General features: G+C 40.6%; 9 protein-coding genes and 1 non-coding gene across 18 annotated transcripts in view; 7 read left to right on the top strand and 3 right to left on the bottom strand.

The window, feature by feature from the left end:
* The window catches only part of smim29 (small integral membrane protein 29), a 4,361-nt gene extending 2,862 nt beyond the window's left edge, over window positions 1-1,499 (top strand). For all 4 annotated transcript variants that reach the window (XM_034086701.1, XM_034086703.1, XM_034086702.2 and 1 more), the window contains exon 5: window positions 16-1,499. In XM_034086701.1, coding sequence (XP_033942592.1) covers window positions 16-84 — 69 coding nt within the window. In that variant the 3' untranslated portion in view covers window positions 85-1,499. The remainder of the gene's footprint in view (window positions 1-15) is intronic.
* Window positions 1,500-2,380: 881 nt separating this feature from the next.
* On the bottom strand, window positions 2,381-8,398 carry hmga1a (high mobility group AT-hook 1a). Of its 2 annotated transcripts, none has more exons than XM_034088046.2 (5): window positions 8,306-8,398; window positions 7,264-7,379; window positions 6,248-6,328; window positions 5,196-5,267; window positions 2,381-4,398 (listed from the first exon to the last, which is right to left on the bottom strand). In XM_034088046.2, exons 2-5 carry the CDS (start codon window positions 7,357-7,359, stop codon window positions 4,312-4,314), a joined length of 336 nt encoding a protein of 111 aa, XP_033943937.1. In that variant the 5' UTR covers window positions 7,360-7,379; window positions 8,306-8,398; the 3' UTR covers window positions 2,381-4,311. The 2 variants fall into 2 exon arrangements, with proteins under 2 accessions (XP_033943937.1, XP_033943938.1); XM_034088047.2 differs by lacking the exon at window positions 8,306-8,398 and adding an exon at window positions 8,074-8,194.
* Window positions 8,399-25,990: 17,592 nt separating this feature from the next.
* On the top strand, window positions 25,991-43,622 carry LOC117449288 (microtubule-associated protein RP/EB family member 1-like). Of its 2 annotated transcripts, none has more exons than XM_034086867.2 (7): window positions 25,991-26,209; window positions 28,588-28,721; window positions 29,066-29,211; window positions 34,245-34,446; window positions 34,533-34,642; window positions 35,788-35,940; window positions 41,951-43,622. In XM_034086867.2, exons 2-7 carry the CDS (start codon window positions 28,601-28,603, stop codon window positions 41,993-41,995), a joined length of 777 nt encoding a protein of 258 aa, XP_033942758.1. In that variant the 5' UTR covers window positions 25,991-26,209; window positions 28,588-28,600; the 3' UTR covers window positions 41,996-43,622. The 2 variants fall into 2 exon arrangements, with proteins under 2 accessions (XP_033942758.1, XP_033942757.1); XM_034086866.2 differs by having other exon boundaries at window positions 25,993-26,209; window positions 28,591-28,721.
* A 3,949-nt stretch (window positions 43,623-47,571) lies between these two features.
* On the top strand, window positions 47,572-87,349 carry acss2 (acyl-CoA synthetase short chain family member 2). Of its 3 annotated transcripts, none has more exons than XM_034086800.2 (19): window positions 47,572-48,332; window positions 57,986-58,181; window positions 65,657-65,748; window positions 66,257-66,360; window positions 69,005-69,077; window positions 76,720-76,795; window positions 77,199-77,310; window positions 78,192-78,236; window positions 79,518-79,655; window positions 80,040-80,210; window positions 80,632-80,765; window positions 80,861-80,993; window positions 81,345-81,401; window positions 81,780-81,860; window positions 82,055-82,163; window positions 82,272-82,340; window positions 82,436-82,612; window positions 83,406-83,480; window positions 84,552-87,349. In XM_034086800.2, exons 1-19 carry the CDS (start codon window positions 48,206-48,208, stop codon window positions 84,677-84,679), a joined length of 2,097 nt encoding a protein of 698 aa, XP_033942691.1. In that variant the 5' UTR covers window positions 47,572-48,205; the 3' UTR covers window positions 84,680-87,349. The 3 variants fall into 3 exon arrangements, with proteins under 3 accessions (XP_033942691.1, XP_033942690.1, XP_033942692.1); XM_034086799.2 differs by having other exon boundaries at window positions 78,189-78,236; XM_034086801.2 differs by lacking the exon at window positions 78,192-78,236.
* Window positions 87,350-92,197: 4,848 nt separating this feature from the next.
* On the top strand, window positions 92,198-94,959 carry LOC117449758 (galactose-specific lectin nattectin-like). Its single transcript, XM_071203672.1, has 5 exons — window positions 92,198-92,468; window positions 93,707-93,813; window positions 93,948-94,082; window positions 94,300-94,411; window positions 94,739-94,959. The coding sequence occupies exons 1-5, from the start codon at window positions 92,198-92,200 to the stop codon at window positions 94,798-94,800; spliced, it is 687 nt and encodes a 228-aa protein (XP_071059773.1). The 3' UTR covers window positions 94,801-94,959.
* Window positions 94,960-98,178: 3,219 nt separating this feature from the next.
* Window positions 98,179-100,902, top strand: LOC117449759 (galactose-specific lectin nattectin-like). The gene is made up of 8 exons (XM_034087627.2): window positions 98,179-98,221; window positions 98,772-98,821; window positions 99,126-99,191; window positions 99,320-99,332; window positions 99,646-99,752; window positions 99,885-100,019; window positions 100,236-100,347; window positions 100,682-100,902. The coding sequence occupies exons 3-8, from the start codon at window positions 99,126-99,128 to the stop codon at window positions 100,741-100,743; spliced, it is 495 nt and encodes a 164-aa protein (XP_033943518.1). The 5' UTR covers window positions 98,179-98,221; window positions 98,772-98,821; the 3' UTR covers window positions 100,744-100,902.
* A 3,477-nt stretch (window positions 100,903-104,379) lies between these two features.
* Window positions 104,380-110,914, bottom strand: atp6ap1a (ATPase H+ transporting accessory protein 1a). Its single transcript, XM_034087413.2, has 11 exons — window positions 110,759-110,914; window positions 109,818-109,944; window positions 109,469-109,543; window positions 109,125-109,318; window positions 108,599-108,639; window positions 108,294-108,379; window positions 108,064-108,213; window positions 106,750-106,907; window positions 106,577-106,627; window positions 106,199-106,436; window positions 104,380-106,046 (listed from the first exon to the last, which is right to left on the bottom strand). Exons 1-11 carry the CDS (start codon window positions 110,887-110,889, stop codon window positions 105,837-105,839), a joined length of 1,461 nt encoding a protein of 486 aa, XP_033943304.1. The 5' UTR covers window positions 110,890-110,914; the 3' UTR covers window positions 104,380-105,836.
* Window positions 110,915-111,781: 867 nt separating this feature from the next.
* tafazzin (tafazzin, phospholipid-lysophospholipid transacylase) lies at window positions 111,782-118,714 on the bottom strand. Of its 2 annotated transcripts, none has more exons than XM_034087614.1 (11): window positions 118,665-118,714; window positions 116,887-117,035; window positions 116,542-116,670; window positions 116,412-116,457; window positions 116,238-116,323; window positions 115,977-116,057; window positions 115,832-115,873; window positions 115,230-115,292; window positions 114,747-114,799; window positions 114,583-114,660; window positions 111,782-113,694 (listed from the first exon to the last, which is right to left on the bottom strand). In XM_034087614.1, exons 2-11 carry the CDS (start codon window positions 116,993-116,995, stop codon window positions 113,593-113,595), a joined length of 789 nt encoding a protein of 262 aa, XP_033943505.1. In that variant the 5' UTR covers window positions 116,996-117,035; window positions 118,665-118,714; the 3' UTR covers window positions 111,782-113,592. The 2 variants fall into 2 exon arrangements, with proteins under 2 accessions (XP_033943505.1, XP_033943506.1); XM_034087615.1 differs by having other exon boundaries at window positions 118,660-118,705.
* A 1,107-nt stretch (window positions 118,715-119,821) lies between these two features.
* Window positions 119,822-119,897, top strand: trnat-ugu (transfer RNA threonine (anticodon UGU)). Its single transcript has one exon. It is a non-coding gene; the product is annotated as a tRNA-Thr (tRNA).
* A 6,860-nt stretch (window positions 119,898-126,757) lies between these two features.
* On the top strand, window positions 126,758-140,374 carry nt5dc2 (5'-nucleotidase domain containing 2). Its single transcript, XM_034087973.2, has 14 exons — window positions 126,758-127,318; window positions 132,203-132,387; window positions 132,481-132,555; window positions 132,649-132,704; window positions 133,250-133,343; window positions 134,166-134,294; window positions 134,704-134,764; window positions 136,472-136,574; window positions 136,671-136,772; window positions 136,856-136,937; window positions 137,134-137,220; window positions 138,092-138,232; window positions 138,420-138,484; window positions 139,845-140,374. The coding sequence occupies exons 1-14, from the start codon at window positions 126,877-126,879 to the stop codon at window positions 140,104-140,106; spliced, it is 1,884 nt and encodes a 627-aa protein (XP_033943864.1). The 5' UTR covers window positions 126,758-126,876; the 3' UTR covers window positions 140,107-140,374.
* The last annotated feature ends 1,982 nt before the right edge of the window (window positions 140,375-142,356 follow it).

The following is a 142,356-nucleotide window of genomic DNA, read 5'->3' as shown; positions in this document are numbered from 1 at the left end:
ATTTGATGTCCTCAGATTGTACAAGGCTGGGCCAAGAGTTATCAACAGCGACGCCCTCTTCTGACCAAAGACGTCAATGCATGATGATAGTGAGCCATGGCATAGGACATCAGTGTGGAGACAACCTTCAGCCACATCAGTTTGAAGTCACGCACAAGACTTCCTTTTGGTTTTACTTGTCTTTGCTACCATTTGCCGTTATCTCCCTGTTAAAGTCCATATAGATTGACTGTTCTGATGCCAATCCTTTGTGCCTAATAGATGCAGTACCGTACATTTATTTATTTGAAATTATTTATTCAAAACCTTTTTTTACTGTGATATTATTCATGGTTGAGAAAGGTGGTACCTCTCACAAGATTAAGAAAACAAGTTACTGTAGGTTTACTTTGTTTACATTAATTATGTTGTTTTGTGCAACAAGTGGTTGTGTTCCTGTGGTTTGCAGTAGGCATTTGATTAGGGGCAGTGTTCACAGTGTGGTCGGAGTATCAGATAAAGATATTCTTAATATGAGAGGGTTTAAGATCACTGTCTGGTTAGGTTATTGTGAAGAGTTTGTTTGCAGTGCATTAAAAACAAACATGGCTTCTTTAAATAATGGCTTTTAGTTACATGTGTTGACATGAAACTCTGCAATAGTTTTAACAATTATTTTCATATAGCAAAGAGATTTATAAAATAGATTTGCTGTTCAAATTAGGTTGGGTGACATTCATTTCAGTTTCATTTTGTGTCAAAAGTTGGTTTTAAATCTCTCAGATCTCTCTGTGGTTTAGCCCATTGCTATGACTCTTATCAATGGCATGAAATGGAAGTAAATCAAACCAACTTCCTCTCATCCCCAAAATGAGCGGTGACTAGTTCCCTAAATGTCCGTTCTACAAGGCATGGTACCAACAAAATGTACCTCCAGCTGAAGATGAATGCCATATGTCTGACTGTATCAAGCACTCAGGAAGTCTTTTTTTCTTGAATTGTAACCTTCCCTGACCTTTCATTTGTGAATGTAAAATATATAAAATAGAACTGTAAAGCAGTTATATAAGAGGCACAATTCATTGTGGATAAAGTAAAGTGTATTGGGCAGATAATGTCTGGACTCGATAACAGGTACGACTAAATATTGAGGTACTCTGGAATAAGACTTTTGTATAGATGTTAATGTGTCATTTCAGGCCCAAAGACTTCTTTACCCAAGAGCATGCCCCTCTGCTCATAATACTGTTGACTTTCTATGCATTAGTTTCTCATTTGTGGAAAGATAGATAATAGGTAGTCACAAAGGAAACTGTATAAATATCCGATTATGATTTGCACTGGTAAACCACATGTCAACTTTTAATGGAAGGCTCTGATTTTAAGTTGCACATGATAAAGAACTACTGAAATCCAAATGTGAATTTGGCAACACCGTTACATCTTCAGACTGTTGGACCAGTTTGTTTTGAGTGAATTCATTGAAGCTATGAATTAAGAAATAAAGTTATATAACTTTGTATTCAATCAATCAATCAATGTTTATTTATATAGCCCAATATCACAAATGTTACATTTGTCTCAGTGGTCTTCACAGTGTGTACAGAATATCAGTATGACAATACGACACCCTCTGTCCTTAGACCCTCACATCGTACAAGGAAAAACTTCCAAAGAAAACCCACAGTTTAAAGGGAAAAATGGGAGAAACCTCAGGGAGAGCAACAGAGGAGGGATCCCTCTCCCAGGACGGACAGACGTGCAATAGATGCCGTGTGTAAATTGAAAAGATAATACATTTGCAACATAGGTAGTCCAAATGTTTGGAAATGCATGTGTGTATAATAGGAAGATGAATCCACGAGGATATCCATCCAGGACCGATGATCCAGGACCACAGCCACGACTCAAGATCCAGCGCTCGCGATCCAGGACACAGGACCGCAGGATCATCCATGACTCCGGATCCCGGCGTATATAGACACCAAAAAGAAAGACATTTGGGGAAGCTGGGTTAATCGGAACATGAGTGTACACGGGTATAGACAGAGAGAAGGAAGAAGTAAGATGTCCCCCGACAAACTAAGCCTATATCAGCAAAACTAGGGGCTGAATCTAATCAGCCCTAACTATAAGCTTTATCAAAAAGGAAGGTCTTAAGCGCACTCTTAAAAACGGATAGGGTGTCTGCCGCCCGAACACAAACTGGAAGCTGATTCCACAAATGTGGAGCTTGATAAGAAAAGGCTCTGGCTCCCATTGTACTTTTAGAGACTCTAGGAACAACCAATTGGTGGTATTTGTCTTTTTTTATGATTTGCCTACCAGTACATCTAGTGTCAAGGAAATTGACATGCATGTTAAGTGTTAGGTGGAAAACCAGTGTGCACACATAACAAGGTGACAAAGAAAATTCTCTTTATTGACCATTTCTGATACAAATTGTTGTAGGGCACCATAGAAATATAGACATTGTACATTTATATACGGTGTACATTAAAAAGAATAATCCCATCCTAACGCATTAACAGTATGTAAATGAACAGTTGCAAGATGTCGGTACGTACAATGATACCCATATTGTCCCAAGTAGTTGATGGATGTTTGAAAAAAAAATAACATGAAATGACCATTGTACTATTGATGGTGGCAATGTGTGTTAGTGCCAAACACACATTGGCCAACAGAATGGTTAAGTGAAAAGAGCGCCTAGTCTAACAAACACACAAATATTTGTCCATGAAAATTTGAACCAACATTTCAGTGCACCAGAAGAATAAAAACACACCTGCTAATCTACCACAGTCAGCGAACACAGTTGTCAAGCTGACAGGTCTCCCTGACTTGCTTCACAAATATAAACAACCTGTCTGCAAGCTCCGGTTATGAACGAGCCAAGACGTGCTGCGTGTGTGCACACACACAATCACAAACTTGACATCTTAAGATACCGCATTACAGTCCATTTGTAAGAAAAACTAAAATACATTTTCCAATTCATGCCAGAGGTTACATTTAAAAACAGAAACCAGTTCAATGCAATTCTATGGTTAAGCAAGCTGTTGATTGAGGTATGAAATCCAGGCCTTGTATTGCCTGTATGCAGTTTTTCCGGGGTTTTTAACTGAGGTTGTAGCAGCTTAGGTAGGTGGAAAAAACCCAGGTAAGTATACTGTGACTGCGGGTTCCCTGACACTTAGAAATACAAACATTACAACACACATCTTCAAAAGACTAAGAAAGTGTATTACTGTACTAAGTGATGACAGAAGGACCAAGATAGGTGAAGCAGTGAGAGCTAGATGGAATGAACAATGTTCAGCCCTGTTGGATAGCAGTGCCACCGACTATTCTCCATTACAATCAAACTCCTCGTTTGACCAATTGCAGTTTGCCTTGAGTGATTGGGTGAGCGCTTAGTAACTGAGGACCGTGTGAAGACAAAGACGCCAACGAAAACAGCATTTGTAAAAGCTCCCTGAAGAAATGACACTGATGCCCTCTGCCTAGAACTCTGCCAACCCTATTCTTAAAAACACACATTATACCAAAAAAAGTTGTATTATATCATGAAAAGCAGCACACTCATGTTTTTTTATAAATGTATGTAACCCGAAGGAACAAAACAGTAAGTAAATCAGACCAACGATACACTTTACATCTCCCCACTGCACGCCAAGGACCGGCGACGAAGTTTGTAAAGCATAACCCTTATCTAAACTTTCCTAAAGGACCGGTTAAGGATGATTCTGCTCTACTGGTGGGGTAGGGAAAAATCAGTTCTGCAGAAATGAAAAAAAAAAACTCTTTTACCATCTTTTACCTATTCTCATCCTAAACACTAAAGCTCAACTCCATCTATAATATGTTGCATGGGATAGGTTAACCACTTCACACAAACAAAAATAAACCCAGTAAGTACAGGTAAAATTCACCTTTGTCCAGTACAAAACATGAAGAAAAATCTATATGCCCTACCATCTCAGATGCGGGTACAACACATAAGTAATATTAAGCGGAGGAGAGTCTGACAAACCATCTTTAGGGGAATCCAGGCTCCTCAGAGCACACTTGTCCAGTATAAAAGACTTGTGATAACATGACGTGTAAAAGGGCTGTTACCCTTCATGTAATTCTTAGATCTATGCTTGAGCAAGGTCCATCGTTCTATCCAGTGCTGTTGCATGATATTTGAACTGTGTTAAGCCTCCTTTTGGCAAAGGGGGGCTTTGTCGTGAACAGTGGTCATGTGGTGGCACTGGTGTTGGAGATACAGCCCAGTTCTAGTTAACAGTATGTCAGTATGTTGAGTGAGGTAGCATGCGTTGTGAATTACTGGTCGTTTTCTTCTTCTTCTTCTTCTTCTTCCTCCTCCTCCTCCTCCTCAGATGATTCCTGGGATGCCTTTTCTTCCTTCTCCTGTGACAGAAAGGGGGAATAAAATTCAGTCAAGCCTCGGCTACACCCACAGGGAAAATGTCATCAACTTTTTCCAACAATGGCTGCCTGTGATTCACGTCTCAACGAGACTGTTTCTACTTCTAATAAGCTCAAACACCAACATTACACACAAATGTAATAATAAATGTCTTTGATAAATCACTGTGGCATGAAGAACACCCAGGGGAAGGGTGAGCCATCTGTAGTGAAGTGATTCATAAGAGTGGTGAGTCACAATGAGGCATACTTCTTTTCCTCCCCTCACTCACTACGGCCCAAGATGTTCATTCATAAAAACGAGGTCTGGTTAGAAGGCAACGTTGGGTCATTCCTTTCTGTGACTAATTCAAACCAGACTTCTTTCTAGAGTACGCCCTAACCACTCATGCACATGACAGAATGTTACTATAAGACCGCTATTTTCCCCTAGATTTAACATGCATTTTTGACCCGCTTTGCATGCTCTGATAACTCGTTTAACTGCCGGTTACTCAACATGTGGATTCGGAACACCTTAAGAAAATTGCTACACAGGTTCAGAGTTGCCTTTTAACACAGCTTTATGCATCTGAAGAAGCTTCTCTAAATGAACTGTGCATGACATGAATAGCTGTGATGAGTAAAACATTACTAATTCAAGAGGAAGGAGGCAGGCAGGGGAATTAGGAAAATGCAATTGCACCCTGCAGACAGTCAAACCAATCATAATTCAATTTGGGGAGGAATGGTTTAAACACATGCGAGTACTGTTACACGGTTTATCAAGGGACTCTTACCTCCTTCTTAGGTCTTCCCCTGCGTTTTGCCCCTGCAGCTGGGGCAGCTACGGCAGCAGCCGCCGCTGCCTTCTGTGAGCGAAGGAAAACAGAACAAGGTTAGCAGAGCTATGGGCAGGGCGATGCATTTAGTTATTTTCTGGCTCAGATACCGGCTGCCCTGCTCAATAAAAGACAAGACTTTCTGGGGAAAACAAAACGGGTATAAACAATACATATCTCCACTTCTAGCTGCCTGCAGATGGCAGTATTAACTGTGTAATGATACAGATGGAAAGGGGCATTGGGTTCATTGGCTATTATCTGGAAGGCCGACAGGAACTGCACACAGGGCACTCCAGCTCGCTGGCCACCTGGTCTGAGGCTCAGAGACAGCTGGTGGGACTGAGCGGACACAAACCCTCTGCAGCTCGGCCCTCGCTGCTAAACCTTCATCATACATGTGCATTCTACTCTTCCTCCCTTTCCCATACATAGCAGTGAAGACCGAGCGCACGGTTGAGCTGGAGGGTAGGGGCGAAGGAGAAAATCAGTTGTTGCTATGGAGACGACAGGCAGAGAAGAACTAGGGCTGTGTGCTGGGTGGGGGCGCTTAGTGTCAGCTTGGAAACAGTCTTGCGGCCTCTGCACCTGCACCGCACTGTGCATGACAAGCTGCAGGAAGCTGGAGGACAGGAAGTACAGCGAGCATCTCAACAAAAACAAAATGTAAGGCAGTAAACCAAGGTCTTTACAATGGGAACCCAACGCCAGGCTATTTCTGACACCAGGAGGGAGGGAGGGGGGGGGGGGGCAGCTAAATTTCAGCCAACAAATATATCACAAGTAACAGCAGGATGTCCTTGTAAGAGGATGGGGTTAGCTACCGTTAAGCGTTCAACCAAATTCGGGGATTAGAAAAGGAAATGATTGCAAGAGAAGTGGGTGAACACCATGTTCCGCTCCGTCGTGAATCTGTGCCCGTCTTCTTTTAAATGAGTGTACCAGGCGTTTGGTGCATGCAAGCTGTTGCTGAAATAAGGACTTGTTGTCTGCAGAGAGCATTGACTTACTTTGGCCTTGATGACAGTCTTGTTTGTGCTGCCCTTGGGCCGTCCTCTGGACCTCTTTGGAGCAGGAGACCCACTTGATTCCTGAAAAAGCAAAAGTCAAAAGACAGTTCGCACAATTATAACATTTTACACTTTGTATATCAAGATGGAGCGGCATGTATTTGGAAAATTATACAGGAATGAATACTGTTCTACATGCAATACTCAAATATACAGTGTTCCCCTTTCAGGGTCAATGTGACCGGAAACAACTTTAAGACAGACAGGTGCTCGGAGCCACAGGTTGCCATGGCCTCGCTTAAAAACGCTTTATGGAATGTTCAAAATTACGCATTTGTTTAGTTCTGACAAAACATCTAATAAGACGCTTGAATGAAAGCAGCGGCACTGTGGTAGGAGAAAGAATTTACATTGAAGGGGCTCGAGTACCATCAACTCAAGTGCAAGGTGAATTCAGTATCTTGTTCTCGTGATAATTTGTGGTTGTAAGCCATGTCGTTACGGTCCCATCTCCTGTTGCATTACGAGTGTGTTTACAACCATGGCTCATAGCAACCAAGCAATTCAATACTAAAACACACAGCGCTGAGTGACAGCTATACGAGCCATTCTGTGCTTCCACCCAGCTATGTCATCCATTACATGACAGCATGGGTGGGTCAATACTGGTTTGAAGGTGTAGAGTTACAGGTTGCTTACAAACCGGTGAGACACACAAGAAGTTTGTAGACTTCTACATTTACATCAATAAGGGGTGAGTGAATGGTCAGTGGCTTGCTGCAGCCATATCTTGATTGACCTAAAGGCTCAGTAGAATAGCAGGGGCGTATGCTATTGATATGTATGAGCACCTTATCTACAGTAATATCTACCTGGGCATCAACAGATGTGTTCTAAGCGCTTGTTTTCTTAATGCACATGCGCTTTGTTCTGTTTTAGGATGGTGATAGGATTGAATACAACCCGGATATGATCACATGATAATCGGATAAACATAAATAAGTGTCACTACTCACGTCAGTGGTCTTTTCCTTGGGCTGCTTGCGGGGCCTTCCACGCCCCCTCTTCTCTGTTGCCTCCTCTTTCGGTGAGACTGTCTCCTTGTCGCTCATGTTTTCTTATCTTTTCGGACCTAGGAAATAAACCACACCGCTCAGGCTTGCTGTAAAACAAGGCATCAAGTTCACACATGCATATGCAACACAGTAAATACAGGGGCTACGAAACTCACCGACCGCAACAACAAACCAACAAAGAAAACCTGCAGACCACACACCGGTAACGCGTTTAACTCAATTAATCCGCGCTTATTTCCAGGTCTATTTCGGGATCATCCGTGCTCTATTATCCACCCGACTGTGCCTTACAAACACATTTTTAACTATAACATCTCGCATGGTATTGCTGGGATTATAGGCGGTCTGCATAAATCTGAAAAAGTCCCATGAACCCAACGCTCCGTCCTCGTACCGACCATGTTCGGCGGCCCTGTGCTGTACTTAGTTGTTGTGGCCAATAATCGGGCCTGCACATGGGACTATCGTGCCATGGAGATACTAACCGACACACAATGGCTGCTGTGTCCTCTGTGGTGTTTTGCAGGTTCAACAGAGCTTGCATGGACCCTTTAAAAAACCGCACACGAAATGCAGGGTGAGTAGGGTTCGCTTGCGGAGGCGATATCCCGGATAGAGCAACAAAAGACGGCTTCACATTTCGAGCATGCCGTCTCTCCTCGCCGGAGCTTCTGCTTTTTAAAATGCATATATATATGGTTCCATTTGATCAAACATGCAAAGTTTCAACGTCACGTTTCCTGCACTCACCTTTATCGTTGGCTATAGTCTCTTACTGAATTTAATCCAAATGTTTCCTTTAAGCCTGGCTGGTTGTACCCGGTTAAAAAGCCTTGCACAGATCTATAGGCTACAGCTTTTATTCGTCAGACAGCACACAGCCCGCCCCTTTCAAATCCCAGCATGCAGCGTTGACTAAAACCCCAGCTTTGAATGAGAAAGGAACAGGATTTAGACAAGAAATAAGACTTTAAATTCTTACCAGCAGGTTGAGAAGTTTGTTCCTTCGACTTACTAAAAATAGCACGTGTTTGTCTTGTCTCCTGCAGATAAGGGAAAAAGGCGCCAGCAGGAGGAGTTTTGAAGCAATTTAAAGAGCCGCCCTCATGGGAAGGCGGAGACAATAAATGGGCTACCAACAGTAATAGACGATCCCCGCCCCCCCTTTATCCCTCTTATTCACCTGGGTTCATATCAAAACACCAGAAAGCATGTGTAAAAGTTGCCGACAAAATTATAAATGTAAGAAATGTAAATAAACTGTATCATATATCGTATGCATGTGGTCAATAGTAACCTACATACCACAGTCTTAACAATGATGGTGACTGAACTATGACCTCCCCCAATGCAAACACAAACCGGCTTAAGAACAGAGGCATAATTTCACGTTAGTTCCACCTAGCATTATCCTCTACAGAAAGACAGATCCTTAATGTGAGTAAAAGTACAGCAAAACCTCAACATAAGTCTGTCAACAATTTATTTATTTTAAAAATGTAAATCAAAGTATCAAAAGTCAGTTTACTGAATGCAGAACAAATGGGCCATGGGTTTGTTACACTAAATGACATTATTTGTTTTAATTGTGTAGTGATCACGGTGAACCTTCTTCATATTCTATCAGGTAATCATTTAATCTGTTAAGCATCATGTGATGAAAATAACATCAATGTTTTATCTTAATTTGTTAAGTAACAGGTAGCCACAACTATCAAATAAACCGCACAATATTCCTCTCTAAAATGTAGTGAAGGTTAAAATATAATGATCTCTGAGCAGGACGGCTGCAGAAGCAGGGTACATACTCTCAGTTTCCCTCTGTCTTCATATTCATCATGTTATGTTCATGATTTGATCCCAATTATGTGTTTTGATACTGATTTATGGCCCATTTTTGTTCTTAACTTTTGTTGCATGCCTATCTTGCCCTTTACTGTCATGAAAAAGAGGCAAATACACTAGTAATAAAAAGGATAACTCAAACAGTAATCAGCCACACCTTACGCAATGAAATGTAAAGAAGAAAAAAGGATAATTTTAGAATCCCGAGGTCATTCTGCTTTTCTTTGCTAGATGTTATATCCAATTGGCTGCACATTTCTTTAATTATTTCTGATGCCTCCGAAAAACAAGCAGTAACATTTCATTTGTTTCACTTTTTAATGACTTGGTTAGACCATATACTTTGCTCAAACACAACTCTTATTACTTTACAGGCAGTATAAATAAAAATAAATGGCAAACAGTATGCCTTCAATTTAGTAACCCCACACAAGTGACTAATATAAAATATTTTCTGGGTATAAAAAAAGCCAATAACTACAATAAATTGACAACTTACCTTATTCATTCATTCATGTTGTTCCCAGTCTGTGTTGATGTGGCCATTTTGCATTTGAAAGTGATAAACTTTGGATGTCTATTGCATGGGTGTGGTGGTTAAAGAGGAGAAGGTAACATTTTATAGAGACACTCCAAACTGTGCTCTTATCTAACCAACTACTGATACTTTCACACAAGGGTGTCTGATGCAAATGAACTGCCCATCTGGATTTGATGTCTCCTCTACTATGCAATTGAAAGCAGATACTGAGAATAACCTTAAAGTGGTTATAGTAGAGAATTTGCCTTTATTTGGTGTGAGTATTTCATCTGTGGTCTCAGGACTTATAAAAAAAAGAAAAATAACTACAAAAACTTGTAATTATTATGTCAGACACAAACTTTTGTCCTCAGACTGATATCAATATACTGTATGTTGATGAGAAGAAGACAGGGAGTTTTAGCTGAAAAGGGGATTGGATAGGGAATGAATGGAGCGAGCGTTTTTCTCAATGAGTCCAATGTTCTGCTCAGCATGTGCTTGCCTTGCATGCCACCCCCTTCCCTCCTCATTTCTCACTCTATTCACTTCCTTCCTCTCTATCTTCCACAACTACTTCAGCCCCATCCCCCACACCCTCACACATCTCTGCCATACCCAGCCCCCTCACTGTGGATGGAGACAGGGAAATAGGTCCTGTGTGTGTGTGTGTGTGTGTGTGTGTGTGTGTGTGTGTGTGTGTGTGTGTGTGTGTGTGTGTGTGTGTGTGTGTGTGTGTGTGTGTGTGTGTGTGTGCGTGTGCGTGTGCGTGTGCGTGTGCGTGTGCGTGTGCGTGTGCGTGTGCGCGTGTGCGTGTGTGTGTGTGTGTGTGCGTGTGTGTGTGTGTGTGTGTGTGTGTGTGTGTGTGTGTGTGTGAGTGAGGAATGTTGTCCCTTTCAACCGCTGGCACCACCTGGAGACCAATGCGGGGACTGGATGAATATTGGACTGGATTGGAGATGATGCATAACAAATGTTGGCATTTCAAAATCTACTTGTGAAGAAAAACAAATGCTTAGCAAAATTCCAAAATCAAAACACACTTGAACATGAGAACAGAGCAGAATTGTGTTTTATCCTGTATCAAGAGGATGTTCTTTAAACCAGAGTGTAATTTTTACAAATTCATGTTTCCAATGCCCTCCTGCAGCAGCTCTATTTATTGTGTGTATTTTTTTTTATTATCTTCAAGAAACAAACGCTGCAAATAACTGTGTATTGTCACTGTGGAGATAAAGGACATGTCAGCAATTTGAATACAATACGCTGTTGTCTGTCACTCTCAAGGACAGAATGAAGGAATTCAGCGTCCTAGATAATGGTCCTCCTGTCTAAAATGTGTTATCAGGTCACGACTTTGGTAACATTACAATTTCATTTTCATGAAATACCATTTTGATCAATTCCTCGCTGCAGTAACTTTGGCTCCTGGATTGTGAGGAATCAGATTGTTTACAACATGATAATCAAATAGATTTACTATTCACCGAATAGTAGTGCATTTGAACTGTGGTTACATTAAATCAACCTATCATCACAGATCCGGGTGCCCAGATTTGAACCTGTGGCTGAAGAAAACCACAAAACACACCGGGCAGTCAGTTTGAATTTAAATGCTAATCAATTCCAAGAGACAAACACTTCCACATCAGACGGCCTCTTCAGAGCCGTCTCCTGGCTCGTGAACTCTGCAGTGGCTCAGGGCAGACAGAATCCTAATAACCACCAGGGGGGTCTTGGCCCACGTTGGCATGCTCCCCTCCCCCCACCTATATCTTCCTGACCTTTCCCCCCCCCCCCCCTCCCCTGCTATATGTTCATCCGTCTTCACATCCACCACGCTCTCGAGCTCATTCTAGCAATCCATTTTTAGGTGATGTGTAAACCACATGAGTGTGCAGCCAAACCAACTAACAGATGTGGACAAAACATCTTATTCCTTCCTGAGCCTGGGTTTCCCCCTGCATGTGCTGCTGTTGGCCCTGGATGAGCCTGAACATGACTAACACACACACACACACCACACACACACACACACACACACACACACACACACACACACACACACACACACACACACACACACACACACACACACACACACACACACACACACACACACACACATCCTCCCTCTAAAGTAGGAGGAGATGAAGAGAAAAAAAGGAGCAAGAGAGGGAGAGAGAAAATCTGTCGGGAGTGTGGGAGCAGTTGTAAGGCAAGGTGGGCGGAGATGGGAATATCTGTGTGGGTGTCTTTTATACTTCAGCGAGGGGGCGGATGGAGGTTAGAGGGCGGGGGATGGGGCCTGGCTGATGAGTAGTAGGCCTATCTGACTCACACAAACACAGGAAGTAGCGCATGCTGCTTGTTTAGTGAACACAGCACTGTATTTATATGATACTCCGATAGGAGGGGGATAATAGGAGCTCTCACACTACCTAATTTCACCTCCGTCTGTCGGTCGCTGAGTCAACGCACTCTCTCTTTCAAATACTTTCATATCCACATCCGGAGATATTTGGAACTGAGATCCAGCGGTGCATCAGTCATACTGTGACTCAAGCTTGTGAAATTTGCACGGGTTAAAACAGTCCCATATTTGAACCTTTCTTTGGGAACAGCAGCCTTAACATGCCAACCTTTTTTAATGTATTTATTATTGTTTGCGGTTCTATCACAATCAAAGTCTCTGAGTTTTTTTAAATACATACTTTTGTTATTCTCTTACTTTTCTCTTTTAATTCAGTTATATAATTACATACAGTCTAATCAATCAATGTATATTATTGGGAAGAATCATGCACACCGTGTTGCTTTTGCAATATATCGAAATAACAAGTCACATTAATGCCATACAATCTATTAATCCCTGAAGGCCAACTCTCTTTGCTTGGTGCCTCTAAAAGGAGGTCAGAGGTCAGGGTCAGCGTCAGTGCACCATCTCTCAAACTGACAGCAATTGTGTGACCACAATTTTGTATTACTACAACAGCTTTTTAAACATAAAGCGTAAAGATATTACAATCACTATTTATTTTTGCAGTCTTCATGCCCTAAAGATGAACTATTAAGGTTTGTAGTAAGTATCTGTAATCCTGGTTAATACAGGGCAGTCTGCTGTCTTTACCAATAGGTGGCAGACAGAGATTACATTTGCTAAATAACACTGAAGCCAACACCATTTCAGAGTAATACCACCATCTTGTGGCGATACTTGATCATGAACAGTACTTGCATGTTGAGTGGGAAACATGTTACCCCCTTCCCTTTAAAACGTTTCTTACTGCGTATTGATATGTTTTAGAAGAAGAGCAATTAGCACCTCATCTCCTCCTTTCACCTCTATGTACTGATTTTCTCTGGAGATATACATATCCTGTATAATATTGTTGTGACAATGTTTATATCCTCATGGTTGACCTCAGCTCCTCCTGGCAGATGACTATGTCCAGCAGAGGGTAGTCTTACTCTGAGAAAATCGGTTTCAGCTCTGAGTCCTCATCTGAGTCTGAGGTGTAGCAGGTTTGCCAACACTGAACAATAAACACAATGCGGTAACATGAATCAATGACGCAGTTGTCCAGAAGGCACAGTGACAATGTGGTTTCAAGACAATCCATCCACTCAAAACAATATATTCCGTTACTTTAACATTTAAGAAGGACCCTTTAAAAAGGTTTACACAATTAAGGCTTTTTCATGGATCACAGTTTTATTTTCAGCAGGTAACAACCCCCCATTTCCTTAAGTTATCCACATTCTGCAATGTGATTTAGAGCCTGCTCTACATATGACGATCAGGCAGCTGAATTGGGTTACCGCTTAATTCAACGGACCCTCATCAGGTTTAAATCCAACTAAATAGAGAAAGCAAAGGAGCTCTGTCTCCCTGATAGATGAGCTTGTGTTCGGAGCGGTCGGGAGGAGTAACAGACGAGAGTCACCTTGGTGATGATGCATCTGGAGTTTTAACATTCACACTCTCCCTTCTCTGTCTTACCTGCTTGATCAAAGACAGTGGGTGAAACTGGTAGGTTTTCACCTGTTTGGGGATTTTATATCCAGTTTACTTCGTTTTAACATTGCTGTTGCTTTGTATGTCGGGGGCGGGAGATTCATGTGATTGGTTGTTGGTCGCGTTGCTCGCAAAAAATCCCCAAGCTTCAGGAGACGATCGATAAATCCCCATTAACACTGAAGGTGTTAAATGCACACTGAGGATCGAGCGTCGAGGAGGCTCTCTGGAGGAGCTATAACCAGGGGTGCACATAACTTTTTTGCCCTGGTTCTCAAAGGAGCACCTGGAGATGTTGCTTGGTGCTCATCCTTAAAATGAAATAAACCGTAACTTTGGAGGGGGTCTTGACTTTATTTGCCAGACACACGGCACTGAACACACATGCAGAGGTGAACACAGAACACACATGCAGAGTGTGGAAATTGATGTAAAGTATTATGGCAAAAACTTTAATGCAGCGTAATTCTGGTATATTCATTTTTATGTCACCTGATATATGGGATGTTAAGTGTTAGTTAATGAGAGTGTATGTGTATGTATGTGCGTTCATTTCAAGACTCCTAAAGAGCAGGAGACGATTGGGTCACACACAATTAGAGAGACAATGGTCCTTCTGATTCTGGGTGAGCTGACTTCGGGTGGATGGAAGTTCAGAGAGGGCCTGGGGGTATGAGGACAGTTAAGCTCTGTTGGTTATCTGGTCCTGAGGAGGTCATGAGATGATGACTGGTAAATTCCCAACAAGTATGGCTTTCATAAAGAAAAACATATGGACTATTGTGTGATAAGCTACATGATAAGATGTGTTTTGCTTCAAACTGAAACAGTTTGGTTCTCTGCTGGCACGCGCTGATTCACTGTGATACAGCATCTTTTGCATCTCCCAATGAGATGACCTGAAAAGATGACCAGCTGACCCAACCCCTCCTGTTTGTTTTGGTATGAAAGCCTGTTCGGCCTTGGGTTCGCTCTCTCTTCTCGGGCTGCCAAGACCGAAGGGTCTAAGCAGCACGTGAACCAGGGCAGGAGTACTCCTTACATTACGTTATATTATTTTATATTGTATGGTAATGTATTATATTGTATTGCATTATTACCTTTTATAATTAAAACAGATTATTGTTTAACCCTCGTCCTGGTTGTTTTGAGTGTTCCTTCTTTTAAAGCAAACTCATAGGATCGGCACGGAGAAGAGATATCTACTCCAACAGAATGGTGACCCCGACGTGATGACGTCATAAGTGTTTTTTTTAGAGGAGAGCACTGGCAGCCAGCGGACGGAGGGAGATGCCTGGAATAATCTCTGACAACTATGGATCCAACTGAAAGGTAAAACGGACGCCTGTTTCTATCGAAGGTCTGTAATTGGCTCAAGCTAAATTCTAGAGTTGTCAAAGATATTTCCAGGTGTCATTTACGGTAAAGAATGCAATGCATATTTTAGCATAGGTAGGTAACAAACTAACTAATAAGATTAATAAAGCAACGGTTAGAAACCTCGTGGATTTTTCAGAATCACACGACTGACTCGTTAGCTACACGTGAAGCGATGAGGAATGTAAGACGAAGGTGAAAGGCCCTGTGGGTTTTTTCAGAAATCAATACGGCTAGCCCATTGGGGAAGTTCAGTGGTTTCCTAAAAGATTCCATCCAGAACAAAACAGAATAATGCTTTCCAGTCTCATAGGAAGCTGCAGTTGGATTATAAGTACAAATCCAAGGGGAGATACGCAAATTTCAAAAAGCCATTTTGAAACGAACGGAATCTCGTTCTCTTGTTCTGTGGGGTTAATCTAGAAAGCTAAACGTGACGATAAAGGATTCTGTTGACCTGGGTTTCGGCTCCATGAGAATGCCACATCACTGAAAAGCCGTGTCGAAGCGCGTTCTAAGGTCGCATTTTCTGTTGAAATAAACATCGCACCATAAAAGCTAGATAGACTGTACGGGGAATAATTTTCTGTGAATAATTACGAATAGATAAGGGAGAAAAGTCAGATAAAGAAATGCGAAGTCATACTGGAAGGATACCATGGGTTCGAGAAAGCCCCCCTTTTTCTTCACAGCTTTCCTCTAATTGCTGTGCAGCAGCCCGGAGTGTGACTGCTTGCGCTTCTTCTCAAAAATGCCTAAAAAATGTCTGCTGAGCGTTGAATAAAAAAAAAAAGGAGTGAATAACATTGAAAATTAATAGATCAATGTGTCGTAGATATTTAAATAAATAAGAAACATTGCATTGTGAATTTCGTGGTATTCGTCATTTACTGAGAATTTTACTTAATTATATTTCAGAGGAACTTAATTGCATACAGTAACGTTGAGGGAAAGTAAGAATAGGTTTTGCTGAGTATATGAAGTACATGCAGGTTAAAGTTTGATTCAAATTGAATATAATAGTGGATTATTCCACCTAGATTGGACATGGAAAGATGATAATTTGTTGGGCATTGGATGGCGAGCTCACTGTGAGAAAAATATATTGTAATGTTATTTAGGAGTTGTGTTGATCATGCAACAGTGAGGTTCAACTCTAGGTGTTGTGAACTGGCCTTGGCTGGTTACATTTTTTATTGAAGCCAGACTACAAGTCGTTTGGTTTAATTTTTATTGAACTCAGTCTCCAAGCAGTGTGGTTTATATCTGCACATGTGTTGAGTGTTCCCCTCCCCTTCCCCCAGTCACATGAGGCCAGTGCTATACTGCTAAGCTAGTGGGCCAGCAAGTTGGCATACTGATGGTGGAATAGTGGGAGTAAAGATGTACACGAACAATGAGAGTAGATTAAGTTGTTTTATCTTTCATGCTTTTCACCAAGGCTCATTTGAGTGGTTATTGTTTTAATGGAGTGTTGTTTTGTGTTATATTGTGTAAAATATAATGTACCCACACGCATGTGGTTTATTTGTCATAGTTCATTTTAAAGTCAGCTACCTCATGGCTAGATCTCATCTCTGAGAGTCCATTGGGTTAATGAGTAAGAGGTCCTTTTGTTCTTCAGGCCACATGTTCAAGTTATTTGACCCCATGAGGTCAGGAGTCATTCTGTTAGACCACAATCTTGTGTAAGACAAATCATTGTTCTTTTGTCACATTTTGAATTACATAACATTTCATTTTGCTAAATCAATTTATCTATAAATGTTGTAGTTGGAGTTTGGTGTTTGCTAACATTTTTAGGAACGACATGGTCCTACACTTGGGTCAAATTACATTACTGTGATCTGATTAGTGTGCTCTGCAGGTTTACTATTGTTCTGACCAAGCAGTGGGATTTTTAAGTACAGGGAGGTTCTTTCATAGTGTGTGAAATATGCGATGCTGGAAACATGTAGGTGTTGAAAAACTTAGTTTGGATAAATATGTCACAATGGATGAAACGATTATTAGAGGGAGTTTTTGTAATATCATTAGTAGACATTAATTGTGTTTTTAAGTTTATGAAGAAAGAGTAGAAAGTAAACAGGAGGTTTTTATAAGTTTGTCAGTCAGAAGGAAGCTGTTAATGTTTAAACATTACAGAGGTGCTGCACGAGGCTAAAAGCCATCTCACACGGTTTGATAACACATGGAGGTGATTGATGAGGGAAGCTTGTGCAGGAGCAGGCAGCTGCATGGCACAGGGAGGAAAGAGAGAGAGAGACAAGAGAAGTAGATGGTTTGAAGAGTTCAGAGAGAGTAAAACTTATATAAAGTTAACTACTAGTCTGGAAAAGGTCATATTGTTTTGTGAGTAAACATGAAATAAAAATATATTTACTAGATATAAGAACAACATGCTTCTCTAGGTTGACAGAAAACTGCTATTAACCAGTTTCAGCAGCTACTGTCCTATCTGTGTTCCAAAGAGAACATACGTTGCATTTACAATTCATATTAAGAAAGTTCACAATTGATACCATTAAAGACCGTTTTGGATTAATAGGGCGTGTCTGTCAAACATTAGTGCTCAGATGGAATAAAGTGTTGAGATGTTCTCAAGAGTGGGAGTTTTCACAACGCTTTTTAGTTTGTATTGAGACAATTAAGTGATAAGGACAGAAAACTGTTCCGTGATGATTTCTTTAGGTTTGAGCTTTAGTAATGGAGATTACATTTTGTGAGGAAACTTTTCCACCAATAATAAGTGTTCAAAAATATATGTTCATTAACTGTAATCAGATTACTTGTTTTTCAAATATAGCGCAAAATACAGTTAGTTTTGTATTTTGTTACAAATCTAACCTGCTTGTAACACAACTTAGATAAACAATTTCAAAAATAATAGAATAAGCAAGTGGTTAAGGAGGGTTTCCCTGTTTGGCTCATTTGATTTAGAACTGAAGTAAGGAAGAATAGTGTTTTATGAGAACTGTCATTCCTCATGGTTTTTAAGGATAAATCATCAGTTTGTATGGACCTTGATGTAGAAATAGGATCATGGTGGAGAAGGAAGACCTTTTTTAGTTTCAAATTAAAGAAGATTTTAAAGATGAAGTTTATTTTATTTTTTCTGACTAGAATTTTAGAAGCAGGACTTCAACTAGACAAAAGAGATTTTACAATGTGGTTTTACTGCTTTTAATGAAGTAAAGAATCTGGGTAGACTACTGCCATTGGTTTGTTTTAACATTCACATGTTTCAGCATTCCTGACCATATTGACACTCAGCCGTTTTATTTTGTAACCCTTTGGGGGAGAGATTTAAATTGAGTTTTTCTCCAGTTGCTGATTTGCTGTAATTACAGCGGCACTGGATAGTTGTGCGCCACCTTTGGGTTGTACTCTGAATCAGTGTGTTGGTGAAGAGTTGCTCACTACAGAAACAGAAGAACTGTGCAAAGAACGCATCTCTGAGGAGGGTTTGACCTTTAGCTTGTACCTCGTTGCCAAGGCAACAGTGGTGTGAAGAGGAACTGCAGTTTTTGGGGATTCCTGCTGTGCAGAGGACAACGTGTGTCTGCTGATTGTACCACATTGATCCAGAGGTTCCTTCCCCCTCAGGACATCCCAGTGCAAAACAAGAGTTTCATTGATCCAATTGACTACAGCTGCAGAAGGCAACACATCACTGACTGTTCACATTATGACAAGATCTTGAGACAGGCTGGTCTCAGATTGTTCAGACTCTGAAGAAATTATGCGATGATTTGACAGCATAACTGTGCAAGAGTTTTCCAGAGGGTGGTGTACAATAATAGGTTTAGTGTTTGAGAAGGGAGGCTGATTGTTTAAGCGATGGTCTGGAATACTGAAAAGATTAAAGTTTAATATCCTTGTTTAGCAAACAAGACATCTGATTATTAGGTCACACATAATAATCTAGACATATAAACTAACTATGAGTAAAGGGTTGAATGGATTTCATATCCTAGAGAGGGTTAGTTATGTTGCGAATACTTCACAAGGTATTTGCTAATGTATTTTGAAGAACAAATAACAAGGACACAAGTCCAATTTTGTTTTTAGATTAAATTTTCCATTACCAAAACTGTTCACCTTATGTCTAGATTTGGGCTTTGATGGTAAGGGAGTATTTAGGCTTATTTTTATACATCTGACATTTTAAAATATGTTGGCTAGTCACCAGATAGACATTGGTTAAGAACTTTTCTGAAGATTGAATATTTGTTCCATTTCTAAATATTCCTATTTAAAAAGTAATTTTAGAGTAAAGAAGGCTGATGCTGAAATGGGAAATAATGTGGGACCTTCAATCACCCATTGTAATGGTGCATATTATTGACGACCAATAGGGAGGAGGGGTCACTCGACCTACCCTGCAGTGGTTTTTAAAATCTTACTTGCAGCTTCACAGGAAGCGCACGGCACCAGATTATGAGTTTAGAAGACTTGCGTCACCACCTCCTAATGGACATTCATTTAGTTAGTAATTAATTGACATTTAGAGATGTTAAAAAGTAAAAATATACTCCATAAGGGATAATTCCTAAGTTCAGCGACAAACCATTGATGAAATTACTTCTGTTTTTAAATCCTTGATAAAGGAAGGAGTGATTGTTACATGTTCGGACACCCAAGGTTCCACGCACGGTTAAAGAGGTTAACATTGTTTTTTAGGTATACCAGAATTGAAGACACATGGGTATAATGACCGATGAAAAGCTACACAGGTCCTAGTAATGGTTTTACTCAAGATAATAATTATGTGCACAAGTTTCTGAATTAGATCTATTAGACGTGTTAATATAGATTAGGTGTTAATGAACTACAGTAGTAGTACAATAAGGAAGTGACATTTTTTGGCTAAACACTTTTCAGGGAATGTGGGAAAACAGCTGTCCCAATGAAAAGTTAGAGATATCTTGAACATTATAGTTGTAATTGTGAATTAATAAATGATGGCGCTCCATATATACATATTTTTGTAGACAAAGGATACTGGCTTATGCTGAAATATCAAAGTCTCTGCAGAGCACGACACATGGCCAAAAAGACTGAGACCAACTGACCTTTGACCCTGACTGACAGTGTAACTTGACAAGGCACTCTCAATGACTGACTCTGGGGTGAACCTGACCAAACTTGACTTTACAACATGACAGTGTGAGTGTGAATGTGAGTGTATGTCTGCATGTGATCAGTGCAACTGCATGATTTAAAACAATGACTAATCAAGCATGCTTTTGGACTAACACATTATTCTAGGGCTCTGTGGGCAACGAGAGGTTCTGAAAGGAACCTGCTGCCCCAACTCAATTGTTCAATCTGACCATTGATTGACAGTTTTAGAATTGACCTGCTCCATATCTGGGGATAAGATACGGTTTGATGAATGTTGACATGTCTCTAATATTGATTGAGTTATAGCAGGTAACACAGATGCAGAATCAGTGGCCAAGGGGCTGCTGTGAGAGATGTAACTCCAGAATGGAATACTGAAGAAATTGACCTGTGAGTAATGTGTCAACTAATGTTTCAACAGGTATTAAAGTAACTGAGGTTTGAAATGTAGAAAGAACATATTTACAGTTAAAGCTAAAACATAGTAATGTAATGAGACATCATTTAATTTAGACAACATCATGTAACTAGCCTGGTAAAGAAGTAAAAGCCATAGACTTTATTGTTTAGGTCATTATGGGGATATACATTTATAATAGAAAGACATTTGATGACAGTTTGTTGGAATTCTGTATTCATTTTTTCAGCGGGATAATATCTAAGCACTTTTATAATTAAAACAGATTATTGTTTAACCCTCGTCCTGGTTGTTTTGAGTGTTCCTTCTTTTAAAGCAAACTCATATGATCGGCACGGAGAAGAGATATCTACTCCAACAAGAGGTGAACACAAGACAACATTAGCACGACCATACAAGCTGTCATCACTACCCTCCTGACTGTTCTCCTCACTGTCAGACATGGTAGCTGATGATGTAGGCCTACTACTTTCTCTCTGGTTGAGTCTGCGATTAGCTGCTTGCATCCACAAGTCAACAGCTGGTTTTGGGTCGAAAGTCTCTGTTGTCATCTTAGACAAGTGGATGTAATCAAATAAGTATGTGAAAATAACCAATAACCTACCATAGCCAATAACAAATGAATGTAACTTATTTTATTTGTGTTGTTCATTCATATCTTATTTTACCTTAACATTTATTTATTTATTTATGCATTTTTTGCATTATCTCTCCAGTTTTAAAGAGTATTTTTGGTTACTGTCCTATAGTATACATTGGAATGATTTCAAACCTGTTTATCCCAATAATTATAATGGAGAGCCTTGGAAATATGTGTTTGCATAAATTGTGACAGGTGAGAACAATCAGGAAATTAGACACACCAGGGAAACTAACGACAGACATGAAAACACAGGGAAAAGAGACCAGACAATATACAGGGAGGAAAACATGACAAGGAGAACGGAAAAACACCCACACCTAGACATAGAAACGTGACATGACAAAATAATCCAAAACGTCCAGCTGGGTGGGTGGAGGGGGTCCGGAGGACGGGCCTTGACTGACAGCGGACGGCCCGGGGGTAAGGCAGAGACCATGGATGGGGTCTCGGGCGGACGGCACGGGGGCAAGGCAAAGTTCAAAAAGGGGAACTCGGGCGGACGGCCCGGGGGCAAGGCAGAGTTCAAAAAGGGGGTCTCGGGCGGACGGCCCGGGGGCAAGGCAGAGTTCGAGGAGGGGCGAAGACCACAGCTATCAGGGGACCGGGCAGGAGCCGGTGTTGACCGGACAGTAACCAGAGCCGGTGGAACAGGTGTCGGCAAGATTCCCCACGGAAGAGGACAAGGAGTTGGCAGGACCCCCGGCAGGAGAGTAGTCGGTGGGGCCTCCAACGGCACAGGACATAGGATTGGCAGGACCCCCGGCAGGAGAGTAGACGGCGGGACCTCCAACGAGACAGGACAAAGGGTTGGCAGAACCCCCGGCAGGAGAGTAGTTGGCGGGGCCTCCAACGGCACAGGACATAGGATTGGCAGGACCCCCGGCAGGAGAGTAGATGGCGGAACCTCCAACGAGACAGGACAAAGGGTTGGCAGGACCCCCGGCAGAAGAGTAGTCAGCGGGGCCTCCAACGGCACAGGACTTAGGGTTGGCAGGACCCCCGGCAGAAGAGTAGTCGACGGGGCCTCCAACGGAACAGGACACAGGGTTGGCAGGACCCCCGGCAGAAGAGTAGTCGGCAGAGCCTCCAACGCCACAGGACATAGGGTTGGCAGGACCCCCGGCAGGAGAGTAGTTGGCGGGGCCTCCAACGGCACAGGACATAGAGTTGGCAGGACCCCCAGCGGAACCTCCAACAACACTTGAGTAGGGACTTGAGTGGGAACGAGAGAGAGGGCTTGAGAGGGAACTCAAGAGGAAACTTGAGAGTTGACTTGAGAGGTGACTTGAGAGGAATCTCGAGAGGGAACTTGATCGGAGACTCGAGAGGTGACTTGAGAGGGAACTCGAGAGGGGACTTGAGAAGGAACTGGAGAGGAGACTTGAGAGGGAACTGGAGAGTGGGACTTGAGAGGGAACTCGACAGGGGACTCGAGAGGGGACTTGAGAGGGGACTTGAGAAGGAACTGGAGAGGAGACTTGAGAGGGAACTCGAGAGGGAACTCGAGAGGAGAGTCGAGAGGGAACTCGAGAAGAGACTCGAGAGGGGACTCGAGAGGAGACTCGAGAGGGGACTTGAGAAGGAACTGGAGAGGAGACTTGAGAGGGAACTTGATAGGGGACTCGAGAGGAGACTTGAGAGGGAATTTGAGAGGGAACTTGAGAGGGGACTCGGGTAGGAACTTGAGAGGGGACTCGAGAGGGAACTTGAGAGGGTACTCGAGAGGAGACTCGAGAGGAGACTCGAGAGGGAATTTGAGAGGGAACTTGAGAGGAAACTTGAGAGGGGACTCGGGTAGGAACTTGAGAGGGGACTCGAGAGGGGACCCGAGAGGGGACTCGAGAGGGGACCTGAGAGGGAGAGGGAACTGGAGAGGGAACTGGAGAGGAGACTTGAGAGGGGACTCGAGAAGGGACTCGAGAAGAGACTCGAGAGGGGACCTGAGAGGGAACTCGAGAGGGAACTTGAGAGGGAACTGGAGAGGGAACCTGTGTCGGTCGGTACGCCGACAGGACACGGGGAGCTGGCGTCGGCTGGAGAGCCAACAGGAGACGAGGTGCTGGAGTCGGCTGGTACGCCGACAGGACTCGGGGAGCGGGTGCTGGCTGGAGAGCCAACAGGAGACGAGGTGCTGGAGTCGGCCGGTACGCCGACAGGACACTGGGAGCTGGCGTCGGCCGATGAGTCAACAGGTGACGAGGAGCTGGAGTCGGGACCATGACTGCTGGGGCCGGTACTTGAGCCGGAACCATGGCTGCTGGGCCCGGTACTTGAGCCGGAACCATGTCCGTATGGGCCATCTCTCGTGCAGGAAACATGGCTGTAAGATCCAGTTCTGGAGCCGGAAACATGGTTGTAATGTCCGGAGCTGAAGCCTGGATCATGGCTGTGTGGGCCGGTTTTGGAGCCGGAAACATGGCTGTAAGGTCCGGTTCTGGAGCAGGGACCATGGCGGCTGGGCCGGCACTGGAGCCGGAATCATGGCTCTTGGGGCTCGGGCTGCTAGCCTGGACTTGCGACTCCTTATCTTAGAAGCCGCCTGAAGGCTCCGTGGACCTCCAAAAGCCAGACGAGTTCCATAAAACGACTCCTGGACAGGAGCAGGAACTGGGGCAGAAGCATGGGTTGACCCCAGACGGAACACACAGAGACGTCTGCAGTCAGCAGGCTGGAAATCACACATCCAGAGGAAGTTCAACATCCAGCCAGGTACGAATTTCACCAAGTCTGGTTTCTCCATAGCCAACCGGTGCGCCTCTACCAGAGCGGCCTCCCTCTGCAGAACACTGGACGCTCCCTTCCACCAATCATAGCAGCATGCCAAATAAAAGGAAAAATGTTGTAGCTCCACCTCAAAAGGATCATCTGCTGGGTCCATTTCTGGTCAGTTCGTTCTGTTACGATTTCAGGCACTTAGGATGTTGGACCCAATTGCAGACAGGGAGACAGAGGTAAAGTACTGGTAAGATACTTTATTTTTTTTAAAACTACTAGTCTTTTTCTGACTGAAGACTGGATCATAGGAGAATGTTTTTGAAAAGTGTTTTTTTATTTGAATGAAAGTGGGCTGTCCTCTATTTTTTGCACAGAACACCAGAGGGCTGGATTGAGAGGTACACAGGGTTACATGTTAATGTTTAAATGTGGGTAGAGTACACTACCAGATATTTTCATTGTTAAGGGAAATAATGTATGTTTTGCAAAGTCATTGTTTGAAAATAAGGATGTGTTTTACTTGGGACTTGACAAGACAAATAAAAGAAAAAAATTGCAAAATGATGGCTTCTCTTTTTCTTAGTTTTTTTCTTCACAATTTGGGCTGTGGAAGTAGATTTACTTGAAGACTATATTTAAATGTCATTTATTCTACCTTGTAATCAGGATGTACCAGAATTCCTTTAACAGTTTTTGATTTTTTCATTCTTCTGTTTTTTTAAAACCAGGTGTGCAGCCATGCTCACAAACCCCATATTATCTTGTCAGTTTCCACAATTCTAACAAAACTAAGATAATTTATAAATAAATACTGACAGTCCTTTGTTTTCTTTAACATGTAACTCTCAAATTAATCATGAAAATTAATAATACATAATAATAATAGATTTATTTTGTAAGCGCTTTTACAGGTGCTCAAAGTCGCTTTACAGAGATAGTAAAAAACAACAACATAATCTAATATATCATAAAAGATGATTGTGAAACAATGAAAAACAAGTGAAAATGTGTCTGTTTTAGACTCTTACAAAACACTTGTACAATTATATATTTTATGGACATTTTTGTGATGATTTAATATAATTATACTATACAAAATGCAATATTTGATATACAAATAAGAACAATTAAAAAAACAATGAATAATAAGGCATTTAAAACTAATTGTGTATTTAACAAATATTTAATCTGAAATATCAAAATCTATTTTAATAGTGATAATATATTGTTTTCTATCTGTTCACTGTGGCCCATTCCCAAACCGCCCCCTACACCCTACCCCTACACCCTACCCCTCCGTTTGCGCGTTCACGCGGAGGGTCCGCCATATTGAGGGCTGTTCCAAAGCAACAAGTGTGGAGCGGTGTGGAGGGGGAGTGGGCTATCAAGCCCTCAAACAGCGAGTCTGCAGCGGTGCTGACTTGAGACCGGTCTCTACCTGACCGGAGTCACGCTGTGTGTGTCCGTCAGGAAACACGCTGTTTACAAATAGTTCCAGCAAACATCCACTAATAAATTGCGATGTTAACAACCTCATGATAAATATGTTTTTAACTTAGGATCATACCTGTGTTTAGTCTAGAAAAAGGTAAATGTGTACATTTTATTATAAAGTTGTGTAGCCTATATTTACAGACCGTTGCAAAAACTAAGAAGCTTATAAACATCAGGTTTACAACTAAAAGAGCTTTGAAACACAATGAAAGATGTTTGGAGTTTTATTTGAGTTATTCATTTAAACTTTGTGTCTAAGAGATGCTGATTTGAAACCGTTGTTACATACAGTTACGGTTTCTGCCGGAGAGAGGGGAGGCCGTCCCAAAGCTTGCTGCTGTATTTACTCCCTCCATCTGACAGGAGGGAGCCTCGGTGAGCTGCGAGTGTGGCTACAGACGGAGTTCACTCCATCACGGAGGGGTTGCGTCGACGGAGTGGTTTGGGATTGGGCCTGTATTTTATCCATGGATGTATGGGTTGAGGTCTACGCATTAAAAGCGTCACTACGTTGTTACGTTTAGGCGTTACCCAGTACGTCCTTACGTCATCAGATCGCTTCTTCCGCTGCCGGGTAGAGTGAACGTGAGGAGCTGCCTGAGACGAAAAGCAGAAGTGCCTAAAAACGTCGCAACAATTGCAGATACATATTTTTAGGAAACCGAGTGACAGCCAAGAAAAATACTAACAGCACTGTGTCCAAGATCTGTTAAAGCCAATCCACTAAAGGTAGGTGTAACTTCGCTGAAACAAGGAGTTATTTAGCGTTATTAGCCACCGGCATGTGAACGATGGCTAAGCCCTTTTCAGCTAAGATGCTAGCAAGAACATAACCGTCTGATCCCTAACGGAATAAGCCAGCTAGGGCGAGGCTACCAATGAATATAAACAGCTACTGCTGCATCTGTTTGATTACATTGCAGACACATCTAGCGCCTTTGAGCTTCGGTACTTAACTTTTGCCGCATCAGCCCACAGCGAGAAGCTAACTCAAGATAGCGGGGTGCTTGGTGAGTTCAGGGCGGGGAAAACGACTCGGTAATGTCCGCCGGAGCCAGTGGTCGAGATTAGCCGGTGACAGAAACCTAGCTACGTTATTACCAACGTTATATATCGTTAATATGTAAATCGACTACTCATTTGATTAATTCCATTGTGTAGCTTGTTGGTACGTGCTTAAACAGTATGTAGGATAGCCGCATAGCTGGCCAGTTGGCTGCAGCTACCGTTAGCCTTGAAGTTTCTAACCGGGCCCTGTTGCGTTTGCTAACCGTTACATGCTATTGGAATGTCCAAGTTGCCTAGTAACTCAGAGCTGGAACCAACGTTTATTCATTTTGACAATCTTACACTTTTTTTTCATCATTTATCAATTGGCCGATGAAACAACAAATGGTGACCAACTGTCAAAACATATATTAAATTCAGTGCTTTCATTTAGGTATGAGCAGGTGCCATTTTTGCTATGTCAAAAATACTCTGTTAAAGGACTGCATTCAAGCTATTGACGTACTTCAATAGAAATATTAGCATCAAAATAAATCTTATTAACAAAAAGGAAAAGTATTCACAGTACATAGTAACCCATTTCAAATATTTACAGAAATTATTAATGTAATAATTGTTTAATGTTGCAGCTGTTAAAGGTAGAGATACTTTTTTGAAACACTTTTATATACTTCCAGGCAACTTCAATTACAATACATCATATTTATAGGTTAATTAATAATATTAATCTTGCAAATCTAAAAAAGAAATAAAAGCTCTAGAAAGTTGTTATTAGAATTAAATACCTGCACTTTATATTGTAAATTGTGTGCTATTTATTAAGTACAGAAGCGTATATTTAGACATTGCATCCGTGAATGTGTGGCAATGACATTAGTACATTTCAACAGTTTTATTTCATGAATCTGCAACAAACCCTGCATTAAGAACCTACCTAATATGGTGGGTTTTTAATATAAGATTGTTGTTGTTTTTTTACCAACACATGACAAAATATTCTCATTTATGGTGTCATTTCTCATTTACTTGTGAAACCATCTACCAGGATCAGATTTTTGTTAACACAATAGTCGACCATGTCAGAAGGGACCTGTTATTTTTACAGGCTCGCTATATATTACTTTCAGCTGTTGAGGAAATAACTGGATATGAGCCACACCAGTGAATGTGGATGAGCGTTTCGTCTGTAACTGGAGACATTTTTAAAATTATTTATTTATAGAGACATATCATTGTCTGTAATGATTGTAGTGCGTACACGATGACTTGAAGCCTCACTTGCTCTGTTTTTAATGACTTATGTAACTGACAACACTGGTTATCACATCAAGAAAATAATGACTGGTTGATTTTGAAGTGAAACTATAAATCATGCTGATAATAAGAATATTCTTTTGGAAGCCAGCATGCCTATGGTGCAGCAGTTCTCCTGTCCAAAAGCCACAGGCTCTGTTGGCTAGAAGGTGTTTAACTAAAAGCAAACCTGAAATATGTCAACTTGGATGCCAAGTTTCATGTTCAATGTGATTTATATTACAATGAATCTAAATTCGGTACATATTATGTTTCTGTGTTGCCTAAAGCTAAAGCTGTAAGTTAATTCATCCATTTAGTGCTAGTACTGGTTCAACTTTTCTAATGTTAATATTATATGCTTTTCTCTTTCTTATATGGTACTAAACTTATGTTTTTGAATAGTCATTTTGGATATTGTAATGAAATGGTACCTTACTAATGGTCACTCAAGAAAATACTTTGAAGATTAATTGATAATGAAAATAATCAGGAATTAAGTTTTGCCTCCAAAATAAAAAGTACATTATTTAAAGGCAATTGTTTATCTGAGAATATGTCTCTATACAAATAATGTATTAATCAATAACCACAGTTGCATGTATCTGTGCTTTATACAGTTCTTAGTCATATTATTTACAAAGTCTATAGTTAAAAATTCCACCCATTGACGACACAGCATTTATCATGCGTTAACTCATTGACACCAGCTCTGTTTCTGTGTTGGCTGTGACCAGTCACTGTCACTCTGACTCATAAACCAGTCATGTAAATCTTTCTCACACTTGCTCTCTCGTCTGTGTCAGCAGGTGACCGACAATGGCTGTGAACGTGCACTCCACCTCAGTGACCAGTGAAAACTTAAGTCGTCATGACATGTTGATCTGGATCAATGAATCTCTACAGATGAACCTCACCAAGATAGAAATGTTGTGTACAGGTAAGAAATGTCTCATATTGGGGGGACCCGATCCGTCATGACTGTGTGTGTGATTGCACTGGTGCTATGGTGCAGTAAGTCAGTGGTGCTGTCAGTTATCTAAAGAGCACACCAACATATGCATAACTGGCTAAAAGAACTTTAGTGCCATTATCCCTGTAACATAGCATTACATGATAGGGTGTACATTTGCAAATGAAATTAAGAATTGACTGAGTTATTGGTGTAGTCTGAAAGGGTTAAATGTCTGTGCTGAACTTGTAATATCGCTATATGCTACCTTAAGCAGCTTTTCCATCACTATTTAAGATCAATTTTTAATGTGGATAATTGTAATCGTCCAGGTGCTGCCTACTGCCAGTTCATGGACATGCTGTTTCCCAACTCTGTGCCTCTGAAGAAAGTTAAATTTGCTGCCAAGCTGGAGCACGAATACATTCATAACTTCAAGCTTCTGCAAGTTTCCTTCAAAAAGATGGGAGTCGACAAAGTAAGTAACCACACATCTACTGCACCTTACACATTGGAATTACATGAGGCATCCAAGAGATCCTAAGATCATTTCTGATATTGAAGTGTGTGATTTGTTGTTGGTTCAGTCTCGAGCACTTTGATGTTAAAAAGAGACATGTTTTTTAAGAAGCAGAGTAGTTAAAGGAAACAAAAAACGGCAGCCCATTTTTGTTTTGTTTTTCCTTGTCCTTTATTTTGTTATTTTGAATTGCATAAAATATTGTGAAGGTGTTTGTAAAGAAGATGTTTGCTCTTTTTTACATTACACCTGAGCAACATGGCTCATTGCTGCTAGCTTGAAGGCCTCTCATGGAAATGGTTACAGGCAAACCATCCAACAGAGGATGACAAGACTACAGTTGTCAATGAACATAACTTCCACTGTAAGACTACAATAAGTAATATACTGGAAAATGACATAGATGCAACCTTCCAAATGTCATTGAAACTTCCAATGGGTTACTAAGCTTTCACCATGGAGCAGAAGTGGGAAGGGTTTGCATATCATGAATAGTGTCAAGTTCTTAACAGCTGTCGTCAGAAGTCCCTGGAAATGAGTCATGTTGCCTTGTTGAGGATTAGTTTGCATTTTATCTGGATTACTGGGCAACTTCCTCTTTCTTGTGTAAAAACACTACACCTATACTTACTAAACTCCCCTCTCTTTTGACACTGTAATGAAGACGCGTCCATACAGCGACAATGGTGTATAAAGGCGTGCCAAATGAATATTATAAATGAGTAACCTCACTCTAAAGTTTCTTACTGGTATCAGGGCTCGACAGTAACGGTTGCCAGGTTGCCATTGGCAACCATTCAGAAAAGATGTCAACCACTTCTTGGCCTTTGGTTGCCATCAGTGGCAACCAGTTTTTAACATAAAGAAATAAGGACAGCAAACGGCTAAATATGCACCCCAAAATAGATCAATGTTAATTATTTGTTGTATTAAGAGTGATATTTAATTATTGTTGTGACCAGTCGCAACCTGATACTTAAGTTGCACGTGCATTGGTGTGATTACGGAGCCAGAAAGCGATGCACGTTTACTCGCGTGCGCCGTGTTTGTTTTACAAAAAATGGCGAAGCAAATTAAGTTGTTTGACTGTGGGGTAAAAAGTTCAGCCAACCCGTCAACATCTCAAACGAATGTTCAAAGTGATTCAACTGATAACGCACAAGGTGAACCCGAACGAAAGCAAAGAGGAAATGTGTAAAGTCTTGGGAGGCGAAATATATATATGTACATTCTGCTCCGTTGTGCATTTACTTCCGCTAAAAGTTACTTCAAAAATAAGAGTCCCGATCTTATTACTACCAAAATAAAAGTGCTAAATGAAACTTTTCCATAGAAAAATATTGGCATACAAATATAATCACTTCTATAAGTAACACATTTTAAATATAGTTAGACATATTAAAGGTAATTTACAGCATTAATAATTAATATCTAATTCTTAACTGTGAATGGTTTTCATTTATTTAACATTAGAAATGTATTAGTCTGGCCAATCCAAGACATCAATGCTGAAGGGCCAGTGGGTCTATGGTAGGGCTGTGCATCTTCACTGGTCTCACGATTCGATTCGATTACGATTATCCTGTCTTCGATTCGGTTCGATATCACGATTCATACCAATGCGTTGCATGCTCAATTTTCTATATTACTTCACATGGCTTATTTTTCATCAATGCATACATGCAGTAAATACATATGAACTCTCTTTTTATTATTTAGAAAGTGCTTCAGAAATCAATAACATAAATGTCTTGACATTAATTTATAAACCAAAATAAATGAATTGTATAGGTCTAGCCTCCGTGTGTGAAGTTGTTCCATCCTCAAAAACAAAAAGCTAATGCTTCTGCAGTCTAGCTGCAGCTTCTAGCCACGGTCTTCTGTTAAAAAAGGACACTGAATGTCCTGAATGTGGCATCACACAGTGTTGAGTCTGAACACAGCAGACAACAGGAGTATTTACAACAGCATATACAAACAAAAATACTGCATGTGGGTGCACACTTACATTCTCTGTCTTACTGTTACATAAATCCCATGAATGTATGAGATTAAATTAGCTTCATTATATCTCAGTGATTAAGTGAATAATAAAGTTTCTATCGGGTCACTCTCAGCCTGTCACTCATTATTTTCAGGGAGGGGGCGGGGCTTGGAGGAACGGAGAGGAGACAGTGATCGCGGAAGCTTTTTTCCTCCTGCCTTCACAAACGTATATATCGTCTGAAAATTGCTAGAGGACATTCATACTATGCAATCCAAGACTTAATTAAATCCACCAAAAACCTGACATGATTGTAACGCGATTATTTTTGAAAAACATAAATCCCTGTGCCGCAGCGACACGGAGTGATTCAGAGCGGGTCCTTCTGCTGTTGGTTCTGGACTGGTGTTCTTGTGTTGGTGGATAAAGCAGACCTCCTCCGTGTTCGGTGTTGCTGTCACGTCTGTTCCCTGATCTCTGCGTCACCGACCGATTTGATATTAAAGTGACAGAAAAAACGTTATAGTAAAGCCGCGGCCGGAAAATCAGTAAGCAACCTTACTACTCTATAACCGATTATCTTCCGTCACTGCATCGAGACCGAATCGTCCACGTCCGCATCGCAATGCATCGTAGAAACGATTATTTTCAACACCCCTAGTCTATGGTGGGGATCAGCTCAAAGGTCAAGAAAACCCACATTTGAAAGGGAGACAACGGATGACGAACCTAGTGACTTGCTCAATTCATTTTTGAGGGATCTGTGAAGAACATGACAACAGCTGCACTACTGGTATTTTGTATACCAGCAATTGCGGGTGGAAAAGTTTACTACCACTTAGGTTTCAAATAATTGTCGCTCCCTCCCAACCAGCTGAGCTGCTGATCTGGTCATGAGTCATGCTGTTTGTTTCTCTGCACTTTGTCACCTTTTGGATATTATTTACTCTGTTTTCATCTGTTACAAATCTACACATAGGCAGATTTACCAATGCTCTACTGTCATTTTCTCAGGGATGTAAGTCAATTAATCTTGGTTTAGTTGACCTAATATGAGTGTAATGGTGTAACACACATTGTGCAGCTGCTGCCATATGATAAGGCATGAGTTAGACTTTGCCAAGTTTTTAGATCTATTCCTTATTTATACGCTTTTTAATATAAAGTGCATTTAATAATTGCTTTGAGAACTTCTTGATGCCTCATAATGTCTTGATCTTGCTGACAGAGATTAAAAGTAGGGATGCCAGCGATTATTCGAATATTCGTTACAGTCTCCATAATCGAATATTATTTTTAAAAATCGATTTTATTTATATATATTTTTTTAATTATTTATGTATTTTTTTTTTCTGGCTTAGTTTCAACCAAAATATATATAAATATATATATGCTAATAATAGTAATAGTATTAATAATTGTAAATGGCCATTGGTCACACCACCAGTTTGTTTTACTGTAAACTTGGAGGAAGCCCCCCCCCCCCCCCCTCCCTCTCTCGTGCGACTAAAGATGAACAAAGCGGCAGGTAAAAAGAGTTCCTCCTCGTGGAACTACTTCGAACTTACAAGTCCAAAGGAAGTTAAATGCAAGCTCTGCGAAAAGACGTTGGTCTATCACAGCTCAACCTCAACAATGCGTTCGCATTTGAGTGCGAAGCACGCCAACGAGGTTACAGAGAAAGACGCAGCACAGCCGGCCATTACCAACTTCACTTCAAGGCCACGTCGTTGTGATGACATGCTTGTTTGTTGTTTGTACTGTTAAACATGTTACAGTAAAGACAACAACGGAATTCCTTTTGTCTGAGTTTTTTTTTTTCTCCCGCGGGGGGGGGGGGGCGAATAATCGATTATTATTCGTTAGGGCTGCCGAATAATCGATTTTGATCATGGTCACTTTCTGGCAACCCTAATTAAAAGGGGCATGGCAGATGTAGCTGAGTCATATGTTTGCAGACTGAACATGCAGCAGCTTGCAGGACTATCGACAAAGCAGTCATCATTTATTCATGTTTCAACTTCCTGTCTGCCGCCCATTTGTTTGAACTCGCTACTGTCCATCTGCGCTCCGTTTGAAATGCCTGCAGTGTTGATTTATAGATCAGTGTAAGAGATGCTTGAACATGTAGCACACATCAGCATTCATGGCTGTTCAGGGTTATAATCCCCGGCATTGTGCCTGCATTGTGAACTTTGCTCTCGTTCAGGCTTTGTGTATTGTCCACTGATGTCAGCTTCCTGTATCGCCGAGTAATTTGGTTTACTGCTGACGTCGATTTTTTTTAATTTTTACTGCTGCTTTCTTTTCCTTTCTATGGATTTGATCCCAGCTAAATTTGTGTTTTAATATGTAATCAATGCATTTGCAGAGCTTAGCATCCTCTGATGTCTATACCGTTTTTATTTGTTGTGCTTTCTGGGCCGGTTTCACCTTTTTTAGTAGAGCAAAGTATGAACCCTTGGTATATTTTGGCTTCAGATTCAAGCCATATTATTATTTTTTCTTTTTATTAAAACATAAGGTGTGAACTACGAAGGGATGTTGAATTTTAAAAACTCATTATATATGCATTGTATTTATTTTTAAAGCTAACTGACGGCAACAAATTGAACTGATATCAGATGGACTCAGAAGGGAATCGGGATGTAATTTGTATCTGCAATTTAGCAACTGGCTAACACGTATACCTATTTGCTACAATTAATGCAAATATCAAAGAAAGAAGGGAGGATGGGTCCATGTTGTGTTTTAAAGCTGGTTTCAGTGGCCCCAAAGTTAAACTCAAATCAGTCATTGCAGGTTTTAATGAAACATTATGTAGATGCATGCAAGGTATTTAAAAGATGGTAATTGTGTGTCTCTGTATTGACGGTGATACTAGATTTGTAACACATTCTGCAGTGACTCACACACTGACAGAAGTGAAAACTTGTTGACCTAGAGCTGACAGGAAGATGTATGTCCAAACTTCCTGCTCTTTACTCTGGTCTCTTTTTGCTTTCAGATCATTCCTGTAGACAAACTGGTGAAGGGCAAGTTCCAGGACAACTTTGAGTTTGTCCAGTGGTTTAAGAAGTTCTTTGATGCCAACTACAACGGGACGGAGTACGACCCCGTGGAGGCGAGGCAGGGTCAGGACACCATGCCCATTCCCAACCCCTCCATGTCGGCTCTCTCCAAACCACCTAAAAAGGCCATCAGTCAAAGTCAGTCACAGTGTGAAAATAAATAGAAAAATGCTGCTGAGTTAAAGTTTGTCTCTTGTTTAAACTTTATTTTCTTGTCTCTTCAGCTACTCAGAGGCCACCCGTTGCAAAGGTAGCACCCAAGTTGTCTAACGTCAGCGCGAGGAAGACGGTTCTTGGTGGAGGGGACGAGGAGAGGGCGGAGCTCATGAATGAGGTCAGCACACCGACGGTTTTTATGTTCTGTAAAATTGAGTTGCCTTAACCTGTTAAGCGGCGGGGGCATGACGCAACATCTTGCAAGAAACAGCATCTGAAGGCGGCTTAACATTTAAAAACTGAATTTGCTAAATGAGCCCTGAGCGAAAAAATGCTAGCGCACTTAGCACAGAACTCTAGGTATAAATACTTTATTACTTATCGGATCTGCACAAACAAGCTAGCTAGATATTAGCTAGCAAGCTGAGATTCCACAGATTCCAGAAATATAAGTATCATCACTGAGGGATCAAAACTCGACAGGAGAAGCAAAGCCAGACAACACACGACGTTGCTTTATGGAGCAAAATCGGGACATTTGTCTTACCTTTTGCTGTTTCTGATCAAAAGTTGTGTTCAATAGCATTAAAACGATCCATAGGTTAATCCAATGTGTCTGTCACTTTGAAATGATTACTGATAATCGTTCATTCCATTTTAATGTCAATAACGGAGATTTCATATTAGCTGCCTGCTACTAGAGTGTATGACAGCTTCCGATTTTGGGCATTCTAGCTTCGCATCACTCATTCACCAATGGGTAATGTTTAGATGGATTTTAGGAACCACCCCTCGATTCTATTGGCTCTAACGGTTAAAAAGAGGTGTCAATCATCAAAATCGACCGAGGGGGGCCAGAGATATAGAAAATGCACCCAAATGACCCCAGAAGTTTTTTTATATCTCTCTAAAAAGGTCACATGTCACTTGTTTTGCATCAATCTTGATACAGGGTACTTATTATATGTTATAGTTTGGATTCCTAAAGCTTTTAGTCTACCATCCCATCATTCAAGGGTGGTTTTCATTATAAGTAATGTTTTCTTTTGGACGGACACTATAATTTACATTTTCTTTACTATGTTCAATCTGAATTTACTTTAAAATAAAAAAAATCTGTATTGATTCTGACTTTTCTACATCCAACTCACAGGTTTATCATTGCTTTGAGAAAAAAGATTATTCATTTACCCATTTTAGAAGTGAAGATATAGTCATTTGTTCTGGGAATGTCATTTTCGAGCCAGAGACCTGAAAAACAGGCTCGGGGTTTAACTGGTTAAAAGAAAGGAAAGTAATGTTTTCTGACCGTTTTCCCCCCAGGTTGAGCTCCTGAAATCTACCATTCAGGACATGGAGAAGGAGAGAGACTTTTATTTTGGAAAGCTGAGGAACATTGAGCTGATTTGCCAGGAGAAGGATGGAGAGGGCGACCCCACAATGCAGAGGATCATCGACATCCTCTACGCCACAGATGTGAGTTAATCTGCTGTTCTTCATAACATTCACAGGGTTCCCGCGGGGTCTTAAAAAGTCTTACATTTGATAATCAGAATTTAAGGCCTTAAAAAGTCTTAAATATGATCAAAAAAATAAGAAAGGTCTTAAATATGATTTAGAAGGTCTTTAAAAATGATCGGATTTGAAAGGTACTTCTGTGTTGCGATTGCGTCTAAATGTGTTTTGGGGGAAATGTCCGGGCTGCAAAGTAACCAGTACGGTAATAGCCTTTCAGTTCCCCCAAACAATTTGTATTCAAATCAAATCAAGTTTTATTTATATAGCACATTTATAAACGATTTTTGGTCGAGCCAAAGTGCTGTACATATAATAAAAATAGCCTTCAGTAGAGACACTTTACAGCAAATACAACAGCACAGATTGTTCAGAATATCAGTATGAGAAAAACGACACCCTCTGTCCCTAAGGACAGAGGGTGTCGTTTTCATGTCGTACAAGGAAAAACTTCCAGAGAAAACCCACAGTTTAAGGGGGGGAAATGGGAGAAACCTCAGGGAGAGCAACAGAGGAGGGATCCCTCTCCCAGTATTGAAATAAATCAACATGGAACCAGTAATCACTAACTTTGTTTCCCCCGGCCCCTTATTGGAGAACACCCAGCTAGTAACCTAGCAACCAAGCTTCAGCTAGTGGCAGTCAGAAACTCAGGTATCTTTTAATCTACTAATAAATATGGGGAAGTGTAAATTCAACCGTATTTGGTAGAAACACAAATGTAGTGCTTGGTTGAAACCAGTGGAGGGAAACGTGTTTGAAGCCCGCTGCACCCTTTGCAAACAAAAATTGCGTTTGTTTTGCTAATGCAGCATTAGCTAGTGAAGCAGCTCCCGCAACAACACCGGGGGACCTCCGGGCGATGTTTGAGTCTACGTCAACCCTAAAAGCTGAGGTGCTGTGGATGCTAAATACCGTAGCTAAACACCAATCATACAACAGCAGAGCTCTGACTATAGCTCTTGTCTCACTCTCACACACACACACACACACACACACACACACACACACACACACACACACACACACACACACACACACACACACACACACACACACACACACACACACACACACACACACACACACACACACACACACACACACACACTTTTTGTCTAACACACTGACACAGTTCTGTGTACTGTTATGTTCAGTCATCGTTCTTATGTTGAACATGAATACATTTACTTTGTAAGTAATTATGGGACGTATTTCTTCTTTCCTAGCAATTTTCCTTCATACTTTCTTGCCGTGAAATAGGTCTTATTCTATTCAAAGTGGTCTTAAAAAGTCTTACATTTGAGTTGGTGAAACCTGCAGGAACGTTGAATTCAGTGGAGCTGTATTTGGATTCAAAGTCCAAGGAGTTTATGGATATAAAAACATGTCTGTCATTTAGTCAGACTATTTAACAGAATTTTTAAAACTGCCATCATTAAAAAAAACATTTAGACAGTTACATTTTCTTAATCTTAACAATAGAACATTACATATACGTAAAGCAGATTTTAAACAATAATAAAAAATATTCTTCTACACTTTCTTTTTTAATAAATCAACAAAGACCAAAACTAACAGTATCTACCAACAAGTTTGTGCGTGTTCATTAAAGCCTGACCGGATAGTCACTAGGGCACCAAGTGTAGATACATCTGCTGTCGAAAATAGTCTTGAGTCCTTAAGTTTGATAGATGGTTTGACAATAACGACTATCTGCACTTTATGCTTTTAACATTCGCCCTAAAATAAACCATTATTTTTAATAAATGTATTTTGACTTCAATGCCAGATTAAAGCCTATTTGCTCTGCTGTTAACCTCTTAAGACCTGAGCCTGTTTTTCAGGTTTCAGGTTCGAAAATGCCACTAAATTAATAATCTTTTCTCTCAAAGCAAGGTTACATCTGTGAGTTGGATGTAGAAGTGTCAGAATCAATATAGATGTTTTTATTTTAAAGTAAATTCAGATGGAACATAGTAAAAACATGTAAATTCTAATGTCCGCCTAAAAAAAACCCATTACTTATAGTGAAAACCACCCTTGAATGATGGGTTAGTAGACTAAAAGCTTTAGGAATCCAAACTATAACATATAATAAGTACCCTCTATCAAGATTGATGCAAAACAAGTGAAATTTGACCTTTTTAGAGAGGTTTAGAAATATAAAGTCCAGGCGGATTCACCTCTGGGTAATTTGGGAACCATCAGTTCCATTTGAACTTTTTCACTGTAAAAATCATTTTATTACTTTGAATTATCACTATAGGTATTCATTCCATCGAAATACAACTGTTGTGAAAAAAAATAAAATAAAAAAATAAAACATACTCTGTTATCCTCTTAGGCCCCACGGACCCGAAATCGCGTCATTTGCAGGAAACAACGTCTAAGGAACCTTAATATTTAATAAACTATGAATATTTTATATCCATATAACGGGGAAAAACTAATTTAACTGATCTTTTTCATTTATTTTTTCAAAAAAAACACAATGCTAACAGTGAGCCTCTGAATTAGCCCCGAGCGAAAAATGCTAACCTATTACTGCACCGAAAATCACTCCTAGCTCCCTTATTACTTGTCCTAGCTCCACATCCAACACATTGTTTATGATCGTAAAGACACAGAATCTAACGGTGCTTACCTCAACACTGAAAGATACAAACTCGCGAGGTTATCAACAAAAACGTACATCAAAACAAGTGGCGCTAGGTACTAACATGCGCTAGGCTAACATAGCTTACCTTCCTCTTTGTCTGGTCTAAACTGGTCTTCAATGGCATTACAACGATGAAGTAGATAATCCATAGGTTAATATCCAATGGGGCTGTGTCCCCTTTGAAATGTTCTGATTATCTATAACCAATAAAACTGCAATTCCGTTATCTGCTGTCCGCTCCGTGCGCTCTGGGTCTTGCAATTCCTGCTTCCTTCCGTAGTAAACAATAAGTAAAGTCTGCTGCGTAATGTACTTACGCTGGCTGGTATTCTTTATACTTTACGCAGGACCATATCTCTGGAACCCATTGGTCGATTTGGGTGATTTACACCTTTTTCTTAACCATTACATCCAATAGAATCGATGGGCAGTTCCCAAATCCACGTAAACATTACCATTGCGGACGTAATAGAGAAGCAAACGAAGCATATCTGAAAGTACAAGCCTGGACGGCAAAACTTTATACCCAGTATATTGCCATAAATATGATGATGGATTATCAGTACAAATTTCTACGTGACACAAAGACATTGGATTAACCTTGAGTGGCGTTTTTATTCCGTTGAACACAACTTTTGATTACAAATCAAAAAAGGTAAGACGTAATTATTGTAATATTTTTGAAACCGGATGTTGTTTACTTTCTCTTTTCTGGCTGATAGCTCCAGGAATTCGGGCTCGTACAGTGATGACATTACATGTGTGGAATCTGTGGAGTCTCAGCTTTAATCGGATATCTTGTTTGTGCAGTTACGATAAGTAATAAGGGCATTTCTACCGTGAGTGCTGTGAAAAAGTCCGTTAGCATTAGTTAGCATTTTTTCGCTCCATGCTAATTCAAAGGCTTGGTATTACTCTTGTGTTTCTTTTAGCTAAAAATGGTTCACATTGTCAGTTAGCTGAGTTTCTTACCGTTAAAAGGGTATGGAACATTAATAGTTTCATAAATGTTAAGAAGCCCTGAGACATAGTCTCGTAAAAAAACGGTGGGAGGGGTCCACTGGGGGGACCCTCTGGCTTAAGAGGTTAACAACTGCTGATTCCATTGTAAATTCCTGCAGAGGAATGGCATGCGGCTCACTGAGGATAGAAGCTTTACTGGTACTGGCTGCTATTTACTACACCATTATGTCACTTTGCTCGTGGGTGGGTGTAGCTGGCCTTTGACCGTGTTGGTATAACACATTCTCTAAAAAGGTGTGATTGTTTGTTTGAACATTCAATAAAAAATGACTCTTTATAATACTGGACAGTGAAAACAACAGGCTAAATAATACAAATGTTGTCGCTCAGTCATGGTTTAAATATGAATATATCATTTTATGTAATGAAGATTTCTGCTGACTTAGTTGTTTACTCAAAGTTCCTTCAAAATGTAAAAACCACAGGCTTTCTTTTGCACTCCCATTGACAGAATGAGTTGTACTAAATCGATTGGATGTTAACACAGGATGTCCGCGGGGTCTTAAAAAGTATTAAAAGTTGATAAATCTATTTAGCAATAATTAAGGCTATTAAAAAGTATTAAACGGCATTTTCCAAGATATTACATTTTGCAGCTTGTTTTTAATACGTATATAAATTGTCCAAAGAGGTTGTATTCTACAGTCTGCCTGAATGTAATCATTGCGTAGGTGTGTAGTGTGATTCTGTGAAGTTTATTTATGGCATCCCGTTGGGTTTGACGTCATCTGAACAGGACATCGCGCGCTCACTGCTTGATAGCGCGCGAAGGTCCGTTTACGCTGGTTGTTAAACAACATCGTTATGGGGAAATGCAAGTTTGCGTCCAAATGGTTGGAAGATAAGGAGGAAGGACAATCAATACTGTATATAGCAGGGGTGCCCAACCTTTTTTGAACCGAGAGCTACTTTTAAAGTTGCCAGTCTGCCGAGATCTACCAGTCCGAATAGAGAGGCGTAGCCATTACTGACAGCCTACTACCAGGTAAATACACACTTCTACTTGTAGAAGTACGACTGACGGACAACTTCTCAATTAAAAAAATAAGAAATCTAGACCGCAATATAATTAAACAAGCGAGTGCCTGTTTTTCCTGGCCAAGGACAGGTTCCTTGAACACAACACGAGCGTAACGTGTCTTCACGTGGTACATGTCTCGTCTGAAACGGGGAAAAAATCACGGACCGGTTGTCAATTTTAACTGATTTTAATATTTACTCACCATCAGCAGGTAGCAACAGAGGCTAATTGTATGTAACAGCCTGAACAAATACTAGAACAATATGCATCCAAAACATATTAACAACGTTTTAAAAAGAACGGTTCCCCACCCCTGCTGTAAATAATAATAAAAACCCTTGATTTATAACTTAACATCTCTGTCTCTTATTGATCTGAGTGTATTATAAAGAATAGCCAGTTAATTGAAGCATTATAGCACAGGCCTTTGTCAGATGGTATATTACGCAGTTTGTTTTGGAAAATGGCTCGGCTTTAACCTTTATATAAGTTGCAATGTCAGTTTTACATGTTAATCTGTATCCCAGCAAACACTTGCTGCATTTTTTAAAGGTGGGGTAGGTAAGTTTCAGAAACCGTCTCAAGTGCACTAAAATTTGAAAGTACACAGCCGAAAAGAATCCGCCCCTTCCTTCAGACTTCCTTACAGAGCACCTCCTCCAACACACATGAACGCGCACATGACGTCAGCAGACTGGTGAAAGTCTGGCGAGTCATTGAAGTACTGCTGCAATGCACGCCCAATGAGGGCACGAGATACATTTGTGCGTGCACGAGATGGAAGGCTGACCGACAGGGCGGCAATCGCGTGGTCGTGCTTTTTACAGAACTACGGCTTCCACAGATGAAGTTTTTGTATGGATTTATTGTCAAAGCACTTAAGATATTCATTGCTATCGGGATGTTAAGAGCATTCCATGGAATATAACAAAAAGTGTATCTCAAGCCGTTTTCTGAAACTTACCTACCCCACCTTTAAGTCGCAAAATATCTTAGCGTTGTGATCACTTTCATTTCTGGTGTAATAGTTTAGGATGGGTAATGAGAACAAACATGGTGCTGCACGATCGTTTTGGTTGCGTCTCATTGTCTTTCTTTCACTGTTTTTAGAATACTTCTCCTACCTCTTTGTCTTTTCTGCATTTTCTGCTCTTCTTGATGAACTATTAAGCCTCTTAAGTAACTTCTTCAAAGTCACTTTCTGGGATGGTAAAGCTGTTTGTTGTGCTGCTCATTCACCCCCCCCCCCCTCTCTGTGTCTGCAGGAGGGTTTCGTGATACCGGATGCTGAGGAGCAGGAGGAGTTTTAATATTCAAGACTGCAAGCAACTTTTCACTCGGATGCCCAGGTCTACAAACCACCTCGAGATCCTTCTTCAATTCAAGACAGCCAGTTTGGTTTAACGTCCAACAGCAAACCTGATCTCGACATGCCCCCCCACCCCCCTGTACCCATCCTCAACCCAAATCCCATCCTGCTGGACTTGTCCTTCTAGCCTTCAGCAGACGTACAGCTCCCTCTGTCCTGAACCATCTTTGATCAATAATCTACAAAGCCTCGGTCACTGCCTCGCAACCAACCCCCCCCGTAACCCCCCCCACCTTTAAAACCAGATTGTGCAGAACATATCTGGTTTCTGTAACGAACTTGAGTGTGAAAAGCACGGTGATGTTCTCTGTGTGAGTGTGTATTTGTGTGCGTGTGTGTGATTGTATGTGTTTAATAATCAATTTGAAACAAATCAAACATGAAGAACCTCCTCTGAAGACCCGGCTGTCCCTCTGTCCCAAACTAACACACACTTTTTGTTTGTGTTTAAAGACACTGCAGCCATTTTGTGCCTTCCCGTTGACACTGATTTGTATTCAATTGGAGGAAAATGGAAAAGCTGTAGTTTTGCATAATTTCAAACCAAATCTGAGGTGTACTTTTTGCTAACTGTTGCCAATTTTAGTCATTTGAGTTGTGTGTTTTGAAATAAAAAATGTAACTTCAAGCCTGTAGGCATTTAGAAAAAACCTAGAATTCCAGTTTTATGTAGCCGATATGTTTCTAAGATAATGAAATGAGGAAAAGCAACTTGTGACGCCAACAGGCTGGGTTTAGTCTGGGACAAGGCAGCAGTCGGTCTTCTCATGGCCTTTTTTTTTTCCACCACGGACATCATCCTGATTTTGTCCCGTTGAGCTTCAGAAGCTTTTGTAAATGTATGCTACTGTTTTATCTCATTTTCCCGTCAACTCTCTTTTGACCTTTTTTCAGGCACCTGTCCGTCATTGTCTCGGCTTTATACAACTGTTTTCTGTTAAGGTTTAGTTTACTTCTCACAATAACTTTTGATCAACATGCCAATTAGTAAAAAGTGGAATGACTGTATGATCAACGGCGTTCTGTAGGTCTGTCTCTGTTTTATACCAGTGGCCCTTACTAAGACCTGCAGTGGCTCCTGTGCTTCTCTCAGGCTTTGTCAGGTAGATCAATGAATGCTTTGCTGATTGCTAAAGTTGGATCTTTTTTCCCTGAAACTGTTAAAAGAAAAAATTGCATGATCAATGAGTTGCCACCGTGAAGGCATATTCCTCTGGGAATGCAAGACGGGTGTCGTCTTCCTCTTTTCTTTTCCAATCTCCACTCCTTGATTGACCAATTTTAATACTAATAATATGATGAATTGTGGATCTGAATTAAGACCAGTTTGTTCCACTGTACTCTGTAAAAGTGCTTAATCTGAAACAACACAAACTGTTAACAGCAATGTGTTATTCGAGTACTAAACTATCAATGGCCTTATTCATAGCATTTTCTTTCATAAGAAAACATTGTTCTTAACTTCTTATTTTATATTTTTCTTTAATGTAAGTTTCTGCTGTATGGGCAAATGTTTGTACTGTTAGTCATATTTTAATGTGTTCTGAAAATAAACAACATTGGAGGTATTTTTGGACAAAGATGTGTCAGGGTGCAGCAGAGCGCCTGTCTCATAAAGCAGAAACATTGATGGTGTTTCGCAGTAGCAGATTTTAAATCAAGGATTTCCAGTAAATTATTTGTTTGTCTTGCAACAAGTTGAGCAGAAAATGCATCACGACTACTACTACTACTACTACTACTACTGCACTATATTCTGCAGAAGTCAATTAAAGATGAAATACTGAGTTGAGCGTTTTTCTCTTTGGACAAACGGATCAGCTGATCAATCATTTTAGACGTGCAGTTGTTTTATATGTAAGTGTTTAATTTCACTATCTTACAAACACTGCTGTGAGGGTTGAATGTTGCACATAATCAAAGGGTGCCTGGGTATTTGATTTGTGTTTTCTGATAGTTGCCTTCATTAAGACCATCTAAAAAGAAACGTCTTTCTTTGACTTTTAGAAATGTCTAAAGCTCACTTTTTATCGGATGTATTATTTTCTACTCTACATCCAAAGACTTAATTGAACTTAGGATCCGCTTTTCTTCTAAGCACAGACAACCTTGGCCGTGCGCTGAGCTGCAAGAGTGCAGTACACTTGCAGTATTTTGGGTTTTGAATCCAACTATGAGGTTAAAGTTCGGGCTGACTTTCAGCTTTAATTTAGGAGCTTTTACATCGAATTTGTGTGAACACTCAGACTTGTAGCCTGTTTTACTCGCAGCCACCCAGTGCTTAGGGTACACTGCAGGAAACTGATCATACTGACGACGAGTCAAAATGGTTTGTGGTCTTATCGTTCAAATTCTAAATAAATAAGCTGGAAGTGAATCCGGCTTGTGGTGAAGGCCTGATAAAGCATAATCACCTTAAATCTGATCTTCATATGAAACATTTTGGGCACTGAAATAATGAAAACATCTCCCTTCTTCCTCTATTTTTTTTAGACAAATTATCTTTTAAGTTCATATGTGCAGTACTCAAAAACTGCTCCTTACTGTCAGGATCTTTGGCCCTGTTAGAGTTTAAAGATTTCCTTTAACTTAAAATCTACTATTGGATAAGACACATGCTGAAACTGAGATTTTTTTTAATGAGTTTCTACAATTTATAAACATTGTTTTATGGCTTAATCTGCTGGATAGTTTTTTCATCGATAAAGTAGCAACATAACTTTTCTGATAATTGGAAAGTTGAATATTTTGTTTGACCAACAGTCCAACCCAAAAAATGTTGGGTTTATATTTTCATTGAATTCCTAACAATTCAAGCTTTTTGGAAATGTGTTGTTGACCATGACTTAAAGAAAACAATTGTTTATCAAAACAGTTTACATAGGGTGCTTTAATTGCAGAAACGCAACCAAACTAAACGGTTGACAAGTCACATTTGATATTGGTAAAATCCCACTAAGCTGGTGCTACATGCAACTTAAAATAAATGCTCCCAATAAGTTACAAATGCTGTTTTACTTACACCATCCACTCCAGGCCTCACATATGTTACACAAGTCATATTTAATGACTTTGAAGCTCCATATTAACCAGTTTCTGAGGAAACCGATTCATTTATGTGTTTTTGATGCCAAGACAAATCGTAGCACACTGAGGACAAACACTGCGTGACGTAAACACTTCCTCCTCTCTGCATACTGTGCGCCAGAACAGCTTTCCTACCATTTGTTTTATTTCCTCAAGCAGTGTGTTTGGTCGGGCCTTAGTGAATAAGTGCTTTTTGTTATGCAATGTTGAAGGGGAAAAGGATGTCCCCCTTTTATAGTGGCCTCTGTACCGAACCCAGTGCCAATGTAACCTCCGAACTCCCTAAAAGTTTTTTATAGAGTCCTAAAACAAACTGTTAAAATGAAATCACCTGTCAGGGGTCGGTGGTTTTCCTGACAAGTATTTGAGGTTGTGTGTTGACTCCTGTCTGGTTGTAAAAATGTATTCTTGTAAGTGTTACTGAGGAGGACTGTGTGTTGTATCAAACTTTGGTACAAGAAGTTTTTCTGGATGTTTTTCAGTCACACACGCCTGAAGGAGTTCATGCTCAGGACGATTAACGGCGCTTTGGGGATCCATATTATCTCTAAGTACTTGTGCATGATTACATTGAAAATGCATGTTGGCTGAAGTCATGCAGGTGTAATGGTAATGGTGGTGCTTGTGTGACCTCTGACCTCTGACCTTTTCCCTCTCAACAATCAGTGGTGAAAAGCGTGTTCACTGTGAGTCTCTTTCCTCTCGTCTACAGTTTTTGCTAGACTTTAATGTGTTTGTTATACTCTTGAAAACAAAACAAAAGTTTGGTACGGACAATAAAAAAACAGTATTCCACGTCAACACGGTTCCGCTTTGTACATATTTTCAAACACACGAGGTTCCCAACTCCCAGTAGATATACAGTTTATGTTTTCTATATTCAAAGAACATTTCAGATAATCTACATTAGTGAAATAACTAACAGTTGGGAATCCTCCACTAGAAGTAAACGCTTTACAATCAAAACCTTACTTAAGTCAAAGTATGAAAGTATTACTAGCAATTTTCCTTGTAAGTTTTGCTTTAACTTTACAAATTATGTTTTTGATTTATACTAACTGCTGAATTAATGTGTGAGTTGCATTTACTGCTGTAGGTTAGGGCTGCATGATGTAAGAAAAATATCGTATTTGCATAAAAGTAACTGAATATTTTGATAATATTAAGAGTTGCGATAAATCAAACCCGTATAAAAGTGTACTCAGTTCTGCTTTTTTCTGCTGCTTTCCAAAGTAATGGACAATTATACTTTGGACCTGATAATCAAGCTAAATTAAATATGAGTATCAAGAACTTTATTACAAATGATCCTGATAAGAATATAAATATTTGTACAACATTTAAGGGAAATGAATCCCGTAGTTGTCAAAAGTTGTTATTTTCTGCTGCACTTTTGAAATAGTCCTTGTCCATTGTACATATGAAACATGCAGCAAATCAGAGAAACTTGAAGAAAAGCACATTGAACACAGAAAACAAATCAGTCTTTGTGAATCATGCATGATCCGTCAGCCTGAGGTTGACCTTTCACCTTCAGCGCTCCAGAGCTTTGACATCAGAGATGGCCGGAGGGACTTCCAGAGTGTGGAAAAGATGAAGTAAAAGAGCAAAACACAATTTAATGATGACACTCAGTGGTAAAATACTACACATTTTGAGTTGCTGGTATTTGAGTTGCTGGTATTGAGTATTCTTAATCTTCTCATGCCCCTTTCTACTTCTTCACTGAGATATTTCCTTTTAACTTTAACTCATCCATCAGACAGTTTGACTTACTTAAAACAATTGATTTGTATTGTATGCATGCAAACCATTTACAAATGTACAAGAGAAACTGAGAATGAGTAATCTCCTGGATTAATTGGACGATGTTTGTCCATTATGCCTCAATTTTCCTTCCAAAATTGAGCAATATCGCCACCTGCTGTTTGTAGGGGCAAACGTCACTTTCTTACAATACTGTACAAAGACTACTGTCAACACGACCATCCTACACGCCCCGTATCACAGCGTTAGATCGATCGATAGTTATATAACATGTGTGTATATATATATATATATATATATATATATATCGATGTTTGCGGAGACGAAGATAAATTATATACAGAAGTGGAATAAGTTTTCTACTCAGATATTTAATAAAGTGTAAGTAGTTTAGTTATACATCAGCTAAAAATGCTTTGTTACAAGTAGAAGTGTTGCATTCAAAGTCTAACTAAGTAAAACGTTATATTATAATATAACCCTGTTAAAGGTTAAATGCTTGTCATGTCTTGGAGATAAAGTGGCCTGTTAAAGGAAGTTAGGGTTAATGGCTGTTTTTCACCATTAAGTATTTACGACAACCGTGACCACTTGAACGCAACGATGGGTCGTTAAAAGTGTGAATGCGGTGTGTTTGTGTATTTACGCGAAGGCACCGTGCGCTCTGATTGGCTGGCGGTCTGAGCCAAACAAGAAGAAGAAGAAGAAGAAGGAAAGGAGACGAAGAAGAAGAAGAAGTGTCACCGCTGGGACAAAAACAGTTCAATTCAGCCTCCAGGGCATTATTAGAAACCCCTCTGCTGACTGAGTGAATATCTTAATTTGATCATTAAAAACACGTAGAGTCTGAACAGCTAATACAGAAGGGCCTCGTCTCAGCGCGTGTCCACCTTCTACTGGTGTGAGATAGCTTAGCCTGTTAGCTTCACTGGACAGCCGTGTCCTTGTTTGCGGGACTTCACACGAGAAATCCACCGGAGCTGCACGCAAACTAATCCGGACTTTGCTTCACAACTGCAGCTGCACGCGTTGGGTCCAAACGCGGCTTTTGCACGTAAAGTATTACGGAAATCAACAAGGAAACATCCTGCAAAACAAGGAAGTCTGAATGAACTTTGATGCAGCTGTATTGCTTCATTGTGCTGCTCGCTCCTGTTCTCCCGTCCTGCATTGCTGATATTGATGATCTGTGACAGCGTCTGTGCGTGCAATCAATATATCGATTGACATTCAAACGAAGCTGGGCTGCAAGCGTGCTAGAGCCAACGTGAAAAAGTATCAAACAAGCGTTTCAGAGATGATTCCCGAAAAAGTGCCGAAGGAAGACGTCTTCCACGGGTCTGAGGAGCTGAAGAAGGAAGCTCACATCCCCAGCTTTGAGAAATATAAGGAGCTCTACTTAAAGTCCATAGAGAATCCCGATGGTAAATCAATTCTGTCATAATGTAATTAAGTTGTTAAAGTGGTAAAAGTACCTTTACTGTACTTAGAATTTTGAGATATTTTTACTTTACTGGATTATCCTATATTTTCTGCTCCGATTTACTGTATCCACTATAAGTACTTATTTTTGATTTATTGGCCCTGAAATAATTATAATTTAACTATATTATTGTCATTTTAAGAACATTTTTTGCCACTGATTTGATGATAGTATAATAACAAACTACATATTTTAAAAGAGATATTGCGTTGTAATTCTTAAGAATAATCAGGCTTTGGAATAAGATTTTTTAAAACAGTATTGTCACATTGTTGTTAACAAACTACTTTATTTTTCTGCACAAAATGTTGTTGATACATTTATGAACTATTAGACTGATATAAACTAATCAACTACACCAATACAAGATAATTTGTAGATAAATAACTAAGACTTAATTGTTATCCAGGATAACTATAATATAATACAGAGTGTTCTGAAATGAGCCGTTTTGCATAAGTCTTATGTATTTGATTTAAAAATATAATAGGTCTATGTCAGAGGTGCACTAACTCCTAAAGTATACAGAGCAGAAACCCTCCACAGTGTTGTTTCAGCCGAGGCAAAGGCATTCGAGTTATTCAGACTTTACTCAGACTGTGACTTAAAGCTGCATTTCAGAATATTATTATTTTAGGGGTTGTGCCAAGCCCTCAGGCTCAGCCCTAAATTAACAGTATAAAAAATCCAATTGAAGATTTCTCTATTCCGGAGAGACAGCAAGCGCATTTCGTGGCATCTGCAGGCAGTGGCAAGTCCTTCCGGCATATGCCACAGAGGCCGCTAATCTGTGGTAGCTGTGGCAAGTCCTTCCGGCATATGCCACAGATGCCACAACTTGCCGAGGCATCTGCCGGAGATGGGTCTGTCTGCAGACCGCAGCAAGGAGGCGTTTCCTATAGGGGCGTTTCCTAACTTTTTTTATCCAGCTGCTTTTATAAATCCTCGCAGAAGAAGTCATTGTTCTAGTGATGGGAATTCCGGCTCTTCTTGCTGAGCCGGATCATTTGGCTCACCAAGAAGAGCCGGCTCTTTCGGCTCCCAAAGGGCTCTTCAGTTTACCACATATTATACCTTTTAATTAAATCAAATGTAGCGCTGTTTTGACTAATGATTTATATGTGTACACATATATCACTTAAATTATTCAAGACATCCTTTGTACTAAAGTATTCAAAAGTAAAAATTACATGTTTAATATAAATTATTTGCTGTGGCCAATTGTTTTCATTGCATTTACAGACCCGTGTAACTCTCTGATACCACCCAATTAATGCATTGACTTGCTTGTAGAACCACGCTACACAAAACAGATGGCAACACCTATAAAAACTATTTAAAAAAAGGGGCTACTGTATCAACCTATATAAAGTATATAAATATAGTTTTTCTCCCTGCAGGAGAGGGGAGCGTGCTTTGAGATCAACTGCGAGGCTGCAGCGGGGAGAAGAGGGGGACAAAAAGTAGGAAGAGAAGTAATGGGTCAGAAACCCTCCTTTTTACGCAGCGGTCCAGACATAGACATCATAGCTACGGCGACATATATTCAGTTGCCAGTTACTTTTGGCATTAGGGCAGGGATATCTTTCAAGGTTTGACATCATGAATTGCGCTATTTTTAAAGCAAGCAACGATGTTTTCAAATCTGTAATCAAAAAGCTCCTCAAAAACACTATAGAAGCAGTTCCTGCCGTTGTTACGTTAGTTCAAACAGTAACAACGGACTACTTTTCTTAGCGGATGCATGTCAATTTAAATCAATACAAAAAACTATTTTTTAAATCAATAAAATCTTTTTCTAAATCCATAAAAGCATTTCAATTATTATTGGGAGTCATGTGGTTACTTTGTTGAGAATGTGGCCGTGTGTAATAAGCGGGATAATGTCCACATTGCACATTGCATGTGCCTTCATGCCGATCTAGATCCCTCCGCAAAAACAAAACAAAAAACGTCTCGTTCGCGGGCGAGAGCCGGCTCCCGTCGTTCACTATAGGAAATGCCCCTATAGGAAACGCCCCTATAGGAAACGCCTCCTTGCTGCGGTCTGCAGACAGACTCTATTGATCTGCCGCTGCTCAACGGGAGTTGCCACAAGATGCCAGAGTAACGCAGCGTCCACACTACAGCTCCAAAAATAGCTTGGAGCTGGGCGTGTCTGGAGCTTGGGGATTTTATTCAAGCAACACGACCAACAACCAATCACATGAATCTCCCGCCCCCGACATACAAAGCAAAAACCCCCGGGGATTTTATGCGAGCAATATATATATAAACTCCCCAAACAGGCGAAAACCTACCAGTTCCCCCCACTGCCTCTGCCACCTCCCTCCATGCTGGTTCCTCCGGTTTGTGTCCCGGTAGGTGAAGAGGGTCTGGTCATACAAAACCGGGTGATTGCTACGGTGATAGTTAGTTTCTCCTCCGACTTTTTTTGAAATATAGAAATGAACGGCGGGATATCTCTCCCAGCTTAGACGCGGTTTGATTGGCTGGCGCTTCAGCTGTCAGATTTTGGGAAACGGGATTTGATTGGCTGGCGCTGGCTACTCCGGCGTCCAGGCGACCAGAAGTTGAACAATGTTCAACTTCTGGTCGCCTGGGTCGCCTGAGACGCCTCGCTCTGCTACCCACAATTCAGTTCGGCGAAAAAGCGTAGACGGGCCGTAACGGCCCGTCTACACTACAGCGTCGAAAGCTCCAAGCAGCTCCAAGCTGCCCATTCACTTTCAATGGGGTGACGTCACGTAGCCGCGCTTTTTCGCCGAACTGAATTGTGGGTAGCCGAGCGAGGCGTCTCAGGCGACCCAGGCGACCAGAAGTTGAACATTGTTCAACTTCTGGTCGCCTGGACGCCGGAGTAGCCAGCGCCAGCCAATCAAATCCCGTTTCCCAAAATCTGACAGCTGAAGCGCTAGCCAATCAAACCGCGTCTAAGCTGGGAGAGATATCCCGCCGTTCATTTCTATATTTTCAAAAAAAGTCGGAGGAGAAACTAACTATCGCCGTAGCGAATCACCCGGTTTTGTATGACCAGACCCTCTTCACCTCCCGGGATACAAACCGGAGGAACCAGGCATGGAGGGAGGTGGCAGAGACAGTGGGGGAAACTGGTAGGTTTTCGCCTGTTTGGGGAGTTTATATATATATATATATTGCTCGCATAAAATCCCCGGGGTTTTTTGCTTTGTATGTCGGGGGCGGGAGATTCATGTGATTGGTTGTTGGCCGTGTTGCTTGAATAAAATCCCCAAGCTCCAGACACGCCCAGCTCCAAGCTATTTTTGGAGCTGTAGTGTGGACGCTCCGTAAGAGAAGGTTTACTGTAGCTGCCACTCGCCTTCCGTGGCAAATGCTGCTATTTAAACCCGTATTTATCGTGTAAAATGTTGCTGTTTAGGCATGACTTTATCGAACTGATCTGTACACAGGACTGATGTGCGATCTCTGTTTTTCAAAAAGAGTATACATTATCATTTCTATTCAATTTTACTTGGAGCATGGTTTGCTAAAATAAACAAACGTGCTATATTTATGATGAAATATTGGCAAGTGAGGGTTGCAACGCCCTTGGCAATTGTCGCTTCTTGAGGGGAGTTTCCACTGCTTGCTACGATAAACCAGGTGTAGCCTATGACTAGTAAAGACAAATAATTAACAAATAAATATCTGTATTGACACAGCAACGTGTACACTGGTGTTATTAGACTTGGCTACAGACTTAGGGCAGCTGTAACTGATTGCAGTTGCCACTGCTAGTGAGATGCTAAGGTTTACTTTATAAATTAGCCAAAGGACTTATATTTGCCCCATGCCTTCAGCAGCAGCAGGCCATTCACTTTGATGTTATCCCGTTATGAAATGTCATCATTTCGACAATAAAGAAATGCTATAAACGTTATCTTGCACGTTTTATCGAACCATCTCCGTTTCTAACTTTCTATATATTTAAAAAGAGATCTCTCTCTCATCTGCGTGCTGGGGCGGGGCCTCACATACATGCTGCTGCGCTGTGCACACTCTTATTATACATCCATGTGTGCACACAGTTCTGCCGGTAATGAATATTAGGATACATTTTGTGAGGAAACTTTTCCACCAATAATTCCAATAAGTATTCCAAAATGTATTCACTTCAGGGTTACGAAAGTAACTGTATTCGGATTAGTTGTTTATCAAATGTAACGCGAGCTGAATACAGTTACGCTACTTGTTTTTTGTATTCTGATTACGTAACGCCGTAACATGTATTCCGTTACAACCCAACCCTGTGTACAGATCATCAGTCCTGTGTACAGATCAGTTCGATAAAGTCATGCCAAAACAGCGACATTTTACACGATAAATACGGGTTTAAATAGCAGCATTTGCCACGGAAGGCGAGTGGCAGCTACCGTAAACCTTCTCTTACTCTGGCATCTTGTGGCAACTCCCGTTGAGCAGCGGCAGATGTCTCGGCAAGTTGTGGCATCTGTGGCAAATGCCGGAAGTACTTGCCACAGCTACCACAGAGTAGCCGCCTCTGTGGCATATGCCGGAAGTACTTGCCACAGCTACCACAGAGTAGCGGCCTCTGTGGCATATGCCGGAAGGACTTGCCACTGCCTGCAGATGCCACGAAATGAGCCAGGCCCTACTGCTATTCCGGCCACTTTTGTCTAGGTTATGACATGTTATGGAAAAAACAACAATTTAGGAGTAAAATCAACATAATAATAATCATTAAATAAAAATAACTTAAATTTTAAGCCCTGAAAACCTATAAGTATGGCTCGTAAAAAATATTCATTCATTGTTTTCCTGCAGACAACGTGTATGGCTGGATTATGTCAGGGTTTTCTGGTCCTTTCGGCGGGACGTGTCTCTGCTGAATTTACCAGACCAGATTCCATATCTGTGCAGTTATTGTTAATCAAACACTAGCTAATTTCATTTCTTTGTGAAGTGGAGTCTCTGTGTAAAGTATGTAAGAGACATGAAACAAGTTTTTCCTGCAGGTGGAATCTGATCTCTGGCTCTGGGCTCAGAGTTTATAAACAACCATTATTACGTTCTCCATAGCTGTGCCATGATGAAATAACCGTGCTGGGTTATTATGCCTTATGTATGTTAATGATACACAGAGAAGGCTAGCCCATAAACGTTTTGCAAAAGGAACTTCAACAAGTGGGACAAGTTATAGTGAGATAATTATTAACCATCTTGAGTTGCAAACACATATGTTGGCCGGTTTTGTTTTTGTTGAATGCTGAAATAAATATTGTATTTAGCTCTTCATGAGCTCTGCTGGTGGTTCAGTGAAACACTCAGTCTTTCAAAAGCTTTTATCTGGTTGCATTTTCTCCGAAGGGAAGGTTTGCTGCCTTTCTGTTTGAAATGATGATCTTTGAAGCACCTTGGTAACTCAACTGGTTAAACAAGCAGCACTAATGTAGCAAAGCTCAGTCCTTTCCACAGTGGCCTGGGTTTTTAAAGAAGCAACAAATACAATCATCTTTTAAATGTAATTGCTCAAAACAAGACATTTCAGAGCTTTAGGAAATTGACTTTTCACACATTTCTTGCAATTCATAGACAAACTGCTTAACTTATAAACTGAGAAACAATCTGTGTTATAACGAACATCATTTTGAGGTGTAGTTTTTAAATTGTACACATAATCAATTAATTTCACCTTGTTCTGGTGATTTTTGTTGGACCTCTGTTGTTGTTTTTGGACATTTTAAAGTAAATTCTAAAAGTGGTTGCCACAATCCGAATCCTCTTTCAACCAAATGCATCTTGCAACATGTGTGGCCTGACTGCAAGAGCCACACAGGCCAACAACATACAAGCTGTGATTTGCAACATAACTGTCTTTCCTGCTAAATCTGAAGCATTGCATTAAATACGACAATACCTGAGGCCTGTATCTTACAAATGTATCTGAGATGAAGGCAAGGCAAGTTTATTTATATAGCAATTTTCAACACAACACAAGGCAATTCAAAGTGCTTTACAAAAAATGAAAGACATTAAGAAAATGGCATTTAAAATCAGTCATTAAAAACAAAAGCTAATAAAATAAACATTAACAGAAAAAATACATGGATAAAAGTTACAGTGCAGTCTAAGATATGAATAGTTCAATTAAAAGCAGCGACAAAAAGAAAAGTCTTCAGCCTGGATTTAAAAGTAGTCAGAGTTGCAGCGGACCTGCAGGTTTCTGGGAGTTTGTTCCAGATATTTGGAGCATAATAACTGAATGCTGCTTTACCATGTTTAGTTCTGACTCTGGGGACAGAAAGCTGACCAGTCCCTGAAGACCTGAGAGATCTGGATGGTTCATAATTTAGCAATGGGTCAGAAATGTATTTTGGGCCTAAACCATTCAGTGCTTTATAAACCAGCAGCAGTATTTTGAAAACTATTCTTTGACACACAGGAAGCCAGTGTAAAGACTTCAGAACAGGAGTGATGTGATCCACTTTCTTAGTGTTAGTGAGGACTCGAGCAGCGGCGTTCTGAATCAGCTGAAGCTTCCGAATAGATTTTTTTTAGTGAGACCTGTGAAGACACCATTGTAGTAGTCGAGTCTACTGAAGATAAAAGCATGGACAAGTTTTTCCAAATCCTGCTGTGACATTAGTCTTTTAATCCTAGATATATTCTTTAGGTGATAGGAGGCTGATTTAGTAACTGTTTTAATGTGACTGTTGAAACTCAGGTCAGAGTCCATGACTACACCTAGATTTCTGGCTTTATCTGTTGTTTTGAACATTGCAGCCTGAAGCTCAGCGCTAACTTTTATACGTTCTGCCTTGGCTCCAAAAACTAGGGATGCTCCGATCGCCAATTTCGGGGCCGATTGCCGGAATCAGTATCGGCCGATACCGATCGCCGATCCCATCGAGTGGGCGGGGCCTAAATGGAAGATCACTTTAAATCTTCCATTTAAATTGATGTTTAAAACTCTGTTAATGGGGCTCATTCACTGGAGCTTCCACAAACAACAATCAACTTAATTATTACATTCAAATTATGTACATTATTCAAGTTTACATTCACTTTGGATAATAACACGGGAGAAATTAGCAGAAGCGCTCTCTTTTCCTCTCTCCCTCTCTCTCTCTCCCCCCTCTCTCCCTCTCCTGACAGCCTGTCAGTATCTCATGCAGCTCACTGATCCAGTAATGAGTGACCCGACAGTGAAGAATACATATATTTATAATAACTAGTTTAGCTTGTTCCAGAGGTAGATAAAATAGCTAAGTGTGTAACTCTTACGGTACGTCCACACAGCAGCTTTTTAAAAATCTTGATAATCTTGGAGCTGGGCTTGTCTGAAAGCTTGGGGATTTTTTGCAACCAACAACCAATCACATGAATCTCCCGCCGCCGACATACAAAGCAAAAAACCCCGGGGTTTTTATGCGAGCAATATATATAACTCCCCAAACAGGCGAAAACCTACCTACCCACTGTCTCTGCCACCTCCCTCCATGCCTGGTTCCTCCGGTTTGTATCCCGTTAATAGTTCTGGTCGTAAAGAACCGGGTGATTTGCTACCGTAGTTTCTCGTTTGGAATATGAGGAAATGAACTGCGGTCTGGTTCTCCCTGTGTGTGTGTTTCGCTGTGCTTACCGGTCCGGGGGGCAGAGCTGCAGGATTTCTGCTTCACACACGTTGCATACCACTATTTTACTGTCTTTTTCGGACATAATGCCAGACCGGTGAAGCCACTTTGGCGAGCTTGTTTTGCCGCACACAGAGAAAAGTGTCATGTATTTTACGTCATGCGATCGGCTCTCGCGATCGGCATGTTTAGAGAGCACCGATCGATCGGTAGAGAGTGAGTATCGGCCGATCTCAATCGGTGACCGATCGATCGGAGCATCCCTACCAAAAACCATTACCTCAGTTTTATCTTTGTTTAATTGGAGAAAGTTCTGACACATCCAGTCATTGATTTGTTCAATGCACTTACTCAGTATTTGAATTGGAGCATAGTCTCCTGGTGAAATTGTTACGTAAATTTGTGTGTCATCTGCATAGCTATAGTAACTTATTTAGTTGTTCTTCATTATCTGAGCCAGTGGTAGCATGTAGACGTTAAAGAGAAGAGGCCCCAAGATGGATCCTTGAGGTACCCCACATGTCATATTTGTCAACTCAGATGTGTATTTACCTATAGAAACACAATTGTTTCTGTCCTTTAAGTAGGATTCAAACCAATTTAGAACTGTTTCCGAAAGTCCCACCCAGTTTTCCAGTCGGTCTAGTAATATGCTGTGGTCAACAGTGTCAAACGCAGCACTGAGATCTAATAATACTAACACTGAAGTTCTGCCACTGTCTGTGTTTAAGTGGATGTCATTGAAGACCTTTACAAGAGCAGTCTCAGTGCTGTGTTTTGGACGAAAGCCTGACTGGAACACATCGAAACACTTATTTCAATGCAAGAAATTACTCAACTGTTGAAAAAACTACTTTTTCAATGATTTTACCGAGAAATGGCAGGTTTGATATGGGCCTGTAATTGTTCATTACTGAAGCATCTAGATTATTCTTTTTAAGAGCGGTTTAATGACTGCAGTTTTCAGGGCCTGTGGAAAAATACCTGAGTGAAGAGATTTGTTTACTATATGAAGTAGATCTGAGGCCATGCAAGGAAAAACATCTTTGAAAAATGCTGTTGGAATAATATCAAGGCAGCAGGAGGAGGGCTTCAGAAGTTGTATAATGTCCTCTAGGTTTTTATCATTAATCTGATGGAGTTGTGTTATGGTGTTTGAATTGATGTTAAGTGGACACAGAGACAACACATTTGCTGTTCCTGATGCAGAGGCACTGACTGCTTGTCTGATTTTCTGAATTTTGTCAGTGAAGAAGGAGGCAAAATCATTGCATGCCCTGGTGGATAGAAATTCAGAGGCTACTGACACTGGGGGGTTAGTTAGTCTGTCGACGGTAGCGAACACTGCATGTGCGTTGTTTTTGTTTTTGGTAATCATGTCAGAGAAGAACGATTGTCGTGCGTTTTTCAATTCCAAATGATAAAGGCCAAGTCTCTCTTTATAGATTTCAAAGTGAACCTGGAGATTTGTTTTTCGCCACCTACGTTCAGCTTTTGGGACACTCTCTTTTTTCTGCTCTCACAGTCATGGCCTTTCTGCATGGAGATATTTTCTTGCCAGACACTTCCTTTACCTTAATTGGAGCAATGGCATCTATAACATTTTTTATTTGTGAATTAAAATGATCTACTAGCTCATTTACTGAGGTGTTAGCAGGGGCAAGTGTGGTAGAAACATTCTGAGTAAACATTTCCCTAGTATTTTCAGTTAAATATCGCTTTGTGGTTACCTCTTTTTGAACATTTGTGTGAACAGAAATAGAGCTCTCAAAGAAAACACAGGAATGGTCAGACAGTGCAACATCAGTCACCACAACCTTAGAGATATTCAGACCCGTTGAGATAATTAAGTCCAGAGTGTGCCCCTTATTGTGTGTGGGCTCCGTCACATGCTGAGTCAGTCCATAGCTATCAAGAACACAAAACAGTTATTTTGAAGACGTATATTTATTATTTTGTGTCTTCTCCCGTCCTGCAGAGTTTTGGGGCGACATTGCTAAAGATTTCTTCTGGAAGACCAAACACTCGGGTCCGTTCCTCGAATACAACTTCGATGTGACTAAAGGAGAAATATTCACCAAGTTCATGGAAGGAGCTTCAACCAACATCTGCTACAATCTGCTCGACCGCAACGTCTACGAGAGGAAGCTCGGAGATAAAGTGGCCTTCTACTGGTGAGCGTGCGTGTGTGTGCGTGCGCGCGTGTGTGTGCGTGCGCGTGTGTGTGCGTGCGTGTGCGTGTGTGTGTGTGTGTTGGTTAGCATGACATTTTAAAATATGTTTTTTTGGGTTAATAAAAAGTTGTTTGTTATTATGATAATCAAGTATTCGTTGGAGCTAAAAGGGCAATTTATGTCTATTTTAAGTATTAAAAAAAAATGTTTGATGCTAAAAATGTGTTGGAAAGAAAAGACTACTTCCCTGTACACACATTTGCATCATCACTCTTATTCTCATTTGACATACCTGTTGCTATTCCTTCCCTTAACCTCTCCATCTCTTCCTCTTGGCTGACCCTCTTTACTGAAACACTGCACTTGTTCCTGTTTGTCCTGAAAGGCTCCTCTTCTCGCTCTGCAGCATCACTTCTTTTCTTTCACTCTCTCTTCTCCCTCTTTGTGCCTCTTGCCATCGGGCTCTGATGTGTCCTCATGTGAATGCTGAGGCCACAGGGAGGAATGCAGTCAGGCCACACAAGGCTTTTTAAAGCGGTGCCATCCAGGGAGAGGATGGGGAAAGTGGGAACGTGTGATTAAAATGTAGCGGAGATACCAGCACATGTGAGCCCTCGCTGACTTTAATGTGCAGGACCATCTCTGAAAGCAGTGCTGCAACTTATCATTATTTTCATTAATATTAGGTCATTTTCTCTATAAGATGTCTTGTAGTGTAACATCTTGACTACAGTTTCCCTGAGCAAAAGGGACATTTTTTACACAAAACAAACAAAAGCTAAACCAGTAAATGTAGACTTTTATTGATTAAATCCAACGTATGCCAACCTTTTTGCCGATCCACTAATCATACTATCTGCTAAATGTTTCCTCTGTAACAAACAGTTATTCTTATTCAGATTTGACTGCAGATTATTTTAGCCATTTAGCGAATATTTAATTTATTAACACATTTGACAAGGAAAAGCAGAACACCTGCATTCATGTTAGAATTTTGCTTGAACAATACAACAATGAACATATTGTCAATATTGTTTTTGGATTTCATCTGCTACTTCTTAAGCTTATAAAAGCCTCTTAGATCAGCTAAAAAATGCATCTTTTAAAATCTGAAAACAAGGATTCTTTTGGAGAAAAGCTGATTCTTGTAGAGATTTTTGGTTCTCACAGAACAAAGCTACAAACATATGATCATCTTTTAGATTAAACTAACCAACAGTATATTGAGGAGTTAAAATGAGAAGAATTTAAAACATCTACAGGAGTAAAAACCAGTTATCCATAAAGGGACTTCTTACATTTCGGTCAAAAAATTCAAAATGTGTTTTTAGCACAGTGTTCAATTTATGGCTTTGAATAAAAATTAGTTGTTCTTTATTTAGTTTTATCACTATGAATGAAATGATGAACTAAGCCACTTTAACTCAAACTAAACGCTGATACTGTTTTCACCCTGACCTCGAGAAGTCACTTGTTCCCTTAAGAACATATAAAAGAAAGTTTATTATCATTTGATACGCTGGTCTTTTTTAGTTTTAAGTGATGTCGTCATACTAAAGAAACAGTTTGTCCTCCTCGGTCCCTGACATTCAAACCCACAGTGTTGAAGATGTGTTTCACTGTTTTTTATTTATAGGCGTGTGTACGTGCTATTATCGCTCTTAACATTTGCAGTACGGATAGCCGGGCCAACTTGTCTGATAACCTTCAGCGAAGTGTTTGTTACCAGCATGCAAAACATGTTTCTCCTGCACTTATTTATAAAGTGTTTTAAAAAAGTAGTTGGCTTGTTTTGTCTTACCAACAGTCTAACATGAATACAAGTTTAGTATTCTAGCATAACCAATTGATCTGCCACACTTATATAACAATGTATATCATCTAATGTCAGATATCTCTGCAGTTGCATTTCAGCCTATACGTTGCAATGAGCTGCGAAAACAAACAAAGGTGTGAGTTGATTAAGAAACAGTACAGACTTCTTTCTCCAAAGAGCACTGACAACATGATTTTACTCTGTCCTGTTAATAATAATAGATTTATTTTGTTAGCGCTTTTACAGGTGCTCAAATACGCTTTACAGATATAGTGAAAAGAACAACAAATACATATATAGTTAAAGTTAAAGTCAAATAATACAAAAACAATCACACATTAAAAGCCAGATTGAAGAGGTGAGTTTTTGTAAGTTTTTTTGAAGGTGGTGAGGTCAGTGCAGTCTCTGGTGGGTTGTGGGAGTGAGTTCCAGAGGGAGGGGGCAGCGACGGAGAAGGCTCTCTCCCCCCAGGTCCGGTGATTGATGCGGGTGGGGATGGATAGGAGGTTGGCTTCTGATGAGGGATTATACAAGGGTTCTTATCAGGATTGTATGTATGTAAAAAAAAAAACCAGTATTATATTTGATTTGGTTATCTCTTACATATCTGTCAGTGTCTATATAACCGCTGTCTTTATTGTGTCCTGATTACGCACGCGCACACACACACACACACACACACACACACACACACACACACACACACACACACACACACACACACACACACACACACACACACACACACACACACACACACACACCACACACACACACACACACACACACACACACACACACACACACACACACACACACACACACACACACACACACACACACACACACACACACACACACACACACACACACACACACACACACACACACACACACACACACACACACACACACACACACACACACACACACACACACACACACACACACACACACACACACACACACACACACTCACTGCAGCTCAGATGTCGTATTGTGATTGATTATCGATGTCAGAGCTCTAAAACAGTATCAGTCATTCTGTGAACTCCCATCAGCGCTCGGTGCCAAGCGGGTCACAGAGACCTTTCAGCTCTGCCAGCTCCCCGCCCACCACCAACACACCCACACACACATATACACACTATACTGGAAGAACCTAAAGAAACAGTGTGTGCACTATTGAGAAACTCCACTGAGGCAGCAGTGTGTTTCTGGATCAGTTTACCACTGAAGCTGTAGAGTGAGCTGTCACTCACTGCTGCTGAGGCGTTTTGCAACAGTTTCATATGCTGGATGCCAGGGGAGGGTGGGGCTCATGTGTGTGTGTTTGTGTTCCTTTTAATGCTGGTCTTATCAGCCTCAACCAGTTAGGCAATAAAATGAGAGACCGAGTGTGAAACGCTCATTTTGGATTTAATGCAACACATCTGAAAGTGATTTTACTCTGCTCATTAAAGTTATGTGACTCTAATGTCAAACAAGTTGCACAAAAACAGCTCGGTTTCCTTCTGGGATTTAAACTGTGCAGCTTTGTACATGTGTTCTACTTTATGGTCCATGCACACATGTTGGTAGACTGAGAACACATTTAAACTTCAGGGAAGGAACTTTTTGTGACGTGTTTAAGCTTGTATTCAATGCTCATAAACGTGCGTGTTCATGCTTACATATTTTATAATGTTGCTCAAGATTTGCAACAGTTTTGTCCCCATGGTGGATTTAAAGTCCTGCGAAGATTGCACTCTAGAAAAACACTCTTTCATAATGCTCTCAACATGTCTTTTTTATTTACTTCGCCTCATCTCTTACTTGTTGACGGACGTTATGTGTGTGTTTTTATAAATGTGCACTTGTTGTCCCCCTCTTACACATTATATTGCAAAAGGGGAATCGAGGAGAAACTCGGAGAGCTTTTAAAGCAAAAAATAGACAAACTTCAAGGAGTACATTTGTGACATTTAGTTTGCATTGGGATAAAGAAGTTGCAGGTTGATTGACGTCAGTCAGAAAATGTTATTGCATCATTTCCTGCTAACACAAAATGGTAAAGTACATTGATTTCGTGCCTCAAACCTGGCTACAATGACATTTGTTAAACTATACTGTACACAAAGGCCTTAAAACTAGATAAAATAAGTATTTGTCAACGTCGCCTCGCACGTTGAGATGGTTATTTTTTCCAGACATATTTTCAAACTATTATTTGGTTGACAAATGAATTGTAAAACATATTTTCTGCAGTGATGCTGCAACTGACGATTATTCTCTCAATTAACTGAGTAACCGTTTGATCTGAAATGTAAAAGAAATAGAGAAAGTCCTATTTTCCTGAAGCCTAAACGTTTCCTAACCAGCTTAAATCACTAATACATTCAGTATTCTAGCTCTAATTGTTCAATAAATTAATAACGACAATATTCCAGAGTTGAACCCCGTCCCTATGAAACTCATTTGGTATAATTAAAAGCTTTTATTCGAAAATGTCTATTGTTGGTTTTGCATAAATGATCTATCCAAGAATGTAAAGGGTTAACAGTATGACAATGAGAGGCTTAAGTAGAGATGAATTTAATTATCGTGATGCATTAATATAATTATATAAATGTAATAATAGTGCAGAGTTGGGTCCCAGCTCTCCTCTCCATCACGAACTGTGTGTCTCGTCTCTGTAGACTCAGCTGTGACTCCGAGAGACGAGATTCACGGACACGGCTATAATTTAATAATCTGGAGAGGCAGCGCTGTCACAACTCATTCATCTCCCTGTGCTCTCGAGACAATGCTATTCATCTAAAAGCCTTAGTCCAGCAAAACGAGCCCGTGTGTGTGAGATATGAGCTACGTGAACTTGAATGTTACTTTTGCAAGGATGCATTTTCCTTCAACGCCCATGGTGTAACTGTGTTGTGAAAAAGGGGAAAGTTTAAATCTTTCACAACTGGGCTGAAGTTTGCTGATCAAAATCTGGCTGTGATAAAAGTTCCGGTTTTTAGATCTTTATTTTAGTACCGAAGGAGTGGTGGTTCCCCTTTTCAAAAAGGGGATCAGAGGGTGTGTGCCAATTTCAGAGGCATCACACTACTCAGCCTCCCCGGGAAAGTTTACTCCAAGGTACTTGAAAGGAGGGTCAGGCCGATTGTCGACCCTCAGATTGAGGAGGAACAATGTGGATTCCGTCCTGGTCGTGGAACGACGGATCAACTTTTTACTCTCGCAAGGATTCTGGAGGGGGCCTGGGAGTACGCTTATCCGGTCTACATGTGTTTTGTAGACTTGGAGAAGGCGTATGACCGAGTTCCCAGAGAGTTACTGTGGCAGGTGCTGCGGGAGTATGGGGTGAGGGGGGTCTCTACTCAGGGCCATCCAATCTCTGTACTCCCAAAGCGAGAGCTGTGTCCGGGTCCTCGGCAGTAAGTCGGACCCATTCCCGGTGAGGGTTGGCCTCCGCCAGGGCTGCACTTTGTCACCAATCCTGTTTGTAATATACATGGATCGGAGGCGTAGTCGTGGGGGGGGGGGGGGGTCTGCAGTTCAGTGGACTAAGGATTGCACCACTGCTTTTTGCAGATGATGTGGTTCTAATGGCTTCATCGGTCTGCGACCTTCAGCACTCACTGGATTGGTTCGCAACCGAGTGTGAAGCGGCTGGGATGAGGATCAGCACCTCCAAATCTGAGGCCATGGTTCTCAGCAGGAAACCGATGGACTGTCCACTCCAAGTAGGGAATGAGTCCTTACCCCAAGTGAAGAAATTCAAGTATCTCGGGGTCTTGTTCTCGAGTGAGGGAACAATGGAGCGTGAGATGGGCCGGAGAGTCGGAGCAGCGGGAGCGGTACTGCAGTCGCTTTACCGCACCGTTGTGACGAAAAGGGAGCTGAGCCGGAAGGCAAAGCTCTCTGTCTACCGGGCCATTTTCGTTCCTACCCTCTCCTATGGTCATGAAGGATGGGTCATGAACGAGATCGCGGATACAAGCGGCCGAGATGGGTTTTCTCCGCCGGGTGGCTGGTGTCTCCCTTAGGGATAAGGTGAGAAGTTCGGTCATCAGGGAGGGACTCAGAGTTGAACCGCTCCTCCTTCGCGTCGAAAGGAGCCAGTTGAGGTGGTTCAGGCACCTAGTTAGGATGCCACCTGGGCGCCTCCCTAGGGAGGTGTTCCAGGCGCGTCCAGCTGGGAAGAGACCAAGGGGTAGACCTAGGACCAGGTGGAGGGATTATATCTCTTCGCTGGCCTGGGAGCGCCTTGGGATCCCCCAGTCAGAGCTGGTTGATGTGGCCAGGGAAAAGAAGGTTTGGGGCTCTCTGCTGGAACTGCTACCCCCGCGACCCGACCACGGATAAGCGGGAGAAGATGGATGGATGGTTAAATTGAGAAAAAGTGGTGGCTCGGCTGGATAAACCGGCTTCGAAATGTGTACACCTCCCATGCTGAGACATTAGTTATTTGGTTAAACGTAATATGTATCATATACACACAGAAATAATAATGTACATCTCTGTCTAGTGAGATGAGATTTCACCCCCTGCTTGTAAAACATACAGAAATGATTAAGAATAACATGTAACTCATAATTAGGGATGCTCCTATCGCCAATTTTTGGGCCGATCGCCGGAATCAGTATCGGCCGATACCGATCGAGTGGGGATCTTCCATTTAAAGTGATGTTTACAACTCAGTTAATTTGGGCTCATTCACTGGCGCTGCACAAACAACAACCAACATAATTATTACTTTCAAATGAAGTACATTATTCAAGTTTACATTAACTTTGGATAATAACACAGGAGATGAGCGGAAGTGCTCTCTTTTCCTCTTTCCCCCTCCCTTTCTCTCTCTCCCTCTCCAGACAGCCTGTCAGTATCTCATGCAGCTCGCTGATCCAGTAATGAGTGACCCGACAGTGGAGAATATATATATTTATAACTAGTTTAGCTTGTTCCAGAGGTAGATAAAATGGCTAAGTGTGTTAGGTCTAAGTCTTGGTGTGTGTTTTGCTCACCGGTCCGTCACAGCGGACGGAGCTGCAGGATTTCTGCTTCACACACGTTGCATAGCACTATTTTATTGTCATTTTCGGACACCTTAAAATAATGCCAGACTGGTGAAGCCATTTTGGCGAGCTTGTTTTGCCACGCACAGAGAAAAGTGTCATGTATTTTACGTCATGTGATCGGCTCTCTCGATCGGCCTTTATAGAGAGCACCGATCGATCGGCCGAGAGTGAATATCGGCCGATATTGATCGGCGACAGATCGATCGGAGCATCCCTGCTTATAATAATTGGGATGTATCAGAAACCCTTGTAAGAAATTAATAAGCAAAAGTGGCTTGAACTGAGTATAAATTGAGTATAAGAATGCAATGATGTATAATGATTGTTTCAATTGGCATCATTTTAGCAGAAGGAGTTTGAATTGAATATAGATTCATTATAATTATGTGATTAACGAGTGGGATTATGTTAGTAGTAGAAACCAGTGTCAGAAAGGATTAGGCAATAGTGTTTTTAATTGAGTATTGATTGATTATATGAATGATCTGTAAACCCATGCACCCTCCATGTACAGCAGTAACAGTCAGTTTACTAACTTTTGTTTGTTAAAATAAGATGTTTTTTCTCACATTTCTCTTTATGTTTTGATGTGTTTTCAGGGAGGGCAACGAGCCGGGCGATGAGCTGACGGTGACGTACAGAGAGCTGCTGCAGAGGGTCTGCCAGTTCGCCAACGTCCTAAAGTCTCAGGGTACGTCAACCTGTTAAATCTACCGGATTTATAAATACAACTGTGTAATTAAATAGGGCTGTGCAGACTTGGCTGATCCTCTAGCAAAACAGGAGTACATGTGATTTCTACTTTTATTCAGCATTTAATAATCATAACAATCTTTATTTATTTAGCACTTTTCAAAAAATTAGTTTACAAAGTGCTTCACAGAAACAAGAGAAATAAAAAACTATTAAGAACAAATCAGGATTGCTCCTTTTATTTAATATAACACTCAATACAACTCTATGCATATCACAGAAACATCACAATTAGATAAAGTACAATGAGAACAAATATTTGGAATAAAATAATAGAGAAGAAAACACAACCTCTGATAAAAAACACTTTTATAAAATAAATTTTTAAAGTGGACACTGAAGAAGCCTGTCTGATACTAAAAGGAAGGTTACTCCACAGTTGTTGGCCCCTTAAGGCAAACTTCAGTTGTATTCGACCTGATCGCATTGCGTCTTGGTGTCTGTAGGAGTGAAGAAGGGCGACCGTGTCTCCATCTACATGCCCATGGTGATGGAGCTGGTGGTGGCCATGTTGGCCTGCGTCCGCATCGGAGCTGTTCACTCCATCGTGGTGAGTTAGAGAAGCAAGATTGCAGAATAATCCGACACTACATGAATGCAGCACAAATGACCTATCTCACATTTAATGAAAGTCAAAGATAATGCTTGTATCCGCTCCATTATTCGGATACACTAAATTAAATGACTTAAACACCCTTTACATTTTCACAAGGTTTTAAAAGACAGTTATTTTCTGTTCACTCCATCGTGGGTAGGGATGGGTACCGAGCCCCGGTATTAAACGGGTCCCGGGGCTGAATTATTAAAGACCGTGGTACCGTTAAGCTCCGACGTTATCGGTATTTTTATCGGTACTGGAGACATGTAAAAATTAGGACTGTCAGTCGATTAAAATAGTTAATCGCGATTAATCGCATTTTTTATCTGTTCTAAATGTACCTCAGAGGAATATTTTTCAAGTTTTTAATACTCTTATCAACATATGAGCGGACAAATATGCTTTATGCTAATGTTTATTATCATTTCAACAATGACAAATATTCTCATGAATATTAAACACAACAACCTCTGAACATTACAAATATTCGCCTCAATTCAACCTGGAACCTCTCATACTGTGTGTGTGTGTGTGTGTGTGTGTGTGTGTGTGTGTGTGTGTGTGTGTGTGTGTGTGTGTGTGTGTGTGTGTGTGTGTGTGGTGTGTGTGTGTGTGTGTGTGTGTGTGTGTGTGTGTGTGTGTGTGTGTGTGTGTGTGTGTGTGTGTGTGTGTGTGTGTGTGTGTGTGTGTGTGGTGTGTGTGTGTGTGTGTGTGTGTGTGTGTGTGTGTGTGTGTGTGTGTGTGTGTGTGTGTGTGTGTGTGTGTGTGTGTGTGTGTGTGTGTGTGTGTGTGTGTGTGTGTGTGTGTGTGTGTGTGTGTGTGTCTCTCGGACGGGAGCTGCCTGGACGCTGCAATCATGTTGCGCACTATCCGTGCTGAGTGTGCTGACTTCTCCTCCAATGTCTGGCTTCCTGCATCAAGTCAAGTGCTCGGCGCAGTTGTGGCGAAATGTCGCTCCTCTGTTTTCATTTAAACAGCTCCTTATATCCGTTAGCGCAGCTAGCTAGCACCAGATGCTAACAACAACAATGCACGTAAGGTCTCTCTCTCGCTCGGGCCACACGTACACACACCCTCCCGGTCCTCCCGATGGCCAGTCGGTGCCTGCCGGTGAGCGTGGAAGTGTGGTCTGCCACAAGCAGGCAGCAGGAGCGGGGCTGTCAGCATCAGCTTGTAGATGGTATTTTAAACTCGATGCGCTCTGAAACTACGGGGCGGCCGAGGAAAAAAAATACACATGCGTTAAAATAATTAGTGGCGTTAATCTTTTTTTTTATTTAACGCGTTGACGGGGACTTGACAGCTTGACTTGACAGCCCTAATAAAAATGTGTCATGTGTTATTGCTACACAAACATTATATTGCAGTTTTAGTGTCACCAACTCCGTTTCTAATGCGCAAAAAAACTGCAAAATGCGTCTATGATTATTTTGAGTATTTTCGATCTTTCCAATCCAGACGAGAGATCGCTCTCCCCCGCCTGCTTGGAGGGGGCGGGGCAGTTTACACACACGCAGCTGCTACATGCAGCAACACACACACACACACACACACACACACACACACACACACACACACACACACACACACACACACACACACACGGAGGAGATGGAGGAGAGAACGCACTCCGAGGGGTGGTTAAACTTTACCCGTCTCGATGTCGACAATGCTCGTTACCAAAAGTGGAATAAGAGTTTAGCATGTAAGGGCGGTAACACGAGCAATTTGTCTAAACATTTAGGAAAAGTGCTCCACATTCAGACGGAGGAATGCACCGGGTTCGACTGTCTCTAGCAGCTCTGTAGCCCCATCCACGAGTAACGTTTCCACGTCAGGTGTTATGTATGCTAGCAGCAACACACGAGTTAACTACATTATACAAACATGAGTTAATGATTAGAGGAAACTGAGGTATTTATTTTGTTAAAGTTTCAGCTATTCTGTTTACAGTTCTGTCATCACATTATTTAATACGATTTGTTAAAACACTGCTGTTTCTTTTGATGTGAATTTAATTTAAATAAAAAGCTATTTTAGTTTTGTTCACAATTTGTTTAGTTAGTTTTACCTTATATTTTTCTCCAAAAGAAGCCATAAAAGTACCGTTAAAAGACTATCGATAAAAGTAGTAGTACCGTTAAAACCTTAACGATACCCATCCTTAATCGTGGGTGAGTTAGAAATACAACTTAGAAGAGGGCACATATCCCAGAGAGCTCACTTGCTCCTTCGATGGTCTTATTTCCAGAGAAGGAAAAGTTGTACTACTGACTTTGTTGTCTTCTTGATCAGTCAAGTCTCAGTAGAGAAACAACATGGATGCTACAAAGAATATTCGTTGCATCAGAGCGTTTAAACATCCCATTGGTAGCTGATAGTTTACACAAATACTAATCCTTGTATCCGCTTCCTGATTTGGATCCACTTCACACAAAATGAAATGCCTTCAACACCCTTTAAAAAAATATAAATAGTGCATAAAAACATATTTTTCCTTAGCAGAGAAAAACATGTTAACATAGTAAATGATGGTTTAAGATAAAGTTTGTATTTGTAATACTTTAATACTGTGTTTGTGGGGTTTTGTTTCCAGTTTGCAGGTTTCTCAGCAGAGTCTCTGTGTGAGAGGATCCTGGACTCTGAGTGTTCGCTGCTCATCACAGCAGGTGGGTTTTAAAAACACTAAAACAAATCTACACGGCAGAATATCTGAAAGGCCTTTTGGGGTACAGGGAATGAAAAAAATACACCACTGGATAGATAAGCAAATTGTTGTGGATCTATCTATCTATCTACCTTATCAAAAAACGACAAATGTATCATCATCAAATTACTACTGGATCATTGTGGTTGTAACCATTGTTATTCTTTTTTAATAACATCTTTCAGTCTCTCAAACATGTAGATTTCCTGCATCTCTGTTTTTTGGTACAGCGAATATCTTCTGGTTTTGGACTAACAAAACAAGCTTTTTTAAAACATTATTTTGAACGCTGACAAACTCGGTTGTACGTCTTTCAAAATGTTCTGACATTTTAAAAATCAATGTATTTATAATATACAATATCATTTGCAATGAAAATAAACTTCAGTTCCACTCTCGGCAGCTTTAGAAAATGAAATGACAGGAGAGATAACGTTGAAATAGCGTTAAAATGTTTCAGGTCCCTGAACGCGCCTTAGTGAAGCTGAAAGTAAATGCAGAATAAGTTGAGACGAGCTGCTGCGCTGAGCCCAGTAATCAAAGTCTTATTAGCCGAATTAAAGTCTGGGTAGATAATCCTGTAAATCTGCAGTTGGTTGGAGTTCACACATTAACACATTACTCGTTCATAGAAGTCGTGTAATCGGATCAGAGCCTTTCCGTCTGACCGGCATGTGTACTCTGAGAGTTTTATTAGCTTGTTAAGAACGTAATTAGAGCGTGGATGTTAAAACAGCTCTATTCTTCACTGGGTGTCGTTGAGTTCTATTTCGTCCCTACTGACCGCCAGAGGCGGTGCTTTAGCACTGGATATGTCCATCGCGCGCATGCGCAGCTCGAGTACCAATAACAACAAAGTCACCTGTGACCCACGTGACACCGGCTATATCAACCGGTGTCGTCAGAGGATCTGTTCCTTTCATCTTCTCGCTGCGCGAGGGTACCGTGGCTACGTTTTTGTAGCGTTCAGGTTTGAACGTTTGATCTGAGGGATTTCTCTGCAAGCAGCTGGCCGCGTGCAGCTTCGCGACTGACAGTCGGAGCTACGGGTCGTTAGCGCGTCCTCCAGGAGCTGTGGCCGGCTGTGCGCTGTGCAGAGCCTCGACAGACAGGTTTGTGTCAGCTTGTTGCTGGTGATGGCTGTGTCCCCGCACCCTCTCCCAGCCAAGTTGTCCTGATTGCCGTCTTATTTTTTGTGGCTTAGACTTTCTGGTGACGACAGTGTTCCCGCTTCCTCTCCCATAAAGTTGCCCTTATGCTCTTTTGAAAGTTCTTCTTGTGGCGTGCCCGAGCTATCATTAGCATTTGAGTCCCAGCTTTGGCTGCGTCCCTCATTCGATTTAGTATGGAAAGCCAAGAATGTCATACTTTAAACCCGTTTTTCATTTAGATGCAGAGAGTAAGGTAAGTACTTTCTATTTCTTAGAAGCTATTATCTGGTCTTAACATTTGTGTTCTGACTTGGTCGCTTGATTGTTAGCAGCAGCCGCTTGGCTAACACCTTGCTGTTGAGCTTAACTATTAACTCAGGGCAGTGCTCCCGCTCCCGGTAGCATAGGGTTTGATTGCAGTAGCGCTAGATCGTTGTATTACTGCTCCTAGTACTAGACTCCTAGCACTAGGATGATATGCAGAGAACATCTTCACGGCGGGTGCTGTGTGCTCTGCATGTGCGGTTACTACTGTAACCAGGCACGGTTCTATGCGGGCTGTTCTCTTTCTTAGAAGCTAATTATCTGGTCTTAACATTGTGTTCTGACTTGGTTGCTTGATTGATAGCAGCAGCCGCTTGGCTAACACCTTGCATGTACTGTTAAGCTTAATTATTTAACTCAGCCGGTGAGGGCAGTGCTCTCGCTCCCGCTCCCGGTAAACGCATGGTATGGTTGCAGTAGCGCTATATTGTTGTATTTACTGCTCCTAGTACTAGACTCCTAGCACTAGCACGATATGCGGAGAACAATCTTCACTGTGTGTGCTGTGTGCTCTGCATGTATGGCCATTAAGGAGGATTTCATCCTCCCAATATTAGATTGTCTAGTGGGCAGCCGTTGGCTGACACTTTTAGGCACCGGCCACAGTTACTACTGTAACTAAGGTTCTAAGCCGTAAGTACTGGCCATAGTTAATACTGTAACTACGGGTTTAAGCCGTAAGAACTGGCCATAGTTACTACTGTAACTACGGTTCCAAGCCGTGCAAGTACTGGCCATAGTCAATACCGTAACTACGGCTCTATGCTGTGTAAGTACTGGCCATAGTTACTACTGTAACTACGGTTCCAAGCCGTGCAAGTACTGGCCAGAGTTACTACTGTAACTACGGCTCTATGCTGTGTAAGTTCTGGCCATAGTTACGACTGTAACTACGGTTCTAAGCTGTGTAAGTACTGGCCATAGTTACTACTGTAACTACGGTGATATGCCGTGTGAGCCCTGGCCATGGTTACTGCTGTAACTACGGCTCTGTGCTATTCTCTTCTTTAGAAGCTAGTTATCTGGTCTTAAACATGTGTGTTATTTGACTTGATCTCGCTTGATCGTTAGCAGCAGCCGCTCGGCTAACGTCTTGCGTATACTGTTAAGCTTCTTTATTTTACCCAGCTAGGTGAAGGCAGTGCTCTCGCTCCCGCTCCCTCTACCGGTAATGCGGATGTAGCTACATCCCTTTTTCTGTTCGGCGAGTAGTAGCACCGCTCTACTCTTCCCGTTCAGCAGGTAGCTGGTGAAGGCTGTGTTCCCGCACCCGCTCCCGGTTACGCTGCATCTGGCATTCGTCTCTAACTCAACCAGTGAAGGTAGTGTTCTCGCCCCCGCTCCTGGTAGACGCGGAACTGCCCTGTTTTTCCGTTAAGCAGGTAGCTGGTGAAGGCTGTGTTCCCGCACCCGCTCCCGGTTACGCTGCATCTGGCGTTCGTCTCTAACTCAACCAGTGAAGGCAGTTCTCGCCCCCACTCCTGGTAGACGCCAAACGGCCTCGTTTTTCCGTTAAGCAGGTAGCCGGTGAAGGCTGTGTTCCCGCACCCGCTCCCGGTTACACTGCATCTGGCATTCGTCTCTAACTCAACCAGTGAAGGCAGTTCTCGACACCGCTCCTGGTAGACGCCAAACTGCCTCGTTTTTCCATTAAGCAGGTAGCTGGTGAAGGCTGTGTTCCCGCACCCGCTCCCGGTTACGCTGCATCTGGCATTCGTCTCTAACTCAACCAGTGAAGGCAGTGTTTTTGCCCCCGCTCCTGCTAGACGCCAAACTGCCTTGTTTTTCTGTTAAGCAGGTAGCTGGTGAAGGCTGTGTTCCCGCACCCGCTCCCGGTTACGCTGCATCTGGCATTCGTCTCTAACTCAACCAGTGAAGGCAGTGTTCTCGCCCCCGCTCCTGGTAGACGCGGAACTGCCTTGTTTCTCCGTTAAGCAGGTAGCTGGTGAAGGCTGTGTTCCCGCTCCCGGTTACGCTGCATCTGGCATTCGTCTCTAACTCAACCAGTGAAGGCAGTGTTTTTGCCCCCGCTCCTGCTAGACGCCAAACTGCCTTGTTTTTCTGTTAAGCAGGTAGCTGGTGAAGGCTGTGTTCCCGCACCCGCTCCCGGTTACGCTGCATCTGGCATTCGTCTCTAACTCAACCAGTGAAGGCAGTGTTCTCGCCCCCGCTCCTGGTAGACGCGGAACTGCCTTGTTTCTCCGTTAAGCAGGTAGCTGGTGAAGGCTGTGTTCCCGCTCCCGGTTACGCTGCATCTGGCATTCGTCTCTAACTCAACCAGTGAAGGCAGTGTTTTTGCCCCCGCTCCTGGTAGATGCGGAACTGCCCTGTTTTTCCGTTAAGCAGGTAGCTGGTGAAGGCTGTGTTCCCGCACCCGCTCCCGGTTATGCTGCATCTGGCATTCGTCTCTAACACAGCCGGCAGTGTTCTCGCCCCCGCTCCTGGTAGACGCTGAACTGCCGTGTTTATTAATCCAGCCAGGTGAAGGCAGTGCTCTCGCTCCCGCTCCCTCTGCCGGTAACGTGGGTGTAATTACATCCCTCTTTCTGTTCGGCGAGTAGCAGCAACGCTCTACTCTTTCCATTAAGCAGGTAGCTGGTGAAGGCTGTGTTCCCGCACCCGCTCCCGGCTACGCTGCATCTGGCTACCTACAGAATGGTTCATTCATGTAGCGCCTGTATGGCTTCTCTTGAGCCCGAGGACGGCCACGACCGCTGCCCCTCCTGCCTTGGCCGCCTCTGGTGGTCAGTGGGGACTAAATTCGAGCATCTGAGGGAGGTTCTCACGGTAAACGCCTGCATGAGCTGTAGCTGCATGCCTCGGGTGCTCAGAGTGGCTCGAATCACTGAGGTGGAACGTCTGGCAGCAGCCAACATACACCTCTCCTTGTTACATCCTCCTCCAGATCAATTCGGCCGTTCCCGGCGACTTGAGGGAGCGATGGCTATGTGTGCTCCCCCCAATAGAGGGACTAGAAACAGGCTGTCCTCTAAAGTGGATCGGGGGGGCATGATGAAGTCATCTCTTGGCCCTTCAGCCTGAGCCCGGTGTAGGGGCTGCTAGGGGCCCCCCCCCCTCCTTCGGGCGCCCCTCCTTCGGTTGACGGAGAGTCCTCCGTAGCGTACCAGTCGAGCCAGGGGAGCTGTTTAGGTCAGCTGCCCTGGAGGCACTGGAGCGTGCCGCTAGGCAGACCAGACAGCAGCACTCGGGCCCACTCCCAGCAGGCCCAGGGGCCGCTCTAGCAGCCGCACTCAGCCGCCGGATTACAGGGGTGGTCTGCAGAGGTCTTAGCGGCCCACTCTACCGCCTCAGTTTCTGGGCGGTCTGTACTTCCGTCCCTTGGGTGGTTTTCACCTTAACCCAGGGGTACGGACCGCAGCTCCGGCCCCTAGCCTTCGGCTGGGTCTAATTGACAGTCGTCAGCGATCCGGCAGGGGCCCTACCTCTGGGCCAAGAGTTGTCCGTCCTTCTGTCCAAGGACACAATCAAGCCAGTAAGACCCTCTGCTTAGCCAGGGGGTTCTACTCGGCATACTTTCTCGTGAGCAAGAAAGTCGGCGGATTTCGCCCGATCTTGGACCTCAGAGGAATCAACAGATTCCTGAAGGTGCTGCCATTCTATATGCTGACTACTGCATACGCACAGGTGGAGTGGTTCTCAACCGAGGGATGCCTACTTCCACGTGGGCCGGGCAAGAGGGTGCCTTATATTCAGTTCCTCCGGCCCTTCGGCAGACTGGCAGCTGCCTCGGCCGCTGGGCCCTTAGGCCCGCTGTCGTTGCGCCCCATGCAGATGTGGCTGAACAGCCTTCACTTGGACGCCAAGTGGCACAGGCACAGTGAAGTCAGGGTGTCGCAGCATTGCTCCACTCTCTGTCACGCTGGAGGGGCAGGGCCTATCTCCTGGTAGGCGTACCCATGGGCGCACCCATGGGCGCCATCCCATCCCACCAGGAGACCATCACCATAGGTGCATGTCTCTCAGGGTGGGGTGCAGTGCGGCAGGGCAGGACCATTCAGGGTCAGCGGTCTGCCCAGCAGAGTGCGCGCCGGGTCAACGTGCTAGAGCTTCGGGCCGTGCAGCTTGCACTCACGCACTTTCTACCCCAAATGGGGGGCAAGAATGTGCGTGTTCCTTGGGGACAGCATGTACATTGTTGCTTAGACAACAGTCCCTTCTAGATAGTGGACGTTCTCACTCCACTCTGAATTTATGTGGCTGCGATTTCTGCCCGACATGTTCGGGTCGACGGCGCCACGGCGGGGTGCCACAGGTCGGTGTCCCTCTTTATGAGAGGGGCTTTACGGCAGCATCCCCCTAGCACCCTGAGGGCTCCGGCTTGGGACCTGCCCCTGCTGCCGGAGGCCCTATCATCTCCTCCCTTCGAGCCCCTGGCCCAGGTGGGGCTTAGGTGGCTGCCCACGAAGGCAGCATTTCTGCTTGCCATAGCCTCAGGGAAGCATGTCCTCTCCATAAACAATACATGCCCGAGGTGAGACTCTCAGGCGTTGCCCTTTGGGCAAATGTGGCATTCCCGCCCGGGGTCCTTCCACAAACCCACTTCAATCAGCCTGCCCAGCTGGCACGCTTTGACATTCAGGAGTACGGCACATCGAAGTTGCTGTGCCCGGGGGGTGCCCAAAGGGCGTATATCAAGGCTACTGCCTGTATACGGCAGGAGGAGCAACTCTTGATTTTGCCCTGGCGCCACTAAAGGAGGTTATGCCCTCTAACCAGTGGATGCCCCACTGGGTTGTCGATACCATCTCACAGGCTTACGGGGCCAGTGCCCCCCCCCTGCCATCAAGCTGAGATGCCACTCTACAAGGAGCATCTCAACATATTGGGCTGCCCTGAGAGGGGTGCCCCTGGAGACCATCTGCGCCGCGGCGTCGTGGGCGTCTTCTGGCACATTCTCCAGTTGTCATCAGGTCAATGTCGCCACTCCCCATTCTTTGGGCGTGGTCCTTTTGCCGAGCTCCGCTGCTTCCAGTGGTGAGCAAGGGCTTGGATTCTTCATGACATTGTTGGTATATAAGTCATCCAGTGCTTAAAGCACCGCCTCTGGCGGTCAGTAGGGACGAAATAGAACGATAGTTACGGCTGTAACTACGGTCTATGAGTCCCGGATGACCGCCAGAGTTCCCTGTCACTCAGAATTCTTGTGTGCTCGCGAGAAGATTCTGGGAACAGATCCTCTGACGACACCGGCTGATATAGCCGGTGTCACGTGGGTCACAGGTGACTTTGTTGTTATTGGTACTTGAGCTGCGCATGCGCGCGATGGACATATCCAGTGCTTAAAGCACCGCCTCTGGCGGTCATCCGGGACTCATAGAACCGTAGTTACAGCCGTAACTATCGTTTTACTACCCATGGTAAAAGTTTAGTGAACTATCTCAACTACATGAGTGCTTAACATTAAAAAGCATAACATTGAAATGTAACCAATGATGTGAGCCTAAAAGAGACTTAGTATCAGATAGTGTACGTATTGCATTGTACCTCCAGACATTGATGGGGAAGAAAAGTGCATTTACTTCAGTACAATTTTTAGGAACTTGTATTTAATATGAGAAATTACATTTTCTCTTTCTTTATACTTTTATTTCATTACAATCCAGGGACGAGTATTGTATTTTGTTTTATTTGAGAGCTTAAGTTACTTCAATCAAATATAATCAATACATAAATTAGGTTGCGTAATTAAATGTTAAGAAAAGACGTCTTTAGACTTCATTTATGTATTTATAGGCTCCACTTTATAATTGAATGCACATTATTGAAATAGGAAATTCTTCATGGTGACTTCTTTACTTTTGGTACTTTAAGTATATTTTGATTCTTATGACTTTGCAGTTTTAATATAGATTTTGAATTCAGGACTTTTAACAAACTAAGTAGTACACTGACTGAAGTACAATTCATGAGTTAACTTCTTCCACTTCCAGCAGCTTATGTTCATAACTCCTGCTCGTACTGTATATCCAGTCCCGCCCGAAGTTAGCTTCCGTTATCAGTTCTTTCTTGCTCAATCTGGTCTGAATCCAGATCTATTTCTTTATCTTCTCTTCCTCCTCCCTCTCTTCATCACCTGTCACTCTCTCTTTGTCCAACTCATTTGCTCAGATGGTTTCTACCGAGGAGATAAGCTGATCAACCTGAAGCTCATAGCTGACGAAGCACTGCAGAAATGCAGAGACAAGTAAGATGTCACACACACACACACACACACACACACACACACACACACACACACACACACACACACACACACACACACACACACACACACACACACACACACACACACACACACACACACACACACACACACACACACACACACACACACACACACACACACACACACACACACACACACACACACTATTAATATAATAGTATACAGTACTTTAGTATTATAAGGTTAATAATGATTGTTAATGCTGCAAATAATATCTTTAAGCATACAGCGCATCCAGAGAAACATGTCTGTTATGCTCAGTGTGTATGACGTAGTGATTATCAAAACTAAGTCTCTCTGTGTGTGTGTGTGTGTGTGTGTGTGTGTGTGTGTGTGTGTGTGTGTGTGTGTGTGTGCACAGGGGCTTCCCTATACAGAAGTGTATAATGTTGAAGCACTTGTCTAAAGAAGCAGAAGAGACTCCTCTGGGCTCTCAGTCTCCTCCCGCCAAACGCTCCTGTCCTGATCTGCAGGTAAACCATAAACTAAAAGATGAAAACCCAAACCGGGCCGTTCCAGACCGAGCCAAAGAGTTCCTGCAGCGCTAGATCGATCCTCTATGCGGTCATACTGTCTTATCATATCATGCAGTCCCATCATGGTGTGTCCTTTTATGTGTTTATATTTTCATTTTGAGTTCACATTTCCCTAAGAAAACATCATTGCTTTGCTACTCCCTTTTTTGGCAGAAAACCTAAAAAGGGGTCAATTTGACCAACTTGTGAATAATACCACACTAATTACATTTCTCAGTATTTTTTTAAGAAAACGGGTGGTGATATTCTGTATTCTGTATACTTGTCAATAAATCCCACTAAAAGATGAAAATAACACGGGTCGTTTGGACACAAGTGTTTCTTTTGGACATCACGGTTTGCAAATAATTTGGCATAATCCTTTTTTAAAATGAGAAATAAAGAAATGTAATCAATTTCCCTGCTGATGGTGTAAGAACAAACTACATTTAAACTACCACTACAATACACCTGATTGTTTGATTAAATACTTCACTTTCAAGCAGCAAAAGTAGATAAATTAGATTTATCATTTTAAACAGTCTTTCTAATTGTAATCCTTGACATCCATTATAATAACAAACCTATAAAGACTTTTACTGACTTATCTATAACTAGTTTTGTGGTTTGGGTCTTTTTCAAAAACTACAATTCTTTTAAACTTGAAAAGCTCCCTAATCCCTAAGCTCCCCTCTCCATATCAACTTTTGGTGACGTTATGGACCCTGATTTTTCTTTTAATTTTGTGTTTTTTAATTTGTTTTTAATAACCACCCTCTCATTAACTTCTCCTTCCTCCTCCTCCTGCTCTCCCTCCTTTCCTTTCCTCCGCCCAGCAGGAGAAACAGACAGGGAGGGTAAAGAAAACTCGTCCTGTTCCGCAGGTATTTTCATTCCCTCCTCCCTCCACTAAACCCCCGTAACACCCTTTCTTCTTTTGGCTTTTTAGAAGAATATTTGACCCACAAGTAGACCTTTTCATATTGCTGCTGTAGAGTGAAAACAATAAACGAAGAAAGAAAAAAAAAATCTTACTCAAGTACATTTTTTGTTGGCTTCATAAATTGTTGGCATTTTAAATCTATGCTTCTCTACGATTCATATCATATTTTTCTTTTGAATCTGATATAATTGAAGACATTATTATTGCTTATTGTTTTTACCCAGCAACAGCAGTTTTAATGATGTGATTTGTGACGAGTACATTTGTGAACATCAAAATGTATCATTATTCCCCTCCCTGATTTACAAACAAATGTAATTGTGATGAAAATGTTCTTTCTGATATCCGCTGATATTAAGACAAAACATTTTTTTTGTTTCAGTAAACTTTTATAGGAAAAAATCTGCTTGAAAATCTGAATTAAGACCGAAAATTGCATTTAAAATTAAATGAAGTTTTCTGGGCCGTCTGTTGAATTGGTAATAACACTGGTTTTCTCTCTTTGTTGTGAACGCACCCTTTGTGTTGCAGTTTTACACTTTCTACTTACTTTGACACAGCCCAATGACCTGCTGTCTCTGAAGATTGTTGTGATGTTCTTACTAATCTTAATCTAAACCGCTTTTTGTGTAATACTGTGTGAGTTGGGGTTTGACTGCACGGATCAGGATCGATTCACTCGCCAACAGAGGCTAACTTGATTCTTTGTGGCAGAATGAAGGCGAATGAGATTAATCCAAAACACGTTAAAGCTCAGTTTAATTTAAATTAACCAGATGAATTTCCCTTGTAGTGTTCCTGTTCTCCTCAGAGCTACCAACAGACATCTTGTTTTTCCTTATCTTGATTTGTCGCTTATCTGTTAACTTTCCTTCTGTCTTATATTTACCTTATATTTGAAATCTTATTTTATATCAGATGGTAAGTTATTCAGCTCTGATTTTCAGAAAGGAAATCATTTGGAAAAAAGGACTTTTGTTTGTTTCCTAAATGCACTTAATTGATTGCTTCACAGTAACTGAGATTTACAGATTTCACGTTTTGCACTCCTCTCCTAACTAGTTTGTCAAACTAACTTTCTTTCCCTTTGATTTGAGCATATAAAAACATCTGTCATTTCAATGTCAATTACCTGATTGACATGGATCATGAATATTGTATTCACGTGTCCTGTCTGTGCACGTTTCTGTGTGTGTGTTTCTGTGTGTGTGTTTGATTGCAGGTCCCATGGAACCCCAAGGTGGACTTGTGTTGGCACGCTCTGGTACGTGGAGCTTCAGACGAGTGCGAACCAGAGTGGTGCAACTCTGAAGATCCTCTCTTCATCCTCTACACCAGCGGCTCTACTGGCAAACCTAAGGTAGAGTAGACGCACACTGCACACTGCACACTGCACACTGCACACTGCACTCATCCATACAGATACACTGTTAAAATGTAAATGTAAAACTGAAGCGAGCTGTCGTAGATCTTAGACATCCTTCAACAATTAAATATCATTAAATATGTTTAAACCTTAAAGAGGTTTGAAGTTATTAAATAATAAGTAAAAATAATGGGATAAAATAAACATATAACATAATTTGAAGCAATACACATTTTTCATTCTCCAGCAACAAATGATAAATATCTCTATAATTGTATTCCATCACGCAACAAAAAGATGCTTTTTTCTCTTTTAAATCACAATGTTTTTAAATCATCCACTGCGTCAAATCCTTCCCAACGCTCCTCTCGCCTGCAGGGAGTGCTCCACACCATCAGCGGTTACATGCTCTACACCGCCACCACCTTCAAACTGGTGTTCGACCACCAGCCCGACGACGTGTACTGGTGCACGGCAGACATCGGCTGGATCACCGGACACTCCTACATCACCTACGGCCCGCTGGCCAACGGGGCCACCAGCGTCCTGGTGAGTGAGGGCCGCTGCCATTACTCCACTTCCTGTTTTTACAAACTCTATTGTGTCTGACTGCAGGTGGTGGCTGATTCGATCTGCAACTAAAGAAAGCTTCATTGAAATATGATTTTTATTTATAGGATTTTGCATAGATGACAATAAAAGCCTTACAGGTGGAAAACACTTTTTAGTTTTAATGACATTTTTTTTTTTTTTAATTAGACCAGAGATAGAGCTTAAGTCACTGTCTTTTAAAATGTTTCCCTCAGGGGTCTTAACAAGTTGTACAGCATACAATACTCTTTGTCCTTAAAATACAATTATTTATAGATATACTTCTTATTTTATTAATTATATAATTTCCTCTTCTTTTTCAAATCTCTTTCTGTTGTTTAAGTTCTTATATAATTACGATTTGTTATGTGTGTTTCAGTTCGAGGGCCTGCCTACTTACCCAGATGTGAGCCGTATGTGGGAGATTGTGGACAAATATCATGTTTCCAAGTTCTACACGGCTCCCACCGCCATCAGGCTGCTGATGAAGTACGGCAAAGAGCCGGTGCACAAGTGAGTCGCCTCAGACCATCATAATCTAACATGTTATTGGTCACGCAAGGGAGCCGTTCGAATGGTTTCTGTGGTAAGTGACGCTCTCTCTGCAGGTATAAGCGGGAATCTCTGAAAGTGTTGGGGACGGTGGGAGAGCCGATCAACCCCGAGGCCTGGCATTGGTACTACAACGTGGTGGGAGAGAAGAGATGTCCCATCGTGGACACTTTCTGGCAGACAGAAACCGTAAGTTATAATATTACATATCCACTAAGTGGCATCCAGTATGTCTTACATTCATCAATGGTAAATGGGTAGGAAAGGATGGCCTTCTCTTCAGTCTTGACAATTTAAAATACAATATTTATTCTGCATTTTGTTTTTCTTATTTATTTTATTGCATCTATTGTTATCATATTTGTATGCATGCTTGTTTGAAGTGTTTGATCACTTGGAAAGCCACTATTCAAATTAAATGTATTATTATTAATATTATTCAGTAGTTGCAGAGTGTGACTGCCCTCTGCTGGAATCACAGGTTATTCACACGCTGTGGGATAAAACACTTTTCTAACTGGATGTTTTCTGGCCTTTCAGGGTGGACATGTGTTGACTCCTCTGCCTGCAGCCACACCCATGAAACCTGGATCTGCTGTGAGTAAATAAAATATAACACAGTTGTGCTTTAACACTTTCAAATGGATTAGAACAAACTGTGCGATTGAATTAAATACATTTTGAACATGTTTAACAATGTTGCATGAATGCTATTGGAAAACAACTGAAATAAAAGACACGAAAGAAGTGATAGAAAAAACATTTAAGACAATGAAAAAGTGTATAGAATCAGAAATTATTTAATGTTATCATACATGTATTATAACACCAAGTTTAATGACAATTGTACCAGGCACCTATCATTAATCCTGCTGACAGACAGACTAAGCTACAAATATAAACTCCTTGGTGGAGGTAATTAAACACAAATCCAATAAAAACAAACTTTTATTCATCATCACTTCTGTCCTCCAGACATTCCCGTTCTTCGGAGTGGTTCCGGCCATCTTGAATGAGTCTGGAGAGGAGCTGGAGGGACCGAGCGAAGGGTACCTGGTGAGCATCATCATCATCATCATCATCATCATCATCATCATCATCATCATCATCATCATCATCATCATCATCATCATCATCATCATCATCATCATCATCATCATCATCATCATCACCACCACATGTTAATGATGTTTGATGTATTCACTGGTCATGTGTTTTGATCGGTTTCTGCTCCCTCTGCTTTCAAACAGGTGTTCAAACAGCCGTGGCCCGGTGTGATGAGGACGGTGTACGGGAACAAGCAGAGGTTTGAAACCGTGTACTTCAAGAAGTTTCCGGGATACTACGTCACAGGAGACGGTGAGAGATAAGACCTACTTTTAATATATTTTGTTCTTCATTTCCTTTTTATCTTTTTTTTGTTGCATTTTTTTTATTTTAAATGATTTTATTATTCATCCGTTACAGGTTGCCGTAGAGATGAGGATGGATACTATTGGATTACAGGGAGGATAGACGACATGCTGAATGTCTCCGGTAAGACCGACCGCTGAGCCCTCTGTGATAAATGGGGAATATCTAAAAGCCAAGATTCATTAAACACCTCTCTTTGCTCCTCTCTTTCCCTGAAGGTCACTTATTGAGTACAGCGGAGGTGGAGTCGGCTCTGGTGGAGCACGAGGCCGTTGCCGAGGCTGCGGTGGTGGGCAGACCTCATCCTGTGAAAGGAGAAAGCCTCTACTGCTTCGTAACTCTGACTGATGGACTGACCTTCAACCGCACGCTGGAGGCCGACCTCAAAAGACAAGGTCGGTAAACACAGCCTGGTCAGGGAAAGGTGCATACACGTTTTTTTGACCTATGGTGATGAAGGATGGGTCATGACCGAAAGAACGAGATCGCGGATACAAGCGGCCGAGATGGGTTTTCTCCGCCGGGTGGCTGGTGTCTCCCTTAGGGATAAGGTGAGAAGTTCGGTCATCAGGGAGGGACTCAGATTTGAGCCGCTCCTCCTTCGCGTCGAAAGGAGCCAGTTGAGGTGGTTCGGGCACCTAGTTAGGATGCCACCTGGGCGCCTCCCTAGGGAGGTGTTCCAGGCACGTCCAGCTGGGAAGAGACCAAGGGGTAGACCGAGGACCAGGTGGAGGGATTATATCTCTTCTCTGGCCTGGGAGCGCCTTGGGACCCCCCAGTCAGAGCTGGTTGATGTCGCCAGGGAAAAGAAAGTTTGGGGCTCTCTGCTGGAACTGCTACCCCCGAGACCCGACCACGGATAAGCGGGAGAAGATGGATGGGATGGATCCTCGTCAGGCAGAAAGATCTGATAGGAATGTAACTATTTATTGAGAAGCAGTTCAATAGCAATGCTAACATATAAAGACGGTAAAATAAAACATAATCATTGTAGCTTTTTATGAACAGCAGAGGGCACTATCTATGTTTTTTTTATTCAGAAAAGTTCAATGAAGGTTTCCAAAACAATTTCTGACAAATGTATTGTATATAGTTCTGCCTGAGATATCTTTCTTTTTATGCATTTTTACTTCTCTACTCACTATTGATAGTCCAAATCTGATTTGATTTTGTCTTTTGTGTTCGCAGTGCGGGAGAAGATCGGTGCCATCGCTACACCAGACTTCATCCAGAATGCTCCAGGCCTCCCCAAGACCCGATCAGGTACATTTACCAAAGTTACACAGAGCTGGTTGAGTAATTGTCAGAATAAAGTTAGCTGTTAGCTGAACTCATAGAGGAGGAAATTCAGAGCAAAACCTGACTGCTGAAAAACACTAGTATATTTTGAGATGCAACTAAACCCTTGTTGCATTACTGTTTTAAAGGATGAGCTATTTCAAGTTGTAAAAAAAACCCTCCTTTTCACTTCCTGCTTGCCGTAAGGGGTTTTAGATTTCTGTGGTTTTTATATTTGAAATATTGGCTCCAAAATGTCCCTCAAACACAACATATGTGACTAGAACTTGGTTCGAAAATATCACAGCGTAGAAAATTACTTTATTTATTTGATTATATATTGTATATTAACATTATCCAGTTTTTTTCCTTCAAATATTCATTCATTCATTCAAATGCCAGTTTGATTACATAATGCCGCAGTATCAGTGACTTGTAATCTGCATTTTATTATGTGCAAGAAAACGAAAAGAAAATGGCATGTATTTGCTCTATTTAGCAACCATGATGTGGTGGCAAAGTCTATAGGGACTTGGCTTGGCAACTGGAAGGTCAAGTCCTGGAAGGTCAAGTCAACTGTTCAAGTCCCGGCAAGACCAAGTGCTACCGAGGTGTCCCTGAGCAAGGCACCGTTCCCCACACTGCTCCCCGGGCGCTGTTCAAAATGGCTGCCCACTGCTCCTAACACTAGGATGGGTCAAATGCAGAGAAACAATTTCCCCACGGGGATTAATAAAGTATATCAATCAATCAATCAATGATGAAATGAAATCAATCTTCAACTAAAATGTGGAAACCAGGGCTCCAGATTGAGAGCCTGATATAATATAAAGGGGATTTCATGCTGTGATGGCAGTGGGATCGAACATTGTAGTTTTAATGAGTTTCAATGACATTTTGTCCTTAAGGTTCTGAAGCAAAGTTTCAACAGAAAAAAAGAAAACTAAATTGTCTTGGTTTCAAATGAACAAAGCCAATGTCAACAAACAAAAAAAAGAGTATAAAGCTCTAAGTCAGCTTTACATAAACAAATACATCCTCTCTGCCTCTCTGCAGGTAAGATCATGCGACGGGTGCTTCGCAAAATCGCTTGTGACGAACGAGACCTGGGCGACATCTCCACGCTGGCCGACTCCTCGGTGGTGGACCAGCTCTTCCAGAACAGATGCTGCCCCAACGTGTGAGGACCTCCAGGATCCTCGCAGTGAGGCTCAGATAGCAGCCGCATGCTAGCGGCCTCAAACCTAACCAGGGGAGAAGAAGAGGAAAAGGAGAACCTACATGAACTTGGTCTTGTCCAACAAACAACCTTTAGCTCCTGAGAAGTATGAGCGGTGTGCAGCAGAGCCTGTATTTAACCCCATTGTCCTTTTATTGTAAATAAGCAGCAGGTAGAGACACACCATCTGTTACTGGTGGAGGTTTCACTCTTCTGTAGAAGAAGGAATCATTTTTAAAGCAGCAGACAAAGGGTACAAATTAAACCCGTCTGTATGTTGAAATGTTTTCCAGAAGTTGACCGATTTGCTGCTTTTTCAAAAAACTAACAAGGCAGTGATGTGTTCGAGGGCGAGAAGCCAGAGGCTGTTTGGTGAAAGACCGTCCCTGAGGCCAACGTGTGGAAGAGGTCGAGCAGGGAAACACTTACTTGTGTTTTATCCCAGTGTTACGTCAATATAAGATAACAGTATGTGCTCCTTTTAAGAGATACTTTTGTCTTTTTTGTTTAAGGTGGGGTTGTATGAAGTACTTACCAGAAATCAGTGTAGAACCTAGTGCGGATGTTAAGCCCCCACTTTGGTGAAAGAAACATAAATTGCAGCAGCCAAACATATGAATACAATATAAACATTTGGACACTTTCGGAAAAAATCAATATCAGCCTGAGTGTATGCTATATGTAGAACATTTGTACAACTCTATCCTGCTGTCAGACACCTCTTTCTTACAGGAAACTCAAGTCATTTTGCTAAAACATTACTTTGAAGAACTAAATGGCTGATTTACCGCCGCCTCGATCAGTTAGTTTGTTTGTGTTATTTTGTGACTATGGTGTTTCTAAGGGTTGATTCAGATTCACCAAAGTCACACGATATCACAAACAACCCAACTGATCAAGGCAGCATTAGACCATCAACCTTCTTTCCGTGTGTGGTCAAATGACCTCACAGCACTTTCTGACAGACGTGTTTCCTTACGCTTAAACTGGTATTGATGTATTAAGGTGGCTAGAATACGCTTAGCTGCAGCCCTTAGCTTATCTTCCTGCCGGTTCTTCTGTTTCTTTCGAAAACTGGTAGTGTACCATACGCCATCTTCTCTAAGTTATACACTCAATATTGATAAATACCTCAAACAACCCTACTTTAAAACCATCTCTTTAAAGCGTTTTCACACTGAAATAATGCTATTGTGAAGTACTACCTGCTCTGTAGTTAATACAAGTTATCTCCTCCCCTCGCTCGCTGCCATAGTACTGTTAAGTAAACTGATGATTACGCTCAATATTTCTACTAGTTTTCATTTCTATTGTCATTTTCTAAAAACATATAGTTTTGTGTCATATTTCTTTGGTTTTTGACATAGGATATGTTGGGTTTGTCTGTTTGTGTGTCTGCACGCTGTATTTTCTTTTACTTCTATTTGTTGAAGTTGCAGAGAAGTGCTTGGGCTATTTCATTTCAGTGTGGTGGAAATTAGGAAAGTGTGTTCAGTGTCACGTAGCTCAGGACACCAAAGGCTCTGCTCCTCCCAAAGAATCTGCAGGTCTAATGTTAAAAAGGGAAAAAGGTGTCTTGAATTTCCCAATAACAGAACACATTTGTTCGTGTTCTTATGTTAACTAATTGTAATGTGTCTAAACTGTGTGTTTAATTATTAAATAAGACTTCACATGAGGTACCAAAGTCAATCCCAAACGGCTGGAAATTATGCAAGAGTATGATTTTAATTTGGTAATATAATCTGCAACCATTTTAGAATTGACAGAATGTGATTTTCCACAATCTGTGCATCAAGTCTGCATCATGATATGGTACCATTCAAAGTAAAATATGACACGATAAAGTCTGTTAAATCATAGCTAATACTCAGTTAAGAATCAAACATCAGTGGTGTCTTTATTAACAGATTTGTTTATTAAACAGATTATTTAAACTCTGTATCCCAAAAAACAACAACCAACATGTTAGTCTTCTTTCATTACTTTGATAGTGGCTCTCAACTCAATGTTTTCATTGATGGTTTGGATCTTTTTATGGGATTTGTTAACAATAGAAACACTTAAAATATCAGCAGACTGCCTCCATCCTTCAATATGTTTTTAGATGGAAGGGAGGAGAACGTGTTATTGATATTTTAAGCAAAAGTCTTTAACTTTATTGTTCTTGTGCTGAGAGAATGAAGACCGAGCATTAACGCCATAAAACTGATCCAAAATCTAATAATAATCTAAATATTGAGCTCATTTGAAAATGTTAATATATTATATAATATTTCCATCTTTTGAAGATCTTGTGATATCATTTGTAGGAGATGAACCAAAAGCAGGACGTCGTACAGATTTCATCAGCTTTTCATTACCTTTTGAGTTTGTTGCCGTTTGTGTATCAATGTGCCAACCTAAGGAACAGTTGAGCTGGGTGTATAAAGCTAATCATTGTATTTAATGTTCAAGAAAAATTGCAGCTGCTTTGATTTAAAAGCTTTTTTATTTTTGTTTGTATAATAATTTCAGGTGAAGGGATGAGAATTTTGCTGTTTGTATTTCTTTTGTTTTTCTCTGTTTATCCTAATTTTTGAGTTGTATCAAAGTGTATGCAATGACAGTAAATGGACATGACTACTGCCTCTAATCCTCTGTCACTGGCTGGTCTTTTAAATAAATATTGAAGCCTAATTCCTAACGTTGACATTTGAAACCTAAATCCACATTCAAATGCTGCGTGGCTTTTTGTCTTTATTAATTATTCTCTATTTCAATCAATGTTTATTTATCAATCAATGTTTATTTATATAGCCCAATATCACAAATGTTACATTCGTCTCAGTGGACTTCACAGTGTGTACAGAATATCAGTATGACAATACGACACCCTCTGTCCTTAGACCCTCACATCGTACAAGGAAAAACTTCCGGAGAAAACCCATAGTTTAAAGGGAAAAATGGGAGAAACCTCAGGGAGAGCAGCAGAGGAGGGATCCCTCTCCCAGGACGGACAGACGTGCAAAAGATGCAGTGTGTAAATCAAAAAGATAATACATTTGCAACATAGGTAGTCCAAATGTTTGGAAATGCATGTGTGTATAATAGGAAGATGAATCCACGAGGATATCCATCCAGGACCGATGATCCAGGACCACAGCCACGACTCGCGATCCAGGACACAGGACCGCAGGATCATCCATGACTCCGGATCCCGGTGTAAATAGACACCAAAAAGAAAGAAATTTGGGGAAGCTGGGTTAATCGGAACATGAGAGTACACAGGTATAGACAGAGAGAAGGAAGAAGGAAGATGTCCCCCGACAAACTAAGCCTATATCAGCAAAACTAGGGGCTGAATCTAATCAGCCCTAACTATAAGCTTTATCAAAAAGGAAGGTCTTAAGCGCACTCTTAAAAACGGATAGGGTGTCTGCCGCCCGAACACAAACTGGAATTTATTCGGTCTAACCTTGGTATTTCTGCACAGTTGCAGATTAAGATTGGGCTACATTTATATTATTATTTCACTATTTGTAAAATTAGATTCCAGTGGTAACTGTTGGATTGTTTTATGACTTGTGATTGGAACGTTTCAAGTAACTCGAGGGCGTTGTAAAATCCTAAATTCAACATTTGATGGAAAAAAAGTAGCCTCCATGTAATAATATCTGTTTAATCTCAAATATTCTTCTTCAAACCATATTTGTTCTAATCTAGATAACCCACTGCTGTAAAACAAATAAACAGTTTGCTCTCCTGCTTGCAGCTTTTGGAGGCATGCATCAGTCTTAACAAGGCACTACCAGCAATCTAAGGAAATACACTACATGCACAGTACATGTTGTGTATTGGTGATTTATTTTAATTAAAAAAATAACGAACTCAAACTTTTTTTTTTTAGGCTGATTACTTGACCTGTCAATCTCAGGTACTACTGCGTTTTTTGTTATAACAGAAGATTTTTGTAATATTCCTTTGATCAGATACTTAATTATTTAACTGGGCAGCTCTTAGCTCCTTTCAGAGGGAGGAAGAAATGGAAAGGTGTCATCCGCCATCTTGGATCTCAGTTAGCTCGCTGGTGTAGTTACCTGCCAACTTTTGGAGTTTTTATTGTGTTCCTGACATGGAAACATTCAATGGAAATCATTGAAATGTTGCTGAGGACTTCACTTTCCATTCGGCGGTCCATTACATTACATGTCATTTGTTAGACGCTTTTATCCATATAGCGACTTACACAGTAGAAGCTGCTGGGAAATCGTCAGAACGTAACATTTCGGAACTAAATCCTAACCAAAGTGGGAAAAGTACGGTCTGCAGAGTCAAAAACCCTCAAAGTACACCCTGTAGAGAGTAAAACTCTAACACAGAAAAGACCTGTCTATGCTGCCCCAGAACGCCTCGTTGGAGATTTCTCATTTTCCATTGTTTGCTTCCTGGGTTCTGTGACGTGTGAACATTGTTAGAAATTAAAATCAATGTTGATATGGCGTAATTTGAATTAAATACACTATTTAATTTAAATCAGTTTTATTCTGAAAAACCTGAAGTTCACTAACTATTAACTTAATACTTTTATTCTGAAAATGCTTCACTTCCGGTTAGCATTAGCATGTGTCGAAATGTTGCATTTTCAAACCGTGAATCAAAGGTGAAATGACATGTGATGTTGTACACTGAGCACACTGGGTTTAGCACTCATTTATTGCCGCTGAATAACGTTTATTAGGGAATGTTTAAATAACCACAGACACCAGAATGATGTAATTTAACAATAGAACAAGGCAGGAATTGCATTGGACCCGCCCCCCGACGACGCCGGCCAACAGGAGAAGACCTCAGATGACAACAGGAAGAGCAAGCCAAGGATTGACCTCTTCTACCTGCTGACCTGGACTGACCGGTCGGATGAGGAGAGCTCCTCCACTCGCACATTTCATTTTGTACACCACCGCATCTTTTGTGTAATTAAATGCTGTTAACATGTATAAGCTTCCCTTGACTCTTTTCAGTCTCTCCTGCCTTCAGGGTTCTAGAATTCACTAACAACACCCAATCAACAACAAATGACCGGATTGGCCCAAATGGACCAATCCGCTAGTGATTTATCTGACCGGCCCACATCAGTACCGGCCGATGGCCCTGGCTCATGATGAGTTTCGCTTGTTCTCGCTGTATCGCCGACCCGGAAACCTGTCCGCTCCTCGCAGCAGCAACGAGCCTCGCAACGTCCCGACCAATCAGAGCACACTGGGCTCACGGGGGACAGAGAGTGGGCAGAGAGTGAATACACATACTTTACAGAGATGCTGTATGAGAAACCAATGTGATTTTGGAAAATTGCACAATTTAAATCTATTCTAGTATACCTCAACAATGGAAATATGATCAGTAGAACTGGCCATGACATGGGACCTTTAATAACTTATTAGCAGCACGATGGAATGCAGTGTGCATGGGATGATTGTCAGCAAAGCTCTACCTGCAGAAAGGTGGCCCTATATGAGTTTTAACACTGTAGCATCTGGTTCATCTTGAGAGACGGACATACTTTGTCTGGGAAAGAATTGATTCACTGACAAATGCACTTTAAATCCATACACGCCGATTTTCTTCACCGCCTCAAGGCTCAGGTCATGGCTACTTTTATTTTATGAAAATAAAAAGGCAAAACTTAAAAGAATAAAAATGTAGTAGATGTCAGGTTAAGAAGAATACAATCCAGTTTACCATTTAAGATTTGGTGTTTTCCTTGGTTTAGCCTGCAGTGGTGTGATGTGTTTTCTCATGAGTATTTGCTTTTACAACCAAGTGTTGTATTGAACAAATAATTTAATTAAGCAATGAAGAAAAACAAAAGAGCAATATGATGCTCACGGATGTAGTGAGCTTTGAAAGGAAAGTAAAGAAGCAAACTCATGACTATCATCTTTCTTTGGAAGAGTTCCAAACATAAACACTAATTCTTTTTGGGCTATGATGCATTAGTATAGTTGTTGAAGCTAAAACTTGAACTGTTTGCCTGTTAATGGGAAATAAACCTCAACTTCTGTATTTATTTGGCATGTGCATATGGTAACTGTTTGCATATTTAAAAACTATATTAGAGATGCACCATTGTGACATTTCTCAGTCGATACCAATGTTTTAAGTAACAATTTTACTGATGCTGGTGTTTTGTGTTGTTATTTATTAACAACTATATATTTTTTAAATTAAAAAAATAAAGCTGATTTCATTTATCACACTAAATCTGGTTAAGCACAAATACCTATAAAGTACCTTTTTAACAAAGTATTTCTAGTCTTCGATACAATTACCTACTGTAAGAAAATATTTTTAGTACCAACCGTAAGTGACTTCCTTTGACTCTTGTCTGTCATAATCCATTATCACTCGTCATTTTTAAATTATATTCTTGTCTTCAATAGGCCTTCATAACAAAATCCTAGTTAAGGTTTTTTCACGAATACTCACATTTAAGTGACCTCGTTCACTTATCATCACCATATCCAACGAACTGGATAAAAAGTGCGTGGCGGTATTACGAAAATAGTATTGTGACATCGAGTCAGATGAGCAAAGGGTGGTGGGCATAAGGGTGGCCCTGGTAAACATGGAACATCCTGGTCGACTGTCCCACATAAAGACAAATGTTAGGAGTAAATAGTGCCCGGTATTGAATGAATGCATGCCAACAGATTTTATAAATGGGGTTATTTCTTATGGACCTGGCTATGTACACAGTAGAGTTATCTGTTGGCTTGTACTTAGGAAGTACAAAAGTATTAAGAACACTCTTAACTAAAATATCATTGTATGCTTAAGCATCAATATGTCCAGGATATTGGACGATATCAGAGCATCAAAGCCAGGAAAGGCAAGTTAATTTATAAAGCACCTTTTAACACAAGAACAGTAAACAATGACCACTGGCCGCTAACCTAAAGTACACATACGTTTGGAGGCAGGGATGGATATAACACATACTGTGAGAGTTGTATAGCTTATTGCTTATAGCTATATTGCTTCTGTATTTTGCATTTGTGTACCTGAAGGTTATAAATAATTTGTTTCACTGTGGGTCCAGTAAGAACAATGGTGTCAAGAGGCGAAAGTTTGCGAAATTATATTATCTCAGTGAAACGGTATAGTGGGATGAAAATGTACGCATGTTGTTAATTATTTTTAAAAATATTTGAATATGTTGGAGTTTAAATGTGTGTTGAACATGCTGTGGCTGATAGCTGAACAGGCAGTGGATCAATATCTTGTTTAAAGAGCATTCTGGTTTTCCTCAAGTCCGAGCCAATAGGATTACACAATATGTATACAAAGGACTTGCTAACCAAGTATAAACTCTGGATTTCCCTCTCAAAGTCACCCTGTTACCTACTACCTGCTGCAAGTGCAACCTCAACTGATCATCATAACAAGGTAAGGCTCTCATACTTTTCTTTCATTATGGCTTCATCTGTTTTGATCGAGGCTCATGTCCTTCAACGTGTGCACGAGGCTGCTGCAGATGTTCTACCAGTCTGTGGTGGCCAGTGTGCTCTTCTTTGCCGTGGTGTGCTGGGGTGGAAACACAAACACTAGGGACACTGGCAGGCTGAACAAGCTCGTGAGGAAGGCTAGCTCTGTAGTTGGAGTACAACTGGACAATCTGGAGGAGGTGGCAGAGGGGAGGACGAGGAGGAAGCTCGACAGCATCCTAGAGAACCCCTCCCACCCACTCCACGCAGAGCTAGTGAAGATGAGGAGTACGTTCAGCCACAGACTCATCCCTCCACCACAACGCACCAAGCGCCTCGGACAGTCCTTTGTGCCTGTAGCCATCAGGCTGCACAACAAGGGGTTAATGATGAAAAAGAAATCAAATTAAATCACTGGTCATAAATATACACTGTTTTCACAATCCATGTTAACTTGTCACTTTAACTTATTATGCACTTTATAACTTAGATGATGACGAAATATGTATATATGCTGACAGTTATTTTACTCTTATTTTTATTTATCTCCTATTTTTATAGTCTATTATTATTATCATTATTTCCTTGATTTTATGTTATTTATTTTAGATTTTAGATTTTATTGATCTGTGTGAATCTTTGCTGTACTGTTTTTTTTTCACGCTTACCCTGTTGCTGCTTTGTACAACTGAATTTCCCCTCGGGGATTAATAAAGGTTCATCTTATTTTATCTTATCTTATCTTACCTACAGAAAGAGATATCATAAATTCATTATTACGTTTAGTTTTCACTTGTGAAAAAGTGAAATCACCTTTTCATGTCTGGTGCTTTACAATGTCTTGTTTCAGTAAAACCTACAAACTTTTGTGTATATTACTTTTCTTCTCTATTTCTGAATTAGAATTGTTTTAATTTTGTAATTGAGGTACACATTAAGACATTAAATATACTTGTAAATGATGCATTAACTTATTAATATACTGCTTCTTTACTCAGATGGCTTCATGTCTTCATTTCATTGTGGTCCTCTGTTTGACCAGTGGACTGTGGAGTGGAGCAAATGTAAGTTTTACGCACACTAATACATTTATAATATACCAAGATCTTCAGGGTTATAATAAGGTATTGAATAACATATACAATTAAGTTCATATTAATCCATTGATAATGATTTTTTCTTTGTGTTCACAGGCACAGAAAGAAGGTTGGTAATTATAAAGGGACTTAATTGTTAATTGTTCTACCTGCTGCTCTAACAATTAATTATTCTCCAAAATTAAGGTTTTTGTTACATTGTTAAATTGTTGAGCTGCTGGTGAGGAATAGTAACACAACGAGGGGATTTCTCCTAAAGGATTATTACTTTAAAATATGTTTTAGTCACTCCACCAATATGGAGAGGAAGAATGATTACTGCACTTCTTTGAGGTTTTAAATTGCTCCCAAACTATAAAATATCATTGTAAAGCTTTTCCTCTCATACTTATTCCATGCCAGATTAATGAATGTCCTTATCCTCTTTAGAAAAGCCATGCTATGTCCCATGTAAGACCTGCCCTTCTGGATGGACTCTGTTTGAAGATCACTGTTACATGTACAAGCATGCTGCTAAGACCTGGGCTGATGCAGAGGTACATCGAGGAACAATGCGAGTTATAACTGACCAACATGTTTATAGAGTTCTCACTTCTATTTCCTCATTTAACTCTCGCTTTTCTCTCACTTGCTTTATGTTATTTTATTCAATCCACACGTTGCATATTAGGTGGACTGCATTGCCCTTGGTGGACATCTGGCTTCAATCCCCAACCAAGGGGTGTACACATTTATCAGACAGATCGTAAACACAGCGACTAACGCAAATGAACAGACTTGGATTGGAGGCAATGACTTGGCAAAGGTGAGTAATTTAATATTAAACACGATGCAATGGGTTCGTCTCCTTTGAGCCTGACCTTGAATATATTCGTAATTAAATTTGCACTTAACTTGATTGTTTAATATAATGGAACCAAGGTAAAGCTGACATCTGGACACTGAACTATCAGCATGGTTGGATGGGGTAAAATAGCTTTTTTTTTTAAATTGGATTAAATTGATCATTAAACTTTTTTTAGGAGGGCTTGTGGATGTGGAGTGATGGTACCAAGTTTGTCGCCAACAACTGGGCTCCCGGCCAACCCGACAATGATCAGGGTCTAGAAGACTGCTTGATGATGAACTGGAATGGTATGCACTAATCTGTTTACCACCAGCAATGTCAATTTAGCTCCTAAAATTCATGTTACAAAAGTCATTTTTGGTAACTGATAACCTTATATAATCTGGATTATGAATTTCATTTATACATAACATTAAGAGTAGAATCCTCTAAAAAGTATTAGATTGATATACTATTATGTAACTTTTTAATAATTTGATCTACCTGATCCATTCAAATGTACTTGTTAAAAATGTGAAGTTAGGCTTTAGAAAACTGTGACCATTTCTGACATTGTGCACATCAAATAATTGTGTGATTGATATTTTGTTTGTTTCCTAACTCTTAAACTCTAGATCGTATCAACGATGCTCCTTGTACCTATTTGAGACCCTTTGTTTGTGGCGTGCGCCTGTGAAGAACCCTGGCCCCCACATGCTGACACTATGATGTCACCACCCCACTCGTGATGTCTCTCCCACCAGGGTGTCAAGCCTCGATGACATCACTGCTGGAAGCCATTTTGAAATTTCTGATTTTATTTCAGCTGATTTAATAAATGGATACATCCTGTCTACATGTGCCTACATACATGTGTCTCATCTCTTTTAAAGCTAAATATGTGTTCATTTAGAAAATAAAATCGAATCAATCAACTGGTTTATACGACAATAGGGAAAGGTAGAAGAAGTAAATCGACAGCCCAAAACATGAACGGTAGCCACAAGGCAGGAAAATGCACACAAGTATGTGGACAAGGGTGTCAATCTTTTGACACAAGTACATCATATCTGCTGGCCTATTTATCATCTCCCCGTTGAAGTTTGTTTCTGTCTTTGAGGACTATATTGTTTTCTCTCATATTCATGCCAATAATATCTTACATCTAATAAAACTAGAGAGTATTTTGCAAAGGGACACACCAGCTGCAATGCCAAACTGGGTGAGGGGAGTTAAGTGGGGGTGCATTTTTTGTGATATCAAATGGGGACAGGCTTTAAATACCCCTTACCACACCGTGCTGTGACCATACTTGTTCAAGTTTGCGTTCATTTTGATCTTGCAATATAAACACAGGGCAAGTTACAACAAAATAATGTGCTCATTCCTGCCAGAGAAGTTGGTTCCAGGACATTTAGTCATGATGAAAGACACAAAGGCTCAATTAAGCGTTTTAGCTACTGTTCTGTAATATTGACCGCCATTTCCTTTATGAAGTAAAGCAGCCTCCCTGTCTGTGTCCTCGCGCTGTCCTCACATCCCCGGACTGTGAGACAGACTCGGGGGAGCACAAGGATGTCAGTATTGTTTATGAAGCAGGGTATAGAAAGTACGTTATTGAAATGAAAATACTATTTATTTACTTTTACAAACGGTAAGCAGCTGGGCAGATGTATTGCAGGACATGTGTTGGACACAGTTGGACTGTATGGTTGGACTCTGTCTCACAGGCAGGTTGCAGTGTAACATCAGGAGACTGGGCCAATTGTACATTCTCAAACTGCCCCACTTAGAACTAACTAAACAATGCAGGGATTATTTTTAATTTAATTGTATTCAATAACACCAATACTTAAAACAGTATGAAGGGTTTGTAAATAGGAATACAGATTTTACTTAATGTTTTCATAAATATATATTTCTCCCAGTGAAATTGGCATGGGACTTATTCTTACCCTCTAAAACAGGATTGTCAAACTCAATTTCATCGCGGGCCACATTAGCATTATGGTTACACTCAAAGGGCCGGTTGTAACTATAAATATACAGTACCAGTCAAAGGTTTGGACACACCTTCTCATTCGAAGGTTTTTATTTATTTTAATAATTGTCTACATTGTAGATCATTACTAAATACATCAAAACTATAAAAGAACACATATGGAATTCTCTAGTAAACAAAACATTGTTAAAAAATCCAGAATATTTTAGATTGTTCAAATTAGCCCCCTTTTGCCTTGATGACAGCTTTGCACACTCTTGGCTTCTCAATATAAATATACATATGTAAATATATAATATATATTAAATAATGTATTATATTACATTATTGCCTCTGCATTGGATTATTATCAGTTCTCCTAATAACTTCACACATAACTACGTCTGAAAGCAGAAGTCTAGGGCAAATAATTGAAAGCAAATATTCAACAATTACACCAATTGTATTGAATATAATAATCTTTGCAAGCTCTTGCGGGCCACATAAAATGAGGTCGCGGGCCGGATTTGGCCCCCGGGCCTTGAGTTTGACACCCCTGCTCTAAAAGAACCGGAATCGAAAAGCAGAACCGGAATCAGAACCGGAATCGTTAAAATCCAAACGATACCCAACCCTAGCTATGATGCATTAGTATAGTTGTTGCAGCAAAAACGCAAAAACTTGAACTGTTTGCCTGTTTATGGGAAATAAACCTCAACTTCTGTATTTATTTGGCATGTGCATATAGTAACTGTATATTAAAAACTATATTAGAGATGCACCATTGTGAAATGTCTCAGTCGATACAGTTCTAGTGTAGTTATGACGATGAAAATCTTAGGTCACAGGCTCCTCCAACGGTGCAACACAATAAAACAAATAAAACAGAAAAACAGAAAAAAAATAGTGGAAGTAAATACAAAAAGAAAAATAGTAAAATAGTGAAATAGTGCAAAATAGTCTATATACAAGTGATTGGAATATGATATATTAGATAATTTTACTGAGGCTGTTGTTTTGTGTTGTTATTTATTCTAACAAATATTATTTTTTTTATAAAAAAAATAAAGCTGATTTCATTCATCACACTAAATCTACAAATACCTATAAAGCACCTTTTAACAAAGTATTTATAGTCTTCGATACAATTACTTTAGGAAAAATATTTTTAGTACCAACCGTAAGTGGTTGCATTTGACTCTTGTCTGTCATAATCCATTATCACTCGTCATTTTTATCATGATATTCTTGTCTTCAATAGGCCTTCATAACAAAAGCCTAGTTAAGGTTTTTTCTAAAATACTCACATTTAAGTGACCTCGTTCACTTATCATCACCATATCCAACGAACTGGATAAAAAGTGCGTGTCGGTATTATGAAAATAGTATTGTGTACGGAGGAAGTACAAAAGTATTAAGAACACTCTTAACTAAAATATCATTGTAAGCTTAAGCATCAGTATCTCCAGGATATTGGACGATATCAGAGCATCAAGGCAAGTTAATTTATAAAGCCTCTTTCAACACAAGAACAGTAAACAATGACCACTGGCCACAAACCTAAAGTACACATACGCAGGGCCGTCCCTGGCCAATTTGAGGCCCCAAGCAAAGTTATATGATGAGGCCCTCTGTTTCGCGAGCGTCGACCGGGGGGGTGCTAGTGGAGCCTCGCAGCGGCGAAACCACTCTAATTGCGCTGCATAAGCGCATAGGTGCGCCACATTTGCGGCTTAGTTGAGGCTCCCTCCTCAAGATGAGGCCTCCTCAAGATGAGGCCCCCTCCGCGAGGTGAGGCCCCACGCAGTCTGCGTGATCGGCCTGTAGGGAGGGACGGCCCTGCACATACGTTTGGAGGCAGGGGTGTCACGATCTGTCCGTGTTGTGTTTTGTCTTGTCTTTTTCTGTCTTTGGTTTCCTGTTTTATTTTGTAACGTGTTCACCCCCCATTCCTGCCTGTTGCTTTCTGTCTGTTTTCCCTGCCTGATTACCCGATTGTGTTCACCTGGTGCCCCTGTGTTTTCTCCTCCCTCCTCACCTGTCTCTTGTTTGTTTGATTAGTCCTGTGTGTATTTAGGTTCTGTGTTTTCTGTTAGTCTTTGTGAGTTCCTTGTCGTATTTGGACGTTGTTCACGGGGTGAGAGTACTGTTTTGTCCAAGTTTGTTTCAGTAGCCTTGAAATAAAGGTATTTTTTCTGTTCATCTGCATTTGGGTCCTGCTTGCCTCACTCAGCCCTGACAAGGGGTGTATATAACACATCCTGTGAGAGTTGTATAGCAGAACTTGCTTCTGTATTTTGCATTTGTGTACCTGAAGGTTATACATTTGTTTCACTGTGGGTCCAGTAAGAACAATGGTGTCAAGAGGCGAAAGTTTGCGAAATTATATTATCTCAGTGAAACGCATGTAAAGAAAAGGTATAGATTTGTCAGAGTGGGGTGAAAATGTACGCATGTTTATTTTTAAAAATATTTGAATATGTTGGAGTTTAAATGTGTGTTGGACATGCTGTAGCTGATGGCTCAACAGGCAGTGGATCCATATCTTGCTTGAAGAGCATTCTGGTTTTCCTCAAGTCCGAGCCAATAGGATTACACAATATTTATACAAAGGACATGCTAACCAAGTGTTTGTCAATACATCAAGAGAAGGTACAGTATATAAACTCTGGATTTCCCTCTCAAAGTCACCCTGTTACCTGCTGCAAGTGCAACCTCAACTGATCATCATAACAAGGTAAGGCTCTCATACTTTTCTATCATTATGGCTTCATCTGTTTTGATCGATACCTACAGAAAGAGATATCATAAATTCATTATTACGTTTAGTTTTCACTTGTGAAAAAGTGAAATCACCTTTTCATGTCTGGTGCTTTACAATGTCTTGTTTCAGTAAAACCTACAAACTTTTGTGTATATTACTTTTCTTCTCTATTTCTGAATTAGAATTGTTTTAATTTTGTAATTGAGGTACACATTAAGACATTAAATATACTTGTAAATGATGCATTAACTTATTAATATACTGCTTCTTTACACAGATGGCTTCATGTCTTCATTTCATTGTGGTCCTCTGTTTGACCAGTGGACTGTGGAGTGGAGCAAATGTAAGTTTTACGCACACTAATACATTTATAATATACCAAGATCTTCAGGGTTATAATAAGGTATTGAACAACTATACAATTAAGTTCATATTAATCCATTGATAATGATTTTTTGTTTGTGTTCACAGGCACAGAAAGAAGGTTGGTAATTATAAAGGGACTTAATTGTTCTACCTGCTGCTCTAACAATTAATTATTCTCCAAAATTAAGGTTTTTGTTACATTGTTAAATTGTTGAGCTGCTGGTGAGGAATAGTAACACAAAGAGGGGATTTCTCCTAAAGGATTATTACTTTAAAATATGTTGTAGTCACTCCACCAATATGGAGAGGAAGAATGATTACTGCACTTCTTTGAGGTTTTAAATTGCTCCCAAACTATAAAATATCATTGTAAAGCTTTTCCTCTCATACTTATTCCATGCCAGATTAATGAATGTCCTTATCCTCTTTAGAAAAGCCATGCTATGTCCCATGTAAGACCTGCCCTTCTGGATGGACTCTGTTTGAAGATCACTGTTACATGTACAAGCATGCTGCTAAGACCTGGGCTGATGCAGAGGTACATCGAGGAACAATGCGAGTTATAACTGACCAACATGTTTATAGAGTTCTCACTTCTATTTCCTCATTTAACTCTCGCTTTTCTCTCACTTGCTTTGTTATTTTATTCAATCCACACGTTGCATATTAGGTGGACTGCATTGCCCTTGGTGGAAATCTGGCTTCAATCCCAAACCAAGGGGTGTACACATTTATCAGACAGATCGTAAACACAGCGACTAACGCAAATGAAACGACTTGGATTGGAGGCAATGACTTGGCAAAGGTGAGTAATTTAATATTAAACACGATGCAATGGGTTCGTCTCCTTTGAGCCTGACCTTGAATATATTCGTAATTAAATTTGCACTTAACTTGATTGTTTAATATAATGGAACCAAGGTAAAGCTGACATCTGGACACTGAACTATCAGCATAGTTGGATGGGGTAAAATAGATTTTTTTTAAATTGGATTAAATTGATCATCAAACTTTTTTTTAGGAGGGCTTGTGGATGTGGAGTGATGGTACCAAGTTTGTCGCCAACAACTGGGCTCCCGGCCAACCCGACAATGATCAGGGTCTAGAAGACTGCTTGATGATGAACTGGAGGGGTATGCACTAATAATCTGTTTACCACCAGCAATGTCAATTTAGCTCCTAAAATTCATGTTACAAAAGTCATCTTTGGTAACTGATAACCTTATATAATCTGGATTATGAATTTCATTTATTTATACATAACATTAAGAGTAGAATCCTATAAAAAGTATTAGATTGATATACTATTATGTAACTTTTTAATTATTTGATCTACCTGATCCATTCAAATGTACTTGTTAAAAATGTGAAGTTAGGCTTTAGAAAACTGTGACCATTTCTGACATTGTGCACATCAAATAATTGTGTGATTGATATTTTGTTTGTTTCCTAACTCTTAAACTCTAGATCGTATCAACGATGCTCCTTGTACCTATTTGAGACCCTTTGTTTGTGGCGTGCGCCTGTGAAGAACCCTGGCCCCCACATGCTGACACTATGATGTCACCACCCCACTCGTGATGTCTCTCCCACCAGGGTGTCAAGCCTCGATGACATCACTGCTGGAAGCCATTTTGAAATTTCTGATTTTATTTCAGCTGATTTAATAAATGGATACATCCTGTCTACATGTGCCTACATACATGTGTCTCATCTCTTTTAAAGCTAAATATGTGTTCATTTAGAAAATAAAATCGAATCAATCAACTGGTTTATACGACAATAGGGAAAGGTAGAAGAAGTAAATCGACAGCCCAAAACATGAACGGTAGCCACAAAGCAGGAAAATGCACACAAGTATGTGGACAAGGGTGTCAATCTTTTGACACAAGTACATCATATCTGCTGGCCTATTTATCATCTCCCCGTTGAAGTTTGTTTCTATCTTTGAAGACTATATAGTTTTCTCTCATATTCATGCCAATAATATCTTATATCTAATAAAACTAGAGAGTATTTTGCAAAGGAACACACCAGCTGCAATGCCAAACTGGGTGAGGGGAGTTAAGTGGGGGTGCATTTTTTGTGATATCAAATGGGGACAGGCTTTAAATACCCCTTACCACACCGTGCTGTGACCATACTTGTTCAAGTTTGCGTTCATTTTGATCTTGCAATATAAACACAGGGCAAGTTACAACAAAATAATGTGCTCATTCCTGCCAGAGAAGTTGGTTCCAGGACATTTGGTCATGATGAAAGACACAAAGGCTCAATTAAGCGTTTTAGCTACTGTTCTGTAATATTGACCGCCATTTCCTTTATGAAGCAAAGCAGCCTCCCTGTCTGTGTCCTCGCGCTGTCCTCACATCCCCGGACTGTGAGACAGACTCGGGGGAGCACAAGGATGTCAGTATTGTTTATGAAGCAGGGTATAGAAAGTACGTTATTGAAATGAAAATACTATTTATTTACTTTTACAAACGGTAAGCAGCTGGGCAGATGTATTGCAGGACATGTGTTGGACACAGTTGGACTGTATGGTTGGACTCTGTCTCACAGGCAGGTTGCAGTGTAACATCAGGAGACTGGGCCAATTGTACATTCTCAAACTGCTCCACTTAGAACTAACTAAACAATGCAGGGATTATTTTTAATATTGTATTCAATAACACCAATACTTAAAACAGTATGAAGGGTTTGTAAATAGTTCTCACTTATTTTTCCTCATTTAACTCTCGCTTTTCTCTCACTTGCTTTATGTTATTTTATTCAATCCACACGTTGCATATTAGGTGGACTGCATTGCCCTTGGTGGAAATCTGGCATCAATCCCAAACCAAGGGGTGTACACATTTATCAGAAAGATCATAAACACAGCGACTAACAAAAATGGAGCAACTTGGGTTGGAGGCCATGACTCGTCAAAAGTGAGTGCTTTAATAATATTATATATTCAGTTTTTTACTTGGTAATCTTTTTGATGATATTCTAACAGGTGGGATTTGGACTACATGTCAAATATATTTGTATTTCTGATTGGATTGAATTGACTTGTTTTTGGAGGGTGTGTGGATGTGGAGTGATGGTAGCAAGTTTGACTTCAAGGGCTGGCCCGTTGGCGAGCCCAACAACTCTGGAAAGGGAGAACATTGCATGCAATTGAATTTGAAAGGTATTCACTGATTATGTTATTGTCTGAAAATAATTGCCCGATTAATCGATAGCAGGTCTAATTGTTTGTTTGTTAATTTTCAGAAAGAGATTTTCCCAACGACACAAAGTGCACTCAGGAGATGCCTTTTGTTTGTCGCATGCGCCTGTGATGATCCACGTCATGTGATGTCAAGTCTACCAGGGTATCAGGCCTCGATGATATCACTGCGAGAAGACCTATCGACATTTTTGATTTCATTTTTGCTGATGAAATAAACGGATACATCCTGTTCAGCAATCTGTCTCATTTGTTTTATAACATCTCAATATTTTGATGTTAAACATAAAAATAATTCACACATTTCGATTCTGTACATTTAGTTTATATCTGCATATAATTTTATTGTCATTACACAGTAGGCCTACTTATTATGTAACAAAATGGTTTCTCTGCATTTGACCCATCCTAGTGTTAGGAGTAGTGTTACTATATATATACAATTATAACATTTCATAACATCATATTTTTCAATTATTTTGCATTTTGTGTGTGTCGGAGAGAAACTCCTTCTGGAGCTAACTTTGGGATTTTAGCCTTTGCAGACCATTTTCATGCACACAAACCTATTTAACACACAACAGGAAAGGGAACCCCCCTAAAAGCATAATAGGGCCCCTTTAAATACAAAAACTGTCCATCATTAGTCCGACAGTGTGACCACTTCCTTCTGATTACTTATTATTTTGTGTAATAATAACTCTTTAGTCATGCAGAGAAAGAAAGTGCAGGTTGTTTCCGCTCCCAAGACACCCAGCCACTTCCTGATCCTTCTGACTGTCTAACAAGGTATTGTGATAATTCAAGACATTGTTCTCCACATTCGTACTAAGTCCGAGCTCTGGGTATACACTTATTTCCTTTTCTCTTGTCATATAAGTGTAATTAAAAGATGTTTGTGTTCAATCTGATATGTTATAGTCAGCACCATAGTGACACTCAAGAACAGTAACAGAGTGAGTAAAGTTATTCTGTTTAATTTGATACTTCCCGATTGAAAATGGGGAAAGAATCATAAAAAGAAAATGTGCCACCACATGTCAAACATATCAGAACAAGTCATTGTACAATATGTACAAAAAAAAAAGACATAGGCCTACTATAGTATTTCAAAAATATAAAGAATCATGAGAAAATCACAGTATAGTCAGAAAAATACAAGAAAAGTCACAGTGTGCTATGTCCGAAAAAGTATGTGATACAACAAATGTATAGCAGGGTATGCAGGAATCCTGAAGTCAAATGTTTGTAATGGACCTTTTTTAAGACCCTTTCCATACATTTTAAGACCTCATAGCCACTTGGAGTTTTAACCGGTTACCTTGGCGACACACTTTACCTCACATTGACTATATACAGTATTGATTGTCCTTCCTCCTTATCTTCCAACCATTTGGACGCAAACTTGCATTTCCCCATAACGATGTTGCTTAGCAACCGTCGTAAACGGACCTTCGCGCTATCAAGCAGTGAGCGCGCGATGTCCTGTTCAGATGACGTCAGATCCAACGGGATGCCATAAATAAACTACACAGAATCACACTACACACCTACGCAATGATTACATTCAGGCAAACTGTAGAATACAACCTCTTTGGACAATTTATATACTTATTGAAAACAAGCTGCAAAATGTAATACCTTGGAAAATGCCGTTTCATACTTTTTAATAGCCTTAATTTTCGCTAAATTGATTTATGAACTTTTAATACTTTTTAAGACCACGCGGACACCCTGTATAGCATCACTGTAACACAGTCACAGTAGTCATTATATAGTATAAAGTGCAATAAAAAAAATCATTATATAAACTACAAGTATGTGTGATGTCCTGGCTCGGGGGAAGCAACATAGTGGTCAGACAAACATCTATATTTTGCCAAACTTATAAATAAACAAAGGGAAATAGAGGTATCAAAATCAGAGTGCAGCTTTGAATAAATATAACACCTTCATTCCACAGATGGTTTATTGGGTCCACAGCAGCAGCACGACATTCATTGATATTCACGACAAATCATCAAAATAAATTAACAAACAAATTCAATTCACATCGAGCGTATTTCAGTGCACATCAGTTGTGGAAAGCTTGACTTGAAATACATATAATGTTTATGTTAATTGTGTTTTAACACAGTTAAGTAACTTAAGTTCATGATTGGATAAGACAACCATGAATATTACTCACTAACAACTGGAAATGTCTTCATTTTAATGCTGTAACTGAAGAAGTCCATTTCATGTTTTGCATTTCCTTACCTCAGAGATGATCTGAATGGTCCCTTTGCTCTTTGAATACTGGAGTTAAATATCATTTATCTATCATCCATACAGAACGGGTAATCCTTCATTTCACTTACAAACAGACACAAGCGCAATTGTAAACACACACACACACACACATTTCACCAATAAATAGCATTTCATAATTTATTTTTGCCCCTGTATCTACAATTATATCCCTTTAGTGGAACATTGCCCCACCTGAAAACGATAGCTCCAGTTTGTATCTCTTAAGGATTCACATTACTTTGGAAAAAAAAATACATCCCATTATTCGGAATGTTTTTCTATCTGGATAACAACCAATCTGTTTGTTGCACAATAAGAGATCTTTAAGGGTTTCCTTTTACAATTTTGTTGATGCGTTGTTATTTAGAAATGTTGATTATTGCCTCTTTTTGTAGAAAGGTGCATCATTTCCACCTGCCATCTTTGTTTGAGTTAGTAACCGAAGTTGCAACTTAGGAAAGGACTGAACAATCTGTCCTTGCACCAGACAAATATTTCAGATTTTTAGAAATACCTTAAAAGGTGGGGAAGGTAATTTTGGAGAAACCAGCTCGAGTGCGCTACAATTTGAAAATACACAGCCGGAACAAATCTGCCACTTCCTTACAGAGCCCCTCCTCCAACACACACAACCGCGCACATGACCAATGAGGGCAGGAGATCAGTTTGTGCCCAGATGGAAGGCTGACAGGCCGGCTAAAATGATTGGTCGTGCTTTTTACAGTACCACGGCTTCCCCAGATTACTTTTTTATGGATTTTTTGTCAAAGCACTTCAGATATTCATTGCTATCGGGACGTTAAGAGCATTCCATGGAATATAACAAAAAGTGTATCTCGAGCCGGTTTCTCAAACTTACCTACCCCACCTTTAAGAACAGTTTTAATTATTGTTAAAGCACACAAACTGGGGCTACCTGAAAATATGATTCTTCAGTATCAGGATGCACATTTTAAAGTATACATATGCAGTGATGACTAAACCCTTACTCTGACAACAACACTAGTCTGTATAAGGCCCAACCACAGATGAACAGGGAGTGGAATGTATCGGGTCGGAGTGGAAGCATTGCAATGAGAGAAAGGAGGAGAGATGGAGGGAGAAGAAACAGGGTTGTTACTCTGTGAGGGGCACGGAGATAGCCGGGCCCTTGGGGTCATCAAAGCGGTCCATAGTGTGGAGCTGCATGATCATGTGGAGGCCGTAGGTGAGCACCAGCAGCATGAGGAGGCTGGTTATCAGACCCATCCAGATCCCCGGAGAGAAGAAGCCTGCGCAGTCACTGGCGTACGAGAAGTCACTTCCAGTCACGTTGAAGCCCTGGATCTGTGCAGGGAGAGAGGAAATAATGGGTGAGGGCAGGGAAACAAATTGAGTTAACCATAGTTCAATCCCTCGGTGTGTCCACAAAAACAATATTAGTGGGCCTACCGGGCAACAGACAAATCAATTATAAAGAAAAAACAACTATATCTTACCTGAAAGTCTGCAAAAGAGACCCTCCACTGATTGGCTGGATCTTTAGATGTGCGTGGGATGAGCACGGGCCAGCGGAAGTTGGTGACGGAGCCGCAGCGGTACGAGTACTCAGCCGGGGCGTAAACATGTCTGCTCCCGTTAAATGTGGCTTTGGTGCCGTCGTACTCCAGCTCCACGGCGTCTAATGTGAACCAGCGGCGCGCGGACACCTTGTAGTGACGCTGGCTCATAGCAAAGCTGGATGCACACGCACAGAGATGGGGCATTGAAGGTCACCCATTGGGATAACTCAAGGAGAATGTTGAAGGCTTATAATTTATTCTCAACAATACAATGTATATTTGCAAGTGTCATGTCACATATTTGGTCGTACTTACATGAGTTTGAAGCTGCTGTGGCCCAGAACTCTCTCATAATTAAGAACCAATCTGCAAAGAGCCCAAAGAGGAAATTAAAGACTATTTCAAATACATTATGATGAATGAGGAGATAAGATGACTTTTGTTTTCAGCGAAATACGATCCCAGCATGAACTAACGGTATGAACTACCTCGCTTTGGATTTGTTGCAGGTTGAGCCGCCGAGTTTTGGGCTGACTCCCTCTCCAAAGGTGGAGGGGGTGAGGTCGTGCTCTTCCCAGCGCCCGCTCCGAAGGATGCTCACTGACAGGCCTGTGGCCCACAGCATGATACAAGTGTCATCCCCCTCCTGTGGAAAGAGGGACAAAGAAGCAGAGGGCAGGTTCATTAAAGTAATTGGAGTGTAAAGCTGGCATTAATGCGTATGTGACCCGCTCTATCGGAATCAGTCGGAAGTCGCAACGGCTCATTTCAAACTAAACGTGGATTTGCGTAAAAAAATTGTTTTTATTGTTGACAATTCCAATGAAAAGACCAAAACCAAAAATATTTTAGTGTGTCTTGCGATATCTAAACAGCCTATTAACACTGAAGACAGAAACATTTATAAAAATCACAATTAGTATAGAATCATTTTTAAATATGTCCTAAAATAGCTGGTCTCTATAGTTTATTATCAAATAAAATCAGATGAAATATTGAATTTGTTGGGACCAATTTCCTGCTGCGGAATAATCCACATCCGCAGGCTGCTGCACCCCCGCTGTCTCACGGAGAGATACCGCAGGTCTTTCCTTCCTGCAGCGGTCAGACTATACAACCAGCACAGCCCCTAGTTGACCCCCCCCAACAAACTATGTGCAATATGTGCAATATACGGATAAATGCCGTTAATAACTGTGTAATATATACCTGGCTGCTAAATCCTTAGAACTGTTACAAGGTGTGTATTTTGTAAATTATGTAACTTGCTGCTGTTAAATACCAAACAACTATGTGCAATATGTGCTATATGTGCAATATATATAGATGCCGTTAATAACTGTGTAATATATACCTGGCTGCTAAATCCTAAGAACTGTTACAGGATGTGTATTTTTTTTTAATTATGTAATTTTTTATTATATCATAACTTAGTACTTTTTTTAAATGCATGTCACATATTTAACATATGTAACATTAAGCTGTCTGTGGCTCTTGTTCCTGCTGTAACTACGCACATGTCCCCCCCGTGGGACTAATAAAGGTATTCTGATTCTGATTTGGTGCTCTAGGGAGAATTGTGGCATGAGGATGTGTGTGTCCGGTGTTCATAGTAATGAAGGATCATGTCAACCAGTGCAGCTCTAGGACACAGAGGGAGAAGAAATATCCGGTGTTGACACATTCACTGCTGTTTTTCTTGGCATTTGTTGGTCAAAGTAAAGTAGGGTGCTTTTATGGCTAAACAAGAACGCCAAGTTGGAATTCAAATGCACTAGAAAGAAAAAACTGCGCCACTCCACCTTAAACTCCACTGGACCGTAGATCCCTTCCTTCTCCTTGATCTTGCGCAGCCTCTCCTTTTCTCTCTCCCTCTCGCGCCATCCACCTCGCGCCTGCAGGAGAGAGCGCCCTCCGCCAACGCCCGCTTCCATGGAGAGAGACGCAGCCTCCTGTCAAAAGATAGAAAGAAGACGTGAATAAACTGCAGCAGAAAGACAGAGATATTTAAACACATAGAACATAGACTCACCCTGGAGGGCTGCAGGGCTGTGTAGATGGCTGTGTACGGGACAGACTGGGTCTTCATGGTGCTCAACACCTGGCCAATCATCTCATCTGAAAAACACCCAGTTCATCTATTGGCTTGGCATTACCCACCAAGTCATCACATGCAAAGAAATACTGAATGTATTTCAATTTAAAAACAAGTTACAGGTTATTAAAGTTATTTGCATTGCTTTAATGCTTTTACTGTTACTTTTAAATGTTCACGTTAATGCATAATGATGTATGTAACTCTCTTTCTCGTTTCTGTACTGGGTCAGACAGACTCACCGTTTCCACTGAGAATATCTTTGGCCGACATCAGATCAGCCCTGCGAGAGAAACAGAGCGAGCAACAAAGAGATATATGTATGAAGAGAAAGTGGAAAGAAGTAAGGGAAATGATTAGCACAACTACATTTAGATAAATTAATAAATAAAGCCCAAACGTCCATTAGCGTTTCTCTCTGCATGTCAAGGTGTTCTTCAGCTTCTACCTCTCAATCTGATGCTTGCAGCTGCACTCAAAACGCCTTGTGCAGTGATTTTATCATCACTAATACTCAGGGGTTTGTATCCAGTCGATATCACACATGTGGGAAATCTTTGTGAAGCTTTTTTTCTATTTTTGAAGCCAAGGAAAAGCATGAAGCTTCAGGGCATCAAATGAATTACAACAGTGACATCTGCTGGTTTAAAAAAATGACAGCAGCACTTCAATACTGGCGCCAATGTTCTTACAACACCTCCATGTTTTTCAACAATGTGAGACTAAAAGCCCCCTCTACATTCCCTTCAGGTGGAGCGGTGTACCTACCCGAAGCCGTACGGCAGCCTGAACACCAGCAGGGCGGGCGAGGAGGCGTTGAGTCTCAGCTGACTCAGTGTCTCAGGATCCATGTACAGAGGAGAGGTGTCCAATTGGTCCTGCAGCTGGCCAATCACTGCATTGGAGGCAGGCCAAGACACAGCAGGTAACACCAGAGGGGAGGACGAGGACCTCAGAGCCCCCTATGGCACACGATGACAAACAAAACATCTGTCAGTGAGTCTACTGTTCATGGTCTGTTTGATTTAGGTAATAGGAGTAGAGAATGAGGGTGAAAAAGATAACATTTGAAAACATTACACTGATTTACGCTCTCAATATCATCATCATACCTCCAGGTTCGGGAAAACACTGTCTTGCTTGTTTCCAAAAGCCCCTCCATACATAGTGAAGTCCTCTATGCTCATCTGGGATGGAAACAAAGAGTAACAAGCAAATCAATCAATTATACTTATCTCCATGTTTCTCTGTGAAGTTAGACAGACACATGGGGGGGTCTATATTAACTCTTATCCTGTTGTTCTTTTGTGGGTTGACAAATGGGACAATACCATATACAATTAGCAAACCAATAATAAAAAAGCATCTTTTGTCTCTTTATCCTATATAATGTCAATGTTACTGGACGGATTTGAATAATATCATTATTACAGATTAGGCATTTTAAAAGTGTGTGTGTACCTTATCCTGAAGGAACAGCACAACATTTCTTGGGCCCACACTCAGAGATTTCTCCAGGTAGGAGGCCAGCTGCTGCTGCCCCACGATGTGCCCTGCTGTAGGGGGAGACTGACTCGGTACGGAGACCCTGGAGGATTCAAAGCAGCGGTGAAAGAAGTTAGTATTCAGAACATAAAAGGTATATTTACCCATACTATAATGTAAAAGCCTTAAATAATATGTACGGAGATGCCTTTAACATCTTAAAAGTATGGGTATGCAGGTATACTATTACTTCAGTTTTATGAATATATATTCTGTCCTAAATCAAAAAAGGCTCATGTCATAAGATAAAATGGACCTTTATTGATCACCTTAGGGAAAATCAGGTGTTATAGCAGCAACAGAATAGAAGAAAAACACAGGTAGCGCACATGAGAATACGCACACAGATATTGAGATGTATTTACAGTATGAATAAAATAACAAAAATACCATGACTTAAACCCTGATCAGGTGAATGTATGTATACAGATATATTGAGGTTAAATATACATTTAAATGTGTAGGTTATCCAAATGTGGATGCATTCAAAGGAATGCTTTTAAATGAATCCACTGCAACAAAATGCGTATTACTAATAACACTGCTTATCTCTATGACAATACGGAAACAGCTTGCAGGATGACAGGTGATATGGCACCTGCCTTTCATAATAAGGATTGTAGGAAAATCCCATGTTACGCTATTATATTTTAATTATTTAAAACGCCTTTGCAACACTGTATAGTCTGCATCTTACTAAATATTATAGCAGATAATCGTCGATGATAGTTTAACGTTCATCCCAACTGACATTCAGCTAACCGTTAGCTAAACGGGAATAAGAGCGTCAAAGCCCGTTAGCCCATTCAACCGCCTCTGTGAGACGAAAAAAACGAATGAAACTCAATATTACTCACCCCTCACTTGTCCACATAATAAGCGGCACCTGCTCATCGCAATTTCCCGTATTTAATATGTTCAATATACCAAGAAAAACAGCCAAACACGCAGAGATGCTGCGGAGCTGCGGTGTCTCTTTCGTCGCCATCTTTACGATCACCCTGACAGCAGCAGGTAACGTGACGTCCTAGGATGTCCACAAAACGTGACGTCGCGTGAGGTCACGTGACGAAAAAGACGCTCTCTGCAGCATCAATACTGCAATACATGTAGGGGGAGGTCTGCACTCTGCAGTATTTCTTTTTTATTTAAAACATAATACCGTATATGAGCAGTGTCTAAATCAGCTGCATCCAGTGCTGAAAAAGTAACTTTGTGCAATTATTAATTAAGGCAAAATGTATAGGCACTTTTAATGTTATCCTACTTTATTCTTTCATAACATTTTTTGACAGCTTCAGTTAACTTGCAGATTTTGATCACTAATAGGCCACTTACGTCTCATAAATTAAGTTTGTGCCTAGAAGTTTATGGAGGTATTAAAAAAAGATATGTTACATCAGTTATGTTTACACATTAATGCGTAAACTATTATAACTTCATTATATAACGTACATTATTCTTAAATGGGAAATTGTGCATACTTATTTAGCATATTTTTCCTTTTGGTAATTTAAGGATATACTGATGATAACGCTAAACCTGATGTTATCCAATAGTGGTACAACAAAAGTACGACAAATACTTTACAACTTTAAAATACTTGTACTTTTCTTTAGTATTGTTTGCTACTTTATACTTTCAGATTCATATTATTAATAACACATCTGTGATATATAAATGCATCAATAATGAATGTGGAATATTGTTATTTTTACTCTTCAAATTAAGATTGTACGTTCAAATCATACAAGGATCTTATAAAACATGATGCAGTGCTTTACTATTAATGTAATATATTTCAATATGACATGATGACATGTTTTCATTATGTGCGGTTTGGATTCGGAGGTGGGTGTTAAGGTTTCTCAACACACAAATCAAATTTAGAAAAGTTGAATATTTATTGGCATTCACATACAGTAGGAAATAATGGCAATCACAGTAAGGCGATGCATTTGATAGTAACCACAGATCACTACGCCGTGGCTGATCCTCCCTTATAAAAGTGATTGATCTCTGTGATAAAAGAAGGTATATACATCTGTTATGATGTAGCATTCACAGGTTGAATGGATCTAAAGAAATTCATCTGGAAAAGAAAGTATCTACATTACTAAAATAAAATATTTGCAAACTTAATTTAAATGTACACTTAAGGACTAAGAGAGTCATAGGGATATTATGAACATTATAACTTCACAGTCGACCCAAGGTGGCATGGACATAATAGAAGCAAATTAATCTACTATCATCAGATTACCTTTTCAATTATTTCCTCTGCATGCTTAAGCTGTAAATATTAACCATGCAGAACAGTGCTGATTCAAAGTCTTCATTAGATTAAGATTTATAAATCTACATCACACTGCATACTAATAAATAGAGTTTAAACAAACACCAGTTTTGTGGGCAAACAGGTTGATTCAACCCTGACGCCAGACAACACCAATATGGATAGATTCTGCTAATGTTGAGAACAACTTTTTTAAATTCTTGCGTGTAAAAAGCGCCAATAAACTACACTCAATGTGTAGATTGGATTTTTCAACTAAAACACTTTTACTTTCAAAAACGTTTTACTTTTATCATTGATATAAGCCACTTCCCTGCTCCCGCTCCTTTAGCTGTATCAGAGCAGGATTAAGTTACTGCTGATGCTTTCATTTAAAAGTATTCCGGTGGCACAACACAGAAAAGCTTTTAATGTAATGCCATTATTATGCCACCAAAAGAAACAACTGTAAGTGTGGATAGCAAAAGGCTGCGAAGTCCAACTGCTTTACTCTGTCCTGCTGTTATGTTGAAATATACATGTGCTGTGAAATCAGACGCCCGTTACTCAAAGTGCGATGTAATAAGGCTGATTTCTTCATCAAAACAACCTGAGTTCATTTGGCTGCGCTGTAAACGGTTTCACCTGCTTGTCTTTTGTTGTCATTCGTATAGAAAGTAGCTGCTAAACAAGTGTTTGCTGTAGTATTACACTTGCTGTTATCACCAGTATCCACAGGGGACTGAATTTAGATTTAGATATTCAAGACCCGAACCTTAAAGTTATAATCATTTTCAGTGACTCCAGTCTGCTCTATCATTTGTTTGCATCTCAAGGACACACTACGTCCTGTATTGTAATCCTGAATTGTACAATCATCCAATGATTATGGTACTGGTGGGAACTGAAAACACATGTGAGCAATTAGAATGACTAGCAATTACATAACTCTAAAAGGTACTACATGCCCAAATGAAGCCGCAAACATTCAACATCTTTTACTCCTATAACCAATTCAGTGAACGTCTGCTTTAAGGTCACAGCTTTGATAGGTATGAATTCAAGTAACTCAATTATCAAATCTATTCTAAACGGATCACCCTGTTTTAGGATGATAGTGGATCAGAGCCTATTGCAGCAAGCTAATTATGCATTTTGCTATATATAAAAAAAAAAACACCGATGTCTGCTTTTAAACATTTACAAACAAGTCTTTGTTGCACCAACATGAATTGGAAGTTTTTCCAAAACGTTGCCCAAAATGCAAAGAAAAGTGTGATCATTGGGAGTGAACGCGTGTGATCCAGTAGAGAAAAAGGAAGGAGCGGAAAATGTGTGGATGGACTTCCAGGAGAGAAGGTGTTACCCTCAGTTTAGGGTAGAGGATCATCATGTAGCAGGAGGGACAGCAGGGACTCAGGGCTGGGTCTGTATCTGCCCATGGAGGGCCTCGGCCTGAGCTTTCAGGCTTAGAAACTCCTCCTGGATCAAATCAGTCAAGGTCTTCCTCATTTCCATCTGAAAGGAAAATTAAAAGTAAATTATTCTTTCGGTTTCCCGTACCCTAAAACAGGGGTGTCAAACTCAATTTCATCACAGGCCACATTCGCATTATGGTTGCACTCCAAAGGGCCGGTTGTAACATTAAGACTATATAAAAAATACATATATAAATATTTAATATATATATAATAATGCATTATATTACATTATTGCCTCTGCATGGGATTGTTATCGGAGAGGGTAATAACTTCATAATGAACTAGGTCTGAAAGCAGAAGTCTAGGGCAAATAATTGCAAGTCTCTTCAGTGAGAATGTCACAACATGATTTAAAAAGAAAAGCACATTCTGGAAAAAAAGGCAAAATTAAAAAGAGGCATATTTTGAAGAGAAAAAGGAAAATTCTGAGAGAAAGTCAAATTTGAGAAGCATTTTGCTACATGTATGCGCAACATGCTTCTGTAAATCGCCATGTAACCATATAATAAACATATTATATTCTTTGCAAGCTCTTGTGGGCCACATTAAATGAAGTTGCGGGCCGGATTCGGCCCCCGGGCCTTGAGTTTGACACCCCTGCCCTACAACAAATCCACAGTCCTTTTTTTATTAAAAATGTCCTTTAATGATTTAATGATTATCACAATAGCTACATTTCATCATCCGAGTGTTTCAGCTTTACATAAAACATCAAATAATAGCTGTAGCCTTGATCCACTCCAACAAGCAGTTAGTTGCATTTAAATATAAAATGGTTTTGACATTTGATCTGCCATTTATTGCTTTGTAGCATATGAAATATAGTTACATCATTAGTGTAATAATTGGATTGTACCATTAGAGGCACTAGTTAGTAGTAGCATGTATTAGTAGTGTGTAAATGTGTAATATGGTCTGTCCTCACCTGGCTCTTGTTTTCGTCACGGAGTGATTCAACAAGGTCTTTCAGACTGAACGGTTTCCCCACCAGGATTGTGATTCTCTGAAATCAAACCAACAGTTACAACTATACTAACATGATAAACTAAAAGTTTTTAAATATTGCTGATTAGCTCTAAGTGTTCTTACCTTGCCAGTCCGAGGAACATAGGGCTTCTCGTTTGGCAGAACGTCACTCAAACCTGAGACAAAAACACAGAAGGACAAATAATTGGTTTCTATATGAAGTTCTATCTGCTGATTTCGGACTTCTGTTGTTGTTACTTTATATTACTTTGCAATGTTTGTATATTTACCCGTTTTTAAAAGAATAAGGCTGGGTATATTGGATTTTTCTTGAATGCCAAAAAAACTGATGGAAATATTTAAATCAACAATATTTTCAGCGGGTACTAAATCCAAATTTGGTGCATTAGGGAACATTTATAAAAGCAGCACACTGTTTGGAGGTCCAAATAAAAAACAGTGTATTCATGGTAATAAAGTAATCTTGGACAACAATGGAGATCCATGTCGCAGAGGAGGAAGATATATCAGATGAGTTTATTTCTACATGTTTCTACATTTGTCTTTGACCTCCGCATCTGTTTGTGCTGCAGTGCTGTTACTCACCCACATGCCAGAGTGGCAGGATAACCGGATTAAGGGAGCACTCTGCTATTAGCCGTCCCACACCTAAAACACAAAGCAGACATTTATGAACCACAATCCCTTTCACACTAACTGATTTGGCTCTGTTTATTTTCACAAATGTTAAACGTACATGTGCTTACACTGTATGCAGTATTACACTGTACCGAAGAGTCTGAAGCGTGATTCTAAATGTCTACACACAACTAAAAACCAACGTTTGAATGCTGCACAGCTCTTTTTCCCATGTTTATTCATCCTGTTGAATGTCATCCTGTAAAGGTGGTATTTCTGAAAAGTTGAAGATAAAATAGGGAACAGCTGATTTAATAAAAATGTATGTAACCGGATGATTCACTTAATTCAAGATTTTGTTAAACTACTTTTTTTTGGGGGGGGGTAATGACGTCGTAAAAATATAAACACAAACCATTTGACAATTAGAAAACCTGAACAGAGGATTTAAATGTTAATAAATGGGAAGTGGTCTGAATTGGCTTTGCTCAATTAATTTACAAGTGTTCTCTCAGAAGTTTACAGCTGACTTCGGAAACGAGCAACGGAGAAACATGCACTGCACTCACCCCATTTTAACCGTATACATTCTTCTGTCATGTTGATTTTGCCTGAGGAAAAACAAGAAAGGATTTCAACAAAATGTATAATAAATCAAAAAGCCAAAAAATAAGTAAGTAAGTGAGTGAGATGTGAGAAGGAACGTTAAAATACCTTCTGGAAAGATGTGAACCCATTCTCCTCTGTTCAGCCTTTCCACAATAAAATCCATGCCTTTCTGGTAAACACCGTCACCTACAAAAAAAATCATAATGCAACCATTAACTACACAGTACATACTACATTTTCATGTCCAATACCACAACTTAACAAATCTTCTACCCCCTAAAAGAAAAGGAAATCCATGGCCAACAACATGAACACATTATGTGATACTGCTGTTTTTTATTGTCCTAATAATGCTAAAAGACTCACCTCTGCAGACAGGAACACACTTTCCGCGGCTGAAGAATCTTGAGTGCAGCTCTTTAGTGAAACAGATGTCAGATGCTGCTGGAGTCCTATAGTTACAGAGAAATAATTACACAATGTACAAAACATAAAACCAAAATGAAAAGTGAATGAGGTGTGGAAATGATAAAAACTCACCATCGCATCTTATTGAAGTTCCACAGCTGTCTGAGCTTTAGTACACCTGTCACAAACACGTGATTATTTTCCTGTTTCTGATGTTACTGTGTCGAAGTGTTTGATATCACTTTGTGCATCTGTTTCTTACCCCAGATGTGCGGGTCATCCATACAGGACTGGTGGTTGGACACAGTGATGAGGGGTGTGTCAGAGGGCCTCTGGTCCACCAGGTCCAACAAAACCTCATGGTTGTGCACCGTCAAGTAGTTCATGTACTCTGAAGATTAGGAGGGAGAAAACTTGTGAGCATATTCTTTTGAGTATACAGCAGATGTGAAAGATATATTCAGATCCTGTACTTTTACCACACTTTATAAACACTCCCTCCCAAGAAATATTTGAAATCAATACATGCGGAGAAACTTGGTTTAAAATTGGACATGAGAGGAACAATTGCACCACTGGTATGTGCTGTGTATATACTCCAACTTACTGGTCCAGAAGTAGGAATAGGAGCCCACCATCCCCATAACCAGTGAGCTGGACATCCTCCATGCCAGAGGAGGGCAATGTGGAAACGGCCATCTGACCTCCAGGGGCATCTCAGCGCTCCGCAGACACTACATCCACTTACACATTAACCTGGATAAAACACCCAACACAATGAGAGTCAGCTAGAGGGGTAACTAAAGCAGGTTTAAATTGTTTTTTTTGTCTATTTTTAACATTTTGATGAAGGGATACGACTTCATTTGACATGTGATCAGCCTGAAGAAAAGGTTTGATTTTCTTTACGTTTCAGGTAGGAGCTTTTTTTTTGCAAGTCTCTAAGAATAACCCTGATGTTTGCATAGAGATCTAGTGATAGGACATAATACATACACTGAACAAAAATATAAACGCAACACTTTTGTTTTTGCTCCCATTTTTCATGAGATGAACTCAAAGATCTAAAACATTTTCTATATTCACAAAATAACCATTTCTCTCAAATATTGTTCACAAATCTGAAAAAATCTGTGATAGTGAGCATTTATCCTTTGACGAGATAATCCATCCAACCTCACAGGTGTGGCATATCAAGATGCTGATTAGACAGCATGATTATTGCACAAGTGTGCCTTAGAATGGCCACAATAAAAGGCCACTCTGAAACGTGCATTTTTCCTTTATTGGGGGGGTCCAAAAACCAGGCAGTATCTGGTGTGAGGGTTAGGGTTAATGTTGTGAATCGAGTGGCCCATGGTGGTGGTGGGGTTATGGTATGGGCAGGCGTATGTTATGGACGACGAACACAGGCCACTCGAAAAACTTTACTGTGTTGCGTGAATACTGTCATTTTCAAGTTGTTTTATGAGTCGGCTACATTATAGCCTATTAAATTCATTTGACAGACATTTTTGTCAAAACAAACATATTTCCAATGCATACACCGACTGGGAGCAATTTATGTTTCAGTTTCTCAAGGACACTAATCTCTCCCTTTATATACTATTGTATCTCTGATTACTGATTTGCTTCCAAAAACATTTCTGTAAACATTCAGTTTATGGGCCATTTTTGATTTTAAGTTTGTACTGCAAGTTCCTTGTCTCACTTTAGAATGTTTGTTAAATGATAGCAGAACATTACCAATGGTAAATGTGGAGCTCAGGTGTTGTTTTGGTCGCCTAGCGTGTGATCCACGTTTTATCTGTAATAAGGTTTTAAGGATTACATATTTCTTATTGGATGGAGTAAATACGGTATTTTCCTCTGACATGTAGTGGGGTAAAGTTAATAAAAGCGTCAAAAGAAAATACTAAAGTAGAGCACAAATATTTTTAAGTACAGTGTTTAGAGTTATTGCACTTGACGGGGAGTACTGTTACCTGAAGCTAAAGTCAAACTATACCGAGGCATTTAACCTTACATCACCCAGCTGATGTTAGCCTGCGAGCTAGCTGCTAGTTTAACCGAATCATACATCTCCGAGGCACATGTTAATACATAAAATACATTAATAAACTGGTAGATCAAAGTGTCATTTGTTGTTTTAGCTTCACGAGAGCTGTACTGACAGAACCACTCAACATGTTTACAAAGATATTTGCATTTTAATTCATGACTCTGACACCATTATGATTTAACAACTAAAAATAACGGCGCGTTACGCTTTTAAATACACATAAAACGTAGCGTGTCACACTACGACCCTTTATCAAACGTATTTTAATACCTGAATAACTTGGGACATAGATTAAACACCACAAGTTCAAAGATTTACCTCACCTTACTCCTGCTGACAGCAGGCTAGTGGTGAGCGACCCCGGAACTGAAAGTCACGCAATGACTTGTGGGTGTTGTAGTTTATTTTGGACAAAGCTTTTTTACGTAATAATGTTAAAGAATTAGCGTGCCGGTTTGTTTTTTTAATTGTTTTTCTCTGTAACGACTTAATATAAAATGTGTCTTCCGTCATTTATATTTAATGTGGTTTACAAGCCGTTGTCCGTGTTCAGAAGGGAAAGGTAAATCCCTGTTAACTAATGCTTGACCTGCTGTTCACTGTTTTGAGGTCTCCTTTCAATGAGGATTACTGGAATAAAGTACTACTGTGATTTAAAATATTGTACATATTGATATGTTAATAACAATAAGAAAATATTTAGTGGTTTAAAATTAGATTTATTTTGTCATGATAATTGTTTGTTTAAATAATTTATCGTTTTTCCACGTGACGTTTGAAAGGCTTTGACTACATTGTGAATATTTATGTGAGTAACAAAAATAAATAATTTGCAGTCTGATGTGTAATCAGAATGTGGATTCAATTATCTGCTTGGCTTTACAGTCTTTGCATAATTACTTCTCATCCAAGGTTGAGTGTGTTTTGCACTCAACCTTTTGAGACCTGGCCTGCAATGCTTCTTCTCAAACAGTCCCAGAACTGAACCACTCTCCATTGCTCTCTTTCTCCATTTTGCACCATCTTTTGCCTCCTTGCCTCTTGCCAAAGTACACTTTGACATGTTGACTGAAGTGGATGGGGATTGAACTGGTGCCCCTTCAAATGATGGACACCAATTAAGCACTTCAGCCACGCCACACAGATGTATTTGTGTTACAATTTGAAGGGGTGTGCTTATACGTTAGTTGTTGTTACATGCAACATAGTTTAAGTGGGTTGTATTGGTCTCTTATTGAAGTATAAAACATGATACATTATGTGATAAACATGCCAAAAAAAACTAAATTCATGTTTAATTTTCCATTCTTACCAAAAAGGCATTGTGTGGATCCTTGAGGTTTGGAAAACGTGTTGAATTAAATTCCTTTCTCAGACAACAGAGATCCAACTGTAGTGATCAAATTCAACACAATACTTCCGTTCCGTCTTTAACAAAAATAATAAATGTATTTGATGTGACTACACCTTTAACAAAGACGATGTTGTGGCTTAGTTGGTCAAAGCACCTGTCTTGTAAACAGGACATCCTGGGTTCAAATCCCAGCAGTGCCTCAGGTAGGAGAGAAAGCAAGACTAAGTGTAATACCACCATGATACATTAAAACACATTTATCGCATGGTGTGTGTAGCTCCGATTAGTCTTCAAGGAACAAATAAAAAGTAGTGCTTTATCCCATGCAATTACAGTAGATTGCTCTGTTTGTGAGACTTGGCGGAGAAGGTTTCCTCTTATTAAATGCATATATAAATAGATTACAATATATTACTAAGAAGAATATTTGTTAGAGTTAGGGATCTACTGTATAGGTTATATTTTTAACCATTTAAAACTTTTTATCTGTTTTTCAATTTGAGCAAGTCGTGTCTTTCCTATTTTGGGTTGTATTGGTTTTCAGAAATATGATTATTACATTTACTTCCATCTTTAAAATGATTTGGTTTTTCAAAATGTAACAATGAACTTGGTAAACATCTAAGATTGTTTGTGTTGTGTTTTTGGAATAGTTTGTACCAATTTGATAGGAGGGATCAGCGCTGTATAGATAGATCCAGCGCCATATACTGTAGAGAGAGAGTTACGACAGCGGAAGTCCAAAATGCTTGATCGTCACGTGGTTCATGGAGACTCAGATTGTTCCCGGAAGTTCGTGGCGGGCCGTTTGAATGCATTAATAACAGGAGATAGAACTGCGATTTTTGGTAATTAGTGGTCAATAAAGGTTTTGATTTGCAAGATTTATACAACATATCGATATGTGTATGTATGCAGTTACTAATAGTAATAAGACAATAACAGGCTACAGATGCGGACATACACATATATATTTAAATAAATATGTACAATTTCAGATTCAAACAAGTATGAGAGCACTATCATAATAACACTATCTATCAATCAATCAATCTATCAATGTGTATTTATACAGCCCAATATCACAAATGTTACATTTGTCTCAGTGGACTTCACAGTTTGTACAGAATATCAGTATGACAATACGACACCCTCTGTCCTTAGACCCTCACATCGTACAAGTAAAAACTTCCAGAGAAAACCCCACAGTTTAAAGGGAAAAATGGGAGAAACCTCAGGGAGAGCAACTGAGGAGGGATCCCTCTCCCAGGACGGACAGACGTGCAATAGATGCCGTTGTAACTCAAAAAGATAATACATTTACAACATAGGTAGACCAAATGTTTGGATGCATGTGTCTATAATAAGAAGATGAATCCACGAGGATGTCAACAATCCTGTTGGAGCCATCAGGGAAGTAGTGATGAAAGTCAGGCAGGACCACAGTGACAGGTTCACACGTAAATAGACACCAAAAAGAAATTTGGGGGAAGCTGGGTTATTCGGAACATGAGAGTACACAGGTACAGACAGAGAGAAGGAAGAAGTAAGGTGTCCCCCGACAGCCTAAGCCTATAGCAGCAAAACTAGGGACTGAATCTAATCAGCTTTATCAAAAAGGAAGGTCTTAAGCGCACTCTTAAAAACGGATAGGGTGTCTGACGCCCGAACACAAACTGGAAGCTGATTCCACAAAAGTGGAGCTTGATAAGAAAAGGCTCTGGCTCCCATTGTACTTTGAAAAACTAGGAACAACCAACAACCCATTATTGGAACGCAATGCCCTAGCATAGCCATGGGAACATGTTTCAAATGGGGGGTGCTGTGGGGATCACATCCTCTAGGGGGGTCCGGGGGTATGTCCCCCCGGGAATATTTGTTTTTTTACATTTTAAAGTAAAATGCTTTACTTTACTTCGAGAGCCCAATTACTAGAGACTAGATCTAAGGGGTACAACTCTAAACACCCATATGAAAAATATCGGTTTATATTTTAATAATCAAATAAGTATGTGGACATAACCGATAACCTACCATAGCCAATAACAAATAAATGTAACTTATTTTATTTTTGTTGTTCATTTATATCTTATTTTACCAACGTTTATTTATGCATATTCTTTAATCTCTCAAGTTTTAAACAATATTTTTGGTTTACTGTCCTAGAGTATACATTGAAATGATTTCAACCCTGTTTATCCCAATAATTATAAAGGAGTGCCTTGGAAATATTTGTTTACATAAATTGCATTTATCTCTCTCGCTCGATCCCTCGCCCACTTTGGCTATGAGCTGTGGACGCCTGATAAGCCAACACCCCCCACTTTCATCACTTACAGCGCCTACAGGGCAAATGAAAAGTGTAACCGGGGTGAAAAGGGTGTTACATTTTGCTTAATTTAGTGGGAATGCTGACACAGCATTCCAACTATCTGTTATGCTACCCGCCGGGTTATTTTGCGCTACTTCTCCCCCCACATTGAACATCGCAGAAACTCTGTTCAAACATCAAAACGTTCAGCTCGGTCGGGAATCGACGGCTATTACTTTTATCATTCATAACTTTCATAATTCCAGCGATACATCCCATAATACATCACATTTTTAACATGGAAGTCAATAGAGAAACTCTTCAGACTTCAACAATCTTCATGCAACTTCAACGCTAACTGCTCCTTCTTCAACTGCTAACTGCTCCTTCATACTTTCACTCAGAAACCTCATTCCAACTTTAAAATGTTACACATCTTTCTAACATTATTCGTGTAACACAACTTTTAAATCTGATTCTTACTTTTAGAGATATTAAACATTGTTCGGACCTTGGTAAAGAGGCCTTCTTCAGATTTTAGAGTGTGTGATGTCACAGTGGAGGACAGATTTAATTTTGCCTTCATATTTTCTTTTAAACCTGCCATAATTCCCAAACCCTATTTTCCTGAGAAATAATTGTTCATGACCAACGTAGTAAAACATCTCGTAGCTTGAAAGATAAAAAAGAATTAAGCAAAAGAATTAAACAAAATGCCTCTTGAGGGCATGAAGTGACAACAACTTTCAACATGTCTCCCATTGTAAGCCATTGTAAATTCAGCCTCACCTTTCCCCACCACAGCAGCCGCACACCTTTAGTTAATCTGCCAAAAACGCCACATTATTAAGCCGAAAGTACACAAAAAGTACACTTCAGATGCTCAAGTTCCTTGACATGCTTCACGCTTTGAAATCTCACCGATATCTGTTACGGTCAGGCCCGCCTTAACCTGCCATCAGGCCCTGGGGCTGAGTTTTTGTAGGCCCCATATTTAAACAACAAATCAAAGTCATTTCCTCGGCAGGCTCTGTGATCGCACTTCTCCACTCTGCTCTACGCACGCCTGGTCCTCTCCTCCAGATGAGTGACGTTGTTACGTACTCCCCCCCCTTTTGTTGTCCTCTTTGCTCTCTCTGCTGTGCAGGTACAGCTGGCTCCGCCTTCCCCAGGTGTTCCCAGTTGTCACTCAGCCGAGCTTGGCGCAGGTGTTCCCAGTTGCCAATCAGCCGAGAATAAAAGAGGAGACTGAAGGAGAAGGAGGAGGCCGATCACTACTCTGGATATCTCTGCTGTGTCAGAGCTCTTTTTCCTTTTTGTTGTGTTTTCTGGAGGACGTGTTAGCGTTAGGTTTTCGCGGCTTTATTTCTCCAGTTAGGTTAGGTTGTGTGATTTTGGGTAGCGGAGGAAGGCTCTGGATCCTACGGCCCGTGGTGTGGTTGGCCCAAGTCCCCTCCGTCTTTTTGTTTGTTTACCTGTCCTCCAGTGTATGTTTTTATGATTGTGGCAATAAATGTATGATCACCGTTTAGTGCCTATGTGTTGTGTACTTTTGTTTTATGTTGCGGACTGCTTCACGAGCCACTACTATTGAGTAGGGAGGCGGGTCGTAACAGACGTATCGGGCCTCCCTCATGTATCTGTCCGGTTGCCGTTGGCTCCCCTCCACGTAGCAAGTCCTCGTCGTCCTCTCATCTCCTCCAACAGATAATGTCCCTCCTGTCTGTTTTTCCTCTCCCCCTACTCCATCGCTATCAGAACCAGACGGCTGGCTCCGAGGCCGGCACCGCTGCCGCTCGGTACAGAACTCACCTGTCCTTCCTCCTCATCCCGGCCTACAGGTTTAAAATAACCTGGAAGCTTCGACATGTTTTGTAATAGCTTCTTGTCTCCAAACTTATTTTCCCTCAACAATTTCCTTTTCCAGGGCCACTCTCAAACTTTTTCTTCTCTGACATTTTCTCCTAAACAACCTTCATCTGTCACTCAATCAGTCGCAATTTGAATGAATCACATGTGAAGCATATTCTCATTCTGATTGGCTGTTAAGTGGTGCCCACGGACTGTTACGGAGTCATCTCTGGAATCCATCGATCTGATTGATTAGATATTTTCGTTTGGATTACTGGTCTGGGGGAAGCTCACGAGTGTGTGTGTGTATACGTGTGTGTTTGTGTATTTTTGCGTTTGTGTGTATTGTGTTTGTTTCCCGGGGAAAACACTCACGAGAAACACCGGCTGTTTCAAGTTACTCCGTTCTCCGCTTGTAATTATGCCGTTACAAACTTCAAAGTTGTATTTATCATCTGAATTTGCCGAAACAAGTTTAATATTCTGAAAGCCAAGACTTTGTTTAATTGAGATCAGATGAAAACAAACTGTAACGGACCCTGCCGTGTTATCTATGATTACTATACGCCTTACATTAATAATTTCAGCGGGGGGAGGGGAAGCAGCGCTGTGGAACAGCAGAGTGGCGAGGGAGAGCTGTCTTCTTCCCTTTACAAGCTTCACAAATGTATTTATCATGTGATTTTGGAAATAAAAGTTTCATATTCTGAAAGCCAAGATTTTGTTTATTTAAAAAAAAATTAAAAACACCCGAAGTTTTTTTTTTTTTAATTGGCTCATGATAGGCCCCCAATCTCCGTAGGCCCCTGGGCTTCAGCCCAGGTCAGCCCGTGCATTAAGGCGGCCCTGGTTACGGTTCTTCAACAAAACAATCACATGTAACAGGCTTATCTCTCATTCAGAACAATGAAAATAGTCTCCTCTCAATGATCACCATGGAAACCTTTGATCTCTGGATACATCGTTAGCTCAAATATAAACATCTGTGTGATGGAACACGATGATGTCATAACTCCAACTGACATGCTCAGTTCGATAAAGTCATGCCTAAACAGCGACATTTTACACGATAAATACGGATTTAAATAGCAGCATTTGCCACGGAAGGCGAGTGGCAGCTACCGTAAACGTTCTCTTACTCTGGCATCTTGTGGCAACTCCCGTACAGCAGCAGCAAATGCATCGGCAAGTAGTGACATCTGTGGCAGATGCCGGAAGTACTTGCCACAGATACCAGAGACTAGTGGCCTCTGTGGCAGATGCCGGAAGTACTTGCCACTGCCTGCAGATGCCACGAAATGCGCTTGCTGTCTCTCTATCACCACCACCCTATCAGGAGGACTGACCTCTTCAACCCATTGTAGCCCAACATTTGCTGCGAGTATTTCTGCTGTATAAACTGATAAATTATTTGACACTTGTTTTGAGATTAAACTTCAGAATTTGTATTGACTGCCATTCAAATGACAGCGTTGTTTCCCCCAAAACGTAGGCGGGGCCGTAATTTTCGCACGGAAGTGACGTTGGTGTTGTGGCGAGAGAAAAGTTATCTTGAATTACACACATGATGTTTGTCAATTTAAAAGATAATTTTGCAAGTCAAAAGTCGAAAAGTATTAAACGAGGAGAACATCACTACAAGTCTGGGCATGTTGAGAGCTGTATACAAAAGTGGAGTTAGTCGGTTCCTTAAGAGCCGAGGTGAGTGTTAAACGAGTGTAATGTGTAACGTTAATGTCAGCTACTTAGCTAACATTAGCTAACACTTCACCTCATTCTGGTGTTGGTGACGTGTATATTGTGCGAGACCAGAGATGTAGTTCATTGTGCGGTTTCACCCACAAACAAATAAATGACGACGCTGAAGTTGGCTTCCGATTCAGATCTTCCGATTCGGCAGTTAAGGGGAAAGTTAAGGGACACTTAATTTACAGCGCTGAGCGAACAATCCTCCGTGTGTGTACCTCTTAAATCGCTGCATAGCCGATTTATTTGGACTAGATTATCCCAGAGAGTCTAAACATTCTTTATAACACAGTTTTAGATTTTTGAAACCTTTATTCTATTTATGAAAATACAAAAAAAGGGAGATTTCAGTGATTTTTTTCGCATTTAGACCACATTAGACCAGGTCCTGATCTAAAACCACTATATACCTAGACTCATCAAATCTGGACTGGATTATCCCAGAGAAGCAAGTATTTTTTAACACACAGTTTTAGATTTGAAACCTTTATTCTATTTGTGAAAATACAAAAAAGGGAGATTTAGCTGATTTATTATTATTATTATAATTTTCTCTCATCATTCACAATACATAATCTTTTCGAAATAAAGTCCCATGGAGTTCCACCGTCACTTCCAGGCGAAAATTACGGCCCCGCCCACTTTGGGGGGAAAACAACAATGTAATTTGAATGGCGATTAAGCCTGAAACCACAGAGCTCTTCTTTTATTGTCCTTTTTTCTTAGAGGAAGTACAGAAAAACGTAACTCTGGATTTATGTTAATGTTTGAGGTGCAATACACGACACAGCAGCTTTTTGGCATGATAAAACAATTATTTTCCGCCTTGCTCATGAGAGTAATGCTGGCGAAATGACGGCCTCGCCTGCTGATTTTAATTTAACCATATATTGAGCCCAATCGTCGATTTCAAATCATTTAATGTAATTGTTTGCCTGACTGGCCATCGTATTCGGGCTTTTTGAAGATCCAAAAATCCACGGTGTTCTTACATTTCTGATCGGATTGGCAACAACTTCAGAATGTGTATTGACTGCCATTCAAATGACAGCGTTGTTTTTCACCCAAAAGTGGGCGGGGTCGTACTTTTCGTAATTTTCGCCCAGAAGGTGTTATTCTTATCACGCTGTAGGGCTTTGGTTCGGATTGGTTGTAGAGACTTCCGACCCAGAGCCCGAGAGATGGATCTGTTCCGACCCTCCCCTCTAAAGAAAAGGGGCGTGGAAATTTGCTGCATGTCTACAAACGTGAGAGGAATTTGTTTTCACATCAGATGCTTGCTAGTGCCTGCCTGCTTGTATCGGTGGCGATTTTTTCAAGTGTTTACATTTTGCACAGTAGCCTAACAATGTATTTTAAGGTTGTGGGCTCAGCATTGACTCGAACACTGTGGACAAGAGGACAAAGGACACCTCCTGTTGCAAGATCCCCCAAAGTGAACAGACTTTCTACAACGTGCAGAGTGTCAGGAAAACAGCAGGGCTGCGACCAAACAAAAAGTTGCAGCTCTGACTCAGACAGGCCGAGTGGCGAGGGGCCATCTCCCAGCAGCGAGCCGCCGCACAGATTCACGACTGCTGACAAGAAGCGACCCAAGGAGCCCGTGGGTGCTCCGGGTGTTAATGGTGTAAGAAGGTCATACACCTCCGCTGCTCCGGTGAGCCAGAGCACCTACCTGTGGGCCCGGTACAACGACACGAAACGGCTGGTTCACGGTAAGCAGAGGGTCCCCACAATTTGTCCCAAAGTCATCCCAAATACACAGCGACGGTTACCCTCCACGTCCCCAAGGCTCTCTCAGCCGTTAGTGAGGACATGTTGTTATTGTTTTCCATCCTCTTTTACAGTAGGCACACCGGACAGATGACACAACAATGCTTACTGTTCCTCTTTGCAAAGTGCATTTCAGGATAAAAAAACGGTCTACTATTTTGATTAAACTGACAACTTGATATGTAGTTCCACACGGTTGCAATACAACACGGCTTACGTTCGCAAACTAAACATATTAGCTAGCTTATCGGAGCGTGAGTTCGCATCACATGTTTACATTGCAGTCATCTCTTGTTTGTTTTCAATTTGTGATTTTGTTGTTTCTAAGTCAATCTGAACATTTGTATTTGTTTCTATAACTACTGAAATGGTAAATGTACTTATAGGGTGTAACTTTGGTTTGAGAAGTGGGGGGGGGGACACAAAACAGGGGGTCCTCCGCAATGAAACGTTGTTCTCGATTTAATTCCATTTCCTGCCTTTCTACAAATATATTAGGGACTATGGTGTTAACTAATCCAATACAAATGTGTAGTGTAATGAGTGCGCACATTTATCTAGTATCCTCTCGATGTGAGCCTGTTTTATTTGTGATGACCTCACATACTCTAGGGGGGGGGCCTGCTGATCTCCGTTAGCTCCGAGCTAGCACCAGATGCTAACAACAATTCCCTTAACTCTCTAGCCTCATCCCAATACCCCTCCTCGACTCCTCCTTTCCCTCACTCGCGTCCCTTCCTTGCATTTTAGCTCCGCATCCGTAAGATGCGAGCGAGAGACACGAGGATGTGACGCGAGGACAGAGGAGTCCTCAGGTATTAATTGGGATGCCCTCGTTCACTCAAACGTCACTCTTAGACGACGTCTGTTAATGATTACATGCACAGCTGTATCCCCTCTCATCGGGCTTAACTGAATAACCCTTTAGAACCGGCCCATTTCTGGTTAAATATTTATTTCAATGAATGAATATTTCTCTTGTTAGTCAAGGAATTCAATGTATGATGGTTGGTCCTGCTTTTGTGTTCCGTTTTGGTGTAAAATGTAGCCTACATTTAAATAAAAATATAATTATAGTAATGTGAAAGCCTTTTTTAGAATTGAATTGCACATAATAATTCCCACGGAGCAGTGAGCACTTATACATTTATGTGACACTTTTCCACTCATCTTCCAGTTGTCGGTTTTCCTCTGTTGAAATCGACCAGCTGTGAAGGTGGGGGCGTGGCTTTTATACGGGAGTAGTGAAAACACTTCCGCTAGTCTGCTCGTGTGTATCCTCCCTTTCGTCTCCTCTCACACCCCTCCTCGACTCCTCCGTGTGCATTTCAGCTATTGGGACGTCCTTCAAAATGGCGTGTCTTGATCGATTTCCGGGTCAAGTCCCGGAGCAGGGGAATGAGGCTTATGTCTCACTCTCTCTCACACAAAATGCGCTCGTGCCACGCACACACAGACGTTCCTCCGTGAAGATGACCCCTTAAGTAAAAAAATAATAATAAACACATTTGAAAAGTGGGGGGGGACACAAATGGGATTTTGAAAAGTGGGGAGGACATGTCCCCCTGTCCTCAGTGGGAATTATTAAGTACTCCGGTGTGAAGGCGCCTAATTTCTGATTGGCTGGGCGAATTGCAAACCACGCCCCGTAAAACTCCGAAAAGTTTTGTGAAGCTGCCATTTTATTTGCTCGAATTAGCATTAGCCCAGCCCACCAACGGAGAGAGACTAACTTATGGCAACACAAAAGAAAACATGGGAGCGGTGGAGTGATGAGGAGGTGTTGGCGCTTCTGGTGATTTACTCGGAAGACGCGACCCAGCAGCTTCTACTGAACTCTGGGGGACTTCGGGTGGCAGTATACGCCGTGAAGGTGTTTGCGGCCTGTCAGTAAACCAAGAAGAAGAAGTGACGTCAGCAGATGAGTAATGGAAAGCTTGGACTGTTCAAAACAGGCTCCTGGAATAAAAGTGATCGGTCAGTTTAAATAATAAATCAAAATTGTTCATTTTATTCAAATGCATATCTCTAGTATGGTAGCCTGAGCTCTAAATAGTCAATAGTCCTATCGTGTTCCCCAGGTTATCATGTCCTTAATAGTAAGATACTGCAAAACGTTTGTGTTGCAATGCATTTTTTTGTCAATCAAGGTCAAATGTTTCACTCATGTAGCTGATTGTCAATATTTAGAAAATCACCCATTTGTATCAGTATTTATTTATTCATTTATTTATTTAACAGGGACAGTGCACATTGATCAACATTTCTGTAAATGTGCGAGAGTTAGCCAAGAGGCTATTTTTGGTGACATAAATTAAAATGTCACAATAAATCACTCTATTCCCCCCAATCACGATATCTCTTATGAAAAGGCAATATTCAACTATATTTACTTTTCAGAGTTGTTGTTCTTGCCATGTGGCCCAACCCTACAATTATTCCTTAGTGCATGATCAGCTTTAATCACACACGTTCTGTTTTAAATGCTTGCATTGCTTTGGCATTGAATCAGTTACTGAGAGAAAAAGGTTATATACAAATAATACAGAATAAATGTTTATACAGTACAAAACATCACCTCAGATAATTTATGCAAGCACAGACTTACATAAAAAATATGTTCTTTTACTTTATTGCAAAGCTATTGATGTTAAGCTCAACTGAATTCAATTTAAGGCTTTATTGTCATTTGCACATTAGCTACAGTGTAGATATGGCAATGAAAAACTTAGGTCACAGGCTCCTCCAACATATGATATATGACATAAATAAAATAGTGCAAGAGAAATAAATACCTAAGAGTTTGGACCGACATAAGAAACTTGGATCTACATTTTCTAGATCTGATCTTTTGATATATTTAACAGAAACAGAAATATTTGTATAAATTGATTAGAGAGAAACTAGCCTCAGGAATGACACATTCATATATGCTGCCCAGCTGCAGCCCTTATTGAACTGTCCCATAGCAGAATGACCCACTTTATCCCTTAGACACTCTGTGGCACTCATTTTCCAGCCCGGTTATTAAAGGCTGTCAGAGGAGCAGGTCGTAAACTGTTTGTTTAATCTGGGAACATGTGTATGCCGCATGGCTGTTACCAAAGTGTGCAACAGTGGAAGGCAAATTCATGAAAAACTTTTGATACCGTCGATCATCGCATTTTGAAGCAGAGGCTGGTCAGTATTGGCATATCCACTATCCAGCCATGCAGTGGGGTGGTTTGTGAACTACCTCTCTGAAAGGTCCCAATGTGTTCAGTTTGATGGGCTGTCTTCTGAGTGGTTAAACATCACTAATGGTGTACCACAAGGTTCAGTTTTAGGTCCGCTATTATTCTCTATCTATATTAATAGTTTAGGTGAAAATGTCGAAGGAGCAACCTTACATTTTTATGCGGACGATACCGTTATGTACTGTGCAGGTCCCTCGATTAACGAGGCTGTTGTTAAATTACAGGCTGTTTTTAACATTATTCAGGCTCAGCACTCTGAGCTTAAGCTTCTTTTAAATGTGGATAAAACCAAGGTAATGCTCTTTTCTAAAGCCAAAGCTAAAAATACACCGGAGACTGCTTTGGATATTGTAACTATGCAAGGAATACAACTTTAAGTGGTTACCTGTTACAAATACCTGGGGATCTGGCTTGATGATTGTCTCACTTTTAAATTTCATGTAAATAACCTGCTTAAAAAGCTGAGGGTTAGGCTAGGTTTCTTTTACAGAAATAAGTCCTGTTTCTCGCTTGAGGCCAGGAAAAGGCTAGTCACTGTGACCTTTTTACCTGTGCTGGACTATGGGGATTTGTTATATATGAATGCACCTGCCAATTACCTAAGCAAGTTAGATGCTGCGTATCACAGTGCACTGAGATTTTTGACAAATTGTAAAGCATCACTGTACCCTGTATACCAAGGCAGTTTTGTCATCACTTTCTGTACGGAGGCTCAGTCACTGGTACTTTTTCATTTACAAAGCCATGTTGGATAAACTACCATCTTATATCTGCTCCCTGATCTCTCTGCGAATTGAAAGTACTTATTGCCTGAGATCGCATGCTGTGGTTTTATTAAATGTGCCAAGTGCTAGGACTGTCTTAGGGAAGACAGCTTTTAGATGTGCAGCTCCACTAACATGGAACAGTCTGCAAAAAGAATGGAAAATTACCAAGCTAGTACCACTACATGTTTTTAAAGCTCGGTTGGATGCTACAAAATCAGATGCTGTTGGTACCTGTACATGTGGTTAGATATGTAAATTGTAATCCCTGTACATTTTGCTGTATGATGTCCTTTTGTTGTTCTGTTTATATTTTTATGTCTTCTTGTGGAACCTACTGCTGCAGGTCTCCCTTGAAAAAGAGATCATTGATCTCAATGGGATTTTACCTGGATAAATAAAGGTTTTGAATTGAATGAAAACCATAATGAAAATAACTTTTAAGAAAAGTAGCCTAATGAATTCTAAACGCAAAAGAAAATAATAATATGCTCTTTGTTTTGCAAGGGCTGTAAAAAAATTTTTTGGATGGACATACTGTACTTCTGTGAAGAGTTGAAATCTTAGAAGCACAACCGCACTGAGCCTGCCAACCACACTAGATAGAAAACAGCAGTGGAACAACTGCTTTAGACTCTACAGAAGTGCATCATCAGCAGGTTTCATTGCACTAGGGAATATTTTGATATATATATATTTTTGTACAGCTTGAATGACCTTACCCTTACATCTTTCATAAAATACAAATATTGACTTGTGTTTGGTTTCCTTTTCGTTGTTGTAGTTTTCTGTCTGATTTGAATTATGTTTTCCCCTCTGCTCTCAGACATCATCCCACCGGGTGCGTGTAAGCTCCTCAACTCCTCCACCATCTACGCCAACAACGAGGTGGACCTGGCTGAAGTGGACATCTACGGCTTTGACTATGACTACACACTGGCTATGTACTCAAATGCACTTGAAAAAATGATCTACAATACTGCAAGAAACTTCCTAATCAAAAACTTTAAGGTGTGTTTTATAGTAGTTGCATCGGATATATTTGCATACAACTGCTTTTAGATTTACGATTGAATTAATCCGTTTTTTCCTCCTGCTTGACAGTACCCTGAAGGCATCCAAAGATATGATTACATTCCCAACTTTGCTGTCCGGGGTCTGCACTATGACATCCAAAAGGTAAATCATTTTGCAGGAGGAGAAATGTTTACACTTCTCTGTACAGATAATAACAAGTGGAACACTTTTTTGTTCTTCTTTCCTCCTCTTAAGGGTCTTCTGATGAAGATAGATGCCTTTCATTACATTCAGGCAGGAACAGTGTATCGGTACGAAATTGATATTCTGTTGAGTACCGTTAAATGCAGTTTATGCATGATTCGCATCTGCTGTTTGTAAACACAGTTTTCCTCTCTCTTTTCCCCTCCTATCCGCCTCAAAAGAAGAGAGGGAGAGCATTGGTGGTTTAGCTAGCTGTAAAGTGACTTAAGAGGGAGTGGCGAGAACAAAACATTGTGTTCTGATGGTAGTTTTATCTCAAGCTTAATCTTTTCTGCTGTTAGTGTTCTGCACTGCAAGTATGTAGTTCACCCCCCGCCTTTGGGTGAACAGACACACAGATCTGCATATCTGCACATCCATGATGAAGACAGAGCCAAAGAGAGGGACAGATATAAGAATGTAACTTGGTCACCAAGTCCCGACCAAATCTGCACTCTGTTATTGGCACAGGAAAAGGAAATCACCGGCAGAGGTCAGCGTCATAAGTGATGATGGAGAGGGATTACTTTTGAATGAGAATAATAGTTTGGTCTACTGATGTTTTGTTTAATGTTGAGCTCAAGTGCATTTTTTTTATTTTCGATGTCTCCAGGGGCCTGAGCCCAGTGCCAGATGACGAGGTCCGTCAGCTCTATGGGGGGACTTTCCATATCCCACTGCAGCAGGACAGTGGCTTCTATGGAAAAGTGAGGAGGATTTGTTTCTTTTTTCTACAATTACAGAGTGCACAGTAACATTAATACCATCAGATAATCTAATGTATATCAGGTTGGTTTTAAATGTTTGCAATCATTTTAAATAGTTTGTTTGTGGAACTGCCTGGCGCGGTTTATCTTTATTTAGTTATTTTTCTTGTATTGAGACATGTTCAGAAGGTCTCTTCTCTGTAAAACATGTTTGTTTTGGCACAGATGAGAAAGCTCCTTAACTTGTCGGCCCAACAGATCTGATATAATCTCTTCCGGTCACTCCCAAATGAATCGGGATTAAATCGGTAACTGTCCACAGATATTTTTAATGTCTGGCTTTGTTGTGACGTAAGCGCAACATCTCATTTGTACCATTGTCGTCACGCAAGCAGGAAGACGGAGTTCCAGTCCCTAAAAGCTGACTGCAGTAACTCAGTCTTAAATAATTTGTGTTCCGTTAACACCTTTTAGATCTGCACTCAGTTGAAATGTCCTAAGGTTTACCATACTTATTTTCTAATGAGAAGCTATTTGGTCTTGAATTTCAAATAGTTTTCGGTCTTGTGCTTAAGTGCTCTCCTTCAGCAGGAAGTATGTCCTGCCCCATTCTCTAATTCTCCTCGAAACATTCCTATCCAAAATAGTTCTGGTTCGACTCTTATTTCATGTTGGGTCTCCGGTTCCTGGGTAGCCTTTTAATGGGCACTGATTGTAATACAAATGGTTCATTTTGTGATTAGAAGTCACATTTTACATGCTCACACACATTAAATCCATTTCAAGTAACTACCCCGCATTTATATATATTTTCTATCCCAGGGACCAAAGATTAAGCAGTTCATGGATATTTTCTCCATTCCTGAGATGAATCTCTTGGCAGCAGCAAATGATTTTTTCATCAGCAACGACATCGACTACGATCCAGTTCACCTCTTTAAGGACGTCTCGGTGAGAATGCCCTCCAACGGTTGTTTATTCATTTCTGCTCCTGAGGTTTTAATGTGTTGCCTCTACCTGTGGCTCATGCTGAGAAGCATACTGACCCAGTGGGTTTGACTGTTTTCTTTGGATGGAGGCTCAGGAATCTGCTGAGCTCAGTAAAACCTTCCAATTGACTCATGTGTAGAACAAAAACAATAAGTTATTTTCCTCTTGGTCCTGAGATGCCAGGGTTTCTAGTTACTGGGCACTAGAGCTCACATTTTGTTTTTATTAAAAAATCAGGTTTTCATATAATGGTTAATTTCTGTAGTTTAGACCCATCTCTCAGCAGAATATACTCATGCTAGATCAGGAACGTTTAATGAAATGTTAAGATCTCATGTGAAGCCTCTATGTAACACTTTTTAATCTTCAGGAAGCGGTTGGCATGGTTCACCTGCAAGGCTACATGTACAAATGGGTAATGGGAGATCTTGGTAAGACTTTTTTCCCTTAATTTGAATCACTCTAGGGCAGTGGTTCTCAAACTTTTTCTGTCATTCCCCACTTTGAACAGGTGGGCCTTTTCAAGCCCCACCTGTTCCTCGCCGCTCCAATAAAATGGTAGGCCAAGCTTTAAATGGTCAAATGTATCGTTCTATAACAGGGGTCTCCAACCTTTTTTAGGATGAGAGCTACTTTCAAAAAAATTAAACAAGTTGTGAGCTACTTTTACTCCTCTTTTTCAGTTTTTTTGCAGTGTATATATTTAACACATTTTAACATTATTATATGCTTACCTTTAACCTTTGTGTGCTGTTTGGGTCTGTGGGACCCGCTTTCAGTGAAAAGAAAATGTATGATATTTTTTAAAATGTTGAAGTTAAATGCATCAATCTGGTGCATCCATGAATTTATGGATACATCTCTCAATACTCTATGAAAGGGAGCTGTATACTTTTCAATAATCCAAACATCTTTAGAATATGATCACAACCAATAACAAATCATTTAAACTTGTGTATTCTTATCATGTTACCGAGTTAGCATTCTTTCTTTTTATTTATGCATATTTTACTAATCACTCCCCTTTTAAACTGTTTACTGCCCTATAGTACACATTGGAATGATGATTTCTTACTTTATTTTGTACAACTAGGCTATATTAAATAGATAAAGGTGTGTTCTTTCTCTCTCTCTATCTCGCTCGCTCACAGAGGCTGTGTGCTCCTCCGTGGTGATGATGGCTTGCGTTAAAAGATAATAATAAACATAGGCCTATTTGTAAAATGGGGGGACACAAACGGGATTTCGAAAAGTATCACGGTTAAACTCCTTATGAAGTGGTGAGGTGCCGCTCCACATTGCTTTTCTTCCCGACTGCAACGCTGTTGTGTCTGTGTGTGAGAGCGTTTCACATGTGTGCATGAGATATTTTTACATATGTCTGCCATTGACTTTGGTTTCAGTTGGGTGTGTGTGAGCAGGCTCGGATTGGCCATAAGGAGATTCGGGACTTTTCCCGTTGGGCCGCTGCCATTGATGGGCCGCTGGCTCTAGGTGGGCCGTGGACTTTCACAGCGCCGCTGCACCGGAACCGCATCTGCCGCCGCAAACAACCGCCGTTGCGAGGCTCTGGCAGGTCCGGTGCAGCGGTGCTGTGAAAGTCCACCGCCGTTGCGAGTCTCCGGCTGTAATAATCCACTACCGCCCGCGAGGACTCAGGTTCGATTCCGGCCTGAGGTCCAAATTATTATTTTTTTAAATAAAAAATAATAATCTCCCGTTCATCGCGTCCATTCGCGACCCACCTATCACATCTCTGCGCCCCACCAGTGGGGCGCGCCCCACACTTTGAGAAACGCTGCTCTAGGGCCACAATCTTGTATTATGATGAAGGTCATTTGATGATATAGTAACTTTTTCTGGCAATTCAATAAATAGTCGACTGTATATAATATAAGTACATGGTAATTTTCAGCTACATGTTTATCTGATGTTATGTTACATTCATGCACCCAAATACAGTGTGATAAAGTTCAGATTATAATCTGATTTAATGGCAGTCCAGTTTGTTAATTGACCTAATGTCAACTGTGATACAATTAATAATGATATTGAATCATCATCAAGCCATTACTGAACATAAAATACCATTACAACAACGTCTTATGCTTCTGAGCTCTCTTTATTTTTCCCTATAGATAAGTACATTCTGAGAGGAGAGGAGACAGACGCTGTTTTGCACCGATTGGTCAATAAAGGAAAGAAACTGTTCCTCATCACCAACAGTCCCTTCAGCTTTGTGTAAGTGTTGGTTGTCTGTCAGCTGTGAGTCCACTTCCGACATAAAAAGAGGGTGTTTCAATCTGTCACTTATATTGTTTATTTTCCTGTGTGCAGGAATAAAGGAATGACACACATGGTGGGAAAAAACTGGAGAGACTTCTTTGATGTTGTCATTGTCCAGGCAGAAAAACCTCACTTCTTCACTGATTGTATCAAGTGAGAAAATATTTTGGAAAAAGTGGTGAACAGACTGTGATCATCAGATTCTGACATGGCCTTAAACATGATTTCTCCTAAAGACCCTTCAGGCGCTTGGATAGTAATGGAGACCTTCAGTGGGAAAAGATAAAGAGTCTGAACAAAGGAGAGATCTACAAACAGGTCTGTCTTTTTATTATTGTTATCCTACAGTATCCCTTCCCTCAATCAAAATGATCCCTTATGTTTGAGTTGTCCCTGATCCTCTAATAATAAGACTACTTTTTCTCTATTTAGTGTCTGTTTTGACATGTTTTAAATGTTACAGGTTTTGACTTGTTGTATAATATTTTAATACTGAACTTCTTTTGTGTTTTAGGGAAACCTGTTTGACTTTCTCAGACTGACAGGGTGGACAGGATCAAAGGTCCTTTACTTTGGAGACCACCTCTACAGTGACTTGGCTGTAAGTGTAAAAGAAAGGCAAGACCATCAATAATGGTTCACTGCAATAATGATGCATAGCTAACTACTAACCTTTTTGATTATTAGGATTTTTTTATGTATTTAAGGCACTTCCCACTCCAAATCTATTTAGAAGTGGGAATCATGCTTTTTAAAATTGCATTAATATATTGTTTATAGTTCAACCCTGTCAAACACATGCAGACAAAGACATATAGACACACACTCACAGAAGCCCATTATCTCCACCTATTGCGCAATTCTGAAAAATCCCAAACATTTGGGTGGGGCCAGAGAGGCTGGCAAAGTTAAATATTTAAACACCAGATGGCAGTAAAGACTGCCTGATATTTAAAGTAAATAATTAATGTCATGTGTGTAGAAGGTATACCAACGCAGTAACAGATAAAAACATGTATATTTTTCCCTCCCATAATCAGCCCAGTTTTTGGAACAAGATTCTTAAATGTCTAAAGTTCAGGCTATTTTGTTATCTATGTTTTGCACAGATAGAGGTTGTTAAATAAACAAGCAACAACATGCTGTTATTGATTCACTCATTACATTGATTACATGTCTGTGGATAATCCCCACAGGAGCAATTTGGGATGAAGTGTCTTGCTCATGGACACAGCAACATGCTGACTGCAGTGGGACTCGAACTTGCTATCCACTGATTCAAAGTCCAGCACACATTAAACAAATATATCCACAATGGGTGAAACTAAATGTTAGTTCTTAATTTCTGAATGCATTCTTCTAACTGCATATAAAAAGATGTTAAATCTACTTGTAAATGCCTTCTCAGAATACTACCATCAGTTGCTGTACATGTCAGAGTTTGACCAAAACATTGTCCCGTGCTGTGGTAGGACCTGATGTTGCGTCATGGCTGGCGTACAGCAGCCATAGTGCCTGAGCTGCAGAGGGAGACCGAAGTGGTGAGCACAGACCGCTACGCTGTGAGCCTCACCTGGCTCCAGGCTTTAACCGGACTGATGGAACGTCTGCAGGTGAGAAGTGAAACCTTGGATTTTATGCGGCTCTTTATCAGCAAATAAGCATTGATACATGCAAGTCTTAGTCCTAATCAACCCCATCTAATGTGTTTAGAGTTAAAAGAGACAGACGTTGGCATACAGTAGCTGGCAGTTTTGATCAGACTGATTTTTTTTTTCATGCTGTTCTTTATTATTTCAGATACACAGGGACTCGGAGTCCCAAAAGATTTTCGAGGAATGGCAACAAGAAAGAGAAGAACTCAGGCGAGTGCTGTCACCTTAATCCATCATCAAAGCTCCCAGTCTTCCCATTGACCCTGCTTTCATCACATATGTGACCCGCTCTATCGAAATCAGTTGGAAGTCGCAACGGCTCATTTAAAAATAAACGCAGATTTCCGTAAAAATTGTTTTTCGGGGTTCAGGTGTTTTGTTTAATTTTAAATAAACAAAGTCTTGGCTTTCAGAATATGAAACTTTTATTTCCAAAATCACACGATAAATACATTCTTGAAGCTTGTAAAGGGAAGATGACAGCTCTCACTCTGCTGTTCCGCAGCGCCGCCCCCCCTCCCTCCCGCTGACATTATGAATGTAAGGCGTATAGTAATCACAGATAACACGGCAGCGTCCGTTACAGTTTGTTTTCATCTGATTTCAAATAAACAAAGTCTTGGCTTTCAGAATATTAAACTTGTTTCGGCAAATTCAGATGATAAATACAACTTTGAAGCTTGTAACGGCATAATTACAAGCGGAGAACGGAGTAACTTGAAGTCACAGCAGGCATAGCAACAGCCGGTGTTTCTCGTGAGTGTTTTCCCCGGGAAACAAACACAATACGTAAAAATACACAAACACACACACTCGCACACTCGCGAGCTTCCCCCAGACCAGTAATGCAAACCAAAATATCTTCCCTCCGTACTATTTTGATCATTTGCTAATAATCAATCAGATCGATGGATTCCAGAGAAGAGGAAACTTTGAAAGCCTTTTTCTCAAAATGATGACTCGTGACAGTCATTATATAATGTGACATATTTTGCTTATTTGGAGTACAACAACAATCCTGATATCATTAGAAAGCTAGGCATCTCCTCTTTCCAACAGTGTACTCAAAATGTTTCTTCGGGTCAATGCGACTGATTTTGATGGAGCAGGTCACATATATGCATGGTACATTTATTGAAGCACTGGATTTCAGTACAGTTGAGAGTTTGCTTGTTCTTAGCCTGATTAATGCTATTTTATGTTATTCCTCTACATTTACTTGACAGCTTGTCACTACTTACTTTGAGAGTTAAGATTTTAAAAACCTATGATGATCATTCAAACCATGATGCATGAACTGCGTGTACTATTTTCTATGATAAAACTGTACATAAAGTAGGTATAATTAGCTCCACCTCAAGCAGCTACATACTTAATATCCTATTTACATGTTTATGCATAAAAACACTTGGGGGACTATTAATTGACTTGTTATTGAGTTCAAATACATTTTTGTGTTACTTTAACACTTTACTTTTCAGTAAAAGTAGTATCTCAATACTCCACCAGATATTTTAATTCATACATGCTTCAAATCATATAAAATGATACAATAATCTTTATGTTGCAGGGTGATGACAAAGAACTTGTTCAACCCTCAGTTCGGCAGCATCTTCCGAACGTGTCACAACCCCACCTACTTCTCCAGACGTCTGTCTCGTTTCTCAGACATCTACATGGCCTCCCTCAGCTGTCTCTTAAATTATGACGAGTCGTACACGTTCTACCCCCGCCGCACCCCCCTGCAGCACGAGGCCCCGCTGTGGATGGACCAGCTGTGCACAGGCTGCATGAAGACGCCTTTCCTGGAGGAGATGTCTCACATTCGATGAGACCAGTGCTCCCGTCAGAGATTGATTTATTTAGTATTTACAGTTTATTTGATGGCGGGTGGATTCCTTTTCTTCTTTTGTTTGCGTTGATATAGTAAGGTTTATTTTAGTTCAAGAAGGTCCCTCTAGACAGTGACCCTCTTCCCCAATGAACCCACTAAAGGCTGCTGTCGATTTAGCTTTGCCCAGAGAGCATGCATTTTCAATGTAGCAATGTACTCTAGGGCTATCAGCGCACAAAAACAACTAATAAATACATACAATCTGACATGTGTCGATTTCTTATTAACACATCACATTTTTTACAAAACAATAACACATTTTGAAATACCAAGTATACTGTTTTGTCAAGATGCACATATCTCCAAGGCCTCAAATGTAGTCGACGACAGCATTGTCTGTATACAAAGAAAAATATTACTCTTAATTTTATTTTGTGTGAATATTTAAAATATAGAAACATACAAATAATTCTGAAAAAAAGATACATAAAGTTAATATAATACATATCTTTAAACAGGAGGGGGATATTTCTCAGGTGGCAAAGTTTGTAAGGAGGATACCAAACCAAATCAATAATCACTTGAATCTGACAATCTTTTTAAAAACCCTTCTCTTTAAGAACAGGGAAATACATGGAGCTTGACAGATTTCAGTAGTCCAAAAATCACTGTTTTGAAGGTTAATATGTTCGAGTGTGATGAATATAATTGGGAGGAATACAGACCGAGATACACACAGACATTATAATATAGGCAATTTGAAATGAAGCATGTTACTTTTAATATTATTATGATCCGAATGAGTACAGCCCAAAATTGAAAATAGCATTAATTAAATACATGTGTTTTGGGTCACGTGGTGTCAAATCCCAACGTGATTGGTCGTCGGTTGCTAAGCAGCGCAGCCTCCATTCATGCCTGCTGTACTCTGCATCAGCAACTCATTCAATTCCAGCCGCCTGCTGAAGACCGGAGCTAAGGTACTGTACTCTGCATACTAAATAACACGAGGTGTGGACCACATATGGGGGCGTTGTTATGAAATGGCATCGTTTGTGTAAATGGTTGTAGCTGTACATTTTTAGAGTAGCAAAGATAGCGCTTTTGGCTAAGTTGTGTTGCTGTCCCATGCAGGAATTGGTGTAGCTGCTGCTCTTGTTATTCGGGCATAATTGCTACACGCACGTCTGTGTTAATGTTACGAGGCATACATATGTGTTGCATCTAGTTTTTATGCTTTTATGAGTCACAAGTTTGGTTTCAAGAAGGCCTTTCAGTTTCTTCGCTGGAGTTTTTGATGCGAGTCCGTTGTGAAGTTGGGTTTGTCTTCAGAAATGTAGCCTTGTACAATAGGGAGTTTTTCCAGATCTTTCCACTCGAGTGTTTGGTAGAGAAAACCTTTCTTATTTTGACTAGCGTTTTGCAATATCTTTGTTAAAATGTTTTGGTGTCATGAAAGCAGTTTTGCAATTGCAGTGTTTGTTTCACTGCAATCAGTGCAACGTGTTGCAGCTGACCTTTTCCCTCCACTTTGTCAATCCGAAAAATATCAAAATGCATCTTAATACTATTAATATCACATTTTCATGAACTGAAATGTTTTCATATTGTGAACATTTGTTAGTTGATTTCAATCCCTTATATAGCCTACATTGTATAGAAGTGGTCTGTTTGAATTGCACAGTGGCCTTTTCTCCATTTATGTTTTGTTTCCTAATGTCACGTTTGATAGCATTTGTATGCATATGTAGGAAGACGCCATTAAATGTAATTTCAGTGATCAATTGCACCTTGACATTTAGTTTTCAAGGTTTATAGAGTTGTGTTACATTTGGCATAATGACATTTTCTCAACATCACTATCACTGAGTTTCAGGAATTCCTGTTTCTATTACTGTATCTTTTCTCACATCAGAACCCCTTTCGTCACAATGCTTGTTGACTGCTCCCAGTGTTGAATTATTTCCAGGTATGTTTCTTTTTAGGATGAAGCACATTGCTTACTTTAATATATCAATAACTAGATTCCAATGTTTGTTTATGACTTAATTGGTAAATCTATATATTTGCAAGGCTGCCTGGTGTTTCTGAAGCTGCCAAAATGGTATTTTGCTGACCTCTTTAAATGTGTTCATGTATTTAAGTAAACCTTAAGCCTTGAATTTAGACTTGTTGATTGATAGAGAAAGATTTAGGACAGTCTCTGGCTCCATCCTGGATTCTCTAGCTGTAGCCAACCTGTTCACTA

Source organism: Pseudochaenichthys georgianus, chromosome 7 (assembly GCF_902827115.2).
Source record: "Pseudochaenichthys georgianus chromosome 7, fPseGeo1.2, whole genome shotgun sequence".
Classification (NCBI taxonomy): domain Eukaryota; kingdom Metazoa; phylum Chordata; class Actinopteri; order Perciformes; family Channichthyidae; genus Pseudochaenichthys; species Pseudochaenichthys georgianus.
The sequence above is the reverse complement of the archived record's forward strand: the minus strand, read 5'-3'. Positions and strand labels throughout refer to the sequence as shown.

What these genes read in the sequence shown, in the direction of transcription:
- hmga1a (XM_034088046.2), bottom strand. Translation starts at nt 7,359, where the DNA reads ATGAGCGACAAGGAGACAGTCTCACCGAAAGAGGAGGCAACAGAGAAG. An exon ending in CCAAGGAAAAGACCACTGAC is followed by an intron (nt 6,329 to 7,263) that starts GTGAGTAGTGAC and finishes TTGCTTTTTCAG; the next exon opens with GAATCAAGTGGGTCTCCTGC. An exon ending in AGACTGTCATCAAGGCCAAA is followed by an intron (nt 5,268 to 6,247) that starts GTAAGTCAATGC and finishes CTTCGCTCACAG; the next exon opens with AAGGCAGCGGCGGCTGCTGC.
- LOC117449288 (XM_034086867.2), top strand. Translation starts at nt 28,601, where the DNA reads ATGGCTGTGAACGTGCACTCCACCTCAGTGACCAGTGAAAACTTAAGT. An exon ending in AAAAGATGGGAGTCGACAAA is followed by an intron (nt 29,212 to 34,244) that starts GTAAGTAACCAC and finishes TTTTGCTTTCAG; the next exon opens with ATCATTCCTGTAGACAAACT. An exon ending in ACATCCTCTACGCCACAGAT is followed by an intron (nt 35,941 to 41,950) that starts GTGAGTTAATCT and finishes CTGTGTCTGCAG; the next exon opens with GAGGGTTTCGTGATACCGGA.
- acss2 (XM_034086799.2), top strand. Translation starts at nt 48,206, where the DNA reads ATGATTCCCGAAAAAGTGCCGAAGGAAGACGTCTTCCACGGGTCTGAG. An exon ending in GAGCTGTTCACTCCATCGTG is followed by an intron (nt 66,361 to 69,004) that starts GTGAGTTAGAGA and finishes TTTTGTTTCCAG; the next exon opens with TTTGCAGGTTTCTCAGCAGA. An exon ending in ATACTACGTCACAGGAGACG is followed by an intron (nt 82,164 to 82,271) that starts GTGAGAGATAAG and finishes CATCCGTTACAG; the next exon opens with GTTGCCGTAGAGATGAGGAT.
- LOC117449758 (XM_071203672.1), top strand. Translation starts at nt 92,198, where the DNA reads ATGTCCTTCAACGTGTGCACGAGGCTGCTGCAGATGTTCTACCAGTCT. An exon ending in AGAGCTAGTGAAGATGAGGA is followed by an intron (nt 92,469 to 93,706) that starts GTACGTTCAGCC and finishes TATCCTCTTTAG; the next exon opens with AAAAGCCATGCTATGTCCCA. An exon ending in CTTGATGATGAACTGGAATG is followed by an intron (nt 94,412 to 94,738) that starts GTATGCACTAAT and finishes CTTAAACTCTAG; the next exon opens with ATCGTATCAACGATGCTCCT.
- LOC117449759 (XM_034087627.2), top strand. Translation starts at nt 99,126, where the DNA reads ATGGCTTCATGTCTTCATTTCATTGTGGTCCTCTGTTTGACCAGTGGA. An exon ending in GAGGCAATGACTTGGCAAAG is followed by an intron (nt 100,020 to 100,235) that starts GTGAGTAATTTA and finishes ACTTTTTTTTAG; the next exon opens with GAGGGCTTGTGGATGTGGAG. An exon ending in CTTGATGATGAACTGGAGGG is followed by an intron (nt 100,348 to 100,681) that starts GTATGCACTAAT and finishes CTTAAACTCTAG; the next exon opens with ATCGTATCAACGATGCTCCT.
- atp6ap1a (XM_034087413.2), bottom strand. Translation starts at nt 110,889, where the DNA reads ATGGCGACGAAAGAGACACCGCAGCTCCGCAGCATCTCTGCGTGTTTG. An exon ending in CAGCCCTGCAGCCCTCCAGG is followed by an intron (nt 108,214 to 108,293) that starts GTGAGTCTATGT and finishes ATCTTTTGACAG; the next exon opens with GAGGCTGCGTCTCTCTCCAT. An exon ending in TGCAACAAATCCAAAGCGAG is followed by an intron (nt 106,628 to 106,749) that starts GTAGTTCATACC and finishes GGCTCTTTGCAG; the next exon opens with ATTGGTTCTTAATTATGAGA.
- tafazzin (XM_034087614.1), bottom strand. Translation starts at nt 116,995, where the DNA reads ATGCCCCTGGAGGTCAGATGGCCGTTTCCACATTGCCCTCCTCTGGCA. An exon ending in GGTTCACATCTTTCCAGAAG is followed by an intron (nt 115,874 to 115,976) that starts GTATTTTAACGT and finishes GTTTTTCCTCAG; the next exon opens with GCAAAATCAACATGACAGAA. An exon ending in CCTGCCACTCTGGCATGTGG is followed by an intron (nt 114,800 to 115,229) that starts GTGAGTAACAGC and finishes TTTTTGTCTCAG; the next exon opens with GTTTGAGTGACGTTCTGCCA.
- nt5dc2 (XM_034087973.2), top strand. Translation starts at nt 126,877, where the DNA reads ATGCTTGCTAGTGCCTGCCTGCTTGTATCGGTGGCGATTTTTTCAAGT. An exon ending in CACGAAACGGCTGGTTCACG is followed by an intron (nt 127,319 to 132,202) that starts GTAAGCAGAGGG and finishes CTCTGCTCTCAG; the next exon opens with ACATCATCCCACCGGGTGCG. An exon ending in CAAGAAAGAGAAGAACTCAG is followed by an intron (nt 138,485 to 139,844) that starts GCGAGTGCTGTC and finishes TTTATGTTGCAG; the next exon opens with GGTGATGACAAAGAACTTGT.